This window comes from Mus musculus, chromosome 10, assembly GCF_000001635.26.
Source record: "Mus musculus strain C57BL/6J chromosome 10, GRCm38.p6 C57BL/6J".
Lineage (NCBI taxonomy): Eukaryota > Metazoa > Chordata > Mammalia > Rodentia > Muridae > Mus > Mus musculus.
This window is the reverse complement of record NC_000076.6, coordinates 121,009,350-121,153,528: the sequence shown is the minus strand read 5'-3', so window position 1 is coordinate 121,153,528 and position 144,179 is coordinate 121,009,350. Positions and strand designations below refer to the sequence as shown.

The 144,179-nt window shown below is 43.5% G+C and overlaps 1 protein-coding gene and 1 long non-coding RNA gene across 2 annotated transcripts; both read right to left on the bottom strand.

Moving 5' to 3' along the window:
* Positions 1–52,886: 52,886 nt before the first annotated feature.
* Wif1 (Wnt inhibitory factor 1) lies at positions 52,887–119,525 on the bottom strand. The gene is made up of 10 exons (NM_011915.2): positions 119,039–119,525; positions 118,424–118,563; positions 78,175–78,283; positions 71,263–71,403; positions 69,546–69,641; positions 68,525–68,620; positions 63,323–63,418; positions 57,435–57,530; positions 56,793–56,888; positions 52,887–53,771 (listed from the first exon to the last, which is right to left on the bottom strand). Exons 1-10 carry the CDS (start codon positions 119,184–119,186, stop codon positions 53,650–53,652), a joined length of 1,140 nt encoding a protein of 379 aa, NP_036045.1. The 5' UTR covers positions 119,187–119,525; the 3' UTR covers positions 52,887–53,649.
* A 4,118-nt stretch (positions 119,526–123,643) lies between these two features.
* Positions 123,644–130,881, bottom strand: Gm40784. The gene is made up of 4 exons (XR_872123.1): positions 130,606–130,881; positions 129,655–129,757; positions 127,330–127,456; positions 123,644–124,149 (listed from the first exon to the last, which is right to left on the bottom strand). It is a non-coding gene; the product is annotated as a predicted gene, 40784 (long non-coding RNA).
* Positions 130,882–144,179: the final 13,298 nt, after the last annotated feature.

Below are 144,179 nucleotides of genomic sequence, written 5' to 3'. Positions count from 1 at the left end.
CTCCCCCCTACCCTCCTTCGCTTTGCTATTTGTCTTCCCTTCTCCACAAATAGTCGCCCCTCTGCTTCAATGTCACATGTCCTTGAATCATTTTTCTCTCTCATTTATCCAGTCCCTGTAAAATCTTTTGTTTCTTTATCATGGTCTTCTTTCTGGTCCTTGAACATACTAGAGGAAAATATCATTAGAACACTCATGATACAGGCCTAGAGAAGGACATCTCATCTGAATTGGACTCTGATATATAGGACATAATCCCACAAATTGGCAAATGAGATTACAGAAAATTAAAAAGCCTTCTGCACACCAAAGGGCATGATCAGTAGATTGAAGAGATAGCCATAGAGTGGGAGGAAATCCTTAGCTGCTGCCCATCAGAGAGTATTAATATCTAGAATATGTAAGTAATGACAAGAATTAAATACCCAACCACCCGAATCATCCAGGTGATACATGGGCTTGTGAACTGAATAGACGGTTTCACAGGAAGAAGTACAAATGGACCACAAATTCTCAAAACAGTGTTCAGTATCTCTAACCATCAGGTGACATAAGTTCAAACTTCACTGGGAGTCCATCATACCCTGGTCAGAATAACACAGACATACTGAAGGGGATGAATAGGGAACTGAAGGTCGTGGTCATCTGCAGACAGACATTTGTCTAGCCCTTGTGGAGGACAGAAGGAAAGACAGGAGGTGTGGAGAAGGGGGTCTCAATGTTGACTCTTGGAGTTTCATCTCCAGTCCCCTTCTTGCCTTTTAAACGCTGGTGACTTTAGTTATCAGAACTCTCCACACAGCATCTCACCTCAGGGTCGCTCGGTGCCATTACTGACTGGACTGTTTTCCTCCGCAGCTCTTTACCTTTCCAGGTACACAAACTTCCTGTGACAATCACACAGGGGAGCTCCAAAAATCCTGGAGTGTATACAAGCCCATACTCTGGAGGAAGCGTTCAGACTGAAGCAGCGTTTATCGAATTATTTATTCATTCGCTTATGTGCATACACGTGTAGGTGTCTGTATACCACTTTGGAGCTCGGAGGACAACCTTCGCTAGTCGGTTCCCTTCTTCCACCATGTGGGTGGGACTTTGCTCAAGCCATTGGGCTTGGTGGCAAGAGCTTTTACCCCCTGAGCAATCTTGCATCTCCTCTGTGGTGGCATTTCAAGCTCACTGGGTCTACTGTAAAGAAAAGAAAAGTTCACATGAATCTATGTCACTGTCACATCGTTGCAGGAACTTAAAGACCACACTGGTCCCTGGTGTATGAGGTGACTGGAGAAGTTTTACTGAGTCTCTGCCATTGAACATGTGTATACACATAAGCAAATAGATAGATAGATAGATAGATAGATAGATAGATAGATGATTGATAGATAGATAGATAGATAGATGATAGATAGATAGATAGATAGATAGATAGATAGATAGATAGATAGATAGGAAGAGAGAGAGAGAAAGAGAGAGAGCAATAAATACTGAGACACTCTGACTGTTTCCTCCAGAGTATACAAACACACATACACACATCTTGAAGACACAAAGTTGGGAGGTGGTAGCAAATATAATCAAAATACATTCTATACACATATGAAGCACTCAAAGAATGAGTGAAATATTGGTTGGGTTGGGAGGATCAAGCAGTGCAGTTGGCAATGTGTACTTTACAAAATATCTCGCAGGCACAGAGAATGTTCTCAGAGTGTTCAGCCATGTAAGGGGCATCTATATTTCCTGCTCCCCAAAGGCTCAGGGGCCACAAGTGAAGAGGAGATGGAAAGATGGGACGAGTCAGACTCTGTTGGAGAAGACTGGAATGGCAGTGTCTTCTAGACATGACTTGACGGCAGGCAGCACCCATGGTCTGACAGAAACAGAGAGACAGAAACAGAGAGACACACGGAGGGAGAGATATATTCACTAAGAACAGATTCAACTTATAAAGGCCAAATTTCAAGTTCAGCTGGAAATCATTTCATGAAGCCAAGTGTCAATATATTATATGACTCAGAAAATATTTCTCCCCCCCCCCCATGTTTGCTCTCTCATCTCTTCCCTTCTTTATCCCCCGAGTCACCTCTTCCCAGGACCCTGCTCTTGACTTCAGGTCAAAGTTGTATCCCCCACAGTGGTAAAGCTACTTCTGGAGCTGGGAAGGGTGTGTACGCTTGGATGCCCTTTTCCCAGACTCTCTGGCTGTATCATACAGAAAGAAGCTGTAGTAAGGGGCCTGAAGGCTTAGGATGCACATCTTATCCTAAGCAGAATGAAGTCTTTGAGCTCCCATTAATCCATGGATTGGTTTTTGTCTGTTTTAAATCACCTCCTGAGAATGTTAGAGAAACTTCTATCACTGAAGAGCCACCATCTTTGCCTTGCTGGTTTTCATTCTGGACAGAGAGGAGAAGATGGAAGTTTGTTGGCAGGGTAGAAAAGAAGTTCAAACAGGCCGCAAAACTTTGGTCCAGGAAATTTACAAATCTTAAACAAGTTACGTAAAGCAAAAGAAAGGAGGTGTTGTTGAGCCACACATGCTAGACTGGTTGAGAGGGCGAGCCAAGCCTCATGTCAAAGCGTTTAATAAAACTTCCCTTTACTGCGGTAACTTCAGCAGGAGAGTTTGGAGTTCCACCTTCTCTAGGTAGCAAAATTATGCCAAGGAGCAGTCACTGCTGAAAACCCTGGCCCAGTCGGCTTCCTGGCGGTTAACAACCACAGGGTTTCACATTTTCTTGGATGGAATCCAGAGAGGAAAGGCCATACAATCCTGTGTTCTCCAGCGTGATGGCAGGACTCAGAGTCTGTAGCAATGAAGTCGTTGCCTTGGGTTATCTGATAATTCTTTTGGCTCAACGTGAAGTCTGGAAAGTCATCAAGTACAAAAGAGAAGGGGCTGGAAGGAGGCATAAAAGTAAATAATAAAGGGGGAAGTTGGACCAACATGAGGCGAAGCTCTCTAGAGCCCAGGATGCTGTTTCTGTGAGCCGACAAGCTCGGCCTGTAAAATCCAGTAATCAATTGTGAGCGACTTGCAGGAAATGCCGGACTAAGGATTCATCAATGCCATGTGCGCATCGCTCTGGGAACCGGGTGACGCTGCTTTCTGGTTTGTGGCTAAAACTCCTTTTAACTTCAAGGTGGATTAAAAGGATGGAAGACTCCTCTCCGTGTTTTCCTTGTGATGACAGCTCGGAGAGGCCGTGAAGTAAACTAATTTGGAAGATGGGATTTTTATGGCTTATGACTTCCCGGCAGCTACCCCAAAGATGAAGCAAGCCACACGGTGAGCCACAGAATCACAGAGACACAAACAGTTTATTGCAGGAGCAACTTCGAGGCTTCTTCAAAGTTTCCAGAGATCGTGAGCAGGAGGTACCACGAGAGAGGAGCGGAGCCATCTGAGGACAAGTTCAAAGGAAATCAGTATCAGAGATGACGATCCGAGGAGGGTGGAGGGGACGCCAGGCTTGCCAGCTCCTCGTTCAACAGAAACCGGCTCAAGGACCAAGAGATTGCAGGAGGGTGCGCTAGGAGGCCAGACTGTACTGACAGTCTAGCTCTATGGTGGGTAGAAACCATTGCACCACGCTGGAGTTTACGTTTTTCTTCTGTATGGCGGCTTTCTGTCTAGCCGGCTGCTGAGCCATGCGAGGGAAACTTTCTCCACCTGCGGCTTCCGCCGTGGGCGTGTAAATGGTTCTGCCATTCTGTGATGACAATAAACATCTTTTATTTGGGGGCGGTTCCTCACTGTTTATTATGAAAATATTCCCCAATTTGCCCTGGTCAGGAGTTATTTGATATGATGCTCTCAGCCTTAGCCAATCAGAGAATAGAATCACTTGACTTGCCCATCCTGGGAGCTCAGCACAGCATAGCAGATAGCATAGGTTTGACACTGGCCATTAAAGCAGCCTGTGACCTTATCCGCTTTGCTTGTGTTCATCTGAACGGATGATATAGATATCAACATGCAGAATGCAGTTGCTGGAGGAGCATTTCCACTGCATGTAACACATGCATGCACTTGCTGGCAAGATGCTGTCAGTCAAGGGTCCCTCCTACTCCAGAGAGCTCAGAACAGCTAAGTGACTTTCTTGAACTCACAGATTTCTATCACCTTTATTTCTTTCTCTTGCCTTATTGCTCTAAGATTTCAAGTCCTAGGTTGGTTAAGAGTGGAGACAGTGGACACTCTGTTTCATTCCTGACTTTAAAGGAAACATTTTTTACTTTCTCCACCCCCCAGTACGTTGGTGATAGGTGTGCTATGTATAACTTTTATTAAATTGATACATGTCTGATACATGTTCCTTCTATTCTACTTTGGTTTTGATCACAGAGCAGTAGTGACATCATAGAGTTGGTTTGGAACCATCCCTTCCTATTTTTTAAGACTTAAAAGATTATACTTTGAGTATAATTTCATGTATGTTTGCAATCAAATATGGTCCTATCTACCACGTTTCTCCCCTGCAATGTTACATATTTTCACCTCAACCTGCCCCCTTCCAACTTCATGCCTCTCCTTATTTCTTTGTTGATAACTCACTAGGTCCAGTTGGTTCCACCCTTTGTCCCTGGGTGTGCACCACCCATTGGTACAGGATTCCCTGTCTGTCTTATAGAATAATTGAAGAAACAGTTGTTAGTTCTTCTTTATAGGTTTGGTAGAATTTGGATGTAAATCTATCAGGTCTTGGTCTTTTTCTTTGTTAGAATATTTATTTTTAATCACATATTATTTAGTGTGTGTGTGTGTGTGTGTGTGTGTGTGTGTGTGTATACACATGCATGCCACAGCATACTGTGGCTGGAGATCAAGGAGAATTTGTTGACATTTGTTCTTTCCTTCCGTATGCTGGTGGTAGGTCTCTGACTATCAGGTGTGACAGCACGTCCCTTTATCTGCTGAGTTATTCTGCCATTTCATGGGAGATTTATTTTTAAACATGATCTTTAACTCTAGATAGGAGCTCCTGTGGTTAAGCACTCACTGTCTTATAGAGGGACCTGGGTCCAGTTCCCAGCCAGATTTCACTCTAGTTCCAGAGCATCTGCCCTCTGTTAGCACTGCATGCATGTAGTGCACAGACAAAACATGCAGGGCAACACACCCACACACACAAAATAAAAACAAAGACATTTTAGAATTTCCCCAAAAGTGTCTGCCTGCCTGCCTATCTGTCTGTCTATCTATCTATCTATCTATCTATCTATCTATCTATCTATCTATCTATCTATCTATCTATCTATCTATATCTATCATCTATCTATATCTATCTATATCTGTATCTATATCTATCTATCTATCTATCTATCTATCTATCTATCTATCTATCTATCTATCATCTATCTATACCTGTCTATCTATATCTAACATATATCTATATCTATATATATTCCTATCATCTATCAATCATCTACTGCTCTATCTTCTATTTGCTCTCTCTGTCTGTCTGTTGGTCTTTTTTATCTATCTTCTATTTTCTCTATCTCTGTCTAACTGTCATCTATCTATCTATCTATCTATCTATCTATCTATCTATCTATCATCTTCTACTTGCTCTATCTGTCTGTCTGTCCATCTGCCTGTCTTTCTATCTATCTATCTATCTATCTATCTATCTATCTATCTATCTATCTATCTATCTATCTATCTTTCTATTTGCTCTATCTTTCTGTCTGTCTATCTGTCCATCTGTCTATTTTATCTATCTTTTTATCTATGCATACACTCTATTTGCTTGCTCTATATCTATCTATCTCTATCTATCTATCTATCTATCTATCTATCTATCTATCTATCTACTTTCTATTTGCTCTACCTTTCTGTCTGTCTTTCTGTCCATCTGCCTATCTTTTATCTGTCTATCTTTTTATCTATCTATGTATCATCTATCTATCTATCTATCTATCTATCTATCTATCTATCTATCTATCTATCTAAGGGGATAGGGCACATGGATGCTAAGACATACACGTGGGAGTCCGAGGACAGTTTGTACAAGTTGGCTTTCTCTTTCCTTCATGTGGACCCTGGGGATAGAACTCAGGTCATTAGGCTTGGCAGCAAGCATCTTCACTGTTGAGCCATCTTGCCAGTCTCCATAGGATACTTCTTAATACTGTGCCCATCTCAGTGATCATTATAGATTTGCCCAGATTATATGTCTCCTCCTGGCTTAATTTTGTTGGGTCTCTGGATCTAGGAATTTATCTAAATTCTTCTGGTTTCCAAAGTGTTTCCTCATGACGCCCTGGAACTTTTTGCTGTCTTTAACAATGTCTCCTTTTTAATCTTTTATTTCCTCACTTTGAGCCTCCCCTTTCTGACTGACAAATCTGCTTGCTGGGCTCACACTGTCTTGTCCCATGAAAAGGAAGAAACCCTCCATGTAGAAATTAAATATATATATATTGTTTAATATATAAACATTTTTAAGTGGATGCTCACAGTCAGCTAATGGATGGATCATAGGGCTCCCAATGGAGGAGCTAGAGAAAGTACCCAAGGAGCTAAAGGGATCTGCAACCCTATAGGTGGAACAACATTATGAACTAACCAGTACCCCAGAGCTCTTGACTCTAGCTGCATATGTATCAAAAGATGGCCTAGTCGGCCATCACTGGAAAGAGAGGCCCATTGGACACGCAAACTTCATATGCCCCAGTACAGGGGAACGCCAGGGCCAAAAAGGGGGAGTGGGTGGGTAGGGGAGTGGGGGTGGGTGGGTATGGGGGACTTTTGGTATAGCATTGGAAATGTAAATGAGCTAAATACCTAATAAAAATGGAAAATAAATAAATAAATAAAAACATTTTTGAAGAGTAAATGTACAAAAGTAAATACATCAGTCATTATTATTTCTAAATATTTGTGAGCACATATGCCTGAGTGTGTGTGTGTGTGTGTGTGTGTGTGTGTCTAGGGTGTATGTATGTGTGTGTGTATTAGTATGTGTTTTGTGTGTGTACATGGTATGCATAGGTATGTATGGATATGTCAGGTATATGGGTATGTGTGTGTATGCATGGTATTCACAGGTACATATATATGTAGGATGTATGTTTGCATGTGTGTGTGTGTGTGTACACATGGGTGTACATGTGTGTATGTATGTGTGTGTGTGTGGAGGGGATGCTCTGCATGTAGATGCATGGACATAGATTGGTGTTGTGGGTGTCCTCGGGTGTACATGTGTGTGTGTGTGTGGGGGGGTACTCTGCATGTAGATGCATGGACATAGATTGGTGTTGTGGGTGTCCTCGGGTGTACATGTGTGTATGTATGTGTATGTGGGGGGGTGGGGGGGTGCTCTGCATGTAGATGCATGGACAAAGATTGGTGTTGTGGGCGTCCTTGGGTGTACATATGTGTATGTATGTATGTATGTGTGTGTGGGGGGGTGGGTGCTCTGCATGTAGATGCATGGACATAGATTGGTGTTGTGGGTGTCCTCGGGTGTACATGTGTGTATGTATGTGTGGGTGGGTGGGTGGGTGCTCTGCATGTAGATGCATGGACATAAATTGGTGTTGTGAGTGTCCTCCTTGCTTTCTTCTCTCTTTTATTTTTATTCTATTATTTACATTTGTTCTTTTTCTGTGTGCTCTTTGAGATTCTAATAGAAACACTCAAAGCTATGGTCTCGGTAGAATTGTCTTTGATGTGTCCTCCAAAGTTCTAAGTTGTCCTTCTGCTTCCATTTGATTCTGGGGATTTAAGTTTCTCTCAAGTTCTTCAATGCCAGGTTTAGTATTTGAGAGAACAATCCTTACTCTGCTTGGACTCAATGAATGTAGTTCCTCTTCTACTGGTGTCTGGTTTTACTCCACTATATGGAATCAAATAAAAATATAGGAAATTTTTTTTTGTATTCTTAAACTTGCTTTATGTAATTTACTTATCATCCACGTCTGTGGAAGGTCAAGGCTATTGAGGAAAATATGTCTCTGTAGCTCTGTGATGGGTGTCTACCGACACCCATCAAGTTCAGGTGATCAATGATTCAATCTAGCTCTAAAGTCTCTTTGTTGACTTTTTCGCTGTCCATGACTAAATGATGTATCTACTGATGAAAACTGAGTATTGGCCTCACCCCTTACCATCTGATCTTGACTGATCTATCCAACAGTCCTTATTTCAGGAAGCATGGCGTGTCAGCATTCAGTGCATATGTGTTTGCAGTTGTTACCTATTCTTAGTGGGGTTTTCCTTTTAAAACAATTACCGTCTTTATTTATTTCTTCTTCCCAATTTAAAAATTATTTTAGTTTTATTTTTAAATTATGTGTGTCTGTGTGTCTGTGTGTGGGTAGGTGCATTTGAGTGCAGTGCCCCTGGAGGAGGTCAAAAGAGGGTTTCAGAACCCCTGAACCTGGAGTCACAGGCCATTCTGAGCCACCTGCTAGGGAGCCCAGCCACTGAACTCAGGTCTTCTGGAGAAGCAGTAAGTGTTACTTAGGAGTCATTCCTCCCGCCCTGATTTTATTTCTGTCTGATTTTAATTTGATAGCTACTTCAGTAGCTGATTTTTACTTAGCCACTCTGGAAGTTGCTAGCTATATAATTTATATCTTGGTGTTTTCAGCCTGTGAGGTCAGTAATGATGAGTGTCTTTATTATGGGCAAGAAATTTAATCCAATCAGCTTGTATCACTTCATTAGAGAATTTAGCCCATCAACATTTATAGTCATTTTTAAGAGGTGTTAATCAACTCCCATCTTCTGTTGTCTTATTTTTCTGACTGGTTATGGTTTTTTATTTTATTTCCATTTCTTTGGGACCCCTCTGTGCATTAGGGACTTGCTGGTTTATTGAGTTTGGTCATCATTGGTTCTTATGTGGTTCATCTTTGTTCCTCAGTCTGTCTTCTTCCTTTGTGGGTAGATTCCCATGAGTATCTTCTGCAGCGCTGTCTTGATGATTAGGGATTGAATTTGTACTCATCTTGGGATGCTTTTATTCATCCATCAAATTTAAAAGATAAGGTTACTGGATTAAGTTTCTTAGTTAGCATTTATTTACTTTCAGGGCTTCAGACTCATCATTAGAGCCTCTCTTGACTCTTAAGGTTTCTGCTGAGAGTCGGAAGTTGTTCTTCCAGAGTGGCCTTTCTATGTGAGTTTTTTATTTGTTTGTTTTTTTTTTCCTCTTGCATCTTTTAATACTGTTTCTTTGTTTCATGTTGGTTATAGCGTTCTATGGAAAGATTCCTGTCACGTGTGTTTGGGATCCCAAGTACTTCCTATGCTTGGATAGAAATTACCCAGATAAAAGAACACTTCTTTAATTTCACTGACTAGATTTCTCTATGCCCTTAGATTCTTTTCTTTATATTATAAGCACCTTCTGCCCCCTCAGTTTCTTGTTGGTTTTTTTTTTCTCTCAGTTGTGTCTCAGAGTTCTGAGATGCTGTGGTTACTGCAGTTCTTTTTTCTTTAGTAATTAATATTCCTCAGATGTCCCTGCCTGATATTCTTTCTTAAGTTTGGTCTAATCTGCTGGCAAGGATTTCATTATTTTTGCTTGCTTATCCGTTTGAGTATAATTTCTTCATCTCCAACACTTTGGCCCTTCTTTGCCCCCCAAATCTGACTTCGTCTTTTCTGAATTTGTCTTCTGCCTCTTCTACATTGCCCACTGCCCCAGTGATATCCTCAACGTATTTCCTAACTTCATTCCTTGACCGGCTTCCTTCTTGAAACCATCAATCATTTTTTATTAGGTAAATTTGGTCTTTGGTAATCTCACTCGTGTGTAATGCACTAGGACGCTCTCACGCTGGCTCGCTGCCCACTTCACTCCCATGTTACTAGGCTCTTTCCCGCATTGATTTCCTGTTTGATTTGTGTCCCTCTGGGTTTTCTAGGGCTCTCTGTGTGGTCCTAGGATTCAAACTATTCCCTGGAGCCTGGTGGGCTCACCAGTAGGTATTCAACTGAAGACAAAGGAGCCCCATCTCCCAGAGTCTATCACCAGCCATAGTTGAGCAGTAAGGAGAAGGGCCCCATGAGCACCTCCTTTTCTCGGTGACGTTGTTAATTGTGTTTACAGGGAGACCTTCCCATTCAGCACTTCAGAGTCCTCAGTGCCCTTGGATTTGGTAATTGAGGAGTTGAAGTCTTTGGAGGACTTTCTGTTGCTTTGTCTTTTCCTGTTTCTGTGTTACAACCTGTGCAGGTGCTGATTTATTTATCTCTCCTGTTTTACCCGTGAATCTTCTTAGAGGGAAGGCTGTTCTTACGCGGTCCATCTCTGTACCACTCGGTGAAGATAAAAGTAATTACGGTAACAGCAACAGTGCCCGTATAAACTGATGACATGCTCTTGCGCGCGCTCGACTCGACCAGCAAGAACGACGCTGCAACAGGATCCTTCTGCACACGTTTATTGGGAGAGCTTGATTGCAGAGGCGAAAAGACCATTTTGCCCAGAGCTGGTGCTGCTTTTATAGGCCTAGGAGAGGCGTGTCTCATACCCTGATTGGTTATGCACTAAGCCTCATTTGCATGTTCCTCATCTGATTGGCTACTCTCTCTCAGTACCTCACAGAGCCTCATTATCATACCTCATTTGCATGTCTCACATCCGATTGGTTACTCTCTTAGTACCTTACAGAACCTCATTATCATGCCTGGGCCAGGCAGTGTTTTTGCAAAAAACTTTACTGCATATGTACACATTGGTTGTTTGTCCAATCTTATGCATGGTGGCCAGCAGTAGTCAGTGCCACTCAGCAACGGCACATGTGGCTTCCCACATCTCCCCCTGTTTGTTTTAATAAAATGAGGCTGGACTAGGCCTGTGCAATTATGCCCATCCGCCGTGGCTCCTGTTTTAGGTCGTTCCTCTAATGTCACAGCCTTACCCGTCATAGGGTAACCCTATCGCCACCGGGCCCCATGTCTTAGGTTGGACTGTGCACGAGGAAAGTTGCCCGTCTCTGGATACCGCAGTGCTGTGTGACAATAACTGCTAAATGACCTAGGGCGAACTCTGCAAAAGAGGCCAGCCAAAAATTGAATTAGTGGGGAAATCATGATCACCCTATTGATGAGCAAGGGCTGATCAATGATCGTTGAGTCTCTCTCATCTAATCTCATGCTGACTAATTCTTGAGCATAGATAACCAAATTTCAGGGGAGGAGCCGTTTTCAATAGCTAAAAGTGCCTGAGTTACAATCACCTTGTCACGTTTTTGTTGGGTTCTGAATTTGCATACCAACCAGAGCATGAACGCCAGTCCACAGCATATGGCAGCACCAAACAAAATCACTCCCACCCATTCCTTAAAGTAAGAAAAAGCAGAGGTAAACCAAGAGGTAAAGTCTCCGAGGGTCACTGGTTCCACTCTGGTCCCATTAAGGTTCAGGATCTGCATCTGCAGTCTCGTCTGCAACCTCTCCAGCTCCTGCGACCAGTTCCCTTTCAGGTAATTTGATAGGTCTGTACTTTTAATAAAAGAATTATTAATATACTTATTGGGAGTAATGCACACATGCGATGTGGATGCCACACAACTCATTTGTATGACATCCATCATCCGTTCCATATTATGTTGTAAAATATCCACTCTCTGATTCACTAACATTAACCCTGAGGCGATATGAGAATCCACCTTTTGCAGGGTAAGCAATGCTTCAGAGGATTTTTCTGCTATCTGACTTATGGTGTCAGCAGTATCAATTTGATGGGCCATTGCAGTTCCTGCGGTAACTGCTGATGCCGCGGACACTACAATGGCTGTAACAATGGCAGCTGTGATTCCAAAACCTCTCTTTTGCCGAATAAGACTCGTTATTGGGAACTTCTCTGGATCTGCCTCAACAGGCACAGGGACAAAGATTGGTAGATGAACCACTAAGGCTAAGAATTTGGTTCCATTCCAGCATTGCGTCAAAAAACAAGTAACATTTGTACAATCTAACCATTCTGTATTATTTTGAAATTCAGCCAATATAAAGAAAAATGGAGGATTGACACAAACTTCTACTGGAGAAGTAGTCATATTAGTTGTCACATTATCTAAATGAGTAGAGGTATTGGAAAGAGTGGCAGAAACATTCAATATCTCATGAAAGGTTCCAGTCAGCAATGCAAAGGCTGACAGACTGGTACTAGCACCTGCCTCATTGCTTAAAATCCATTGGTAATATGGCCAAATATTTTCTTTCCCTGTAGCATCTCCTTTATCGCTCATTATAGCAAAATCTAGTGGGGGTGACAAAACAAAACCCTTTGCTATTTCTTTTCGAGGAAAAATTTTTGATTGACAAGGTGAAAAAACTATAGGAAATGCGAGGTCCGGATGACACCAAGGCATGCTGCGTATAGCAGTAGCATTGCCAACAGGCCATCGTGATCTTTTGGGAATGGTCACCTTTCCCTTTATCATAATAGTGGTGATGTTTATAGGTGAAGTTATATTATTTTCAACATCACCTGAGCCTGATTGCGCTCCTTGAGCAACTTGCGTTAAAGCATTAAACAACACTCCAGAGCTCACCTTATTTTGGCTAATGGGATCTGCCCAATTAGAGATAATCTTTTTCTTTAAAAATATACAGGGTGTAAAAGGTTTATCCACATTATGCACAAAGCATAGTGTATAATTCAAATGAAAACTAGTACTATTATACACCCGTGGCTCTTGAGGAGTTTGTCGTGCACAAGGCGCATCCAAATAACATTCCGTTGCAAAAAATAAAGGTAAGGTAGAAGAATTGGAATGTACCGGTAAAGGTACTGGCCATGATCTTACTATGGCCCACAAAGGTATACTTATCCCGGTCTCAATCATCAGGAGCAGGAGAATCATCTTGGGGTTCATCTTGCTCTTTCACGGTCCTTGTCAGTCGCGTCGGGACCCAAAGTGGATTTTCTTCACCCTGTGGGAAAATACAAATAGCTCCCCGGGATCTGATTAAAATAGGATCCGGACCATACCATTTATTATCAAGGACATTTTTCCATTTGACCATTTCATTGGGCGATTGAGGCCATTGTCCGTGCCTTTCAGCTGGTGATCTTCCAGCATCATCCAATTTTAAAAAATTAAGAGTAAATATTGTAAGGGATAGAGCCATCTTTGGCGTCATAGCCTCTATTCCCCCTTTCTGTTTTTGCAAATATTGTTTCAGGGTGCGATGGGCTCTCTCAATTATGCCTTGGCCCTGTGGATTATAGGGCAATCCAGTAATATGTTTTACTTGCATTTGTTTGCAAAATTGGCTAAATTTAGAAGAAGTATATGCAGGACCATTATCTGTCTTTAACACTAGGGGCTTGCCCCATGCAGCCCAAGCCTCTAAGCAGTGAGATATGACATGAACTGCTTTTTCCCCTGTCAAGGGAGAGGCATGTAGGACACCAGAACTGGTATCGATGGATACATGTACATATTGTAATTTCCCAAAAGATGGGATATGCATTACATCCATTTGCCAAACATCTAGGGGTCGCAATCCGCGAGGATTAACACCCACGGAAGGTGCATTAACAAATTCTACACATTTACCACACCGTAGGACAATATTTCGGGCTTCTTTTCGTGTGAGCTTAAACTTTTGTCGTAATGTAGAAGCTGGGACATGATAAAGTTGATGAAAAAAAATTTTTTTTTTTTTTTTTTTTGCACTTTCTATAGAACTTTGTGATAGGAAAACCATGTCTCTGGTGGCTGAGTCAGCAATTGCATTTCCCTTAACCATAGGTCCAGGTAATGATGTATGTGCTCTAATATGTTGAATATAAAAGGGATGCTCACGCATCAGAATACAATTTTGTATTTTCATCAAAATTTCAGATACAGGACTGGACTGTTTAAAATTTCCGGCAGTCTCTAATGCTAGAACCGCATTAACTACATAAACAGAATCAGAGACAATATTTATGGGCATAGGAAATCTTTTAAAGACTTCTAAAACTACCAAACATTCTACCAATTGAGGGGCTCCTGGTGTAAATTGCAACCTTACAGCCTTTTCATTGATTACATAACTTCCAACTCCTGTTTTGGATCCATCTGTATAAATATCAATGGCTCCCTTTATAGGGGTATTAGCCGTTACCTTTGGAAATATTACTGGATGCAATAACTTAAAATGTAATAACGGATGTTTAGGATAATGATTATCAATTAAACCAGAATAACTGCATCTAAGAATGGCCCATTCATCTATAGTAGCACACAATATTTGCATTTGTGCGACAGTATACGGGACAATTATGCTATCAGGCATTTTTCCAAAGTGAGTGATTGAAGTTTTTATCCCTTTGTGGGCCATATTTGCTACCATGGTGGGATAATGCTCTATAGTTTTATTAGGGGATATATGTGGATGTATCCATACTAAAGGACCATTTTGCCATAACACAGCAGTTGGCAGATTGATGGTGCATAATATGCATAGGCACAAAGGTTCTTGCTCATTTATACGAGTTAACTGTGCTGTTTGGATCGCCTTTTCCACTTTCCTAAGAACATCAGAAGCCTCAGGTGTTAATTGTCTCAATGAGGTAATATGTGAGTCTCCTTCTAAAATTTGAAATAAAGGTTTTAATTCCGAAGTAGGGGTCCTTAAATAAGGTCTAATCCAATTTATATCTCCTAATAATTTTTGAAAATCATTTAGTGTCTTTAGATGGTCTTTTCTAATACTAATCTTTTGTGGGGTGACACATCGTAAAGTAATAGTGGCTCCTAGAAAATGACTAACATTAGACTGCTGCACCTTTTCTGGTGCAATACTCAAACCATTATTTTTTAAAGTTTCATTAAGCAAGCCATAAGCTTGCTGTATACTTTCTTCTTCAGGTCCACAAATTACAATGTCGTCCGTATAGTGACAAATTTTTAAGGAGGGGGAACCATCCCTAACCGGTTGTAAAGCTTTTCCTACATATAACTGACATATGGTAGGGCTATTTGCCATTCCTTGGGGTAATACCCGCCATTGGTACCTTTTATCAGGTTCCATATGATTAATAGAAGGCAAGGTGAATGCAAATCTAGGTTTATCTTTCTTATTTAATGGAATTGAAAAGAAACAATCCTTAATATCTACTACTATAATTCTCCAATCCTTAGGTAGAGCTGAGAGTAGGGGGAGTCCTTTTTGTACAGGACCCATAACTTGCATTTGTGCATTAATGGCTCTTAGGTCATGTAACAATCTCCATTTACCTGACTTTTTCTTTACAACAAAAATGGGGGTATTCCAGGGTGATTGAGTGGGCTCCACATGTCCCAGATCTAATTGTTCTTGTACTAATTCTTTAGCTGCTTTTAACTTCTCAGAGGGTAAAGGCCATTGAGGCACCTACACCATGTCCTCCGTATGCTACGGGATGGGCAAAGGCTCTTCAGTGGCCCCTAGAAAAAACCCAGCCCTTTCTTGTCTGCCTTTACAGTGGCTTTAACTGGTGAAATTCTACCTTGCAAAATTTTTCCAAGACCTAGTCCAGGTATATATCCCATTCCTTTCATCATTTCCTTGCTTTTCTGAGAGTAATCATTAGTCAATATAAAGTTCATAGCTGATAACACATCTCTCCCCCACAAGTTTACAGGTAAAGGGAGTACATAAGGTTGAAAAAGCCCTGTCCTTCCTTCTTTATCTTTCCATTGTAAGGATTTTGCACTTATAGTTGGGGTAGCCTCATATCCTATTCCTTGTAAGCTATGTGATGATTGATTAACCGGCCAAGAAGCAGGCCACCACTTACTAGATATAATGCTTTTATCTGCTCCTGTATCCATTATACCTTGAAAGGGTTTTCCTTCTATTTGTAAAGATATGTACTTTATTTTCAAACATACTCTTTCTACCCTTTGTACACTGCTTTTGCATATTACCTGTTTTCTTATGTTGTTTAGAATAACTCCAACCTTGGGTTTCCAATTTTAAGCTAACTTTCTGTTACAAGCAAAAGGCTGCCTGCCCCTTTAAAAGCTCCATTTGCAATCAGCCTTCAGCAGGGCTTTTTCAGCTGTACTTGACTCCCAGCCACTGTGCAGCTAACTTGTCATTTTTTGCTGTGCAGACTGAGACTGCTTTTTTATTTTTCAACATGAAACACAGAACAACAATCATTCAATCATCCAAGCAAAAACAAACACGAGTTGACAGACATATAGACAATTTGGTGCACCAAAAAACAGAAAATAGAACACAGATATCCTATTCGAAGCTAAAAATATTTCCATAGGAGCCAGAGAGGAAGCAGGACGTCTCCCGTTTTCTGTCTGTCCCTAGGAGGGCTCTGAAATAGCTTATTTTCATTTTTTCTCCTTCTTCTAGGAATTCTGCACAGTGGCTGCTTCTAATAGTTACTCCTCTTTCCCTGAGAGCTATCTTTAAGCCTTTGATGAAGGCTGCCTCTTTAGTCAAAGTCCTCGAGAGGAGGGTAAATTGACTTAATTTTTTGCTCTTCATTTTTTATATTATCCTTTATATCTTTATATTCTCCTTTGTATCTTTATATTATCCTTTGTATCTTTATATTTTATATTATCCTTTGTATCTTTATATTTTAGCTTCCTTTCTTTTTCTCTTTTTATATTTCTTAAGTTACTTATTTTTCTGCGCGCATCTTCTTTTTTCTTTCTCTATGTTTCTGATATGCCTTCCTGGTACTCCTACAAAGTCGCTGCCCTTCCTTAACAGCTCGTCCCACACAAACCCAGTAACAACTACCAGACCCACTGCGTAAGAAAGCATACCTCTCAGAGACTTACCTTAATTTCTTTATACTTACTGGTACCACCGTTCCTCAGCTGAAGAGTTCTGAATCCACGCAGTTGAATCCTTCTCAGCAGTCTGTTTTGCAGGAACCTTTATTAACACCGCTCCCCAGCTGAAGAGTTCTGAATCCACGCCGGATCCTTCTCAGCAGTCTGTTTTACGGGAACCTTTATTAACCGCTCCTTCCCCGCGATGCAGTTCTGAATCCTCCCTGTAGCAGGGGGTCTTCGCTCGTGCCTGAAGATGTTTCTTGTCCCGGGTTTCCGGCACCACTTCTTGCGCGCGCTCGACTCGACCAGCAAGAACGACGCTGCAACAGGATCCTTCTGCACACGTTTATTGGGAGAGCTTGATTGCAGAGGCGAAAAGACCATTTTGCCCAGAGCTGGTGCTGCTTTTATAGGCCTAGGAGAGGCGTGTCTCATACCCTGATTGGTTATGCACTAAGCCTCATTTGCATGTTCCTCATCTGATTGGCTACTCTCTCTCAGTACCTCACAGAGCCTCATTATCATACCTCATTTGCATGTCTCACATCCGATTGGTTACTCTCTTAGTACCTTACAGAACCTCATTATCATGCCTGGGCCAGGCAGTGTTTTTGCAAAAAACTTTACTGCATATGTACACATTGGTTGTTTGTCCAATCTTATGCATGGTGGCCAGCAGTAGTCAGTGCCACTCAGCAACGGCACATGTGGCTTCCCACAACATGCCCTCCCCCTGATATGGACAAGAGGAAGGTTTTTCTTGTAGATAGGAGAGAGGACAGCCAGAGGCATAGGAAGAGTCCAGAGCAGAGAGAGAAAGTAGGAGACTGAACATGGCCATCAGACTGGTCCTGGGCAAGAGAGAAGCAGGAGCAGGACAGAGAGAGCAGGAGAGAGAGCAAGAGAGAGAGCAAGAGAGAGAGAGTGAGCAGGAGAGAGAGCAGGAGAGAGAGAGAGCAGGAGAGAGAGCAGGAGAGAGAGCAAGAGAGAGAGCGAGCAGGAGAGAGAGCAGGAGAGAGAGAGAGCAGGAGAGAGAGAGCAGGAGAGAGCAGGAGAGAGAGAGAGCAGGATTGAACAGAGAAAGGGCGAGGAGGGAGACAGACAGAGGAGACAGAGTGAAGGAGCCTAGCCCAGCATAGCAGGGTTATAAGGAGAGTGAACAGCAGTGGGGAGGGAAGTCATGAGCTGGGGAGGTTTAGGAAGGGCCAGGACACCAGCATGAATCTGAAATGTGTGACACTGAGAGAACCTGTATCCCAGCATGCACTTGGTGTACTAATAGGCATTCCAGATAACCATTAGCCCCATGACAGTGATAAGGAAAGAACTCTCCTTTTGTTAGAGCATAATCAGCCCCACAGATTCCTGAAGAATGCTGGCTTTTGTCTAACCTCTGGATTTGGAGGGAAAACTGTGTTTCCTTTGGAGCCAACACTACCAACCTGAACAAGATACAAACCGATGAGATCTAACCGACATGCCATGAAAAACACAAAAATGATGTAGCGTACGAAATGATGGTAAATGTTCTATACAGCGAGTTAGAAATGATGGATAAGCGAATAAAGAAAGGGGCCAAGGAAAGGGCCGAAGCAAGTAAATGAAGCAAAAGTAAGACAAGGAAGGAAAGAGAGGAATGGAGAGGATTGATGAGAAGGGATGGAAATCCAAGAGGGAAATGATGCCCTGAGATCAAAAGTGCATAGAGCCCAGAGAGGCAGATCAGCAGGTAAGAGCACTGGACGTTCTCATACAGGACCCAGGAATGGCTCACAACAGTCTGTAACTCCAGCTACAGGGGATCTGATACCCTCTTCTGACCTCTGTGGGGACCAAGCATGTATTTAAGTATGTAAGCAAAATACTCACATCATATATATATATACATACACACACACACATACATATGTATATATGTGTGTATATATATGTGTATATATACACACACACATATATTATATACATTTAATTATATTTAATTATACATATGATATATCATGTTATGATTTATATATTTATACATTATATGTTATAATATAATATAAACACACATTATTATAACGTAATATACAATATATAATGTAATATATAACATATAATATATATTACACAATATAATATTATGATATATTATATGCACATTATATAATATTTGTATATTATATTTACATATAATATTAACAACTATACAATATACATTATATTCATGTATATTCATTGTATATTACATAACATGATTGTGTCGTTATATAATGTAATATAAAATGTATAATGTATAATATAATATAATTAAATATATATTTAAAAAATAATATGTAAACAAAAATAGACAAGTATCAGAATAATGAAAGTAAGAACATAAATGCGTTTTTAAGTGAAGTAACAGCAAACTATTGTTGCAAGTATATAAAGAGAAAAAAAGGGAGAAGCAGTGACCAAAACAATAAGAAAGCCATGATTGGAGCAACTTGTGAAGGTGAGGGTGGGTCCGCTGCAGTTAGAAACGCTTGCTTTTCCTACTGCTAAGGCAGAGTTGAACCTGGCCTGGTCCTTGTCTGGCTGCCTTCACTTTGAGAGCCTCTCTTCTTTACATATGGAGAGCCTCTTCTGGCCTCAGTTAACTTTGCCTTCTGTGGCCCAGATGGGTTTCCCCATATTCCTAAAAGCCCTGATTCCACACACCCTGGACTAGGTAGTGTTTTGTCTCGGGAGCGTCCTTCATGTGTGTTGATTGACACAGTCTGAGAGGACAGGAGGACCAGTATCTGCTTTCACCTCCTTCTCAGGTCTCTGAGGGGCTTAGAGAGTAGACTAGTGTAAGAGATAACTTTTTACTATTCCTTTATCTAGAGAAATTCAGCTTACAGTGTCTGCCCCCAGTATTCAACCACCCTTGCATGTCTCATGGTGAACAACTGGATAGGAAAAAACATAAAGTTTAAAGTTCATGTAAGATCTGAGGATGCTGAAGCTGCTAAGCTTGTGTTGGAGGGTCCAAGACTGTGTTTTGAAGACAGTGAATGCACGCTATGAAGGTTGGAAGGAGCGAGAAGTGCCTCGGATTTCCTCCTCTCGCAGAGTGACTGTTCTATTAAGACTGTTCGGAGCTTTGGCGTTAATCAATGGAGTTCTGATAAACTATCAGCCTAACCCTGATAAAACGTCCCACTCTAGATCCACTGTCATAGTCGCAAGCTCAAGATTTTAAATGGTCTCCCGGGCTTCTACTGCGACTCAAGGGCACAAGTCTGCTGCTCTTCCTACAGTGTGGATTTCACTGCAGATGACAAATCTTGGTAATATCGAAAATGTCTCTCTTTCTGTAAACTTAAAAATATTCTTGTAAGCTTCAGGGAATCCTCTTAGATCTACCTCTACAGGTCAAATGGACTCCAGGTAATTACTGTCAATCAACAGCCAATCTCTCTCCCCAACTGCCTATTTCTGAGGGTGGGATCTATTCCCCTTTCTGGGTCCTAGGACCTCCCCTCCAAACTTCCAAGACCATGAGCCTAAAGGTTTCAAATATACACCCAGGAAAAAGGTTTCCTCCCTAAATTCCTTAACCTTATCTTTTGCCCCTAAAATATATATCTGTCCCAGCATCCTGCCAGGTTCGGATGTTCCTTCAAAATCTTCATCCAGGACAGCCACTAGCTCCAGATATCCACACAACCCAGATAGCAGCTAAAACAGCCTGCTCTTCCCAGACTTGGCCAACATGCCAGCTTTCTGTCCCCTCCCAAAACCAATACCCCAATATCAGCAGGAAGTAGTCACAGATAATTACATCATCCCTTATTCATATCATCAAAAGGCTGGGATATTGAGAATAAGACCCCAGACAAGCAGCTGAGGTGCATATTTAGCACATCAAAGTGGACCTGGCCTCCAGGTTCTCCCAGCATCCCTCAGTCCTTACCTGTTACAGGGCACGGCTGCATACTCTATACTCTGCCCTCTATGCTGAGCTTTTCAGCCCAGGGGCTTGGATCTCCTGCCCCCCCCCCCAGCTCTTCCCTATATAATCTAGACATTTTAGTCTCTCCTTTCTGTTTCTCCTTCTCTACATTTTTCTCTCTCCCTTCATGTGCATGTTCTTTCTCTTCACCTTCCCCTCTGTCCCCCTCTCCATGGTAACTTCCCTCCTCTTGTTTCTTGGGACCAGTGAACTCCCCAGTGAGTGAGCTCCCCAATAAACCTGCCTTTCTATACTCTAATTTGGCCTGAATTAGCTCATTTCGTTGTTGGAAAATACCCATCATTTTCCATCCCTTCTTCTGCAATGACCCTGGAGCCTTAACTGCAGAGTTGTGTTAGATGTCCCCATTGGGACAAACTACACAAGTCTGTATTTTGATTAGTTGTGGCTTTCTATAGTAGTCTCTATTTGTTGCAAAGAGAAGTTCTTTGATAAGGAGTGAGAATGTAGTTAGGGGTTATGCTGTAAAGTCAAGTAGCTCAAAGATCTGTGACTTCACTAGACCTGAGTAGCTGGCTAGGTTTCAAGTACTAGGCATGATTTCCTTTTTGAGCAGGTCTTAAATCTAACTAGAGAGCTGTGGGTTACCACCAAGGTGTGTGTGCCACTACTACATTCTAGAGTTATCATACTATGCTAGTCTTTGTGGTTCATAGGATTATAGCCAGGTGTAACTATTGGTTATTTCCCTCCATTGGAAGCTCGTGCGCTACCTTTTGGTACCATGAAAGCTAGGCTTAGGAAGAAGGCCTCCAGGGCAGATCCAGCTCAGGGTCTTCCGGTCTTGTGTCTGAAATGTATAATATCTTCAGCAAAAGGGACTTAACGTCTACGTCTGGGAGGCAACCAAGGCAACATAAATAGCCTGTGATATTTTAGAAGTTTCTTGGATAACCTTGAACAACTCGAAAGAGCTTCTCATGCCTGGTATGATGTTTTGATTAGCTCTTGTGGGACACATTGTCAGCCCACATGGGAAAAATCACTTAAATTATATGTATATGTATATGTATGTGTAGGTGTAGGTGTAGATGTAGGTGTCGATGATATATATGTAGATAATGTAGCTGTAGATAATATATATATAGATGACGTATACATTATATGTAGATGATGTAGATTAGATGATGTAGATGTAGATGTAGCTGTAGATGATGATGTAGATGATGTAGATTTAGCTGTGGTTGTAGATGATGTAGCTGTAGCTATAGATGATGTAGCTGTAGCTATATATATGTGAGTGTGTGTGTGTGTGTGTGTCTGTGTGTGTGTGTGTCTGTGTGTAGATGATGTAGATGTAGATGTAGCTGTAGCTATAGATGATGTAGCTGTAGCTATAGATTATATATATGTGTGTGTGTGTGTCTGTGTCTGTGTCTGTGTGTCTGTGTGTGTAGATGATGTAGATGTAGTTATAGATGTAGCTGTATTTGTAGCTGTAGATGTAGCTGTATCTGTAGATGATGTATACATATGAGTATGTGTATGTGTGTCTGATGTGTATGTGATAGGTATATGATGTATACACAGGCTTACCTATAATATATATTCATACACACATACAGTGTGTGTGTATATATATATATATATATATATATATATATATATATGGTAGATAATTGTATGATTCCTTCTGGCTGTTTTAGACCTCCTTGCTGTCATTTTGTCCTCCTCCTGTGTTTATTTATCTTCATTTCCTTTCCCTAATTAAAACTTCAGCCCATTTCTCACATCTCTCTGAATGTACTCAATCTTGTGTGATCCACTCTTGAAAACAAACAAACAAACAAACAAACAAACAAACAAACATCAACTTGGCACAGCAGGTAAAGGCGCCTGCCACCGAGCCTGACAACCCGAATTTGATCCTTGGGACCCACTTGGGAGAAAAGGACTGATTCCCTCAAGTTGTCATCCGACCTCCACAAGAACCCCAGCCAGCCCACACAAAATAAGTAATAAAATCAAAGTTAAAACGTTCTACCTAAGCCAGAACTACACAGAGAAACCATGTCTCAAAACAAAACAAAACAAAAAACCAACCAACCAAATAAACAAACAAACAAAAGTTCTACCTGTGATAAGGTGGCACACACTCTGTTTGTCGTCTGCCTTCCTGAATTTGATCTTCATTCTCAGTTGTGAGGTTTCTGTTTTGCATTCGGGTCTGTGGGTCTTCTGTTGGCAGAGTGTCAGTCAGTTAGGTTGGAGCAAGTGACACTTAAGAGATCATGTTCTGAGAAAGAAAAATATCTGCAGGGTTGACCACTGAACTCAGCCCTGAAACACAGAGGCTCCTGGGTAACAAATGCTATTATCTAAAAGAAGGGATGGCATCTTGGCTAACATTTAGGTTGAGTGGGTAGCAGTAACCAATGGGCACCCTGGAGACCCACTCCAGGCACTGCCTGATCCACCCCATAATGCTGCATAAACTCACCAGCATAGTATAATGTGATCCATCTTGGTGGGTACACATATGTGAGACTACACGGCACATGTGTTCTTTCACAAGTGGAAGCCAGAGGACAACTTTAGCTGTCACTCTTCAGGCACTGCCTACCCTTTTTAAAAGTCAGGGTTCTTTCTTATGGCTGTCGGGCACACCCTGGGCACCCTGTCCCTGCCTCAGTTGTGCTGACAGTAGAAATGCATGTCACCCTGCTGAGATTTTAAAACCTCAGTCCTGGGGCTCAGATGCACATCATCACCGTGCTGGGCTGAGTTCTGGGGTTCAAACTCAGGTCTTTGTTCTTGTGAGGAAAGCAGAAAACTGGAAAGTGCTTTTAGCCACCTGCCTGGCCAAATATTTTACATTTTTGCAGCGGAATTTTCTCTCTACCAAATGTGACTAGGAGAAACTGAGCAGGGACCACTCTTGCCCAGGTAATTAACATAATATTTGTCCCCAGGGCCATTTTATTTTATATATAATGTTATTCACACGTAGCTAACTTTCTGAAGACCTGGGTAGGAAGCTTGCATGCCAGCACAGGTACTTTCCTGAGTCTGAGCGACTACTGAATCGCTACGAGCACATGCTGGAAAGAGAGCTTGCTCTCCAGTGCCCGTTAGAGCTCAGCTCTCGGTCTCTGTATGCTGCACACGGGTGCTCTGTGGAGTGTCAGCTCCTCAGAAGGTGGATTGATAAGACTGCTAAACTGCTTCTAAACACGACATTCTCTTACATGTTAAGATTCTTACAGACATTTTCCCATCCCCACAATCTCTCTCTATGTCTCTGTCTCTCTCTGTCTCTCTGTCTCTGTGTGTGTGTGTTTCTGAAATTAAAGTAAATCTCTCTTGGCATGTGGCAACCCCATCGGTTGCACAATAGATCCACACAAACTGCATTCCACAGGACAAGTGTTTATCTCCCCTCTCCCGCTTCCCAGGGCTCAGGTAACTCAGCAGCACCTCGGGTAACTGCACTTTGCTCCCAAAGGCTCCCACCGCACATTTTGTTTCTTGCTGAGCCCTTAGGTTGTCTTTGGAGCCCTTTGCCTTTCCACCTCCCTGAATGCCATGAAACAGTTTACTGGAGCGGAATTGCTTTCATGTGTCGGCTTTCTCCCGTCATGGCCTTTTCTGGCTGGTTCCTTGGCGGCGTGGCTGGCTGTTGGCATGCACTGTGAGGCTTCGGTAACTGGGCAAGCCGTTAGGAAAGCCAGACAGATTTTCCCCTCTACAGCCAGGACTTCCTGGCTCCTCTGTACAGGACTTGGCTAAACAATGAGGATCGAGGGAGGAAAACAGTAAGCCACTTTTGTCTTTAAAACAAAATTAAAGCATCACTTAAGCTGCTGCCATTTCATAGCTGAGGGCAAGATGCTTTAAAACCCAAGCCGGGAAGTGTGTGTGTCTGTGTGTGTGTGTGTGTGTGTGTGTGTGTGTGTGTGTGTGTGTGTGTTTCCACACACTTGGATGCCAGAGGTCAAACTGGGTGTCCTTCCTCAGGAGCTATCCATCTCATTTCTTTTATAATTTTTATTTATTTTATTTTTAAACAGTCCCTCTTTTTAAAAAAAGATTTATTAATTTATTATGTGTAAGTACACTGTAGCTGTCTTCAGACACTCCAGAAGAAGACATCAGATCCCATTATAGATGGTTGTGAGCCACCATGTGGTTGCTGGGATTTGAACTCAGGACCTTTGGAAGAGCAGTCAGTGCTCTTACCCACTGAGCCATCTCCCCAGCCCCATAATTTTTATTTCTAAAACTGCATCTGTGTATTGATTTTGTGTGTGTGTGTGTGTGTGTGTGTGTGTGTGTGTGTGTGTGTGGTGTGTGTGTGTGTGGGGTGTGTGTGTGTGTGTGTGTGTGTGTGTGCATCATGCCGGTTCATGTGCCATGGTGTGCATGTGGCAGTCAAAGAATGATGCTCTGGAGCCGGCTCTCTCCTTCCGCCTTTACGTGGGTTCCAGAGATCAAACTCAGCTCTTTAGGCTTAAAGGCAAGGGTTGTTAATGTGGTGAACCCTCTCATCGGCAGCTACCTTATTTTCTCCAGTCTCAATCTGAGCAGTTCATTTGAAACTTGTTGGACTAGGCTGGCTGGTTGGGTGGTGGTGGTGGTGGTGGTGGTGGTGGTGGTGGTGGTGGTGGTGGTGGTGATGTGTTTATAAAAAGATAAAGAAGTAGAATGTGTTCAATGGGGGTGTGGTGAGGTGTGGAGGAAGGGGGTGCCGCAGCGAGCCCATGCCGAGGCATCCCTTCCCCTTGAGGGACCAGCCACAGGTAGGTATAGTATAGAATAGAGTTTATTCAGGGCATGGGGAGGGGAGTTAAGTGGGTAGTAGAGGCAGAGAGGGAGAGAGTGGAGAAGTAGAGGCCGACCATGGCCACATGGAGGGGAGGAGGGAAGGGGATGGGGAGAGACGGGGGACCAAGAAAGCAAGAGGAAAGGGGGGGCCGGAGACAAGCAGCCCCTTTTATAGTGGCCAGGCCTACTATATAAGGCATCCCTTCCCCTGAGGGACCAGACACACACTAGTATAGTATAGAATAGAGTTTATTTAGGGCATGGGGAGGGGAGTTAATAAGGTAATAGGGGCAGAGAAAGGCAGAGAGGAGAGAGGAGAGAAGTAGGGGCTGGCCATGGCCACGTGGAAGAGAGGGAAAGGGGGGGGGGTGGCAGAAAGAGAAGGGGAAAAAGAGGGAGAGGGAGGGGCATTCCCCTTATTTATATGGTAAATGACATAACACAGGTAAAGGTGGGAGGTGAACCAAGTGGATTCTGGGAATATGGTAGCTGTTGTCTTGGTAACAGATCTGTAGGTCTCACTGTCGCCTATATGATGTCATAGGTTTTGGAGGTCCTGATGCCAAAAAGGAGCATACCTGGCTGTTGCCAGGTAACTGTGGGGTGGAGCTTAGGCAGAATGCTAACAGGGGGCCAGGAGTCTTTCCCTATTTCCCTTGGGGGAGTGGTGGTTCACGTGGTCGGTCACCACCACCCCCAGCTTTGAACAAAAGTTCTGGGGATTGGCGTCATGTCTGTGTGCTTGCACAGTGAGCACCTTGAGCTCACTGTGCTACCCCCAAGTCCCTGATCAGGGTCATTTTGGGAAGACTGGCTGCATGGCATCCTCACCTAGACCAGCATCTGCGTAAACTTTTGCCCTTTCTGCTGCTGTATAGCAGTTTAGGAGCAGATATTCAGACTCCTTCGTGAGATATTGCTAATGGCAGAAGTTTCTGGAAATTTCTGCTTACGTTCCAAGATGCTAGTTTGGGAGAGGGGTTAGAAACTGAGACAGACACCTCTTCAGACATCTTGGAAACAAATGACAGATTAGGCTGGAGTTGTCATTAGAGCCCGAGACGAAACTTATTCCATCCTGGAAACTAAACAAGTTAGGGAGAAGTGAAAAAAAATCTAAATATAATTTATGGACGTAGAAAAGAAATGGTGAATTAGCGGGACTAGGCAAGGGTCCAAAGGTAAATCGGAGCATGGATTCAGCAGGCACAGGATCAGATGGAATATCCTTTTAAAGCTTTTCAAACTTCTGGATGTTGTTGCTCTTGAAACTCCATGGAGGAAACAGAAAAGCTGTGCCTGGAAGCTTTCTTGAAACCAGGGGAGCAGAAATTCTCGAGTCTAGCAAGCTAAGCTCATCTCAGAAGTGGACTGTAAGAGGAGACTGCATTCCACATCGCTCTGAGGGCCTCACAGCACCGTAGCTGTATCCTTTGTCTTTGGAGATACCACGTGGGACCTGGGAGGGGGTGATGGGATTGAGGTGGAGTATGAGGGTGAAGTGTGGGAGGGAGGGAAAGGGGCCATTGAGGATGAGAGAGGATAATGAATATCAAACAAACCACAAGAAGACCAAAGTGCTGGACTCCCCAAGAGACATTTCAACACTCAGCACAGGTAAGCTGGGGAAACCGCACCAATGTGCTGCCCTTGATCTAAGGTGGTAAAGGTAAGGCTTCCTTTGTGTTATGCTTTCTGAAGGCCATGGATGCAGATGGACGATGCTCTTGCAAAGAACACTATACTCAGTTTCTCAACTTGCTGGGGCTTGCCATGTCAATGGGACATTAGGACGAAGTTGCTTTTCTGATGTATAAGAACATTCTTGAGGGGGAGGAAGACAAGATCAGAGGACTGACCATGTGGCTTCCTGACAGTGACCAAGCGCATGGACTTTTGACAGAAGAAAACCTGCAGAGTGCTTGCTAACTAACAGGTACAAGGAACGTGTAGTACTTCCCAGCCAATGTGATGGGGTACCTGACGAAGCCATTTAGGGAAGGACCAGCTTAGTCCACCACGATGAGGAAGTCAGCCAATGGAGACCGAGGTAGCTGGTCACATGTCCAGTCAGGAAGCGCAGAGGCGCAAAGGCTGGTGCTCAGAATGCTTTTCCTTTTAATCGAGCCCAGGACCCCAGTCCATGGAATATTTAGGGTAAATTTTCTCATGTCAACTAATTCAGACTAGAAATTCCTTCCCAGTCCATGGCGATTATAATTCACAGCACATCACAACAAGCTGAAACATCACAAGCAGTGCTGGATCTTGTTTGTTGGTTGGTTGGTTGGTTTGTTTGTTTGTTTTTGAGACAGGGTTTCTCTGTAGAGCCCTGGCTGTCCTGGAACTCACTCTGTAGACCAGGCTGGCCTCGAGCTCAGAAACCCGCCTGCCTCTGCCTCCCAAGGGCTGGGATTAAAGGCGTGCGCCACCACGCCCGGCTTAGTGCTGGATCTGATGAACCTTGAGTTCTGCAAACACAGATTCAACATTCTGGCGTTCTCATGATGTCATTCCTCTTCACAGATAAACAAACCAACCAATAAACAAATAAAACCAGAACTTCTTCGTCCTTTTTTTTTTTTCCTAACAACTTCCACAAAATCTCTTTAAAAGAAGGAAAAAAAAATAGAGTATTTTTTGTTTTCTTCGGTCGGAGGCCTGTGACATCATCACGTGAGTCCTCTTCCCATCTTGTCTTTTGCTTGGTGCCACCACAGTCTCCTTTCCCTCTGTTCTACGTGTGACTGCCAATGTGTCGTAACTGGGACCCTTATGAGCAATAAAAGCATGAGAGAGACAGAGAAAAAAACAAGACAAGAAGAAAAGAAGACAAGCAAGAGGATCATGGTGTGAGGAGAAGGTCAATGAAGAATGGCCACTGGCGGCCTTTGGGGTTGTCAGAGGCGGTCTACAATCACAGGCTAATCCGATCTCTAGGGGCTCAAACTACAAAAGGAAGGAGGGAAGCTTCCGCTGGCTTGTTCCCAGTACTTGGTGGAGATTAGTGTTCCCCAAGCATAAGAGTAGTTCCATCTGACAGCCTCCCCCGGGAGTGGGATGTACTGATGTAAGTGGGCAACCCCGAGAACTGTACCACGGGAAATACTACACGGGTCTACCTGAAGACCTAGGAGAGACTTTGAGTCTGGGCTTCGAAGAAATATGTAAGTTCAGAACTATATTTAGATCCGTGGCTAAATCTCATGGCGCCACAACGCCACTCGTGTTTCTCTTTCAAACAAGACTCACACAGGGTTGACATAAGATACACAAAGTCTCCATGTTGCCTCTGATCTAACAAACGCAGTGGGTGGAATCACCGGGCGGGCGCCCCCTGCTGGCAACCTTACTCGGCAGCTCCTGCTGTGTCTGCGCATCATGGACTCCCTGCCCAGTGCACCAGATGGTCAGCCCTGCAAGTGACTCCGCACTGCAGAGAAGCCAAACCAGGTGGCACAACAGAACATGGATGCCACCTGAGGGCCTCGTGACCCCGTGAGCACATGCTTCCACACGAAATAGCGCTGATTAAAAGTTGACCAGTTTGGAGCCTAATGTCGCTTGGACTTGTCTAATATGTGCAGAGACTGAAGCCTGGTCCCCAAACACGGAGAGAAGAAAAAGGGGAACATCTCTTGGCAAAGCTAAGCATTGTTTAAAGTCAGGTAGGTGGCAGCCTTGCCTGAGGGTTGGAAGGAGCAAGAAGACTTCTAGGAACTAGACACGTTCTTCCTAGAAATTTTTACCAAGTAGTATAATTGTGACTTTATGCTTCTGGGTGGATGTAATAGTTCAACTGAAATGTTCTTCCTTAAAGTGACTTCCTTTGGGTCAAAGCACATCATTCCATGTCTGTCTCATGATAACTGTCTTGTCACGGCTTCCGGTCGATGCCTCCAAGGGTTACAAGAGCCGACTGTCCAATTTACAGACAGTCAGAGCACGGCTGTGTCCTCACGTGGAGCATGGGAGGAGGAGAGCTTTGTCTAGCCTCTTTTGTAAGGGTCTGGGATCCTGTTCACAGGGCTTCATTGTCATGACCTAGTCATCTCTCAAGTGCTTCACCCCCAGCACCACTGCCAAGGAAGGCTGTGGACTCAGGGAAGACAACCAGTGTCTCTCCATCACGGTAGGTATCTATGTCTGTGAAGTGAATTGATTTTTTTTTTTTTTTTGGAATGCCATTTCCAACCATCTGTCCTTGTCCCTCTGGGCAAAATGCCACTGAACACACATAGTTTACAGATGTCAGCTACATGGCAGTGGGTCACCGTGGTTCCCTGGTGAGGACACCCAGTGGACAGGTGCTTGGCATTTTTATATCTTAAGTTCTGTTAAGCACAGGATTAAAAACCCAAGCCTTAGGAAGTCATTCTTAATAACAGATGTACATCATCTGCTCTGGCTCCATTGTTGAAGGGGGAAAAATAAAACAAACAAAAACCCTAGAATCAAGTACAAAGGCCCGGTTGCTCTAGGAAGCTGGAAGAACTTCCCACCTGACGCTTTCCCTCTCACCCTGACATTCCCAGGAGAGCCTACTCCCTTGGATTCTGTTTTCTCTGTATAACATGTTAGTCCTTAGGTTTAAAATGCACTTAAAATGTTTTTCAAACAAAAAGCAAGCTTACAGAGAGGTAGTAGCTATGATACAATCGTTTGGAGGATACAACACTCTGTGATAAGTCGCTGACCCAATGTTGTATAAACTGATGGCTTGACCCTTCCATGGAATGGTTAGGGTGAAGGCTTTTATTTGATGTGTGGTGTGTGTGTGTGTGTGTGTGTGAGAGAGAGAGAGAGAGAGAGAGAGAGAGAGAGAGAGAGAGAGAGAGAGAGAGAGAGAGAGAGAGAGAATGAGAACAGCTAGAGGCATCTGGAAGAGAGAAAGTAGGAGACTGAACATGGCCAGCAGACTGGATAGGCAGGAGCAGAGCAGAGACAGAGAGAGATAGGGGGAGATTGTGTGGGAGGGAGACAGAAAATGAAAGTAGGGGGTGGAGGGGAGACTGAGGAAGGCAAAAAGGCAAGCACAGCCAAAATAGCAGCATTATAAGGAAGCCTGTGAACTGGAGAGAGTTTAGGGTAGGAGAGGAGGTACAAAGAGGCAGGATGCTAAGGATGCTAATGCGGACTCTGAAATGTGTAGCTGGTGCTTTTTGTTGATATAGAGGGATCCTGGAGGCCAGCATGCATCTGGGTGTGCCAATTAGCACCTCAGCCAGCTACTTGTATCTTCTAACATCAAGAAGGGAAATGGCTCCTTTGGTGGAGGGGAGCCAGCTTCACAAGTTCCTGAGGAGTGCTGCTGGCTGTCTTCTAGCCATCAGAATCTGGGGAAATCCAGGTTCCTTGGGGCTTGGTAGATGCCATCTCTTCCTGAATACAGGGCCTACAGCCTACATTCTCTCACAGAGCCTCACACTGCAGCCTCCCGATTCAGGAAGTTTACAGTGACTCATCATGATTGGCAAAACATGTTCTACCTGCTGTCCCCATAAAGCCACAAAAGGTCCAGCTGAGAATCCTGCTTCACCCTATCCACCTATGGCAGCAAGAGTCTCTCCATGGAAAAGATCACCAGCTAGCTCTTCGGAGCGGTATCCCTCAATACGAGCTTCTCCACCATGATTGTATGAACCTAAAATGTTCACCAAAAGTTCATGAGAAAGGCTTGGCTGTCAGCTGATGGGCTTCGGGGAAGCATATACCAATACAACTCTTACTGTGACAGAGCACCCAACAAGAAACAACTTGAAAGAGGTTGGATTTATACAGCTTACAGTGGAATGAGACACGGCGACCCATCAATTTTGGAAATGCGTGGTGGTGGCAGGGTGGTCAGCTGGTCGCAATGTATTAGCAGTCAGGAAGCAGAGTCAACAGGAAGTAGGGCCAGGTTATAAAACCTCATGTGCCACCTCCAGTGACACCCTTCCTCCAGCAAGGACTCATCTCAGTGTGCCCAGCCAGCCACCAAGTGTTCAAACACAACTTATGGGGACGTTTCACATTCGAACTATAGCAGGAAGTGAATGGATCCCAGGTACTTTGGCCTAGTGGACGGGCTAGTCTTCCTTGATGGACTCAATAGTGTGGAGACAATCCTGGAAGATGGTAGAGAAAGAGCCGGACCTGATCAGAGGCGATAGGATGCCCTGGCAAGCCATTCCTTGCTTCTTGCCTGTTTGTTTTTGTTCGTAGCCCTCCATGGCTGCCCCAAGTGGGCCAACTCTGCTCCGTGAAGCTTGTCACCACAGCGCTCTGACTCACACCAGACCCGCTGGATCCGGACCATCATACACAGCAACTCTTCTGAAACAGAGACAAAGATCTTCCGCCCTCTAAAGTTGTTCCAGGCACTTGGCTGGAGCAGTGACAGACACACAAAACAGAAAACACAAACTGTTTGCTCATGAATGAATTTGAGCAATGAGTTTTTTTTTTTTTTTTTTTTTTTTTATTAAGCGAGCCCAGAGGCAGAACGCATCTCTCTCCTCCAGTGTTCTCAGATGCCACAGCATTCTAATTTATGATATGACTCACCTCCGGGGGTCACTTAATAGATGTGTGTCCGCCCAGCTTCTCCCCTCCGTCACTGTTACTTTGTAATCAGAATTAGTGGAAGGAAGGTAACTTGAGTCTTTGTAAATGTCACGTTCTTCATCACGCTGTCAATGTATTAGTTTATAAAGCAACTCGGCATAGACTGTGGCTTCCTTCTTCCATGGGCGGTGGGCTATTAGTTATTCCCCTGCCCTCTTTACATGTTTTTATTGATATGATCACTCATTAGCTTATCTGGGCTGAGAGAGAGCTGGGATACTGGTAAGGTATACATGTGATTGTAAAGGCATTTCAAGTGCAGGTTCTTGCGTGGATTAGCAAACAGAGGGGAAGCCCGGCTGTCAGTGTGGGCAGCGCCATCCCATGAACTGAAGGGTCAAGTAAGGCTAAAAGCCAAAGGAAGGGGGAACTCCCAGACGAGCTGAGTTCCCCTCGAGTTTGTTGTAGCCATTGATGCCAGAGATGCTGTCCAAGTTACTTAGACTTTGAACCTGGACTGCAGGAGTGACTCCACATGGCATTTGGGGCCATCAGCCTTGGACTATGTGATCGTCCCTGTCCTACGGGTTCTAGGTTCTTGGATTGAGAGTTGCTGATTTCCCTGGCTTTCTGGCTACAGATGGTTCCACTAGTCAGCCTCTAATCACAGACCCCAATCTAATGAATCCCTTCTTAGAATTAGAGGTACATTCTGTATGCCCAGTTCCTCTAGACCAGCAGTTCTCAATCTACGGGTCACTCACAACCCTTTCACAGGGGTCACATAACAGATATCTTGTACATCAGACATTTATACTATGATGCACAACAGCTGTCAAATTACACTTATGAAGTAGTAACTGAAATCATTTTACAGTTGCAGGGGTCACCACAACACTATTAGAAGTGGATCCACTCCAGGCTGAACAATGGCCTTTTTCTATCTCCTTGTCATTGGGCATAACCTTATTTCTCAACCTCATCTTATTTTTTTTCCGTGGGAGTTAACCGTCTCTTTCTAGGGGTCACGGGTCCACATTCACCCACAAATGTATCTTTATTTCTATATCTTAGTTTGTATGTAGAAACCTCAAGTTTCTAGCCAGACATCAACTAATTTGAGAGGGTTCATAATTGTAACTGTGTTCCTCGGAGCGTACCATGGTTTGTTTCAGTGTGTCCTCCTTCCTTCCTTCCTTCCTTCCTTCCTTCCTTCCTTTGTTCCTCCCTTCCTTCCTTCCTTCCTTTGTTCCTCCCTTCCTTCCTTCCTTCCTTTGTTCCTCCCTTCCTTCCTCCCTCCCTTCCTTCCTTCCTTCCTTCCTTTGTTCCTCCCTCCCTCCCTCCCTCCCTCCCTTCCTCCCTCCCTTCCTTCCTTCCTTCCTTCCTTCCTTCCTTTGTTCCTTCCTTCCTTCCTTCCTTCCTTCCTTTGTTCCTCCCTTCCTTCCTTCCTTCCTTTGTTCCTCCCTTCCTTCCCTTCCTTCCTTCCTTCCTTCCTTTGTTCCTCCCTTCCTTCCTCCCTCCCTCCCTTCCTTCCTTCCTTCCTTTGTTCCTCCCTCCCTCCCTCCCTCCCTCCCTCCCTCCCTCCCTCCCTTCCTTCCTTCCTCCCTTCCTCCCTTCCTTCCTTTGTTCCTTCCTTCCTTCCTTCCTTTTTTCCTTCCTTCCTTCCTTCCTTTTTTCCTTCCTTCCTTCCTTCCTTTGTTCCTCTCTCTCTCTCCCTCCCTCCCTCTCTTCCTCCCTCCGTTCCTTCCTTCCTTCCTTTGTTCCTCCCTTCCTTCCATTGTTCCTCCCTTCCTCCCTTCCATTGTTCCTCCCTCCCTTCCTCCCTCCCTCCCTCCCTCCCTCCCTTCCTTCCTTCCTTCCTTCCTCAGATCTCAGTCTGAATCTCAGGCTGTAGCTCAGGCTGGCCTGAAACTCACTAGGCATCAAACTTACAGTCATTCTTCTACCCCAGCATCCACTTAGTAAACAAACAGTACTTTGGTTTTGTTGTAGAAGACTGAACACAGGCCTACTTCTTTACCTACTGACTGAGAAACAGATATGCTTCAAGCCGATAAGGAGGAATCTCTGATTCCCTTTTATAATAATTCCAGATAAACATTTGCCATACAGATTTTATTTCTCTCTGGTTGAGGACAGTGGCAGACATGAGTAACAAGAAGGTTGGGTGTTGATTTATAATTTTCAATCAGGGAGGATCACTGGGAATTCAACTCGCTGGCCTTCCTTCTACCTAAAGGGCGCTTGTCATAATTAAGACGGAGTGCTTTGCTGCTGTGGGGAAGTAGAGTGAGGAGGGAGTGGGTTCCGAGTTCACTAACTCCCAGGCAGGGCTGGAGAGTACTTCATTCAGTGGCCGTTTCCCATACTGAACACAGTGTCACCCCCTGCTTCTCACGCCCTCTCCTTCAGTGTCTTCTATGTCAGAAACACTCACACTTACTTGAAAGCAGTTCCTAGGAGTTGGGGCATTTATAACTACCATCCTGGGGAGATTGCTAGGGAGCCCCACAAGAATGACTTACTGGGGTACACCTCCATAGACCTAAGGCCCTCGAGAAAGGCTCTAGCTTCCACACATCCCAATGCCTCCCAAGGAAGCCATCCTGAAGACATAGCCTTTAGCACAGATGCATTTTGGATCAACATCCACACATACTCCTCGTGAACTATGAGTTTGTAACAGTTAAATTCTAAAGACAGAGCCAGGAGAAAAAGCCTGGATCCTGGACGGTCATGTGGAAGAGGGCTTCCATTCCCCAGGAATGTCTAGTCCAATTTCAATACATATGAAAATTTAACTTATATTATTTCTAAACATGCAGGGTTTTTTTTCTTTATTACAGCAATGAGTTATTTCCGAATACTTTTGATCCAGCAGACACAAGGTTAAACTGGAGGACACTTGCTTTGTAGAATTTATAATCCTCTGCTTCTCTTGGCCTCTCCCTCTCTATCTCACCCCTTCCTCCTTCATGTCTTCCTTCTTGTCATCACATTTGAACACCCTTTACAGCTTGGAGGGAACTGGGAGAGGAAATGGGGAATCCTATTTGAGTTTCCAAGGCCAAACAAGACCTATACTAGAATATCAGGGAGTAAAATGGGAGTTTGCTTAGCTCATCTAATATTTCTTAGGAGTTTGCCTTCCTCAGAAACTATGATGAAGAACGTGATGTCCAAGATGGGTGATTCCTGGATTTCTATTCTGTGATCATAATATCGAGAAACTCAACTTTCATCTCTGCAAGAAGAAACCCTTACTGTGTCCCATCTCAAAACAGTGAATTTCATATAAAAGCTTATTACTGTCTTTTTCAGTGATCCACAACAATTAAGAGATCTTTAAAAATATTGTGAGATAATTCTACTTTTTTTTTTTGCTAAAAACTCAGATAAAGACCCAAGGAGTCAGTAGAGGGAGGGAAAACTGCGGTTGGGTTCTAATATATGAGAGAAGAATAAAATAAGTAAATAAAATCAGTCCTCTTCCCAAAGCCAAGGTCATAGGTGATGGGAATGTTTAAAGAAAAAAATGTTCAGAGAAACCCTGTCTCAAAAAAAAAATGTGGATGGAAGAATATAGGGTTAACAAAGTAAAATCTTTTCTGGTTATTAAAGATTTATTTTTAATTTTAATTATGTAAAAGAAGACCTTAGGGGTCAGCCTCTTAAGAATGTCATGTATGAAGTTCATAGGTAACACGCACGATGTTCAGGGCTGGGGGCAGGGGAGCTGCTCTAGGATTGAGCTCATCCGGGAGATGTATTTATGGGATGCTGTCATGGTTGTCCCTGCCGTCTTTTTTCCACCCAAGTTTTTTTTTGAAAATCTTTTCTGCAGAAGGCAGGCTTAACCATCTTTCCTGTTCAGGTCAGAATGAGGCACCTCTTCTACACCTGTACTGTGTGCCACAGTACCTTCTACGGGCATGCATCCCACAGAATGTTCACAAATGACACCCCCCCACACACACACACACACACACACACTTCCCTCCTCAAAGATTTGTTTCTTTGCGTGTTTGGTTGTGAGCCCAGCCTTTAATGGCTGAGCCATCTCTCCAGCCCTTCTTGCTTTGTTCATGTGTATGCAGGTACTGAGGCTAAAGGTGTGGGATTTCCCCTGGAACTGGAGTTCCAGGGGGTTGTGAGCTGCCTGGTGTGGGTGTTGGGACTGGAAAATGTGCGCTTCTCTGGAAGATCAGTGTGCTCTCTCCATGGCTGGATCATCCCTCCCGCTCCCAGCTCTTTTTATTTGGTTCTTATTGCAGGGACTTCATCTACAAAGTTGGAATGTGGTACAGGACTAAATAAACTCGTCACATCTGCAGCTTCTCTTGCTTACATTATATTGAAAAATTGAATTGTGCAAAGGTCCCCTCAGGTCTTTAGAGAAGTGTGGACCCTTTGGCAGGGGGTGAGAGGGAGGGGGGAGTGTTCTCTGAGAGATAGTTTTGTGGAAATCTTACTTTTGGTACCCTGAAGAACTTTTGCTTGGTTTCTGTCCATCAGTCCACATCACTTTTTTTTTTTTCCTGGCAATGCAAGACGTTCTTAGCTACTGATGGAGGAAATCCTGCTACAAATTGAGTCCTGTAGACACTTAAAAGGAAGTGTGTCTCTTAGGAAACCTATGTTTTGCCATGCCCAAGTGGGCCTCCGGCACTTGAGGACATCGGGCCCAGACACCAAAATGAAATTAACAAAGCTTGCCCCAGGAGGAGGACTGGGCATCTGAGCAGCCAGCTGGGCCCAGTGAGAGTGCTAATGAGGTATTTTACAGGACTCTGGCAAACTTAGCCTGCGTGTGCTCTGAATTTTCTCTCAAGGTATCATTAAAATCAAATGATTGTCTCATTTTGAGGATCCATTTACGCTGTAATTATCTCCGTCTTTTGTAGTGACTTTTTGTGGTTAAATTAGGCAATTCTTCTCCTGCCTGGGTAGATAATGTAATGACTTTTTAATTATTTGTTTTCCACTATCCAAATTGTTTCCATGATACCATTAGAAATTCTTCTGTAGAGACTCCAGTGGGTTTATTGAACTACTGGGTGTCAGTCTGGGCTGCAGGCTGCTTGCTACAAATACAGCCAGTGAACAGTGAATGCCATCCATGTCCCCTGGGACCCAGAAAGAGACTAATAATTGTGATGAAATAACTTAGTTCCTTATGTTTGTCATAGAAAATGTGAAGAATACAATGTGGTTAGAAAGAGTTTTTAGGGAAATTGCACTTCCTGTTTTGTTCCCATATAAAAGTGATACATTGTTTTTACAGAAAATTTAGACATATGTAAAGACTATATATATAAAATCAAATACACTGTTACTTTGTGACTTAAAATCATTATCCTGTAAGGTGATATTTCCTGATGGTTTGCATTTATTTTCTATTATCTAACATCTATCTTGAAATCATTTATCTATTATTTTTATACTATTTATGTCATCTATCATATGATGACTTTTTATTATCTATCATTCTCTCTAAATTTGTTGAACGTTTTTATCTGCACAAAATGAGAGCCATACATTGCAACTACAGAGGTTTTCACCTGGTTTGTAGGTGTCTTGTCGGTATTAGAGGTTGCAACTGTTACTAGCTTGTGCAGTGTCTTGTCGGTATTCTCAGAAGTTGCAACTGGTGGTGATTCCACAATTGACTGCTATAGTCATTTGTTCTCCAGATACTTTCTACGAGCCTAATATGGCCGAGTGCAGAAGATGCTGTGACTTCATTTGTCATTTCTCTGTGGTTTGAACATCTCAATCCCTTAAAAATATGTCAAATTCTTGCTCTTCATTTTGATCCCTATACATAAGAGTAGCATCCCTTGTGATGGCCTTTGAGGCCTGTCCCCAGCCTTGTGATGGCCTTTGAGGTATATCCTCTACCTTGCAATGGCTTTTGGGGCCCAACCCCAGCCCTTCCTGTGAGGTTTCTTCTATTTGTCCCTCCCACTTGCTCTGCCTATCCCAGTCACACTGGGTCTCCAACAGGCTGTCCACCTGTCCCTCAGACTTGAGCCTCTGGGCTTCAGAACTAGCTCTTCCCCATCACTACCCAGAAAGCCCAGCAACCCACTTCTCAGGCCTCTTAACTTCTTTAATGACGTGTTTTCTTCCACCTCTTGCCTCTGATCTCTTCGTCTCATACAATCATCATTTATTTGTGGCAGAGCATGTTTTTGGAATTATTTGATCACTAATACCACCAGACTTGAAAATATCCATGCAAGGAAGCGGCCATTTGTGATTGGCTTAAAGCCACGCCATATGCCTCCCAACCCCTTTGTTGGGTGCCTTTATGTTGCTTTTTATGTATCTCCAAATGGAGTAGGGTGTAATTTTGCCTCTTTTGAAGAGGAGAGCATCTCTGTGGGTTCGTCTATACTGTTCATGGTGCTGTGTTTCTAAGACACCGTGTTTCCATAGCTGTTCATGATTTTACTGCTGTCCAGTCGTCTCATACACATACATCCCATTTATATGTCCAGTGTTTTTCAAATAGACAATTATTTTTAAACAAAATTTCTACTTTACTGCTTTATGATCCTGGAAGCAACACTTGGCCCACCTCTGTAGGGTATTTACCTAGGAGAGGAATTGCTGTGTACAAAGTTGTTTGAAACTCCTCTTCAAACTGGCTGTGCCAATTTATACTCACATTAACAGCGCAGGGGGATTCTCTTGCTTCACACTTTGAACTGCCAGAATGACAGAGAGCGAAACAGATCTCATTGTGGTTGAATTTGTCTTTAATGGACACTAACTGAAGACATTAAATGCCCCTTCAAATGGCTATTGGCTATTCATTTTCCCACTTGTTTTTCTTTATACTTAAGGAATAGCAGCCATCATCACAATTATCGGTGAATATTGCATTCTGTGTCCCAGGCATCCACAGGTCATACTATCCCTCGTTAATTTTATGAAGACGTTAACTGTATTTTGGGGGCCTAGAGAGGTTACTAATGGAACATGTGCTACAAACTGATTTCCCCTAAGTGATGGTTTTTACATTGTTATAGCACATGACCTGAAATCGAAGATAAATCTGTACCTCTGATAGATTGCTATTTAGTGGCAGGCAAGTCGCTGCTAATGTCTGCATTATGGCCTGTCAGAGAGTTAGAACATGTTGCCAGTAGTTCTCTGAAAGAAAAAGTCACAGAGTTTGTCTGATGTCATTCCACTGTCACCTTAGTCGGCAAAATAAGACTGGCATTTCTGTTTCTGTTTAGAAATTATCTACATGAAGGAGCTACCCAGCAAAGGCACCCAGTGCTTTGTGTTTAATGAATCAATAACCACACTGGTCGGTCTCAACTGTATATGATCACTGTCTAACTCTCTCTCTCTCTCTCTCTCTCTCTCTCTCTCTCTCTCTCTCTCATACACACACACACAGAGAGAGAGAGAGAGAGAGAGAGAGAGAGAGAGAGAGAACAGAAAGGATGGTTCATGTCTTATACATTCACATGCTTGCTGGATTGGTCCATTGATAAGTCAAACTCCAGAAAGTTTTATTTCAGTGTAAGGAACAATGTAAGAAAATGGAAACCAAACCTAGAGTGTGTGTAAGTGTGATAAAGTTGTAATTTGTGAACGCCTTAATTATGATTGTCTAAAAGTAGTTTAAAAACTCCAGTCTGGCACCGCAACTCGCTTCCTCCCAGAGCCATATGGAGATGGAGATACCATCATGTTGAGAGAGGAGTCCAGCGATCCAGACGCCCACCGCCGAATGAGAGGAGCCCGCACCACGGACCGTGCTCCAGCTGAACCCGAGAAACAGAAGGACACGTCTCCAGCCTTACCTGATGCGCTGTCATCAAACCAGGCTAGGATATCAGGCCAGACCAGAGGTTAGTGAAGTGTATATGTATGTGAAGGAATGCAATCCCATTTTGCTCTTTGTTACTATTCCTGAATAAATAAGTTGTTAGAATCTGACCTCCGAGTCTGAGTCCGAGGCTTCCTTCTCTCCTCTGTCCTTAACCGTGATTCGAGACAGTATTCGCGACAGTTTCTCCACAGTTTCATGACATTCAGTCAACTGTCTGTGATCGATTATTCACCTCTAAAAGGCCTGCCAACTCTCCTGAGAGGGATACCCGTAAGAGATGTCTTGAGACTGACCCCAAGTACCACAGAAAGGCACCAGCTGATGGCTATTGGATTGAGGCCATGTTTGGCTATTATAACAATATTGCTATGAGTACTCATTGGCAAGATTTTCTGTGAACTGACACTGAGACCTCTGTGGCTTTTGACCTGACGGGTCAACAAGGGAATGAAGAAGAGATAACACACACAGGAAAGCTGGGATTGGATGGGCTGGCTCTCTAAAGGAGAGGCTGCAGCACCCGGGAAGCTCAGAGTGTTTATTGCATCCATTTGAGCCTGGAGGTGCGATTAATTGATTAATTGATTAATTCGCAGAGGACAAGGACACAAGGGGTTATCTGATTTCAGTAGGGGGCAGTCTCAGTAGGGGGCAGTCTTGCTGTTGGGGGCAGTCTCTGTAGGAGGCAGTCTCTGTAGGGGGCAGTCTCTCTGTTGGGGGCAGTTTCTGAAGGGGGCAGTCTCTCTGTAGGGAGCAGCCTCTGTAGGGGGCAGTCTCTCTATTGGGAGCAGTCTCTCTGTAGGGGGCAGTCTCTCTGTAGGGAGCAGCCTCTGTAGGGAACAGCCTCTCTATAGGTAGCATTCTCTAAGAAGGCAGTCTCTCTTTAGGGGACAGTCTTTCTGTAGGGGGCAATCTTCAGGCCTTAAGCATTCCTGGTCAACACTATCTCTACAGACTCAACAGCCACACATGGACTAAAGGAAGGCTTTGCCAACGCTCTGAGTCTCACCTTGTGGGAAGCCTTTGGCGTTTCCCATGAGTCTGAGATTAGGTCCTTGACACCCACATCAACAATATGCCCTCAGGACTTCCTCCACTCCCTGACAACATAGGTTCAGCTTCCTAAGAGTAGAATTGCCAGGCTGTATGGTCCGTCAGTCCACATCTATCTTGTTTGATAAACTGTCACGAAAGTAGCGTATCTTTTTATCATCCTAGCAATTGACTTCTTGCTATGAATTCTATCTTGTATGAGTTTTACCTTCCTCTAAAAGCTGATGGCTTCTTGATGACAGAAATCCTGCCTGAGACCTCACTGTGAACACGGAACAGGTTTCTGCTTCCTGATGTATGAGGGCTGTAGTGGACTAAGTAGTGGTTCCAAAGATTGGTTCATATTGTGATTCTTGGAACCTGAAAGTAAGGACCGGTGACAAAAGATGTAATTAATGACCTTTGACCCTATCTTTGAATTTGAAGTGGATCCCAAGTGCCACCACTAATATTATTAAAAGGGGACAAAAACCAATGGAGCTTGAACACAGACACACAAGATGAGAGCACATGTGACCACAGGACAGAGAAAGATGTGCTCACAGCCCAAGGACTGTTGGCAGCCGCCAGGAAAGGAGACATTCTCCCCACAGTCCTTCAGAGAGATGTAACAACACCTTGATTTCTGCTCAGTGACACTAAATCTTTACTTCTGACCTCCAAAGCTACAGGAAGAAATGTCTTGTGTTCGGAGCTCTGGTTTTGTGGTAACTTGCTATAGAACCCAATATAACTGCTCAAAATGGCACCAAGATAGAGCAAGATTGAAAGCTATATCCTGTTCCAGGGGTGGGTGGGGGTGGGGGAGGGGGAGGGCGCAGGGGTGGGGGTGGCCTAGCAGACAGTAGACAGAATCCCTGGCTTCAGGGCTAGCCGTTCTTAGGAAGGAAGTGCATCTATTTTCCCGCTAGCCATTTACCGTCCACCGATGGAGCTCTGGGTGCTGTGATTACTTTGTTGTCCTTCTTTCCTTCTGGGAGAAACTGATACACACACACACACACACACACACACACACACACACACACACACACGTATATGTATATGTATAAACAAACAAGATTCTGGAACCAGACTGCCAGTGGACTGGCTCTGTGACTTCCAGCATGTCACAGGCCTTCTCAGGCCCCTTATCTGTGGGATGAGAGTCATAATTGTGCATCCCTGTGAGGCTTCTGTGGGAGTGGAATATTGGCATTTAGCCTCCCACTCTCCAGGGAAATGCAACCTAGGTTTTCAACATTTACCAATTTCTGGGGTGAAACTACCCCTTCCTTAGGTGGTTTGAAGTTGTCAACATAGAGTTGGGAAGATGGGCAGAGTGGTTCATCATGATGTTTCCCGTGTGTAGAAAGAACAGATGTAAATGGCTTCAAAAGCAGATGGTGAACTATAGAAAAATAATAGGAAAGAGATTGGCTTTGAATAGTTGTTACCTTTTAAAGTGAGTTATCAAATTAAACATTTTAATTTTTAGCTGTTGCTTTTAAACTGATATACATGGCCCCCAGCTCACTTGCTCTAATGTAGAAGTGCCCTGTCTGGTCCCCAAAGAAGGGTAATTATAGTTAGAAGATCCAGCTCTAAGGACATCGGCATTCAAGAGCAGTGCAGGGTTAGAAACAGTATGAAGGGAAGGTTGCCATCTCCACCTCCATCAACTCTATCATCTCTATCATCTCCACCTCTATCAACTCTATAATCTCTACCATTTTCATCATCTCCACCATTTCCAATCATCTCCACCATCTCCATTATCTCCATCATCTACACCATCTCTACCTCCATCATCTCTATCATCTCCACCATCTTCACCTCTATCATCTCCATCATTTCCACCATCTCCATCATCTCCACCAATCATCTTCACCTTATCCATCATCTCTACCATCTCCATCCAGTTCATCACCAAGTACTCACATGACCAAACTCTTCTTTGCTTGGAAGACAACCATTGGGGATACAGAGGAAGCCCAGTCAGGGGAACAAGATGGCCACATCTAGCTTAAGGGGCATCACTTTGAGACTCTTAAAATAGGATCAAATGTAGGATTTTGGGGGTAATCCATGGGGCTCCTTGCAGGCTGGGTGTTCCTCCTGTATGGCTGAGGTCTGGACATGAAATGCCTTCTCAAGAGCTTATGTATTGAAGGCTTGGTCCCTAGATGGTGGCACTATAGACAGATCATGAGGGGACTTCATTAATGGGTCAGTGGACCATTAGGAGATGTCAGAGCTAAGGATCTAGGTCACATAGAGGCATGCTTTTGACAGTAGATCTTTGTCCCAGGATTCATTCCTCTCTTTCCCTCTCCCTCTCCCTCTCCCTCTCCCTCTCCCTCTCCCCACCCCTCCCTCCCTCCCCCAACCCCTGCATCTTTCCTTCCTGGGGAAGAAAGCTTTTTTCTTCAGTGATCTGCAGCATTCTAAATTTACCTCTGCCCACAGCAATGGACTCAGCCAGCCATGACCAATGTCTCCAGAACATGATCCCAGACTATTCTGCCTGCCTCCCTTCCTTCCTTTTCTCTTCCTCTTTCTTATTCCTCTTTTCCTTCTTTCTCCTCCTCTTCCCTCTCCCCATCTCCTTCCTCCTTCCTCCTTTTTCTTTTTCTGGCATTTTTCACAGTGGTAGACATGGTAGCTAAGCCATATACCCTGAAAATGAACGTGTTATAAGGATCTTTTTATTCTTGAGTTGATAAAATGGACTTCATAAATTTAAAAAAAATCCAACTTTAAAAATACTAACAAGCAGGATGTGAGGGCATAACACCTTTAGAACCAGCACTTGGGAGGCAGAGACAGGGGGATTTCTGTGAGTTCCAGGACAGCCAGGTCTATATAACAAGCTCCAGGTTAATCAGTTACACAGTGAGACCCTGTCTGAAGAAAAAAAGTCCTTATAAGAATTACTTCTCCGGTGTTCTTATATCTTTACAAATCTGGGATAAATAGATCCATTTCTCTCGAAATACATACATAGGGGAAAAATAGGCAAATTGCCTAAAACCAACTGATTTATAATTCAAACCGCAAGCCCTTTGTATTGTAAATTACAAGGTTCAGTTCTCTTTGAATTAGCTTCAAACAGACAGTACAAGAATAAAAACACTAGAATAAAAAAGTCTAGGAATGACTCAACTTTAGGGACTTCAAACCACTTAGCTAGGGGTGTGCTCCCCAATGTGTGTTGGACAGGATTTTTGTTCCTGGAAAATGCTTTCATGAAGAAAAGGGCATCTTTATTCAAATAAGTTAGGAACCCAGCCTGCTGGTCCTTTTTGTGGATACACAGCAAAATGGGGCGAAACGGACTCTGAGACATGATGCAGCACGGACACCCTCAGCTAGTATCGGTTGGTCAGAAGGTCCTTGTCTGCTGTATCTGTTTGATTCCAGAACCCCTTTCCATCTAATTCCTATGAATGTTTGAGAAACCAGCATTCTGAAGGACAGAATTTTGGCATCTCTACAATGGCATCTTCTGCTTCTATACTGTTTCATGAGCATTTATTTACAAACACTATCTAGCCCTCCCCCCCGCCCGCCCTGACCCCCACCCTGCCTCCCACCCCCACCCCTACCCCCTTGGTTTGTCTTAGGATGCCCTTAGTCCCCTCTCTGAGCAGTGTGAATCCACTTTTCACAGCGACTTTTAAAGGTGGGTGATGTTACATTCATGGTAGAAGACACGCAGGAGAGATGAAAGCCCATGCATTCTTCTCTGACTGCATTTTGCCAGGGATCTCAGTCATGCACGAAGATACGATGTCAATCTCTGGTTGACATCCGTATTAAAAAAAAAAATCAATATATATTTGGCAAAAGCCAGGGAAGCTCCGACTTGTTTCAATTTCAACTTGATAGTCTGTTTTCTTGAAAGGCACCACTGCCACAATTACTTCCCCTGGTATGTTTGAAAGTCACTCCCATGGAGGCAGGTTGTCACGGGATAGCCTGCTTTCCCACTATGATGTCAAGGGTGGCTTACGTGTGGAGCCGGGGTGGCTGCTGCCTAGGGCTCCCTTCCCCTTGTTACATTGAAACTGTTCCTTCAGTCTGGTTTTGGTTTAGGAGAAAGGCAGTATGCAGTCCAAATAAACAAGCCAGGGCAGACTCTCTAAACGACTGCAAACAAAACAGCTTTCGAGCTCTGGTAGAAAACCTACAGTTCAGCTCTCTCCACATAAGCCCAGGGTTCACGGTTAAAGAGGATGCCCGATGGCCAAAGACATCCATAATGGCTTTGCGTCTGAAGAGGCAGCATTTGCTTCTTCCAAAAGCATGCTGGGTCTTAGCCTCAAGTTCAAAAGCTTAGTAACTACTCACGTTTAAAGAGTAGGGGAAAAGTTTATTTATTTATTTATTTATTTTTAAGTTTTGGGTGTTTTCTTAATTCGAGGCAAGACTAATTGGGGCTTTGGGGACATTTGTTGTGGGATTTTCTGGAAAGTGTCATGTGGCTCCTCATTGAATTAGGATTCCGTGGCTCGGATGAACTCATTGTCTGTCAAAAGGCATATGATCCCAGCTCCTCCAGGTTTCCATGTTCCTGTCTCCTAATAAAGAACAGAAAGCAGAAGTTGGGATAATCCAAAGTGATCTCTTTGGTTATAATGGATTGTCCACAGAATTATGGAAAGTATCCTTCCCTTGTGAGCCGTAAATTCAAAACTACCCGTTTTCTTTTTCTTCCTTAATCAGGAACCAAAGTTCAAAGACTTTCACTGGAATAAAACCTAAAGCAAATTAATTTGGTCCCCTTAACTTGACCCCCTCTGGTCTTTCCGGTTTGTGTGTTTGCAATATTAATTCAAAAGAAGTTTGCAATGGTCACTGACTTAACTGGTTCTCAAGGCCCGTCCACCATGAAAATGAAGGGACAGCCATCCGGCTAGTGCCTAGGCAGAGATTGTAAACTTACTCAGACAGGCACGATGTAATGACCCAAAGGACCTGAGACCAGAAGTATTCTAGATTTATAAATCTTAAAAAACATCTTTTTTAAATGCACATGATGTGCGTTCCTACAGTTGGAAATCAAGTCGAAACATAAAGAAAGGCTTTGTGTGTATACACACACACACATAAACACACACACACATAAACACACACACACACACACACACACACACACACACACACACACACACACACACACACGTATACTATGGAACTGTTCAATGTCATGTCCAGTGAGCATAAAGCTGAGTATTCACTCTGAACTGTCCCCTCTGGTGGATTTTGTGGACGTTTTGACATCTGTGTAGCTTTTCCTGCCATCGGTGGACATCTAGTTGGTTTGAACTTTTAAGAAATGTCAGGTCATTTTAAGAGCTGAAGATGATTAGGAAGGCAGACCTGTTGCTCAGGGGGAATAGCGAGACTCCAGTGCTTACTAAAATGTTTCTCATTTGTAATTTTTAATATACTTATCAATTATAAATCAGTAAACAGGTTAAAAAATCAATTTACATTGGGAGAGTACATTAGTATTCTTAAAAATTGAGAACCGAGATGCTTAGGGAACACCTGAGTGTTTTGTTCGACGCTGTCAGTTTCCTGTATATGGTTTCTATTTCTTAATCTTGAGCCATATGGAGGATATTTATTCAATGTGCTTATTAAGTTTTTTTTTTTATATTTGTACCAGTTGCTCAAACTGTGTAGGAACTGTTACAACAAAACTCCAAAGACAGGAATCTTTGGAGAGGCATTTGGTTTCTTCTTTCTTTTTTTATTGCTTTCAGAAAAAAAAATCTTTTGAAACGGTGACAGCTCTCCATGACCCAGTTTGTTCACCGCAGGATCCTTCCTTCCCTTGGTACCATTCTAGGTAGAAATACCTCCGCTAAATTGTACTTTACTGTGAATCCGTGTAACTTCTGGAAGAATATGAAGAGAAAAAGCCCTGTGACTGCTCTGTGCATGTCATGTGTCTTAGTCAGGGTTTCTATTCCTGCACAAATGTCATGACCAAGAAGCAAGTTGGGAGGAAAGGGTTTATTCAGCTTACACTTCTACATTGCAATTCATCATCAAAGGAAGTCAGGACTAGAACTCAAGCAGGTCAAGAAGCAGGAGCTGATGCAGAGGCCATGGAGGGATGTTACTTACTGGCTTGCTTCCCCTGGCTTGCTCAGCTTGCTTTCTTATAGAACCCAAGACTACCAGCCCAGAGATGGTCCCACCCACAAGGGGCCCTTTCCCCTTGATCACTAATTGAGAAAATGGCCCACAGCTGGATCTCATGGAGGCATTTCCTCACCTGAAGCTCCTTTCTCTGTGATAACTCCAGCTTATGTCAAGTTGACACACAAAACTAGCCAGTACAACATGGTATTCTGACCTTTTTCTGAGGACCATAGGAAGGGCTGCGGATGTAGTTCAGTGGTAGAGAATTTGAATACCATGTGAAAGGTCTTGGGCTGAGCTAGCATCGTGAGAGCCCACAGGAGACAAATCTCTCCTCTCTCTCATTCAGAGCAGCCTGAAGGCCCAATGTTCCTGGGATCATTCTGCCACAAGGTTTCCCAGGTATGAGTTGAGATGGGAAAATGGCTCATTCCCAGACTGAAAAGAAACATGTAAGAAAGAGCCTGGGATGGTGGTAAGGATTTCAAGAAATGTGTTCAAAAATCAAGATGCTTAGTAAAGTTCCCCTGGGGTAGGTTGGCTGGACTTTACTGGAGAGTGTGGCAGAAACAGATAGTATTGGGGTAGTGTCTTAGTTAGGGTTTTATGGCTGTGAACAGACACCATGACCAAGACAACTCTTACAAGGACAACATTTAATTAGGGCTGGCTCACAGGTTCAGAGGTTCAGTCCATTATCATCAAGGCAGCAACATGGCAGCATTCAGGCAGGCATGGTGCCGGAGATGCTGAGAGTTCTACATCTTCATCTGAAGGTCACTAGGAGAAGACTGGCTTCCAGGCAGCTAGGATGAGGGTCTTAAAGCCCACACCGACAGTGATACACCTACTCCAACAAGGCCACACCCACTCCAACAAGGTCACACCCACTCCAACATGGCCACACCTGTAAACATGGTCCATACCTTCAAATAGTGCCCCTTCCTGGGGCAAGCATATTCAAACCACCACAGACATTGACTAGAAGCAGTACCCTGACTGAAGCTTTTCTTTCTCACTTCTTGTTCTAACTTTTTAAAAGATTTATTTATTTAGTTAGTTTATGTATACGAGTATTCCATTGCTGTCTTCAGACACACCAGAAGAGGGCATCTGATCCCATTACACATGGTTGTGAACCACCATGTGACTGCTGGGAATTGAACTCAGGACCTCTGGAAGAGCAGTCAGTACTCTTAACTGCTGAGCCATCTCTCCAGCCCTTCATCAAAGTTCTCACATTTTTATATAGTTCCTCTAAAAGTGAATGTGGAAGATGTGTTTTCTTTGAAGGATGGCAAAAAAGCAAATTTTCCACCATACCCATCTCCCTTTCCCCTTTAATTTCTACGATATTTACTTATTCTTGTTTCATGTATATGGGCGTCTGCCTACACATATGTATGTCTGTGCACTATGTGCATGCCTGATAAACTCAGAGGCCAGAAGAGGGTGTTGGGTCCCCTAGAACAGGACTGTCAGGTGGTTGTGAGCTGCCTGATGTGGGTGCTGGGAACTGAACTCTGGTCCTCTGTAAGAGCCACAAGCTCTCTTAACATTGAGGTCTATCTCCAACTCCAGATCTACATCTCTTAATCTTCCTTCTCTTTCTGGAGATACTTCCTTTGGTTTAACATCTGAGCAATGACTTTACCTCGTATTTATGCCTTTTGAGACTTGTAGCCTAACCAGCTATGGTTTTCTCTTGAAAGCGGCTGAAACAAAGCATAGAGACCAGAGTTTGTACACATGACTTGACTATTGACTAACCTCACTCCTTGCCTTGGTTTTTTGTTTGTTGTTTGTTTGTTTTTTGTCTAAACTTCATTTTATTTCACTATTTTTCCCCTACATGTTTCATCTTGCCAAGCCAAACAGTGCATGTCTTTCCAGACCTGTTCAGATATCCCCCCCCCCAATAACTCAGCTTCTCACTATTTTTATACTTACTTATTTTGAGTGGAGAGGTATAGTTGTAAATTAGTTAAACTGCTTTAGCTTCCACACCCACTCCAACAAGGTCACACCCACTCCAACAAGGCCACACCCACTCCAACAAGGTCACACCTCCAGATAGTGCCCCTCCCTGGGGCAAGCATATTCAAACCACCACACTGAGTTAATATCTTTTAAAGTCTATATTTCATCTCTGTTACACCAGACCCAACAGGGGAAGTAGCCTCTAGGGCCACTTCCACAGATCCTTACATGCCAGCCGGCCTTTAGGTTTCATCTTTCTCCTTCCCCATCATGGTGATCCTCTGCTGCTCCTCTCTTTCCCTGTCCCTTGCCTGCACAACCTAAAAGTCCCATCTCTTGCTTTCTGTCCAGCCATCGACTGTATGGCAATTCTTTATTATTAATTGAAGCCAGCTGGGATCAGGGACCCTCGGGTTTGGAAGTGCTGCTTTTTGGGAGCTGAAATAAGACAAGGCATTGGAATCAATGGCCAGCAGAGAGGGGCTCATGCCACTAGCAAACATATGGCATTCAGAGGACAACTTACAGAATTGGTTCCTAGCCACTGTCCTATTGGTGTGATGGAACACCATGACCAAGACAACTTACAGAAGAAAGAGTTTATTGGGGACTTGCTTACAGTTCAGAGGGTGAGTCCGTGATCATAATGTCAGGGAGTGTGGCAGCAGGTGGCAGGCCAGCATGGTGCTGGAATAATAGCTAAGAGTTTGCATCAGATCCCCAGCCCACTCCTCCACACACACACAGTGAGGGACTGTGTGTGTGTGTGTGTGAGAGAGAGAGAGAGAGAGAGAGAGAGAGAGAGAGAGAGAGCGCTAAGACTAGCATAGGCTTTTGAAACTTCAAATAATGCCCAGTGACTTATCTCCTTTAATCAAGGCCACACCTCCTAATCCTTCCCAAACAGTTCCACCAACCGAGGACCAAGCATTCATCCCAGCTATCTACTTCTACCATGTGGCTTCTAGGAACTGAACTTAGGCTGTCTAAAAGCAAGAGCCTTTACTGAATGGACCATTTTGCTAGCCCCTGACTCTTAAAATATATATAAAGGTATTTTATGCAATTACCTCCTTCTCCTTTCTCTCCTCCTTTCTCCCCTCCTCCTCCTTTTTTCTTCCTCCTCCTCCTCCTCCTTTTTTTCTTCCTCCTCCTCCTCCTTCTCCTCCTTCCATGCTTTCCTACCTACTTCCCTTATGGGTAACTTCATATAAATAACAAAAAATCATCTCAGATCCTATAAATTAACAATTTCCAGTCTTTGTTTTAAAGCTGGATTCTACTGTTGTGGCTCCACATAAATTAACAAAGTGAGCAAGAGTATATTTTTGGATAAAGATTCAAAATATACCTGGTATCCAGGAACCCTCAGTGCTCAACAAATAATAAAGGCCATATGTAGGTAATTAGGTAAGTAGCAAAGAATGACAGTTACATATGGAATCTAAAAACAAAAGTGGGTAAAACCACACCTAGCTAGATAATGCTTTCAGGTGCATTTTGTATCACAAGTGTCCAATATATAATATGTATGGTTCTGTTAAATATTGCTGATAATGGACCAGCTGTTGGCTTTGAGCACCTAACTGCATTTTAAGTGCCTACTAGGCATCTCTGACACAACCCAATGGAATTTTAAATCAAACAACTCTGAAATCCTCCTTACTCCGGTCTGAAATCTCTTTTGAGTCACTGACTCTAAAGTCATTTTGAATTGTATTTCTCCACTTATGTGATGTGCCCTTTGGGATGTGTGCATATGTGGGGGGTGTGGGTGTGTGTACCATTTGGGTGTATATGAATTGGATATTGAATATTATCATTTATGGTTATATTTTTTCTCTGCCTTTTAAAGATTTCTGGTTTTCATGGTGCACATGTTAGCATGCTGATCTCCTCTTCCTCCTCCTTTTGAGACAGAGGCTGGCTTCGAACTCACTATGTGGGGTTAGAAAGCTGGCTCAGTTGTTAATTAAGTTTGCTCACTGTTCTTGTAAAAGACTGGAATGCAGTTCCTAACACTCCTGTTCGGTAGCTCACAACAACCTGTAGATACAGCTCCAGGGGATCTGACACCCTATTCTGGCCTCCCAGGGCACCCCCACACAAAATCAGATGAGTAAATAAAAATAAAATATCTTTTAGGAAAACCTTCACTATGTACCAGAGGATGGCTTTGGGCTTCTGAATCTCCAGAGACGTCTCAGCTCGTGAGTGCTGAGATTACAGATGTCTGCCACCATGGCCAGTTTTATGTGGTGCTGTCAATAGAATGCAGGCAAACAGTCTAACAACAGAGCCAGATCTCTGGTCACTGTCCTCACAAATTTCTCATGGATCATAATTAAATAGGGTGGGAGATGGTCAACATAGATTGCTTCAGCCTGTAATTTTGCAGGTAGTCAAACTTCTTTTTTTTTAAGATTTATTTATTATTTGTTATATGTATATGAGTACACTGTGGCTGTACAGATGGTTGTGAGCCTTCATGTGGTTGTTGGGAATTGAATTTAGGACCTCTGCTTGCTCCAGCCCAAAGACTTATTTTATTATAATAAATAAGTACACTGTAGCTGTCTTTCAGACACACCAGAAGAGGGCATCAGACCTCATTATGGGTGGTTGTGAGCCACCATGCTAGGATTTGAACTCAGGACTTTCAGAAGAGCAGTCAGTGAGTGCTCTTACCCACTGAGCCATCTCACAGCCCCTAACTTCTTTTCTGTATCTTGCCTCCTGTATCACACAACTGATCAAGCCATGCCCCCAACCGGAAAAGACTCCATTGGATCCAGGCCCTGTATGAAATAAAGCCTACTTTCTCTACCCTCTAGAGAAAGAGGGTGAACAGCATATCTGGGAAGCTGTTCTCTGGAGTCTTCACGGTGTGTTTCACAGCGCCAATGTAAAGAGGGAGAGCAACCCAGTGTCATCTTCTTGGAGTCAGATGGCATGGTTTAAACTCTCTGCCTATCATTGGTGTCCTGGTGTAAATGTCTTACTATCTCCATACTTTGACTTCCTACCTATAATAAAGGAAACGGTAATATTTTCTTTATAGAGTAATAAAATATCACCTATGTACTTGGGATCAATAGGTTAAATAAGGAACAGTGGTACCTTATATTTGGGGAATTAGCATACGTTCAACCAGTCTTAGTAGTCCTTCCTTCCACTAGTAGGATATCGCTATCACTTCAAGTGACTCCCCCCAGAGTTCTAATGTGGGAAGTTTAACCAAGACAACTGTGGGCAGGGCCACTTAATAAACCGTGATGGCATCATGAGACTTCTGCCTCCAGAAGTCATTAGTGAATATTCTTTTTGAGTGCGTTAGTTACTGGAATTTAGTTGTGGCAAACACAAGTTCGGCTCCCTCTGCTCCTGCGTCTTCCTCCTTTTCTGCCCTTCTGCCTTCTGCTACAACACGAGGCTCAATCAGACCGTAGAGCCATGCATTTCCCTTCCCAATAAACCACAACTGGTCTCTGCTGTTCCGTCATGTCCATGAAACCGAAGTGGAGAAGGGCTTAGTCCGTCCTAGTCAGAGCAGCTATCTTGAAAGAAATGAGATGTGACCTAACGGTGAGTCTTGCAGGCAGTGACAGCAGTGTCCTGTAGCAGGGCTGGGGGACAGGAAGAAAGCCAGTGGGGAAGGGGCATGGAGGAGGAGAGGAGGAGGAGGAGGGAGGGAGCCCTGAGGTGGAATCAGAGGACTGGACGTTCTCTCCTCTGTGATGGTACCAAGCACCACTAATCAGCGGCCATCTTTATTTCTACCAGCTAGCAGTCTTACAAAGACCCATACAGTACTCAGAAAGTGAAAGCGTCACCTTTATTTCATACATACAAACAGTATAAAACGTTTACTATGTAAGAGCTGTGTTTTGTTTACAATATATTATATTGCTTCCATCCAATGCAAAGGCTTCATACATTATATTCCTTATCTCGTCGTGTTTACAATATATTATATTGTTTAAATGCCGCTAACTCAGTGTAATTTTTTTAAACTTTGTCCCCCGCCCCATCAAAACTGAACTGTCTAGAGTAACAGCAAGGGTGAAATAGATTGTATGCATTCAAGATGGGGGGGGGGGCAATTGAAGTATTAATTAGACAGATGTCCAAATATTTGACAATAAAATTGGAAATACTGTAGCTTAAACGCTGCTATTGGCTTTATCCGAAACCTTGTAATTTATGCATCTCTGCCCAGTTTAACCTCTCTAACACTCCCCATTCTAAGACCACAAATGTGTTGTGATTTTGCAAGTATCTGTCAACTACACACTGAAAAGACAGATATTTTTTTTCTTTTTAACCTGATCAACTGACACAATATAAGATCTGTCCCAAAAGGACTGAAGGAAGAAAATCTATACCATCATGCTAGACACGCTTAGAAAACCTAAAAGGAAGAGTAGATATCAGCCCAGTGATTTATAATGAAGCTAATAAAATTCAGGCCGGCGTTCTAAAGTGTAATGAACAGCATTTGAACATCCAACACGCGAAAGGTTAACAAAGGCTGTGAACCCGGTGTAACTTGAACCGTTTCAGATGGTGGGGTAGGGGTTCACCAGATGTAATTGGATTCAGGTGGATCCCTTCTATCCTCAGCCTTTTTAAGTGAAGGCGTGTGTCGCTCCAGCCCGGCGCCTGCTGGCCTCGGGGCATGCATGAGGCTGGCTCCATACCCTGCAAAATTATTCACAGCTTAAAAGAAAAGAAACTCCAAAAAAACAGGCTCTTGAGATTTTTTTCATTAACCATTCAAATGAAGCTAGTTTCCTATTTAACCCTGAGTGAGACCGTAGTGACCACACAGAGTTACCTGAATAACAGCAGGTGACAGGTTCAAGGTCTGCTCACCAAGACCCATGTTACTGACTTCATTGGACCTGCTTTGCCTTGGGTCTGCCATTCACTCTATATTTTGGCTGTGTAGAAAATAAATCAATCTCTCTCTGTGTGTGTCTCTCTGTCTCTCTCTGTCTCTCTTTCTCTGTTTCTCTTTGTCTCTCTCTGTCTCTGTCTCTCTGTCTCTCACTGTCTCTCTGCCTGTCTCTGTCTCTCTGTATGTCTGTCTGTCTGTCTGTCTCTTTCTGTCTCTGTTTCTCTCTCTTGCTTTCTCTTGCTCTCTCTCTCTCTCTCTCTCTCTCGCTCTCGCTCTCGCTCACTCTCTCTCTCTCTCATAGCCTGGATTGACCTTGAACTCCTGATGTGAGCTATACCTCTAGGCCCACCACTACATGGCTGAATGGAAAGGCTGGTCCCATGACTGAGATCTCCAAGGTCCTGCGGAGAATTTGATCACTGATTCTTTTCACTGCGTTAGTGAATCAAACCAACCTCACTTAGGTGAACGCAGTTCAATACAGCTGCTTCCACTCTTCGTTTCTATCCCATGACCAAGTTTATCACACTCATACAACACATGAGTTCTGCTGGAATCAGGACCTCTGCCCAGCAAGGGAGAGAAGAGCTATGATTTGAACTGATGCCTATCAGTAGGATTTGTGAGTTTTGCTCACCTACTCTATTTATGAAACTATCTATCTATCTATCTATCTATCTATCTATCTATCTATCTATCTATCTGTTTATCTGTTTATGAAGCCTCCTTTCTTCCCATCCAGGAACTTCCAGAGGTGCTGGGGGCACCAATGCATCCTTTTGCTTTTCTAAAATGGATCCAAGACAGCAATTACATCTTTTAAAAAAAAATTCTTGTCTCCATCTTCCTGTGCATCAGAGTTGATCAAACCCAACATTTCATGTGTTCTTTGTGGTTTTTAAATGCAAGCACGCTGTCAAACAGCTATTGAGAACAGAGCCCCTTTGCTGAGTGTGTTTCTTTGAATTGTCAGTTTGTCGGCTACTGGCTCACAGAACGGTGGAAACTCGGGCCAACAATGCACTGAAGTCAAGCTGCTCCCATGTGGCTTGGCTTGCCACCCATGAAGCCCAGCCTCCCCGCTGGGGTGGGAGAGCCCAAGCGGAGAGTTGGTCGGTCTCCAGGACCCTCCTCTCCTTTATGACGCCCGGGTGCCTAGGACCTCCCAACGTGCCACCCCACTGGGAATCTGCTCTTTACCAGAACTCCGTGACTCAGACATTCCCTGTCACCTCCCCTAGTCAAAATAAACCCCATTCTTTCAGCTCCATGCTCTTCGTTCATGTACAAAACAGCTGGGTGGCCACCCCAGGATAGGTTTGCAATTGAATGAGTACCAGGGCATCTTCTTGTGTGCAATACCTCTGACAGAGGTACCCTTGATGGCAGATGAGCCAGTATGATCTACAGTGAAGTGCAATGTGGTGGGCTCCTCATTGTGGAGACAGGAAGGCTCCTAACTTGCTTTCATTTTGGATGGATGACAGTACCTCTGTGCCCAACTCGCTGGGCATGCTCGCTGGGCTGTGTTGCGCTACCCTCTGAAAACTGCCCTAGGAAAAGAGTTGAGGTGTAAGTGATTTAACCAAATACAGATCTTTTTATTTCAGAGGTACTGAAAGATTGGGATAATCTGTCCTTGAAGTGTCCCTTGAACAACACCTCCTTTCCCTCAAAGCAGGGTAGACAGTGGACATGTGCACAGGAGGCTGCTCCAGGGAACAGAGGTCTCTGTCATTTTGTATACCTGTTAGTCATTCCCACTCTGCACCCTGGACTGCGTTCCCTACAAGGCAGGGTCTTCCTTCCTCCTTGTTCATGTGGTCCCAGTGCCTGCATAGGCACAGAGGGGGACACCTATCGATGCTGAATGGTTTGATTTACCAAGCTGCACCTCATGCATAGAATAGTCCTGCAGTTTATCCACATCGCTAGTTTATTTGGGTTAGTCAGTAAATCTGAAAGCCACAATTATGTTACAATATTTTCCCAGGAAGGGCTTCCGTGGGCCTATCCTTTCCTTCAAAGCAACTCAGCTACACATTACATCCAGTGCCACTGAATGGTCTCAAAAATATGGATTGTGCATTACATACAAGTTGATAAAGCTTGAAACCAGAGGTCAGTAGATACTGGGGTTCACTGAAAATCTTAAGGACAGACTGTAGTTTAGTGCTAGAACAGGACACTTGCCTAGCAAGGCTTGTGACTTGGGTTGGATCCCCAGCACCATGACTGAAGAAAGAAAGAAGGAAAGAAGGAAGGAAGGAAGGAAGGAAGGAAGGAAGGAAGGAAGGAAGGAAGAAAGAAAGAAAGAAAGAAAGAAAGGAAGGAAGGAAGGAAGGAAGGAAGGAAGGAAGGAAGGAAGGATGGATGGATGGATGAAAGAGAGGGGGAGGGAGGGAAGAAGGGAGGAAGGAAGGAAGGAAAGAAAGGAAGGAAGGAAGGAAGGAAGGAAGGAAGGAAGGAAGGAAGGATGAAAGAGAGGGGGAGGGAGGGAAGAAGGAAGGAAGGGAGGCAGGCAGGCAGGCAGGCAGGCAAGCCAACTTTAATCAGTTTTCTCCCTTAGCACACCAAATTACTGAACTAGTCGGACTATTACGTATTATTAATTTAACCCAGAGAACATTTCTGGAGATGTTTTACAGAACTGGTGGCATTTTACAGACCTTCTATTCTAGAGCTAGGTTGGCTTTGAAGCTGGTAGAAGAGATGAGCAGAGGCCCAGGGGAGAGAGAGAGGGTGTCACTATAGCAGCAGGGCTGAGTTACAGGTTATCTAAGGAAGCCGGTTCCCAGAGCTCTGCTAGCTCTGCTACTCACTCTTATTGCAGTGTCTGCCGTGCCAGCCCTCTCGACACTGGCACTTGTTGGGTTCGTGGCAGGTTCCGTGGGCACCACAGCCAGGCTCGCAGACGGCTAGAATCAGAGCAGAGCAAAGCCATGTTTCCTTGACTTTTCTGTGTCTTTCTTTTAAGAGAGCCACAGAGCTACATTTCCTCTAGATTGTGTTAGTTTTGGCTTCTCCCATTATTTTTCTTTTTTCTTAGTCACTTTCTGGCCAAAAGTCTGCTTCAGAGTTGAGAAAACCAAAAATCCTTAGGAAGGATCTTTACAGTAAGCCGTGTGTTTCTCACACACAAAGACTCTCGGCGAGCTCTGAAACTGCCGCATTCCGGGAGAGTATTCCTTTCAAGAAAACCCGTAAATAGATAAACAAACAAGCAAACCAAACAAGACAAGACAATGAAAGGATCTGGCCGTGTACATAAATAGTTTATGTTCAGGGATTCCCACAACGCCTGTGGTCTAGTCTAAATAAAGGAAGCATCTACATCAATCAGGGCGGAAGCTCAACTCCGATGCCCGCCCAGACACCACGCAGCAGGTGTGGACACTGTATAGATCCCGAGAGGACGTTAATTGAGCTACTCTGCACCCACACTGCCACTGTGTGGTACTTACGCTTAGAGCACAGGTCTCCTTGGTAACCTTTCGGGCACTTACACTTGCTTTTACCAATGCATTTACCTCCATTTCGGCAGGGTTGGGGGCATTTGCCTGCAACAGAGAGAGAAGCAGCTAAGGACGAAAGGAACACAGGCTTTATTCTACAGTCACTGCACCCTTCAAAGGAATAACAAAGCTTTGAGAGGAGAAATGCTTTGAAATGTCCATCATTTCCATTGATTTTAGGTCTATGCTGGCTTTTAGACTGTTTTTTGTTTTGGAGACAAGCCAATTATTGACATGATTATATATGCTATATTACAATATATAACTTATAACATATAACTTATAACATATCATATGATATATGACGCTTTTTTTCCCCCAATGAATGAACTTCCAAATGCACAAATTGAAAAGTTGGAACTATTCTAGCTCATAAATGCTTGTAGTTTTTTTTTTATACAGGGTTCTACAATGCATCATATGACTGACTTAACCACATGAAAATTTTTAATAACTTCTGTTTTTTGCATAGCACTTCTTCTGGAAGTGAGGCTGTCTATAACCTCAGCTGATGATAGCTTAGCCTAGCATCTTTCATATTTCTTTCCCTCTGCAATCTAGAATTTTCTATTTGAAGGGTGACTTTTTTGAAGTCACTGATAAGGGGCTGTTAACCGAAAGCTGGAGCCACAACCTGCCAAGGGAGAGATGATGTGCCGGGAGACAGCCAGAGGCCACGAGGTTTCAGTCACCAGTTTGGGATCTGGTCTTCTTCATTTCTTTGATTTTTTTTTTTAACTAGTGAAATCTTTGCCATTAACAAACTCACCTTTGTCTCATGAACTCCTTTCTTTATGGCCAAAGAAAAGTTGAGACGAAGCAAACTATAGTATTATTTACTAATAAGCACTGTTTTTGACAAAAGAGTTGAACTTTGTATGAAAAGTGTTTTGCTACAAACACTTCAATTTTTACTTTGTACTTTATAAACTTTGTTTATAGGTTGGATAAAGCACATTTGGTCACAAAGACAATATGCACACAACAATGTTGGGAAGTTACAGCCTTGAAATCTACAATAGACTAGACTTTGGATTTTTTTTTCCTCTCTAAAACTCCTGCCTCTCTTTCTTGAGCAGAGTCTCATGTAGCCCAGGCTAGCCTCCAGTTTACTGTGTAACTGAGGATACCCTTGAACTCCTTTTTGATCCTCTTATCTCCACCTTCCCAGCACTGGGGACCAAACAAGGAGATTTGTGTGTGTTAGACAAGTATTCTTGTCCCAACTAAGCTACAGTCCCAGTCCCAAAGACCCCCTGTTTGATGGACCACTACACGTCCCAAAGAGTCCTGTTTCCTAAAGAACACTCTCTGCTGCTTAATATGATCCCAACTCTTAATTTAAAGAAAAGGTTCTAACTCCAAATTTCCAAAGAACCATCTGTGCCCAGCACAGCCACAAAACTGGATCATGACACCAAGTTCTCTCCAGTGCTTCAGGGTTGTTCACGCCAACTCTATGGGGGATGATCATTAGGTGGCAAAGACACATGGCCCTTCCATGTGAACAGGTTGGTGAGCTCTGTGCTGCATGGTAGGGTGGGGAAGGTGGGCTGGGGGTCCTAGAGTATGAACTTGGTAGTCAGGAACAATGCAGAATAACTTGTAGTGTCTTCTCCCTGATTCCATGGGAATGCTTGTGTTCTTAGTAAGAGGGAAACGAAGACTCTCCAGTTATTCTCAGCTGGGAGAGAGGGAGGAAGGAAGGACAGTCCCTCTTGGCTCTTACCTGTCAGGAATGTGATTCCCAGGGACTGACAGGCCATAGATAGTTCAAAGACTGCGGGATCAGACCTCACTATCGGATTGTTTCAGTATATAGAACACCCGAAGTGTCTTGACATTGACTACTTTTGCCTAAAAGCACTTTGCAGCCACATTATATTGGTTGGACATGGGTATACTGAAATCCCGAGGAGTCAGCCTATTTGTAGAGATGAAGTGTTGTCTAAGGATAAGAAGACTTAACTGTTTAAACGGTGTTGTAATATAACTCGAGGAGGAGTCCTTGTGAGAGTAATGCTAGACCATAAGGCACACACAGTGAGGACATCAAATGTCCCCTACCCGTGAGACTGTGGGATAACTTCATGTTGTGACTCTGTTTCACAGACAGAAGGATGAAAGAGATACAGAAGTGTTCAAGGGCTAACAACCACCATGTCGGAGCCTTACAACAACAAGTGGCTTTTAATTATTTTCTTCAACAGTCCAAGTTATTTTCTACAGAGAACCTTTATGACAAGGTCCTGCTAAGTTATTCTTAAACTTACTTATAATATGACATGAATAATTTTTGAGACCTTTTTAACTGAAGTTCTACAGAAGATTCTTAGGAAACCTATTGGCTTTGCATAGCATCTGAGGATGCTCTGACTGACCCAGTGACAGCATCTCGAGAAGGTATCGTTACTGGTAGAAGTCAGGAGAAATGGAAATTAGACAGATACATGTCCTTCAGAAAGAATATCGAGTGTGGTGAGAGTACGGGGAATTGGAGTTGCTGGTAGGCTGAGAAATGAGAAACAACCTCAGAAAACACATTCCCTTATGGCCCGGCAATTCTCCTTTGAGGCAAACTTGGGTCATTGAGATGGCTCGGCACGGACTACACCAGTCACCAGGCCTGAAGACTTGAGTCCCCAGGAGCCACGAGGCAGAAGTAGAGAACTGACTCTCAAGAGTTGTCCTCTCATCTGCACATATATGTTATGGCACACACACACACACACACACATATACACACAGACTCACAGATACACACACAAAACACACACAGAGATACACACACAGACACACACAGAGATACATACACACAGACACAGACACATGCACATGTATACACACACACACACACAAAAGCATACACACACACACACATAGAGATATACACACAGACTCACAGATACACACACAAGACACACACAGAGATACACACACAGACACACACAGAGATACATACACACAGACACATGCACATGTATACATACACACACAAAAGCATACACACACACACAGATATACACACAGACTCACAGATACACACACAAGACACACACAGAGATACACACACAGACACACACAGAGATACACACACAGACACACACAGAGATACATACACACAGACACATGCAGATGTATATACACACACACACACAAAAGCATACACACACACACACACACATATATATACACACACACTTAAAAATGCAAACCAGTCTGCGTGGAAATGTGCTCACAGATATTCACAACTGTGTTGTTCAAATCACCCTGGTGTGGGAACAATTCAAATGCTCCTCATCTGGCAAATGCATAAACAAGTTAAGTCTATCCACACAGCTGGATGCTACTCAGCAGTGAAAAGGCACGAAGGGCTGCCGTGATCCTTGACAACAGTGACCTTAAGTGAAAGACTGGGCACGAGACCCTGTATCTCCTATGACTCTGTTTCTACGAGACGTTCACAACAGGCAAAGCTAAAAAGAAAGAAAGAAGACTGGAGGCTGGCAGGTCCTGGGGTTACGAGGGGACTTGGAGACATTTCTAATAATCATAAGTGTGAATGTTTGCTTGCTTGCTTGTTTGTTTGTTTGTTTGTTTGTTTGTTTGTAGGTGGGGTGATAAAGTGGTTTGAAATCATTGGTCACAGTGTTGACTCGTGGAAATGCAGGATGATACAGTTTAAAAGGCTGTCTTACAGTATGCTTATAGATTCACTAAAAAACCAAGAATAAATAGTTCAATTCTGCATTTTGTCTGTAGACTCTGAGAGAAACAACTCCATACCTACCCCTCGCCTCCATTTTACTCCTGGTGGTATCTCTTTTAGCCCTAACAGGAAGTTTCCTAAAGGGATTTGAATAAAACTTGTGGCTGAATCTATGATGAGTTTTCAAAACCCTGCATTTTTGATCCAGTTAGAATTTATTAAAAAAAAAAAAGAAAGAAAAGAAAAAGACAGTAAAGGGGGGTGGGGAGAAGGCTGGAGAAGGAAGAGAGGGAAAGAGACAGGAGGAAGGGAAGAGGAAGAAGAGGGGGGAAGAAGGGTGAGGAGGGAGAGAGGACCTCCACCTGAGGAAGGTTCATAAACACAAAGGCATAAAAGGGCAGACACCCTTACATGAAAGGAGACCAGGAACAAAGACTCATAAACAAACTAAGTATGCCATGTCTGGGGCTGAGCATCGGGGGGAAATTGAGGGGAGTTAGCTCGAGATGTCTTTATCAGGAAAGAGTAATTAATAAGAGCAGAGACCACATCCTGACAATTAATTACATGTTCTATGGAAACTTCAGAGCTATTTCATTTGAACTCTATAAAAATGGTTACTTCATCTACTACTCATTAAAGCATAAAAAAAACCCACAAATAAATTAGAGGTTGAAAGTTAGAATAGGAACTTAGCATTATTCAATTTTGAATCCACCTCAGCTTTGGAAACAGTGGCTGTACCAAGCAAGCACAGCAATGCTTTGGAGACTGTAGAACTGGGAAGGACTTCCCCCAACACACATGGAGAAGGCCGAGGCAGACCGCTCAGCAGGCACACCGGATGGCTTGGTGGCTCTATGGCTCAACAGCTGGATGGTTCGGGCCTCTGTGAGCTTCTGTGCTAATTGTCTTCTGCGTCACAGCGATGCTTAGACCGAATTGGTTCATTTCCAAGTTTCAAAGAGAGATCTGAGTGGTTTGCAGAGCTCTAGACTGCTACAATCCCATTTTTCGGCTCTTTGTATTGAAACATGACAGCCAGCCCAGCATAGTACGGGCAGAATGGGTGTCACTTTTAAGCTCACCGCTCAGCTAGAACACTGCTGTAGATCACACAGGCATTTCCTGAACCCCCTAAGTTCCTTTTGGTCCCACAACGGGCAATCCCACTTTCCATCCTCAATCAGTTAGGTTGTACTCTTGAACTTGAAAACTGCAGACTTATGGGTAGACCCTTTTGTATGTCTGCCTCCTTTTACATAATATAACCCTGGGAGTCACTCAGGGTGTGGAGTTACTGTTGTTTTCATTGCTATGTACTGTTTTCCCCCACTGGGTCTATCCTTTCCTCTTAGTTGGGTCAGTAGGCTCAAGGTGATTGGCAGGAGAAACCCTCTGTGCTGTGAGTAGGCAGACACATCTCCCAGAGCGTTTGTCTTGAGCCTCTGGGAAAAGTTCTTGGCCTAGCCTTCAGACAAAGGGGGCAGCAGTTGAATCTAGTAAAAAGAATCCACTGGCAATGGACTGACTGAAGGAGCTGAACGGTTTGCAATCCCATAGGAGGAACAACAATATCAATCAACCAGACCCCAGAGCTCCCAGGGACTAAAAACAAAACAACAACAACAACAACAACAACAACAACAAAACCCCACCAAAGAATACACATAGAGGCTGGATGACTATGACTCCAGCTGCATATGTAGCAGAGGATGGCCTTGTCGGGCATCAATGGGAGGAACGGCCCTTGGTTCTGTGAAGGCTCAATGCCTCAGTGTAGGGGAATTCGAGGGCGGGGAGGTGGGAGTGGGTGGGTGAATAGGTGGGTGGGTGAGTTAATGGGTGGGTGGGGGCACACCCTCATAGAAACAGTAGGAGGGGGAATTGGATAGGTGTTTCTGGGGGGATCAGCAAAGGGGGTAACATTTGAAATGTAAATAAATAAAATATCCAATTAAAAAGTGACCAAACATTAAAAAAAAAAAAACTCATAGGAGGTCCTGGGTCTACATTGGCTTCAGATTTATCAGTGGCAAAAGGAAGCAGGAGAAAGGTTTCACCGCCCCCAAGCCCCGCCCAAAGCCCCACCCCCAAGCCAAAAAAGAACGTGGAAGTGTGTACTTACTGAGTTCACACTGCTCTCCCTCGAGTCCAGGAGGGCAAATACATTTTCCCGGGTAAAAGCAGGTCCCTCCATTAAAGCAGGTGGTTGAGCAGTTTGCTGTTAGAATGAACGACAGGGCGCTTCGTGAGACAGGAAGTTAAACCTGGCAAAAATTTCACTTAAACTGGGTGATACTTCTTCAATGTGTGTCTAATCCCATCTCATTTACATAATAAGCAACTCGCTTTACAGTTTTGAAACAATCGATTCAAATTATAATCACATTCAAATTACAAAGACTCTACGTCAGAATCTAAGAGCGAATAGGCTTGTCAACACATTGCATTCACTCCTATGAAAAAGGTATAGTAAATACAATCTATGCTCTAAAAACAAAATCTACAAATCCAAGAAAGTTTTTTTCGAAAGCATCAGGTTGCAAGATAAAGGGAGGAAACTTCTCTGGGTTAGCTAAAGAAGAGACAAAAGTGTCAGGTTCCAACCAGGAGGAAGTGGCTCTCCCAGAGATGAATGGAGGTTCGTTTTAATGAATAGGATTTTAAAAGAGACTGCGATGGTACTTGGAGAAAGACTCTAATTGCATCCAGAGAGACAGACTGAGGAGGGTCGGGAAGATGAGGAGGAGCCTTGACTGAGCCTGGGAGATTGACATTCCAAGCAGTGAAAAGCCTATGTTTACCCTGAGCAGTGAGCACACTGTCTCTCAGCACAAGCCCCTCCCTCTTGGCTTCAGTCTCTTGGCTTCAGTTTCTTGAACTTCACTGATCTTTAGCACTTAAGGTAGAGGGTAGAGAAACGGGAAGAGAAAAGAGGAAATCGTGAAAAGGAGGCAGCTTCCATCTGTCAGTAAAGAAGGTTAAAAGGGAGCTTGGGCTGGGTGTAGAAGCGTTTGCCTGGAGTCCCGGAGGTAGACACGCAGTGGGAGGTGGATCTCACTTCTGGATACCTAGTAACTTTGAAGCCTGGTGTATGTGGCTATGTGGGCCCTGCCTCAAAGGGGGTGGGGGTGGGGGGGGGAGACCAGAACTAAAAGTTAAAGCTTAGCTTTTTCAGTCTCAGTTACGTGTCCTGGTTTTGTCTTTGTGTCCTGTAAAATATATGGATAAAGGCTTTCAGTGATAAAGTCAGAGATTTTAAAATGTGTGTGTGCTTTGTGGAAAAGAAGTTCCATTAAAATATCATCCCAGAACATCAGGCTTCTTAACCAACAAACAGCATTCAAATTGCAAGAGGGTGCGTTTAGCATCATGATGTAGAAATGAGCAGAGGCTGATCGCTCTGGGACAGGATTGAGAGTTTAGGAACTGCAGCACTCTGGTCTGGCTCTTTGCCACTTGGACACAGTGTTCTTAGGACTGTGCAGTTGTTCTTATTAGTGAGTCCTGTCTCCCCGCTCGTCTGTATGTCTCCCCAGTGTAGGAGTGAGTGAGAGAACATTAGGATCAATATTCTCTTGTTCCACACCCCACTGGTCCTGACGCCCACTGCTATGTAAGGACAGTGGGCCTGACAGCACACTTTAAACAGAATGTGCTAAATCTGGCTATATAATAATTTGACTGCTCAACGCCCTTCTCCTTGAGTTAACACATAGCTATGTAGCCCTTGCTGGTCTTTCTTTAAGTCACGACTCTTCTGCCTTAGCCACCAGCATGAGGAGCCGTAGGCATCAATACCACACCTGTCCTGGCGGTTTTGTGACAATTGACACAAGTTAGAGTCTCCTGAAAGGACAGAACCTCAGTAGAGAAACTGTCTCAGAAAGATACAGCTGTAAGGCATTTCACAATTAGTGACTGATGAGTGATTGATGAGTGATTGACCCTTAGGAGCGGTGTCATCCCTGGAGTCTATAAGAAAACAAGCTGAACAAGCCATGATGAGCAAGCCAGTAAGTAGCATCCCTCCCTCCATGGCCTCTGCATCAGCTTCTGCCTCCAGCTTTCGTCCCTATCCTGACTTCCTCCAATGATGGACAGTAATGTGGAAGTGTAAGCCAAAAAAAAAGTTCTTTCCTCCCCAATTTGTTTTTGGTCATGGTGTTTTATCCCAGCAATAGTAACCCCAACCAGGACACCACTCAAATAAACTCTTCTTATTCTTAGTACTTTTAAACCTTCTTCTGCCATCCTGACCAAGATTTTCAACATTTCTGCCCTATGGTTTCCTGGGCTTTGAACCTGGTCACCAGAGCACAGTGTGAAGAAGGGATGGGATCACTCAGAAGTGGGATTTAGTGGACTGTGGTTAGGTCACAGGGACCGTCAACCTCCGTAGTAGCATAGTATAGGGCCGCCCAGCCCTTGAAGCTCTCTGGGTTTGCCTTGCCCTGTAATCTCTCCTTGCAAATATTCCCACCGTGAAGCCAGCTACCATGCTGTGATGTAGCCGGAGACCCTCACCAGAGCCAAACAGATGGTAGCATGCTATTGAAGTTCCAGAACTGTGAGCTAAATTGGCATTTCTCTGAAAAAACAAAAACCAAAACCCTCGGGTGCTTTACTACCCCATCCGAATGTGGACTAACACACACTTTGTTTATGAAGAAGCAGAGACACTAACTTTCACTGTGGCTGGGGGTAGATTGGCCAGCACTTAACTAGTTATTTCCTAAAGTCTGTGACAGATGTTCCCAAGGCCAATGGACGTGATTCCTCAATGTTTGTTCCAAAATACAGTGCTAGCGTCTACCTCCATGCCAACTAAGCCCCGTCTCAGCGGTTCCCTCTTGTTGTGGATAATAGAAGGATCCTCTGTTGAGCCCATAAAGTAAATGTGTTTTATGCTCCCAGGTCTCTAGTAATACCAAGTAGAGTTTCAACAGATTTTCCAAATAAGTTTAAAAAAAAAATTAGTAGGGTATAACACGTAGTAAAATCTTTCATCTGAAAGACAAAATATTATGAAATTTGAAATGTACTGAAATGCAAATGCATATTTTTCCCTTCATGACTGTGAAGTATTTGTGACATTGTAGCATTTTATATATATATATATATATACATGTATATATATATATATACACATATATATGTACACACAGACATGTGTGTGTGCATGTATGTGTGGGTGTATATATTATATACATATATGTGTGTATGTATGTGTATATAAATATACATACAGATGTGTGTACATATGTGTATACACATGTGTATGCATATATATGTATGTCTATGTATATATGTGTAAGTCTATGTATATGTGTATGTATGTGTGTATATAATATATACATATATGTATATATGTGTATGTCTATGTATATACGTGTGTATGTGTGTATGTATATATATGCATATATGTGTATGTATATGTATATGTATATATATATATATATATATATATATAGTCCCAGACACTTTGGGGACAGGATTGCTTGAGTCCAGGAGTTCTCTGTGGTACCATGCTATGCCTGTCAGCTGTCTGTACTAAGTTCAATATCCCTCCTGGAAGCAGGGAACCACCAGGCTGCATAAAGAGGGGTGAAGCAGCCCAGGCTGGATAAAAGACTTCAGTAGGCCTTTCATTATATACGCCCTGGCAACGCCACAGCTGAATAGACAGGTGTCAGCAATCATTTCACTGATCACAGGTGTGGGTGTGAGTTCACTGTTCAAGTCTGGGAAGGTTTGCTCTATTTCCACTCGCTCTGCTATAGGCTGAGTTTTAATGCATTCCGAGAGATGCCTGGTTTTGAAATAGCAGAGGTTTCAAATGCTGAATTTGAATAAATGAAGTTGAGCTCTGGGCCATTTTACTGACTTACTGTTAAAAGCTACTGTCATCTTAATCTTTAGGAATACATATTTAAACTGTTTTTAGTCTAATACTGTGTTTTGAACAATAAAAACGATACAAGTGTTTTTGGCTATGATACCGGTTGCAGGATGGAAGACAGGAGGCAAATAGTCTAATTCCAAATTGAAAGAAGGAAAAACTCATGACCCAAGTTGTCTGATCAAGTCTCAGGTCACTTAGGAGGAGGTGGGACCTGATCAGATAGAGTGACAGGCAGTGAGGTACAGCAGAGGAATGGATTTGGGCCATGGGACTCAAGCCATATAAACCTCATTGTGCTTCTTTGAGAGTGTGAGGTCCATTGCTTCCCGTATCACTAGTTTGTCAAGAACCCAACCAGACGCGTGTATGAAAGTACTAGGACAGCAGACGACCTCAAGAAATTCCTCTAAAACATACCAAGAACTCTTTGCTTTAACTTGCCCCCAACTTATAAAAAAACAGTGCACACATGCACAAAAGCTAAGCAAACACAGGAAATGAAGTATTGCTCTGTGTTGAACAAGCAAGCACAAGAGATGTTTTTTATAAGCAGCATCTTAGCCTGCTTACAAGCACACCTTATTAATACATCAATAGTCTGCAGCAAGCAGCGCTATGGATACTATGATACCTTCACTAAACCCAATATACTTTACAGAATACTTAAAAATGTTTTCCCACTGTAAAGTTGTGGGCTGACTTAGTGGACAGGTAGCTTTTCAGGGCCACGTTGGAATCTGCTCCCCGTGAGTGAAGTCTGACATACCATTGCCATGTTTAGGAAGAGGCACCCAACCTTTTGCAAATAGAGTATTGAATGAGGCCCTCTACAAGGTCATAGGCACTGAGACTTTAAGCCGCTGCTACTTTAACATACAGTGTCTAGGAAAGGAATCGTATCTGTATGTCAGCAACCTTCACAGCAAATATTAACTGTGCTGGGATTTTTGTTCGCAGCTGATGAGAGGCTTCTCTTTGTCCCCATATTTCTTTCCCTGCCTTCCTACCCTGTCTGAGGACCATAGGTAGATATTGTCTAGGTCATTGGCCTGTATCCCTGCACTGGAGCATTCTGGGAGTAAATTAAAGCTCTGCATGGTCAAGCAACATCCAAATTGGAGTTCCGGTTATTACAGCCGCCACCTTCACCTCACAGGATACACTGTGTTTACAAACTGATGACATTACTAATGCTTATTTGGGGGGCCGGAGATATCGTTCAGTGGTTAAGGAGACTGGCTGTTCTTCTAGGGGATGGGTTCGGTTCCAGCCAACAACATAGAGGCTCACAACCATTTGTAAATTCAGGTCCTGGGGATCTTATGGCCTCTTATGGCCTCTATCTGCTTCTGTGAAAGCACACACACACACACACACACACACATCTTTTTAAAAAATTAACAACAACAAAAATCTCATTACCTTTGTCACAGTTGACACCGTAGAATCCAGGGGGGCAGATGCAGAAGCCAGGAGTGACACACAGACCACCGTTCATACATCGGGGTATGCACAGGGCTTGTGGGGAGAAAGGACTCTGGTTTAGGCCAAACAGGATTCTGGCACAGGATCATTTCGCAATGACAAAAATTCCACAACTTAAGGCTTTGTGGAAGACTCTAAAGTGTTCACTCTCTCTATATACAACTTTTCTATATTAAAATTGTTTTGTGACATTAACCCGGTTATTTCTCAGGCAATTTCTCAATTTCTTAGACAAGAATTTTGAATTTGTTCTACTTCGAGTGCTTGACTAAATCTTTCCCAGAATCAACTTGACTGTGCGGTGATTTCTTAACTGTAAATATTTTATGACCTATTCCTTGATTTTCAAATTCTTAAGAAGACATGCAAATAAGATAATGTTCATATTTCTTAAAGGTAAATATATTTTTCTCTTACTCTGGTCAAATAAGTTCTTGGTATTTAAAGGCCCATGATTATCTCTGTTATCTCTTTTCATATAATGTTCTCAGAAATAGTAACCTCTAAAATAAATGCACTACTCAAATTATTTCCAGCCCTTCTTTCAGCTTATGCTAAGGTATAACTTATACTCAGGTATGGATTTAATTGGGAATTGAGCCGTTTTTAATTGGAAGGATTTCAAATCAGTTGTGATGTCAGCTCCTCAAAACTTTCATAAGAGCACCACAAAGAACACTGTAAATAAATATAGGTCAGCTAGAGGCTTGACCACAAAGAGAAGATGCCAGAGCTCAAAGCTCTCTGGCTGAAGTTCTGGCCACATACTTCATTAACAGAAACCGACCCGGAGAACAACTTTCCAATAGGTTTTCTGTGGCTATTTAAAGTTTCACCGATCCTTAAAATATTACCAAATAATAATAATTTTAAGAGGTGTGCTTTATAGAACATTGAGTCACGTGGGGAGTCTATGGCGTCCACGTTCATCAGGAAGCAAGTCGAAACCCTTGCTTACCTTTCTCACAGTGAGGCCCGTAGAACCCATCCGGACACTCGCAGACCCGCCTTTCGTTACAAAAGCCTCCATTTCGACACCCTCCGGGACACTCAGCTGCACCAGAGAGAAACAAGGCGTAAAGACGTGCCCTTGAGGTCAGGCTGGGCTGAGCCATCGGTGGTCATTTATATTTCAGAGCACCAAATGTAACTGATTGAATACCCACAGTCCTTAACCTTCCCTCCACACCCTGGTCTGCACTCAATCCTCTTCCTGCAATCTTATTTCCAACAGTAGGGGTCGCACACGAGGAGAGTAAAGCAATTTTTACTCTGCCTTCCTTCTACCTACCTCCCAAAGTATTGTGAACCGACTGGTTTTGTGTGCCAACTAGACACAAGCTAGAGTCATCAGAGAGGAAGGAGCCTCGGTCGAGGAAATGCCTCCATGAGATCCAACTGTAAGGCATTTCCTCAATTAGTGATCAGTGGGGAAGAGCCCAGCCCATTTTGGGTAGAGCCATCATCCCTGGGTGCCCGGTCCTGAGTTCTGTAAGAAAGCAGGCTGAGCAAGGCATGATGAGCAAGCCAGTAAGCAGCATCCATTCATGGCCTCTGCACCAGCTCCTGCCCTGTTTGAGTTCCTGTCCCGACTCCTTTCAATGATGAACACTTAGCTAAAAAATAAACTTTTTTCTCTCCTACTTGCTTTTGGGTGGCGGTACTTCATCTCAGCAATGGAAACCCTAACCAAGACATATATTAACTCTTTAAATTCACACCAGAGGAGTGAGGCGTGTTAATTTCACTGCCAGAGAGCAGATGGCTATATTTGTATTCGTTTAGAGCATGGACTGGCTCCAAGGTACTGCTGGAAGGGAAAAGGAGCTATGCCCTGTGGTGAGTGGACACCCAGGGTAAAGCAATGAGGTGTGGAGGCCCTGCCTGGCAGGACCGTTGTGTCATCATGATTTTGTACCTTCTGTGGCTGTGAACTGTGCCAAGCATTCAGCAGGGACATGGGTAGTGTGGCTTTCAACAGGGCAGGAATGTTGGTGGCGGCTGATGCCTTCAATGGGGAACTGGAAGAAGAAACTGGGAAGTCTGTGCCTGTAGGTAAGATATACCTGGGGACTTCTAAATGCTCTGTTAGAAAAGGGGAAAGAAGAGCCCATGCTTTGATAACACACTGGAATCCCTAAGGTTCCTGTGTGGTGTCAAAACTGGAGAAAATCTTAGTACTTGTTAATGGACAATGTGTTTACTACCTGTAATGGTTTGTATATGCTTAGTATAGGGAGTGGTACTATTAGGGGGTGTGGCCTTGTTGGAGTAGGTGTGGCCTTGCTGGAGTAGGTGTGTCACTGAGTTTGGGCTTTAAGACTCTCATTTTAGCTGCCTGGAAGCCAGTCTTCTAGCAGCCTTCAGAACAAGATGTAGAACTTTCGGCTCTTCTTGTACCATGCCTGTCTAGATGCTGCCATGTTCTCGTCTTGATGATAATAGACTGAACCTCTGAACCTGAACCCAGGCCCAATTAAATGTTGTCCTTAATAAGAGTTGCCTTGGTCATGGTGTCTGTTGACAGCAGCAAAATCCTAACTAAGACACTACTGCTCCCTACAAAGTATACAAAAGTATACAAAGTATAAAAAGAAAAGGAAACAAACAAACAACAACAAAAAAAGCCTCATTCTCACTTCCAAAGCTTTCTCTTGAGCAGCATCGGTGCTCACCTTGTTGACATGTTTTAAAGAAGATGGCATTCTGAGGGGTCCTAAGGATGGTGTTGCCTTCAGAATTCATGACAATCACATTCACTTCAAATGCTGCTACCCCGTCTTGTTTGCCGAGACACGGGAAACCAACTTGAACAACTAAAAGGAAAAGAGAGCCCGTGAAGTCAGTTTAGCCAATCAACTCTGGTTTTGCAGAAATCACAAGAAGAGAGAGCAAGAGGAAGCAAAAGGTTTACAATTCTGTGATTTTCATGTCTCACCACTGGAGTTGAGAGTTGAGAGGTGTTTTGATTACTCGGGCATTCTTTGTAAAACTTACAAAGCATGGGGGTGCACCAGTTTTCATACCTTAAAAAGGTTTTGTTTATTTTGTTTATTTAAAGGAAGTTTTTAAAAATCCTAGCCCGTGAGAGGTAGAGGCAGGCAGATCTCTGTGAGTTCAAGGCCAGCCAGGTCTCCACAGAAAAATCCTTTCTCAAAAAATTTAAAAAAAAAAATTTTTTTCTGGTCTGGAAATTAAAGACACAAAAAGGAAGCATACATTTATTCATTAAAATGAGACATTTACAGGAATAATTACCATCCCCAAAGAGCCAGAAACAGGCATAACATATAATGTAACATAATTTCCATTAAATGAGCCCTTGGAACAATAGCTCCTTGTTTATATTTTTATTCTTCTGGTTTGAAAGTATCAACACGAATTCTCTGAAGATAGTCTGCATTTCAGCCTGGACTCCAGTAGTGACTGAGTCAACCAGGTTTCCTCTTTCTCAAGATACACATTCATGTAATGCAGTGTTTGGTGTGCTAAGCTAATGAGCGGATAGGCCACGTCTCCTGAGTTAGCTTCTCGACGTGCAGTCCCTTGCATGTCTGTTGGGTACTTGTCCTGTCCAGATGTCGACAACAAAGCCAGAAGGCAGGGTGTAGCAACTTACAATGTTTCTGCACAACAAAGATGAAGAGGCTAAAAGATTTCATCATAGTCACATTCACAAGGTGATATGGGCTAATCAGATGTTGACTACTGTACATGAGACTGATTATAGAACTTTCCAGAATATAGTGGCTTATCACACCACCCACTGAGGAAGACCCGTCTAGCTGACAACTAAACTCCAGTTCTGCCTTAAATAGATAAATAATAAACAAGCAAGCAAGCAAATGCAAATACTGTCATAAGTGTACGTAGAGCTCTGCATGGTGGGCACAGCTACCGAGCCTGAACTCGTCTTATTAAACCAGAGCAGACCTGTCCCCTTTGGCCGATGGCTATTCCTTCCTCCTAGAGTTAGAAGAAGAGAGCTGGGAATTGCTCCCACCAGCACACAACCTGGTCATACAATCTTCCTTGTGTGATTGCAAAACAAAAGTTCCTTTGCAGGCCCTGGCATTGCCAAGAGTTAGAAACAGAGCCATGTCCTTCAGTGAGGATACGCCTGCGTATAGAGGTCTGCTTTTTACCAAAGGCTGAATAAAACAAAGCCAGACGATGTACAATCCAGTGCAGGCTGCACTGTGTAATCTAGAGCGGGCTGAAAGAGACCAGTTTAGAAAAACTATGAGTCACTTGAGTGGTGTTCAAGTATGCCTTGATACACAGTTGACTGCACATAAACGGACTTATAGAGAAGTAAATGAAGACTTATTCTGGCTGAACACTCCTTCCACGAGCGCGTGGGCATACTCCTTGCCCCAGAGCATCCTGTCGTTTGATCTACTTCCCTTAAGGGAAGGAAGAAGCTGAGGGGCAGCAGGGATTCAATCTCAGCATCACAGAATTATAACCTGTTCCCTGGTTAGACGAGGGCTTGGGAGAGAGCTCAGTCAGTAAAGTGGTTGCCTTGTGAGTATGAAGACCTGCGTCTGATCCTCAGAACCCAGTGCAAATGCTGGGTCTGCTCAAGTGCTTCCTGTAGTCTACTACAGAGAGCAGAGGGCTAGAGAGCTCAGCGTGAGTGGAATCCACTCACATCTCGGAGACCTCCTGGGAAGAGGGGGCAGAGAGACTGTAAGAGCCAGAATGGTGGTTGTCTACATGGAAGCTGCTTTCCTGACACCGCAGGGCAGCCCTACACACAAACTCAGATTGTGACAGTGAGCGCAAAGACCTATGCAAGCTCAAGTCAGACAAAGATTCCAGCACAGGGACGGGGGTATGAAGCTGGGCTCACAAGTTAGCCTTGATGGACATGTATGTGTATGTGTACATGTATGTACATGTATGTATATGTATATGTATACGTAGAGTGGGCGAGAACAAGAAATTGGGTAGGTGGATAGGCAGGGGTGCCCTGGGGAGAAACTGCGGGACTGGGTGTAAATATGAAAACAAGTGCCATGAAATTCTCAAAGAACTAACAAAAACTATTATGTTTTTAAATGCTGGGTATGGTGGCCCGTGCTTGTAACCCCGGCATGGGGGAAGCAGGGATAGGAGGATCTCTGGATGCTTATTGGCTGGGTAACAGAGCCTAATTTGTGAACTCTAGGGCAATGCCTCTCTCAAATCAAGTGGACAGTGTTCCTGTGGGTGACACCCGAGGTTGTTTTCTGAATTCCACACTCATACACACACATGTGCTCTAGCACGCAGCGCCCCCTTCCCCCAGGAACACACATGCACACATGTACATGGATATAAGGCTTTTTCCAACCTAAGTACTCAATGCTTCAAGCTGCTGTAACTCTCAGTCTCTCAGCAAACACTGGCCATTTTTCCTGGCCCAGAGAAATCAGGAAGGTGTCCCTCCAACGTTAGCACACACTTAAAAACCTCTACACACTGGATCCCTAAGACATTGTGCTGTTCACGCCATGACAGAGTGTTCAAAGAGGCATGGCCTTGGCTTTATGGGGGAAAAAATATGCGTATAACTCAGTAATTTTACTGAACCACTCCACAGTTTGTGTTTCCTGTTTTCGTTCTCTTCAAGTGCCAGAAGGCAGGCACTTCATAACTGTTAAAGATCAAGAGATGTCCAGGCACAAAGGCTCCTATGGGATAAAAGACCAGCTTAGCAGATTGGGGTATAAAACAGCCCGGTGCCGTAATGAAAGCTACCTGGATGCTCAGGAGCAAAGCACGCTGATTTGGTTACTTTTTAATAATTCAAGGTCCCTTTGCTTCTCCTACTGTGGTGACCGAGCTAATGAGGCTAACGAATCGCTGCCCCGCAATGATCTGAGATCCCTATAAACTTCTCGCACCTGCGGCTTTGCAAACAAACCCTACATATGCTTCTAAATGAAAAGGGGAAAAGAAATATATATATATGTATATATATATGTATATATATATATATATATATATATACATATATATACACACACACACACACACACACACACACATACATACATACATACATGCACACACCAACGTGAAAGGTAAATGCAGGCTGAGTGGAGTATGTCCATGTGGGGTATCACTCTGTACCCCCCCAAAAAATGCCTGTTCCCTTTTAAATCTCTCTTTATTCCAAGTGGCATCTGCTTTTCTCTCTAAATTTAATTTTATTATTTGTGTGTGTGTGTGTGTGTGTGTGTGTGTGTGTGTGTGTGTGTGTAGGGGCCAGCAGTTGATATCAGCTATTTTCCTGTTTGCCCTCCTTCATACTTTTTGAGACAAGGCCTCTCACTGGAGATGGTGCTTGCCAATTGGCTAGCTTGGCTGGCCAGCGAGCCCTAAAGATCCTCTTGTTCTAGGCTCTCCAGTGCTGGGATGATAGTTGGGCACTGCCAAACTCAGCTTTTTGCCTGAGATCTGTGTGGCAAGCACTTTCCCAGTAGGGACATCTCTCTGGCTTCTAAGTGTTATTTTTCTAGATTTCATAGTATTAGAAAGTGATGTTGAATGTAAATATTTCCAGTGAAGGTATTCTTTCAATGTGTACCCAATATTTGATGTGTTGCTAGCTCCAAAAAGTAGAATTTTAGTAAGAACCCTTTTACCAGACACCCCAAGTGGTTAAAGTTAGGCAGATGTCAGATGCAAGCACGGAGTTAGAAATGATTTGAGTTTTATTGGAGGCTCAGCCGAAATAGCCACGTAATGAGCTGAGCTGATGAATTTTAATGAGTTCCCATGAGCTTACATATGAGTTTTACCAATCAGAAAAAGGAAAGGGAAAAAATGAAAAATATAAGTTGAATACTGAGAAACATGCTAAGTGTTCATTCTTAGCTTCTTAAAAAAAAAAAAAAAAAAAGAGGGCCAGGCAGTGGTAGCGCATGCCTGTAATCCCAGCACTTGGAAGGCAGAGACAGGCGGATTTCTGAGTTCGAGGCCAGCCTGGTCTACAGAGTGAGTTCCAGGACAGCCAGGGCTGCACAGAGAAACCCTGTCTCAAAAAAAGGGGGGGGGGTACTGATCAAGAAAAAATTTTATACAGAATTATCTTTGGCTAAAAAGAAGCATCATTGCATCCCTTGGCAGGAGCGCAGGTGGTGACTGGATCCCAAGAACTTACAGAGCTGGGAGCTTGCTGTTTAGATGAGGTAGTAAAGTCCCGCCGAGGGTGCCATCTTAGTGGAATGGAAGCATCTGTGTGCTTGGAGTAGGATCTCAGGCACTAGAATCTCCAGAATACAAACCCTCACTCTTTCTCCCATGAAGATGGGCAGCGAATGCCCTGGGTCTCTCTCACAGTGAATGCCCTGGGTCTCGCTCCTTCTCCTGTGCCGTTAGTTGGGCAGCGAATGCCCTGGGTCTTGCAGCAATTGCACTGGGTCTCACATCTCCCTGGGAAGCTGCTGCTAGCACACATCAGCACTGGGAAGATGACTGCAAGGAACTAAGATCCTCCTCGCCCGGGATCTAGAAAGGCTACCTTCCAGTCTCACAGTAGCATGCCACACCAGGCTACCTTCCAGTCTCACAGTAGCGTGCCACACCGCAGATCCTCTGGAAAGGGCGGCAGACCGTAGCAACCCAGTTTCTGTAAAGGGGCCTCATTTTCTAATCACTCTACAGGTTCAAGTTAGCTCCTGAAGGGATTCTCGCTTGACAGCCGACGAATTACTTAACATTCCCAAAAGAATGACGTTAGAAATAAGGGTCACCATTACTTATTTCAAAAAACTAACAAACAAAAAACAAACGCTGTAAAGCCACCGGCATGGCTGATGCCATGCGTGGAGATGTATGGGCACAGCAGGAGGACCTCTCGGATGACCAAGAAGAACAACACAGGCTCCCGCTCTTCTTTCATCGTGTGCCAAAACAAAGTTTCATGGGATACTAGAAGTACGTTTAATTGATCACTTGGCAGCTTTCTGAAATGGGACTTAATTTTGAAACACAAAAGAAATGGGGACAATTGCAAAGGGAAAAGAGAAATTTGGCAGCATGAATTCTCCCACTAACAAACAAATAAATACATAATAAATAAAATAAACAATAACTTGAAAAAAGTGGTAAAAGATAAGGAAACCAAGTTTATACGTCCCAAATAAAAACTAATAAAACCACTATTATCTCAATAAAAAAAAAAAGTAGGCTGCGCTGAGATTACACATAGTCTACTAAAATCAAGGAAGATGCTCTATCTGGGTAGGAAAATTTAAAAGCCAAATTAAAGAACAGTGAGAAAAAGCCAGTTTTCACTTTTGAAATTGGCAAAGTAGTTTATGTAGTTAATAACCTACCTTGATGAGATTGCAGTGAATCAGCCACACGGCCACATAATAGGTATGGCCTTTAGGCACGTACTGTTGGCATTTGAGCAGCTTAATACATTTTTAAAAAAAAATTAGTAGTTCCCACCATGGCGTTTACCACAAAAAAAATATGACTTCCAACTATCTGTTACAATAAAGAATTGTGCACCAAGAATTTAGTGTATATATACATATATGTATGTATGTATATATATATAATGACTTTCTGTGTGCTGTCTGTCTGTTGAGCCTTGCATTAGGAGGGAGCTATAGTAAATAAGACAAATGGGACCCCTTCCCTTATAGCAGTGAGATCTAGTAGTTTCAAAGGATATTTGTCGTGGTGTTTATAGCATGAAAACTCTAAACACAAAATCTCATTAACAAAAAAATGAGGAAACAGAGAAACAAATGATAGCATATCCATAACATAGTATATTATAATAGTTTCATCCTTATGAGGGCAAGAACTATCAGAAAGGTCTATAAATGGAGCTGATCGTGAAGTGTCAAATGTAACAACATAGGTCCTTGAAACAAGACTGGACAAAACACAGGGGCTCTTTCTGTTTCCTAAAGACCAGAAATCCTGGGCTCTGATTACTAATGTTCGACTTTGTACGTATTGGTTACGTTGCGTGAGCCTTCGCTTTTTAAGCTTATACATAAAATGGAGCTGTAATTCTGGTCTCACCATGATCAAGTTCGATAACGCTTGTGTGGGTATCACACAAGATGAAAAACCAGGACTAAATCACATATACAAGTTTTCTCAGCCAAACAGGATGGATAGAGTTGGAGGCTTGGATTGATGTCCGTCTGTCCCTTAAAGGGTTTCTGGCACTGTGCTGACGTTGGGAAACTTGGTCTTGGGTACCGTTTGCTCCCAACCACTTTGAACCTTTGTTGCGTTTGTGTGTACTGTGCTGATTCACGGTCGCCTGCTGAATATATCCATCTAACCAGGCATGTTTATCTTCTTTTATCTTTCTTCCTTTATTAAAGAATTAGCTAGAGCCATTAATGAGTTAGGTGTGGCCTGGGCTATATTGGGATATGAAGAAAGTGTAAGCCCGTCATTTATCTTCATGTTAATCCTTTGCCTGAAGGATGACTAAGCTGCCCCCAATTAAACAGCTCTCCTCAGGAGAGCGTCCCATGATCCCTCTAATGGATGACAAATGGATCCTCACCCCCCATGAAATCTTAAGAGCAAACCTTTCTCCAAAGCAAAAGACCACCCACCTGATGCCTTGTGAGGCACTGTTCCCAGCAAAGGGACATTGACAGTTGGATCTGCCATGATGCCTTTATCCAGGGAGCGCAGAGACAGGAACTCGTAGAAGTATTCTGCCTACAACAAAAGGTGTTTATGGGTCAGTACCAGGGAAGCAGCGATCGAGAAGGCATTTCGTAATGGACATCCACGTGATGGGAGTGTGAGCTTTTTCGCTCTGGGAGCTCTGAAGCCCCAGACATCTAAGATATCAGACAGGCATAATTCACATTCCCTGATTTACACCGATGGAATTGAACCATGCTTGGAGAGAAGAGAGTCCCTAAAATGCTCAAAGCATTTATTTAGAGCTTGCTCAAAAGGTCATTTAACTTCAACAATATTATTAGTTGCTGTCCATTGAAAGTATTTAGAAAAAAAAACAGAGAGGTACGATATATCAAAACAATTAGCAACCAGCCCTTAGAGACTCCATCTCAGCAACTTGGGTCATCAATGTTTTTAAAAAATCTTTTAGTTAGGATTTGTAGAGCTGTGATGTAATAAATAGTGATTAATGAAATAGAAACCTAATGGCAAAGAAGACACTTTAAAGCCCCAAATTTAAGGATGCTGCCTTTAAGTCTGAAAGGTTTATATTTAAGGTCTCAGTTTATAGAGAGAAAAGCCCGAAAGCTTAAAACAACACAAAACAAAAACACTGGGATGACAAGAAGCCATAAAACTTTACAATGTAAACATTTCCAGTTCCCCACTAAGGCGGTAGTTATGAAACAATCTTGCTACTCAGTGACCACTAATACAGAAAATAGTTACGGATAACTAACCATGGAGCTTCGATGCTCGTGGGGGCTGGATGGAGAGTGGTTAGAGCACTTGCTGCTTTTCCAGGGGGCCAGAGTTCAGTTCTCAGGTTCCCAACTCCGGCTCTAACTCCAGCCCCAGGGCATCTGATTCCCTCTTCTGGTTTCTGAACACACACACACACACACACACACACACACACACACACACACACACCATCTTAAAAACATGGTTTATGCTAGAAACATAGGAATAGCAGGCAACTAATAAAGAGCACCCATGGTAACCCGTGAAATAGGCAAGTCGAGGGGTTCTGCCATTGTCTGTAGAGCTTTGGATTGGTTAGTTATAGAAATTAATTACAGTCCATGCACATGTATTGAGTGATTTTTTTAAAATATGATTTTACTTACATTTAGGATAATTTTTATTTTACAATATGGAAAATATGGAGAAAGCACAGAAGCCATTCAAACCATTTTCTGCTTTAAATCACTGTCACATGCTATAGTCACCACAGAATTCTTGGAGGATAATGATAGAATCACAGCTGAATTGAGATTCTGTCTGCATGGACAGTGAGCTAAGAAATACTCCCTGGGTTCATGAAGCCCAAATAGCACTTTCATTAGCCAAATCCCCTTCTTTGGTTTGGAGCAGTGATCCCAAAGGTTCCAGAAGTCCACTGTGTTTGCTCCCTTAGAGAGTGGCAGAGTCAGATGAGTTCATTTAAGTTGGCCGGCTGAAGGGGGAGGGTCAGCTCACGAGACAGATGAGCGCTCCCCTGTGGAAGGGAAAGCTGGGATCTGAAGGAAACTCATGAAAGCAATGCTGTCAGGAAAGGTAATTCAATTTACAATGAAGTCCTTTGAGGGGGTAGAATGAATCTTATTTCTGTCCCTGCAGAAAAAAGAAATTCGATGAGAAAGACACCAGTTTTCAGAGATCCAGGTGTTTCCAATGACTTCTATCGACCACACCGCCCTCTGCACTTGATTCCGTGGTGTTTATCACTAAAACATTTTAGTTTATAACATGGTTAAGGTGGCACAGTGAGAGGACTTGATGCCAAACGCCACTATAATTAACTATATTCTGGTTAGTCGTGCCAGTGAAGGGACTAAAACAGCAGCAATAGCCCAGCAAATCCTGGTGTAGTAGATATCGAGTGTCCAAAATCAATAGGAACTCTTTATTAATGCGACTTCATTAATTAAAGAGTGACATTAAAAACCCGAGTGGGTAGAGCAGGAAACTTCAAATCCTACACGATACGTTATCCCCTGTTACCCTGGAAACGTGCCTTTGGACTTTTTCCACCTTGAAAGTTAAAACTGCCTTCCTGTATGTGATACGTTTAGACGTTAACATCATCTTGGTAAGAAACTAGAGTTTTGGTTTTGGTTTTGGGGGTTGTTTTGAGTTGTTGTTGTTGTTGTTGTTGTTGTTTTGTTTGTTTTCAATGGTTTTGTTAAGAAGAAAACTGGAATATTGAGATTAAGACATGATTGAACTAGAACTGATAATAACAAAGAAATAGTTTTTCTGCTTTCCCCATATTTTCAGTACGTGGTACGTTGTTTCACGACATTTAATGCATTAACTTAGAAGCAAGCATGGAACCCACAGACAGTTCCAGGTGGGTAGGGATGGCCACTGATCTGGGCACACTGGAGCTCGGTTTTGGGCATCTGTGCTCACACAGGGCTTCTTGGCTCAGATCCTTGAATGGGTGAGAGGAACAACTACAACTGGCCGGCGTTAAAGTCATTTCTGAATGTTTCTTCCAACCCCCCACCCCCATAATAATGTTGGAAGACTGGATCAGGAGGAGCTCAGCTAGATCCTGGAAGTGCAACTCGCAGCAACCTTCAGTTCTCTGTGGCATTGAATACCGCAGGCCAGGAAGGCATGGGTCTCTTGGTCCATTATCTTCTGACTAGCCTTAGCTCTGTGACTAAGTAGCAGGGGGAGGTGAAGTTGGATGGGCTTCTCTAGATGGCCAATACCTTATCGGCAGCGGCTTCGACGCTACGGACTTCACGCATCATTCCGGTATCTTTGGAAGTCGGTACACATTCTGGTTTTCCTGCTGCCGCTGTGATTCCGGATCTAGGAAGTCTCCTAGCATGAACTGGTCCTAACAGGTTTCTTGGCTGTTATCAGCAGAAGGTAGCCATTGGAGCAAAACCTTGTCTGCTTAGCCTTCTTACTGAGGATAATAATGGTGCCCACATTCCCTGAAATATGTCATTTCCTTCACATTTGGTTTGGTTTTGGGGTCGGTAAAGTTTTTAATATGCTTTAAATTCATCTTTTGTTTATTTAGTGTTTTTGGTGGCACCGAGTCCATTGTGGATGTCAGGGGACAACTTTTGGGAGTTGGTTCTACCTTCATCATGTGGGTCTTTGGAATTGAACTCAAGCTGCCAGGTTTGGCTATAGGAGCCTTTGCCTGGTGAGCTGCCTCATCAGGATTCTTTCCCACTTACTTGTTTAACTTCATCTTAAAAATTCTAACGTGAAGGTCGCTTACAAATTAAACATTTCATCTAGTCCTGACACTGACTTTTTTTGAAAAATTTACTTACCATTGTAAAGAGGTCTACCCATGGCTACCATGTAAATAAGTGTGTGTGTGTGTGTGTGTGTGTGTGTGTGTGTGTGTGTGTGTGTATGTGTACCATTGCCACAACACAGAGAGTAAATCTATCCTTCATTTAACTTAAGGACTTAAGTTAAAAAGCATAAAATGGCTGCTCCAATGAACGTTAGGTTTATGTCATAGTCCACCTTCTAGACAGAACTTTCCATTTTTACCTTATTTATAATATAATAAATATCCCTAGACCCCAATCTCTCCATTGGAAAAACTTATTTGGAAGCAAATCAAACCCAAACTCTATGCCAGAAAGAACAGAGAACTGGCTTTAAAGTTTGGGAACAAGTTTCACAAACTACAGATTTATTACTTAGATAAAAGGGGCACCGCATATGACCTGTAATAGCAGAGTTATATTGGATACTGCTATTAGGAAAAAGTACAGTTTTGTTTTATTAAGTGACATTAGTGGAAATTCAGGTAGCGGTAAGGAGGGCAGTGTTTTGGGAAATGCATGAAAAGAGTGTTTTTGCATTCAAACAAAGAACGAGTCTATTCGGGAGAATGATCAATTCGCTTTTAAACTAAGTTGCTGAAAAAATTTTACTTGACTGCTTTGCCACACAGAAAAACAATTTTTTTTTCATGGAGAAATATAAAAGGCACCCAAATATTATCAAAGGAGGTGTGCTGGAAGCCACTCGTCTTGCTTCCAATGGACTTGGCTGAACCTGGAGTCGTTCCATTCAAATAGATGAAGACATCTCTTAAGTGGCAAAGTTGAACAACTCAGAAGGCCTTTGGCCGGGGCTCTTTGGAGGACAGAGAAAAAGAAGCGGAGACCAACATTATCAATGGGAGAAATCTCGTGTGTCTTTTCTACCTTTGAACTCCCAGGCTTGGGCAGTATGCTCAATCTAATACGCCTAATAATCGCCGAGAGCTCTCATCAGTCTTTCATAAAACCATGGCCCCCAAACCTCTATTAAACTCTATCATGATGCTGCCCCAAGTGGCCATGGGAGAGAAGTGAAACTCTAAAAGTAGCCTCCTTGTGCCAAAGGAAATGTAAAACTCTTGCAGATGCAAAGCATAAGGCAAGCAGTCGGTTCAACATTCTAAATAATCCGTGCTGTGTGTTGTCTATACCCCAGTCCCTAGTCTTAAGCCTCTCTACTGTTCTTTAACAGTCTACCATGACTATAGCATTCAAGAGCGAGCCCATCGGCAGGGCACTAGGTACGAGAAGTATCATGGGATGTAAAATAGTCCCTGTACTGTGTGTGAAGGACGGGAAGATATCTACCTAAATAAACAAGAAAGGAAACAGTGTAAGGTTAAAACCCCAACAAAATGAGTAAGTGTGCTCAGTGCTTAAAATAGCCGGCCACCTGCATGACCAAAGACTGCCAGACCTCACTCTCCTCTTGTTACCCCTCACCTGTAGTGGGAGGGGCTGATACTAAAAATCAGGTTCCCCAATTGTTTCTTGATTATGTCAATAAAGAGGGCAGAAGCCAATCACTGGGCAAAGTGAAAAGGATGGGATTTCCAGGTCCTAGGAGGAAGAGGAGAGGGAGGAGAGAGAGGGGAGAGAGGGAGGAGGGGAAGAGGGGGAGAGGGAGGAGTGTGAGGAGAGGAAGGAGAGGGAGGAGAGGGAGGAGGAAGGAGGAGAGGAGGGAGGAGAGGGAGGAGAGGGAGGAGAGGGAGGAGAGGGAGGAGAGGGAGAGGAGGGAGGAGAGGGAGGAGAGGGAGGAGAGGGAGAGGAGGGAGGAGAGGGAGGAGAGGGAGGAGGAAGGAGGAGAGGGAGGAGAGGGAGGAGAGGGAGGAGAGGGAGAAGAGGGAGGAGGAAGGAGGAGAGGGAGGAGAGGGAGGAGAGGGAGGAGGAAGGAGGAGAGGGAGGAGAGGGAGGAGGAAGGAGGAGAGGGAGGGGAGGGAGGGGAGGGAGGGGAAGGAGGAGAGGGAGGAGGAAGGAGGAGAGGGAGGAGAGGGAGGAGAGGGAAATGTAATTTTGGAAACACTCACCTTTCAAACTCCAGAACTCACTGCTGAGTCCCCTCACACTTTCTGTTTTCTCTTCAAGTCTTAATCAGTTCTCTCTGCCCTGAACACAGCAAACCACTCATATCCAGTCACCATCCCAGTCATCATGGTGCATCCACACTCCTGGTCCCAGTGACTTCACCTCGCCTGAACAATGAGGACCTAATCCTTCTTTCCCTTCTCGTCGTGACCTCTTACAGAGAACGTTTCGGTGATGATGACTGTTCTGGGTGAATGAGTGGTCCCTGAAGTGACCGGGGTAGTGCCCCTAAGATGAAGGACTCTGATAGAGATGGGGCCTTGAGGGAGGTCCTTAGATCACGGGGGACATGCCCTCAAAGAGAATCCTGATCTCTTGCCACTCTCTGTCTGCATCCTGGATGGTCCCGTCAACAGTTTACCTTGCCTGCTGCTACCGTAATATGCTGCCCTCTCTGGCGGCCCCAATCCATGTTTTCTTGGTTGTTAAGTCACTTGCCTCAGATGTTGTATCGCAGCGAGGTGAATGAGCCGATGGCTACAACTCAACAAATACAATGAGCGTCCTGCCAAAGCGCAGAACATGGTCTCCTCCTGCCTCCTGCCCGTGCTTTCCCTCGTGAATGCTGGTTCATTACCGTCTGATACAGCTGGTTCCTTCAGGCTTGTTAATGGTACTATTCTTTTTCCAACGGCAAAGACCCTGTGCTTCGTTCATTGTCTTTTCTTGTTCTCTCTTAGAGCCGGGCTGCAGAATGCTATCTTACCCTTTCTTCTGCTACCTTTCCCCGCGTCCTTCTTTGCCCCGTTCTTTCGATTCTAACCCAACCTTTTCTCTCCCACATTGATCATCAGCATTGCTATAAGTCCTTCTTGCTTTCCTTTTAAAAACAAAAAAACAAACAAACAAACAAAACACTGGCCACAAACCAGCCATTCTCATTGAAACCTCATTTTTGCCATGTCTGGGTCTTCTCTGATGCTTCTTATCTCCTAGATGAGATCTTCTTTAGTATATTCACAGTCTGGATCAAATCTTCATGTCTTATTCTTCAACAGCTATCACCTCCTGGAATTCGTCTGGCCTGTGGTACCACCACAGCCACATTCTATTGTGTTCACCTACGCTGACTTCTCTGGACTTCAACCAGCATGTGCCTCAATATATAAACCACTGTATAATATTGTTCAACTGTTCACAAATGCATATATATATATATATATATATATATATATATATATATATATAATTTCTTTAAAACTAAACAAAGTTTGGATGGGACAGCACTAGCTTTACTCCTTGTAATCAGGCCCTGTACCACTAGGCTAAGTGTCCAGCCCCTAGCAGCTGTGGGTTCCTTGTGGGTGGATTTGGTTTTTCCCCAATAGATTGCTGGAGATGTGCGCAATCAAAGTACTTGAAAATGATCCCAGGAGTGAGTGACAAGAAAGTTCTAGAAGCACAAATCCACTACATTCTATAACTAGAAGCACAAATCCACTACATTCTAGAACATGTTGTGGCAGCATTAGTTTCTAATTCTCCTGCAGGACAGAGCTTTCTGTTTGGCAACCACTCACTTATTTTGTGGATCAAAGGATGTCTCTGACTTCGTGGCCTGGTCACTCTCTGCCACTCACTTAGAACATATGGACCAAGGGCAAACAAATAAATATTGATACTTGATATCCAGCCACTCTGTGTATAGTTTGTGCTTATTCTGGAACCAACCCTTGGCAGTGAGACTACCAGAAGGAGTATAAATGGACAATATAAACAGAGTCTGGTTCTGAAAAATAAGTCTGGTATCCCTAAGCTCTGCCATTTGGATCTCCAAGCTCTTTGCCTTCTGTAACTTTCAGTATGTCATTGTATTAAGACCAGGAATTGTGGGAATATCAATAAAGCCCACCCTCCCTGAGCCTTTTTTGGCAACTGGTTTTCAGGGGGGGAAATGTGTGTACAAAAATCAAAATAAGAAAAAGCACCTTTCCATGGAGAATAGTTAATTATTTCACTGGTTGGCATTGCAAGGAATGTGGCATAGTGGGAGAACACCAGACTGCCAAATTCTCCTGTTCTGGTGATCATTTTTATGCACACCAAACCAGACCACAGCTAGTGGGCTGGATGCAGGGAGTGAAATTACTGGAATATAATGGTGACATTAAAGCTTAAAGTTCAAGTAAACACATCTGGGACCATGCAAGTTTTGTAAACTAAAACTGGCAAGAGATCACACAGTTTGGCTTCACATAAATTTGAAATTTCTAAGACATTTTCCATTTTTCCTCCTAGCGTTTGGAATCACCATTGCTTCTGAAAACCAGAAACAGACCTGGCGAGCTGACAAGCCGTTGGCTAGTCGCTCTCTTTCAAAGGTCCTCAAGACGCAGAGGCAACAGAGGGCTACGCCGATCCTTTGTAAGAAATGACCCCAAAGTTAAGGTATCCATTTTGAGAAGGAAAGGCAACAGGGAAATAGAAAATTAAGAGAAAGATGTTGGGGATTAGAAAAGACTTTTCCAGGTCTGTCTTCAGGGCAAAGGAACAGTGAGGAGTGTTTAGAACACAGCTTTGCCGTCCTCTCTGCAGAGCTGGAGGAATATCTCCTTGGTAGGATGCTTGTCTCACATGTGCTGGGCTTGAACACCAGCACGCTAACAACATATGCAGCCCTTTCCCACGCATGGCTTTCAGCACACTGCCCACATTTCCACTGGACACCGTCGGGCTTCTGAATGCTTCTACTTCCTTTTATGCTGCATGCTGGGTAATTAAAACATAGGAAGATGAGGAGAAAGAGAGAGAGAGAGAGAGAGAGAGAGAGAGAGAGAGAGAGAGAGAATGGTGTGGTCTGCCTGTCACTTTAGAGATGAGGAGAGACTGACTGGGAAGCTCACCAGTTGCTGGCAAACATGAAGGCTACTGTTAATTTTCAGTAGCAGGCAAGAGTTCAGAGAAGAGGGAAAAAGAAACCCCCAGTGTATTTTTCTTCTTGTCTGAGGACATATTTGATTTTTGCTTTTCTTAACGCTTCAGACACAGGGAGTTTTTATTTGCTTTGAGGCATGGGGGGGGGGAATGCTAAGAGAAATTTCCTTAATCGTTACTACCAAAGATGAACAATTGCCTGCACCTCTCCTGAAGTCTACGTCTTTTTCGCTGGTATCTCATGCCCCCGTCTGTTCCTTCCCACAAGTCTTGGGGTCTCTGTCAGCACACTCCACTTTTTTGGACAGAGCATGTATAAAATGCACACAGAAACTTAGGTAATAGGTGTAAGCCATCCCCCAAAGACAAAATGAGCACCGCCTTTCTTTCTTCGTTCTGCAGGGCGCGCACTTCTCTCTGTGGGTGAGCCGACTCATTCAAGTGATAACAAGTGTCTAAATCTCTTAACTGACTTGGAAACACCAGGAAACACTCTCAGTGATGACTTTAAAAATATTTCAAGCAAGGTCATGTTTTCCTTAGTTTTAAGGTCTATGTAGTTTTCAAAAATCCTTCAATATATTTTTATTGAATCCACATGGGTGGTATTAACTTGCTTCTTTCATTAAAAAAAAAAGATTAAAAAGTTTTTTTTTTCTTCTTTAGCTTTGGCTAATATCGTTCAAAGTACTTTGGAGAAAGTCGTGGGATCTGGCTGAATATAAGTATTTTGCTCATGAAATTGAAATTCCATATGTCAAAATACCAACTACAAGATATTCTCCAATGGTTAGATTGTCCTGTTTCTAAAAGCCAGATGGGAGAAGGGAAAATGTAATCTCGTGGATATAAAATCCAGAGGGCTAGTTGTATTAGCACAGTAAAAAGGCTAGCCATTTGTTCTATACATTTCATTTTACACTTTAGAAAAAAGTCATTGACTAAAAAAGGGTTTTTTTTGTTTTGGTTTGGTTTGGGGGTGTTTGTTTGTTTTGTTTTTTGGGGGGGTGGTTTTGTTTTTGGTTTTTTGAGACAGGGTTTCTCTGTATAGCCCTGGCTGTCCTGGAACTCACTCTGTAGACCAGGCTGGCCTCAAACTCAGAAATCTGCCTGCCTCTGCCTCCCAAGTGCTGGGATTAAAGGTGTTCGCCACCACTGCCCAGCAAGTCATTTTTTTTAAAGGTGAAAGATAGAGGGGAAAACCATAGATCGAAAGAGACCAAGAAAGGCTAGAGGATGTGGACCTTACATGGATTTTGCAAGATATGATAGGAAATTTAAATGCTAGCTGTGTTTCATCATGTCAAGGAATGTTTTAAAGCTCTTAATATATATAACATATATACACATATATGTATACATATGTATATATACACACACACATATATGTATATATGTATGTATATGTGTGTGTGTATATGTATATGTATATATATACATGTGTGTGTATATGTATATATGTATGTATATGTGTGTGTGTGTATATGTATATGTATATGTATATGTATATATGTATACATGCATGCATACATACATACATACTACTGAAATATTAGGGATGCAATGCTGCTGCCTCCGTTGCTTTAGAAGGAGGAGAGAATGGGAAATACCGAGGAAACACAACTGGTCACGAGTGAGGCATGATCCATGCATTCATGGTATCTCAATCAGTGTATGTTTGGAAAGGTCCCTTATTAGCTTCTGTATTGAATGACGGTCTTCAACTCATAGAGAACAACATATCACACACTGTTTGTATCAGGATCTCTGAACCCCAGTAGTGACATCATACGTTTGAGAACAGCCTGTGCAACTAAGTAAGACTCCTTTCCTAAATCAAACTTTAAAAGGTTCGGGGCCGGGGATTGGTGACAGAGCGATCCCCTGGCGCATGTGAAGCTGTTGGTCCTATTACAGCATCAGAGATTGAAAGTCCAGGGCTGAGCCAGCTGTGAGCATGACCTACAGAGACCCCAGGGTCGAGTCAGACAAGAGAAGAGCTAGAGAGAGGAGGGCATTATCGCTTTCCTTTGAGAGCTTCTGGCCACCTGGGGCCTGGACTTAAGGAAGTGAGGATTTCTTTAAAATACATTAACATTTTATCCTGTGCAGCCAATGTGCTATATTACTATGTGAATAGAGAGAAATCATATACCGATAAGATTACTGTAGTTAAATTATACTGTGTCTATATTTCTAAAAACCTGTTTGCTTCCTATAGACTCTATCTTCTGCTTTAGCAATCAGTTTTGGCCTATAGCTCCTAGCATGGTAGAGATTTTAAAGTTAAGTCAATTCTAACCAGTGGCAATAATAATAATAATAATAATAATATCATCAAATGATAATAATTATATTTTCAAACTGAGACAAAAAAATGAAAGAAAAGCATCCTATTCTACTGGTCTTTCTTTGTGCTTTCCTTCCTTCTGTGATTCAGTGGGTTCTTACTGAAACTTCTCAGTATGTGCCAGACATGACTTCGGGTGCTGGGGTACGGTATCTAGTGATGAACTCAAGCCCTGGTCTTCAGAGAGCTTGCTCTCCGTGTGGTGAAGAAGAGGACAGAAGTGGAAAACAAAATGCTTCAGTGGACATGAGCTGTGTGCTGTGTGGGAAGGCAAAGCAAAGAGAGCGAGAACACGGGGGAGGGGGGCGGGGTTAAAGTTAGCGTGGCAAGGGGCACCCTCTTTCGAGAGGAAGGGCAGAAAGGCTGCTTACTGTGAGCTCACAGCTTACCAGAGGCTAGACCAGAGGGCAGAGCAAGCATGTGTCAGGGAAAGGTACCACAGCCGGCCGAGAGAACAGTTAAGACTAAGTGAGGCAGCTGCGCACTTGGCACACGCAGGAACCAACATGGAGGCCACATGGACCGAGTGGGTACCCTGGCCACCAGCATCCAGCAAAGGAAGCTGCATCCCAACACAGGCAAAGCTGTCAACATTCCCAGGAGAGGAATCCAGGAAAGTGACACAATTCTAAACTTCTTTTGGGCCAGAGGACACCCCAGTAAGGCACAAACACCCTACCCTCCTCCCCCTTGATTCTTTTCTGTGCCATTAGCCCCTACCTAGGCTTCCATCTATGGAGAAACTGAATGGACCTAGTGAGGTGCAGCAACCATATTGCCCCCCAACCTACCAGCTACAGCCCAGGCAGAAACGAAGCACTAACTTTGAGTGAAGACCAGAACAGTTGTTAGACCAAATCGGAGGACATTTTGCCACCCGAGGTTGATGAGCAAAACTCCAAGGATGGACCTAAGGATCCATCCCAATGCCCAGGGGAAAGCCACCTATCCTGGAGGCTTCCGGGCCAGCTGGGAAGGGGCGCAAGGTTGACTACACACGATGGCATTTTGCTTATTTGGTGTAATGGTTTTAAGCCCACTTCAATCCTTGTTTGAGGATGTTAAGAACCAAGAGGGAGGCAACATATTTTCCATTTGCAGTGTTAGCCAACCCCACAGTCTTCCTTTGTCATTCACTTAAGACACGCCGGAATGCTAGTATGAACCGCAACCTTCTTCATACTCTGACTTGTTGCAGAAGTTACCCGGCCCCTTTCTTGTTTCTAAGTCACTTTTCTACAGATTCCACAGTGCTTGCCATTCCTTTCCCTTGCTTTGTCCCTAATTAATGATCGGAGCTGTGTTCTAGGAGAGCAGTGAATGACAGCACTTTCGAGTCTCGACGAGCAGTTCTGAGACAAATTTGAGCAGACACCCTGGTTAGTCAGGCTGATTTATTTAAAAAAAAAAAAAAAAAAGAACCAAACAAGGACGCATTAAAGCTGAATCAACTGTCATCTTTTAGTGACGACTGTTGATCTGATGTGGTGAGAGAAAGGTCACGTGCGTGGATAGGTTGATCCGGCTTCCGGATGGTTGAATATCGTTAACTCGTACAGACTGATTCTGGCCTACGTTCCAACCTCTAAGCCTTTGTTCTCAAGGCCCAGAGGATGGCTTTGAAGTTCTAACACACCATTACCAAAGAGTAACCTTTTGATTATGATCTCATGAAAGTATAATCCATAACTTACACGAGTTAAAACCACGGCAGACAATGACGGCCCTGTAATTGGGCCTTTATGAATTCCATATGTTGCGATCGCTCCGTTAGCTTGTGGTCCTGGGTGGGATACATATCTCTTCCCTAAATACAGCTGCTGAACTTTCATAAAAGGCAATGAAACTTTTCACAGGTGCTACCAGCCCTGAACTCATCAGAGCCTTCATTTGGGTGTGGGAACTGAAAGGGCAGAATTCCTGGAAAACCTATATGGATATATAAATATTTTCTCTCATATCCAGTAGACACTAATTTGAGTAAAAGCGTTTTAAGCAAAGCTAGTAACTTTTTACTTAACTGCATGGCCAGTGTGCTTTCAACAATACCAGGAGATAAAAAAAAAAAAAAAAGGCTTACACAGGCTTGCTCTCCTGTAAAGTTCCGCAATGATTTGGAGCCCACAGGTAATGATTTAGGTTGTCTCTCTCTGCCAGCTTCTCCTCTCTCTCCCTCCGCCTCTCATTAAAATGAGTTACATTGTATCAGTGAACTGGAACTAGGCGTGTTTGGCATTGCTTAACTGCCTTCGTTTAGGGAGAAAGAACAGTAAGCTTGAAAGTAAAGATTTCGGTGGACAAGTAGCAAGCTGTGTCCCCACGAATGTGACAACAAACCCAACGGTTTCTGATCAATGGGAACAACAAACTTGAATTTCCCATGAACAAATGGTAACACAATAAGTGATATCTGAGGGAAAGATCAGGCTCCTAGATTTAGATTACGTTTTTGTACTTCAACAAGACAAGAGTATAGAAAGCCAACAGCAAAAGAAAAGAAAACAACAACAATAACAATAACCACAGGACCAAGCAAAGGAATTTCTTCTGCACTGATCTCCCGTCCTTCCGGCAGCTGTAACTGCCATCCTCGTCCCTGCACTGTCACCTGGATGCGTTTTGGTACCACTAACCAAGGATTTTCTTTCTTTTGGAATACACTTAAAAGTCACAAACACCAGTTTTCAGCAGCAGATGACGTCTACAGGTCTGGATCCCTGAGTTCAAATCAGCAACTCTGAGAGAGTACTAAGGCTCTCCTTCCCCCCAGATCCTCCCCGCTTGACAATATACTGGTATATTGTTAATTATAATGGTATACTATAATTATAATTAATAATTAAAATTGAAATCATTGACCGCCAGTGCCTTCCTTGCATCCCCACTGAAGACCTGATGTTTGGCCTGCTCCTTCCACCTGAGCGTCATTTGTAAAGACAGATGCTGTAGCCACCATTGGCTTCCAGTGTCTGCCTTACTTCACAGAGCCAAGTCTTGCACAGTACAAAAGGGAGATCAAAGAAGATGAGCAACTCCAAAGGGGCCACGGCTTAGGCTCTTAACCATTTCCAATTTGGCTGCTTTTAAGGAAAATCCCAGGGAGCTCATTAGAGTCCCCAGTTGTGACAGAAGATGACAGAGCAGATGAGAAGAAAAGAAGCAGATCAATAGAAAAACTGATGTACACAAGTCAGGGAGGCTGGTGTGACCTGAATCACAATTCAGTGGATGTATGGAAACCAAAAAGCCCTGAGAACGGAGTCTCTTTTGTTCGTTATTCATTTAAAGTAAATGACTGTAGATTACATAGTGACAGCTTCAGTACTGGTTTCAGGGATGTGTGTGTGTGTGTGTGTGTGTGTGTGTGTGTGTGTGTGTACACATATATGTATGTATGTGTATATATATAAATATATATATTATATATATATATACATATATATATAATATATATATATATATATATACTAGACTTTTTAAAAAAAAAGTCAGAGGAAGTAGAAAGTACCAGACCAAATTCCAAATCAATGTTTCCTCAAAACAAGAGCGTGAGAGCAATAGGAAGCAATGGACCTTATTTCAAAACTCAGCCTTCGTTCCTTCTAACCTGGCACACTGACTGACAGGTAGGCAATGTAGCCTTTCCCTTCCTGACAGATGGCCCAGCCACCATTTAAGCACAGATCTGTGTTTAAAAGGAATATAGACTGGGTAGTGATTGCCTTAGTCTTAGAAATGGACTTATTAGGGTTTTTTTTTTTAATGAAGTAAACAAAATACAAAGACATTGAAAAACCTATGGCTTTCCTTGAATTGAGTAGGTTTTAATACTCAGGGAGAGACCAACTTCCGGATGTCTTGATTAGTTAAAAAATGAAGCCATTACCACCCAGTAGCTGATTTAGACAGATACAACCATAGCCAAACAGTGGATGGAGATTGGGGACTCTTATGGAAGAATAGGAGAAAGGATTGCGGTCCTGAAGGGGATAGGAATTCCACAAGAAGACCAAAAGAAGAGTCAACTAACCTGGTCCCTTGGGGCTCTCAGAGTCTGAACCACCCACCAAAGAGCATACCCAGGCTGGGCCTACGTCTCCCCACACGTATGTAGCAGAGGTGCGCCTGGATCTTCATGTGGGTCCTGAACAACTGAAGTGGGAGCTATCCCAAAGACTGTTACCTGACTGTGGGATATGTTCTTCTAGCTGGGCTGCCTTGTCTGGCCTGAGTAGGGGAGGAAGTGCCTAGCCTTGCAGAGACTTGAAGTGCAGGGGTGGGGAAGGGGGGTGGAGGGGAGTTGTGGGAGGGGATGACTGGGAGGGGACAGTGAGTGGGATGTAAAGGAAATAAGTTAAAATTTTAAATTAAAAAATTTAATGCTTCAACAGTGGGCACTAAAATTCACATGTGCATGCCTGTGTGTTGGACTTCGTAACACACACCAGTGGGCGTCTTCACTCTACATACTGAGACACTGTAAGGACAGTGTCATTCTGTATTTCGTGGAGCTGCCATGATATGGCTCCTTCTCGTGGACTAGTGTTGAAGGCTGAAATAAAGTGGAGATCTTGGCTCCGAGGAAACGTACTCTCCCACTACCAGCTCCATTGCTAGCTGTTTCTGATATTGCCAAAAGTCTGTCGTCAGGGCTCATGTGTGGTTTTCTCCTCTGGAAAATGGGGCGCTTGAACTTATTCTGAAGGTGCCTTGCCTTCTGGAAACATGAAAGTGCTCTGCATCTCTCCCACCTGCCTCCCGAACCCCCAGGTTTAACAAAGAGCCCTGAGCTTTGTAGGGCGGGGCAGATATAATTTACGTCAATGCAGAGACTACATAAGCTCTACAGGGTTTGAAGCCCAGCATATTAGTTAGTTCTGTGGTAGTAGGATCTAATGAGCAACCTCGGAAATAATTACAAAGCTGGAAATCCGGCTGGAAACAGCCATGGAGGCACACTGTGCCTTTATCGATCCTTCGTGCCGATGTATAGATAGATGTGTGTTGGTAGGCATTTAATGAGACAACGTAGAATAGGCCAGTCTAAGAGTGAGTCCTCTCTACCACAGTTGGACTTTCCCTTCTGTTTGCCACGTGTCTACACTGTGTGCTGTGCTCACAGCAGCCGCGGGCTGGACACGCCTCTCTTTGAAGAGACAGCAGGCGGTGCGCTGAGGCCAGGGACAGATAAACAAGACTTTGCCCCATTCCTGATCTTATTCCACAGAGTAAACCTACCGGAAGGGAAGGTTCAGACGGGACCTGAGTCCTGCCGCCTCCTAGGTGCTCCCTCTGAGGACTCTGCCAGATCTAGTCCTTCCTCTGTCCAGGCATCTCTAGAGACTCTGACTGGCAAATTTAACTTGTTTTTTTCTTTGTGGGAAGAGTAGAAGGGGGCATGGCTAGGGAGGGAACGCAGGGCAAGCCCTCTACTAAGCCCACAGTGTAGAGCTGTACTCTGACCCCGTCCATCTTTTCTTTTTTGAATTCCCAGAAAAGTCTATTTTTTTTAATAAACTATTTTTGGGATTCGTGTATAAAATAGTGGATTTAATTATGACAATTCATATGTATACGTCATTGGATTTTCTTAATTCACCCTCTGTCCCCTGTCCCCTGTCCCCTGTCCTCTGTCCCCGACCTGCCAGTCTCCTGTTTCCCCACCTCAATGAGAGAAAGCATGCCATACTTTTTCTTTTTCTACTATCGTTACGTCTTGTTCCCTTCTCCACCGTGAGTGTGCATGAGGGGGTGGGCACAGTTCCCTCATATTGATGAAATATGATTGATAGGGAAATTGGTAAACTTATTCTATAGCTGGCCTTGAACTCGTGGCAATCCCCTGCAGCTGCCTCTGCAAGATTGAAAATTACTACACTGAGTCACTAGACCTGGCCCATCCTTCCTTTCTAAAAAAGGTTGCTATTTAGTTACTAATGGCAATGGCTCTGAACCTGGAAGATTCAAATATGTCACCATCCCTGCTCCTGCCTGGAAGCCCTCTCTAAAACAGCGGTTCTCAGCCATCCTAACGCTGTGACCCTTTAATTCAGTTCCTCATGTTGTGGTGACTCCCAACCATAAAATTATTTTCATCACTACTTCATAACTGTCATTTTGCTAGTGTTATGAATCGTAATCTTCATGTCTGATATGCAGGATCTGTAATATGAGACCACTATGAAAAGGTCACTTGACTCCCAAGGGGTTGAAGCCCACAGGTTGAGAAACACTGCCTTAACGACCCTCACAGATCTACTTTTTCCTTCAAACAGTCAGCTCTAGAGACTCTGGCAAACTACCTGTTGGTCTCACACTGTCTTGTCCCATGAAAATGAAGAAACCTAACCCCCGTGTAGGCAAAATATGTTATTTAATATGTAAACATTTTTGAAGAGTAAATATACAAAAGTAAATATTCCAGTCGTGATTATCTCTAATTACTTATGGGTATATATACTTGTGTGTTTGTGCATGTGTGTGTGATCATGGGTGTGTGTATGTCTATGTATGTGTGTATGTGTGTGCATGTATGTGTGTATATGTATTGTATGTTTGTGTCTATGTATGTGTGTATGTATGAATGTGTGTATTTGTGTGTATGTGTGTGTATGTCTATGTATGTGTCTATATGTGTGTTTGTCTATGTATGTGTTTATGTGTGTATGTGTGTGCATGTATGTGTGTATATGTGTGCATATGTCTATGTATGTGTGTATGCCTTTGTATGTATATATGTGTATGTGTGTCTGTATGTGTGTATGGCAAACAAAGAGCTCTTTAGGGTGTATTCATCCATTTAAAATTAGTAGAAGAGGTAACTGGAGAAATGGCTTGGCAGTTAAGAGCCCTTATTGATCTTGCAGAGAAACAGTTTGATCTCTGCATCCGCATGATGGTTAATAGCCTAAGGAGTTCCATTTCCTAAGTTCCATTTCCAAACCCTTTTCTGATCTCTGCATGCACTGGGTACACACACACTGCACCTACATATATGCAGGCAAAACATTTGTATATGCAAATAAAATAAGTCCAAAAATAAAGATAAAAGTAGTGAAGGGCCCAGCGAGATGGCTCAGTGGGTAAAAACACGTGCCACTCAGTCTGAAGACCTCAGGTACCCACACGACAGGAGAAGAGAACTGACTCCAGCCAGATGTCATCCACCCTCGCTTTCTGGCACATGCACATATACACATGCAAAACAAATAAAACATAACAAGAAGTATAAAATAAAACCAGTAGAAAATGTGCCTTCTTGAGTTCAAAATGTGCTGCTTTGTGCACTAGAAATCACCCTCGTGCTTTTCTATCTGCAGACGGAGAGCACGGCATCTGTCAGATGACTCCAGAGCTCAGAGTTAGTAACCATCCCTGCAAAGTGGCGACCCCCAGCCTCCCTAAAGCTGTTCATTCCATAGCTACTTCATAACTGTGACTTTGCTGCTGCTGTGAATCATAATGTAAATATCAGGTATGCGGGATATCTGATATGCCACCCCTGTGAAAGGGTGGTTCCACCCTCCAACGGGTCACAGGTCAAGAACCACTGCTCTAAAGCCTCTTACCTTGAAGGACACCCACCGCCTTGTCTACCAGAGAGAGCTGCCTACCACACACTGATGGCTCGCTGCCCCCTACAGCACAGAAATCTTACTGAGTTAGGCTTGCCACACCTGATCAGAAATACAAGCACACATCCACAACTTCCAGGACCAGTTGGGAAGCATCTTGTGGGGGGAATCCTTTTAAAGCCATAAAAGAATAGAAAACGAATAACATTTCTTTCATAACTCTGCTGGAAGTACGTGGAGTAGCCATCATAAGGTCAGGGGTAATGCAAGGGCCAAAAGATCCAGTGTGGAGCTGGAGTCTTTGACTCAGACATGCCACGTCTGAAATTTAGTCCTAAGGAAGTCATCTCAATATGGAAAAAGTTTCATGCAAACATGCTGTTCTTCACGATGTTATTTACCATAGTGAAACGTTATGAATAATTTAGACGAGAGAATGATTAAATATGCGATGGGATATTGTGTAACCATTTAAAAATTAAGTTTACAAAACATGTCGGCAAATATGTAGGAAAGCGCTGCCCTATCCTTAGGCAACTGACAGAGGAAATGGGACTTACTACTTTGCTCACCCACATATTAGCATTTTCCTAGGTGAGTCACCCACCTACGATTGTCTTCCTCCGTCTTCTTTCTCTTTCTCCAGAAGCTTTTAGTGAACAAATGCAGTAGTTCACAATGGAAAAAAAAAAAGTAACGAAGAAGAACGTATCAGGATCCATCAAAAGAAATGCTATACTCAGGAAGTGGAGGATGGAGCTCTAATGAGATCCAGTTTGTGTTCCTAGTGAGTAATGGGTTTTGCAAGTTATAATTATTTACAAAGACAGGCAGAGATGTGAAAGCCTGTCTTTTAACAGACAGAAAAAGATCTCAGAGTTCTTAGTTCTTTGCAAAGAGCCAAGCCAGGAATAAATATGAGTGTCTATAAAGAAGGGATGCTTTGGGGGAGGTTTTGAAGGACAGATATTAATAATAAGGCTCTTCTCGTCTTCTCGTCTTAGAGCTCAGCTCCTAACGTCATCTCATTAGTCAAAGCGAGGGAGTGGAAGCCCGCTAATACAGAGGGCATAAACGCCATCCAAACAGAGCTGAGTAGCTTCTGTAGGCCAACAGTGTTTGGAAAAGTTATTGCTGATTTGTTTCATCACTTTGACAAGTGATGGTACTGTCTGAACTGCTTCTATTATTGTAATCTGGGTTCAAACGCAAGGCTAAGAACAATGCAGAAAAGACACCAACTAATAAGAAGTCAGAGGCATTTTAGAAGAGAAAGAAACCCCCTTATGCGACAGATGAGAGAGAAAGTGGAATACTTGTTTGAGGTCCCAGATAGCGGGTGTGGGAGCTGGGCTCTAAGCCAGGTCTCCTGAGGCAGGCTCAGTGTGACATTCTGAGTTCAGAGAGGAGGACGCCATTCACTTACAGTGGAATTTGGGCACCCTGCCAACACACTCCCAGCTTGGGTTCTGGCAGCCAATCTTTCTCTGGCCCCATGACTCCCACCTGGCTCTAACGGCTCATTAATACAAAGAGAAGAAAAGACCCCACTTCCTCAGTGTCTACTATGTGTCAAGCGCTTTGTACACATTATGTGACTGTAATTTGCTGTCCCTGCGAAAAGGTAAATTATTGATTTCATTTTAGTACTTGACTATGAGGCCCCAAGAGTTTAAGTTAATCAAGACTTAGGCTCGATCAACCTCTGTGATCTTTGAATGGGGTTTATTGTTTAGTGTCTCTAGAGAAATTGAACTAAGAGGAGATCTCTCTCTCTCTCTCTCTTTCTCTCCCTTTCCTCCCTCCCCCAGTATGTGTGTGCATACGAGATATAGATGAAGACAGAGACAGACAGAAACAGAGAGAGACACACACAAAAAGAGACACACATACAGGGAGCGGGAGGAGGGAGAGGGAAAGAGACAGAGAGACAGAGAGAGAAAGAGAGAGAGAGGGAGGGAGAGAGAGAGAGGGAGAGAGAGAGAGAGAGTAGAGAGATTAACTCACATGAAACAGAGGCTATCAAATCTCAAGGTATGTAGCAGTCAGGCTGAAGACCTAAAGGAGCCCACACTATCTTTTCAGACTGAAACACAGTAACTGGAGTCCCAGGAAGCAAGAGTGTTTCAGCTTGAAGGAGTAAAGCCGGGAGCAATGACTATTGTCTAATTATAAGTAGGTTGTGTTCTTGTATGGTCCATCAATGGACTGGATGGGGCCCCCTCACATTAGAAAGGCCTATGTGCTTTACCCAGCCAATTGACTTAAATGTTAATCTCACCGGGAAACATTCTCAAAGACATACCCACCATAGTATTGAGTACATATCTAGGCACCTCATGGCCCAGGCAAGTTGACACATAAAATGGAGGGCCATACCTCTTCTCTAGTATGTCTGTGTGTGGTCTAGATGAAAGGTACTCCTCCCCTCCCCCTAGGGTACCTGTTTGGAGAAGCACTCAATCCCTCTGGTCACACAGGCATCCTGAGTCCCCCCTTGCCCTAATTTACTTCTGGCCCAGTGACCTACCCAAACAAGTAGATTCTATCAGCTCTCTTAACTTGCATCATTTTACATGGAGGGGACAATTTCCCACAGGCAAAGAAATGCCATTCAGACAAAGCCTTCAGAATGGAAAGCTTTTCAAGGAGTTGAGAACAAAAATAAGATTTAAAAATGACTGAGCTATTGAATACAAAAGCTGGGCAAATGCCGATTGTTTCTGTTAGATTGAACAGAATGGAAATCCACTTGGATTTCCAACTAAAAAATTATTTGGTGGGGCTGGAGAGATGGCTCAGCGGCTAAGAGCACTGACTGCTCTTTCAGAGGTCCTGAGTTCAATTCCCAGCAACCTCATGGTAGGTCACTACCATCTGTAATGGGATTGGATGCCCTCTTCTGGTGTGTCTGAAGACAGCTACAGTGTTCTCATATACATGAAATAAATAAATAAATAAATATTTTTAAAAACATTAAAAAATTATTCAAACAATATTCATTAAGTAGGTTTCTGTTGGTTTTTATTTAAAAGAAAAAAATAGTATCGCATGTCTTGCTTCAAAGTCAACATGCAACTGAAGGTGACCTTGAGCTTCTGATGCTTAGAATCTAGGTGCTGTGGCATGCCATGACATATAGACATGAGCTACCTTGCATGCTTTGTGAAGTCCTGGAGATTGAACCTAGGCCTTCCTCTAGGTGCTGCAAGCACTATACCAACTGAGCTCCACTGCCAGCAGGCAAAAGCATTTCTATAAAATCACAAACACAAATCCTTTGTGCACCATGCAAAGATGTGCAACTATTAAAGACTAGGTTTGAGTTATTTTTACTTTGGCTAAACTCCATTTTTATCTGTTATTCTTTGTATTGGGATATCTAAAATTTCACAGTAAATTTTAAATGGTAAAAAAACAAAAACAAAAACAAAAACAAAACCTAGTCATTGAGAGCTGGAGGGATGGCTCAGTGGTGAAGATCACTGACTGCTCTTCCAGAGGTCCTGAGTTCAAATCCCAGCAACCACATGGTGGCTCATGACCATTTGTAATGGGATCTGATGCCTTCTTCTGGTCTGAAGACAGCTACGGTGTACTCATATAAACAAAATAAGTAAATAAATCTTTTTTTAAAAAAAAATGAGAGAGGTGTATCAACTCCCTAGCTTAATGAATGAGTGCTTCCTCAGGTCCCACCCAGCATGGGGCTCACAAGAATGACCTCCCCTCCCTCAGCTTAAGGCTTCAGATACCCAAGAAGCCTGGGAAGGGTTATTACTCAATGAAATGGAAATTTTCAGAATCAAGGACAGTCATCCATCCTGGAGCTGAGTGGATCATGCATGCAGTCACGTGGCTTCTGAACTGGATCTTTCTCAGGTGCTTTGATACAAATGAGGCTGGCTCTTAAAAGGTTTATTTGCGGGCAGGGGTATAGTTCAGTTGGTAGGACACTTCCCTAGCATGTGTGATGTCCTGAGTTTGGTTTCCAGCTTTGCGTAAAGCCACACACACACACACACACACACACACACACACTCACACACTCACATACACTCACTCACACACACTCACACACATACTCACACACACACACTCACACACACACTCACACATACACTCACTCACACACACACACACTCACACACATACTCACACACACACTTACACACACTCACACACTCACACACACACACACACACTCACACTCACAGACACCCACTCACACACACACTCACACACCCACTCACACACACTCACACACCCACTCACACACTCACACTCACACACTCACTCACACTCACACACTCACACACCCACACACACTCACACATACACTCACACACACTCACACACACACTTACACACACACACATACACTTACAATCCTTGCTTGCTCTTGGGAGGTGGAAGCAGGAGCATCAGAAAGAAATTTGGCTATGTATTGATTTCAAGGCCAGGCTGGGTTACATGAGACCCTGTCTCAAAATTAAAATTATTTGGATGAACAAGTCATGCTATGCTTATGAGATGAAATGTGGAAATTATGTATATATATATGACTTGGCATCTGACTGCCAGGGTTCAAACCCTCACTCCTGCAGATGACCAATGTGTGACCTAGAGAAAAAAAAATCACACAATTCCCATGGGCCTCATTATTTTCTCACATTGAATGCAGAGATAAAAATAAAACTCACAACCCACCGAATTAATTAAAACACTAGGAGAAACAATCCCGATAAACTGCTTAGCTCACTCACAGCTAACACCCGATAAATGTCACTTGTTATTATCATGATAACATTAAGTCACCGGAAATCATTGATTTTGACATCCTGCCCTGCAAGAGGGCTTAGAGAGTAGAGGTGCTTGCTACCAAGCCAGACAACCTGATTTCGATCCCCAGGTCCCACCTTGTGGAGGAAGAAAACTGACTCCTGAAAGTTGTGCTCTGACCTCTACACATACCTCGGAGCTTGTCCCCAACCCCATATACAAACACACACAAATAAACATATTACATTTTGTAAAAATTAAATTCCAAGTTTTTCTTCCCCAGCTTCGGCTCCCAGAAGGAGGCCTCTGAAACTACTTACTAATAAATGCCTAGGTCGTGAGCTTTGGCCCACTCCCTGACTAGCTCGTAACTTATTGAACCCTTTCAAGCTATTCTATGTCTACCACTTGGTCAATTATCTCTCTTCAGTCCCGCTTCTTCCTTCGAGTCTCCTCAACGTCTCCCTCAGCATCTCCCTGAGTTCATCCACCCATTAGTTTACATCCATCTCCCGGCTGCTCTCTCCGGCTTTCTCCCCCAGCAGCTCCTTTCAGTCTCTCACCATTTCCCAGAGTCCTCTCTCTTCCTGCCAGTGTCCCACCTCCTATCTCCTGCCTCAGCTCATTGGCCATCGGCATTTTTATTGACAGGTGTTGTTTAAGAGAGTCTTGCTACAAAATTTTAAAATTCACTTTGCTCTTCTAAAATGGCAGGCTCAAGTAAACCATCGGCAAAGTTATTAAAATCTCTTTGATAGTGTCTGGTCAGGGTGCTCACTTAAAACCATGCCTCACAGTCTACAGCGGGATACGGTGTATATGAATGCAATATGATGTTCAAATAAAAAAGAGATTTGGGAGAATAATGATTTTAAGAGTACAAGCTGCAATTTCATCTACCAGGTTTTGACTACCTGGTTGTATATCCTGGTTTTGCTGTCTGCTAGCTGTGGCCATGGGTGTGTCATCTAACCTTGTGGGGACTTAGTTCTCACTTTGTGAAGTGGGAATAATAGTATGTTTATGGGAAGTAAATTAGATAATGATAAAAAAAATGTTTCTATGTCATTTTCTTCTGTTTCTCCCTCCTTTTTCTTCCATAGCTCCTCCTCATCTTAAAAGAGTTATTTACCATTATTTTACATGCACGTGTGTTTTGTATGCATGTAGGTCTGCACCACATGTATGTCGGATGTGTGGGGAAGCCAGAAGAGAGTGTCAGAGGCCCTGGCCTGGAGTTACAGATGGTTGTGAGCTACCTCATAAATGATGAAACTCAAACCTGGGACCCTCTGCAAAATCAGCAAGTGCTCTTAATCACTGAGCCATCTCCCCAGCATCCTCTTTCTTCTTTATCACCTAGATACACAGCAAAAAAGATGCTTTCAAAACTGTGTAAGTGGGCTGGAGAGATGGCTCAGTGGTTAAGAACACTGACTGTTCTTCCAAAGGTCCTGAGTTCAATTCCCAGCAACCACATGGTGGCTCACAACCAATCTACAATGGGATGTGACGCCCTCTTCTGGTGTGTCTGAAGACAACTACAGTGTACTCATAGATATTAAATAAATAAATAAATAAATAAATAAATAAATAAATAAATCAACTCTTTGCTTATCAGAGTAAAGTCCTAGTAAATTCTATCCTGGGAGAATGTTGTACTTTTGATTAAAAAAAATAATAATACAGATGGAGGTTGAGGAAGTATAACGCTGATTACATGGAGTAGCAAGTTTGGCATAGAGAAGGGAACTGGAGCCTATGGTCTAGTCTCAAATGAGGAAGAGGTTAAATTTTAACCCACAGACTCCAGAAAATGGGGAGCAGATTGAAGCCAGGAATTTTAGATGGGACCCACCTAGGCATCCTCACAGAGCCCTGACTGGGATCTGCTGTTCCTTGTTGTCCGTGACACCCACCCTCCAGCACACACGGAAAGGTAGAGTTTTTTATGAAGTTGCCTAGAAAATAGAGACAAAGGTCACTGAAGGAATTTAAGGCCTGGCCCGAGTGCTGCAACTTAGCATCTAAGGAGACCTGAGCGGCAGGATCGGGGTCTAAGGTACCAAGAGACAAAGAAAGCTCAATGTCAAACTGTGGAAAGGGGTAGACTACTCTCATTGCCATGTGGCCCCAAGGCCTATGAAGAATTTAGTCCAGCTTGGTCAGCTTGCCCTGCTATGAAATTACTGCTTAAAGAGAATGGGCCGCTTGCCCAGGCCTGGGAAGCAGCCCGGCACCATGGTGAGGGGTCAAACTCTCCCCATCCAGGGTGGGCTTTGTGGAGCCATAGTAACTCCCAGATCATTGCTGGGAAGAAGAGGAAAGGAAATAATGTGCGAGCATAAATTCACACGGGATTCTCTAAATCAGCAGTTCTCAACCTTCAGTTCTCAACCTTCTTAATGCCGTGACCCTCTAACACTGTTCTCATGTTGTGGTGACCCCCAACTATAAAATTATTTTTGTTGCTACTTCATAACTGTCATTTTGCTACTGTTATGAACAGAAATGAAAATATATGTCCCCCCCCCCGATTGTCTTAGGTGACCCCTATGAAAGGGTCATTCAATCCCTCAACCCCCAAGAGGGTCGCGCCGCACAGGTTGAGACCATTGCTGTAGAAGCTGGAGATTCAGGTTGTAGTGGGAAGACGGACCGTGGCTTTTTATGAAAGGCAACTGTGGTTAACCCAAAAAAGATTTTTTTAAAAAACCACGCCTTACTGAGAGCCCCGCCATTGGGCATGCTCTATTGAAGGCTGAGTCCAGAGCTCTCCATTGGGCATGCTCCATCGAAGGCTGAGCCCAGAGCTCTCTGATGCTTTGAATCCGTTTGGAAGAGGCATCCATCCTCCTCCAGCTACTGAACGGCTCCTTTTAACCGGAGAGCCGAAAAAGCAAAGCAAACACCAAGTGCACACGGAAAGATGGCCTCGAACTGACTCCTCCTTCAACCTATAGTGGTCTATTAGATGGAAGGTACTCGAGCCTCAAAAAATGTTGAAGTAGAAAATATTCCCCTAAGAAGTAGCTTACTTGCTTTAAATGATAACAACATAAACACAATCTTCAGTCTTAATCAACTTCTAAGTGAAAATAGAAATTAAGATTGTTAATTATTAACAATGTTAATTCATGAGTCATTAACAAAATTAACGTGAATTTTAATGGTGGAGGGTCAAATGACTTCACTAAGTACTGTAAAACCAAACACCAAAGTATTGTGCAAGTCTGCAGGAGACCATCTGGTTGTCCGTTGGAAGAAAAAGGACTCCCTTGGACTTCGCGTCAGAGGTAAATCCTCCCAATGGCAACCCTGGAGCAATCCTGGAAACAAGCATGCTACCAGGTTTGATCGCGCTCATCTTTGGCTTCCACAAACTGGTTTATCACGACTATTTCCAGGTGGCTTGCCTGGGAGAGTTGATTTGCTCTGCCACCTAGCGATAAGGGTAGCCTTAGTCAAATCCCAGTTGAGGTTTTTGTGACAGTTGGAAGGCATAATCCACGAGGCTCAAGGACAAGTCAGGAAGTGGAGAGGACCATGCTCCATGTGCTCCGTGCTCCACAGAGTATCTCGTGGAGCACCATGCTTAGCTCACCCTCTCTACCAGCCAAGACTCCCTCCCCAGGACTTTCCCAGTGCCTTGCTCACCCTCACTTACATGATGTTAGATAGTGCATTTTGCACTGTTATTTTGGGTCATACCTGTTTCCGTACCGTACTGTGAACTTCATGAGAGCAAGCTTTACAATCAACTCACTCCAATCTTTTCAGTGTTGGTCCTAGGCTTGGGCATTAGGTAGGGCCTTAATAAATATTGAATTAAGGTCAAAAAGAAAGAAAGGGGAATGGAAAGGACATGAAGGAGTTAACCTTCAAAACTCAGTATTTCTGTCATTCATATCGCGTCTTAGCTTGAGATTCAGATTTTCAAGTGTCTTTGCCATCTGGTGTGGAAAGTACTCATGGCTTCCAATGGAATCTCATTGTCTTTGCATCTCAAATGCTCACTTCTCTAACTACACTGCCATTCACTAAGCCACCTGAAGTCATTTTCTAATCTCTTATTTTCATTAATGTCATGTGCAGCTACTGATACTGACGGAGAAGGACAAGAATTCCTCCCTCCCTCCCTCCACATCCTACCTGGGTTTTGGCTCACCTTACTTTGTGTGTGGCCACTCATCAAATAATTTCCAAAGTGGCCCCAAGCCTCCAGTCAGACTTCAGTCTATCAACCATTATCCCTCACTCAGACACCATACCGTTTACCTTTAAATTTTCAGTGACTCCCTATTCATCATCTACAAGATAATGTCAACTATGGCATGCAAATAACTATCATAACCTTTCCTAAACTTACGTTTTTAGACACGCAACCCTCAGTTTCTGTACTTTAAGCTCTAACCACTCATAGTAATCGTTACTCTGCAAATAATACAGCAATGAGTCTCACGTCTGTGTGCCTTCCCTATGGGTCCTTCATTATAGCTTGAGTGTCCATCTAACAATCCCTGCCTTGACCGCTCTGCCTACTCTGCGTCTTTCCAGATGCCACTCAGATCTTGCCTGCTTAGCAACGGCATCTCTAGAATGTACGTGCTTGTTAATTTACCTCAACGGTAGCAAAAATTCCTCTGGGGTTAAGCCCTCATAGCGCCCCCCTCAGGACATCTGTGGAAACACAGCTGGCTTGTTTGGAGCTCTCCGCTAACCAGATGAAAGAGCTTTCTCTGAACAGGGGTAGCTTTGTGCCAGAGTATAAAGGCCGAGAAGCAAAATGTGGGCTGGATTTCAGCCCGCATCCCTTTGATCAGATTCTCAAGTGCAAGGAAACATTTTATCCATGTTGACCTGGAGGACACATCACATTGTTACAATTGCCTCAGAAATGTCAGCGTCTTTGTTGTATTGATCACAATTTATGGTTCCTGTTCTCAGATACAGGAAGCATCCATGTGTTCTTTGAATTGTTGATTGTTTTGGAATGAATAGAGCAGATTTGAGGAAAGCTTCTGGAATACACAGAATGTTTTTACACTTCTAACACGCACTTGATCAGTAGCCTGACTCCTTTATATTGGCCTTTCCTATTTGTAAGATGGGGAGAGCAACACCGCCTACCTGTAATACTTTGAATGTCTAAGCTCTGCCAAGGGCTCCTGTGTTTGAACACCTGGTCCCTACCTGGTGGCCCTGTTTCAGACGCTTGTAGAACACTTGGAACTGTGGGCTAGCTAGCAGAAGTGGGTTTCGGGGGTGGGCCTTGAAGGTGGTATTTTCTTCCGGTTGCAACTCTTCTCCTCTGCTCCAGCTATGCCAAGATGGGAAGGGCTTCTGTCACCAGAGCCTCCACCAGGCCTTCTGAGCCATGAGACAAAACAAAACGTCTTCCCCTGGCTTGCTTCTTCAGGTGCTTTGTCACAATAATGACAATGGTAACTAGCCCAGTACCATAGAGGTGTTGGGAGGATCTGGTGAGAGGGGATTCGTAAACAGTCCAGGGTGTACCTGATGGAGGCTGTGGTAAGGATTGGCTTCTGTTTCTCTGGGTGTTGGGAATGAACCCAGGCCTCGTGGATACTAGATAAGCAGTGCTGTGCTACATTCTAGGTCACTAATGACTATTATTCTTGATACAGAATTTAAAAAAAAAAAGTGAATGCTTTGAAGTAGCAATAAATACAACCTTGCTAGAGGAAAGAATCCTGGAGGCTTCTAAAACTGGAGGTAGATGGTTTATTCTGTATAAAGATGTCATTATGTTCACTGACTGGAGATGCTTTCCTGTAGGGAGAGACTCACGCTGGAGACGTTGGTAGGTTCAGATAGAACCGAACCGACACTCCTGATATGTAATCACCAAAACACAAATGGGCCATGTGACCTCTCCTACAGCTCTGGTGTTTCTTGCCTTGACCAAACGCCCTGCCTCGTGTCATCTTCCATGTGCCCCTCACACCCTGAGTATTCTCTCTTCCATAGGCTAAATCCAGACTCAGGCAGAGCCCACTTCTCTCCCAGAATGCACTTCTGCAACCCCTCTGGGTCTCCCTAGGCCAGGGCTTCTGTCCTCCCTGATTGACCAGCTTCATGAACACCCTTCCCATTGCTAAGCCATGTTCCCCGAGCCCAAACCAGCTGCTTCTGCCTCTGTGTCCCCAAAGCTCTGTGTTGACAGTGCTGTTTAGTGTTTGCACTAAAGTACAAAGTTTAGGTACTTTCCTAAAGGGTCTGGGCTTGAATCCTGACTCTGCTATTTATTCGTGGAGGGATCTTGGCTCTTCTGTGACTGGGTTGCCTTATCTGTGGAAGGACAGTAATAATTAGCCATGCCTCCTTTATTTGTCCAACATAGAATTACCAACTGTGCACTGGGAGCCAGGATGCTCTGGCATCAGGAGATATACAGTAAACAAAACAGAATTCTTGCTTCCATGAGCTCACAGGGAACAGAGAGACAGACAATTAAAGCCAAATGTAACCGAGCGCCTCCATCATTCTCAGCTGAGGAGTACTCAGAGTGTAGGGGACAGTGTGGTGGCTGTTTTAGGAAAGTCTCTCCGAGGAGGGAAGGTATAAATAGGGATCAAAGTGAGAGGGACATGCAGAATTCTGCAGGAAGAACATTCTGAACAAAAGGAATTTCAGGTACAAAAGTCCTGAGGTGAGAAAGGCAGGCATTTAGGGGTGGTGTGTGTGTGTGTGTGTGTGTGTGTGTGTGTGTCTGTCTGTCTGTCTGTCTGTGTGCATGTGTCTGTGTCTATGTGTGTGTGTGTGCATGTTATGTGTATATGTGTGTGTATGTGTGTATGTGTTTGTCTGTGTGTATGTGTGTGCAAGTGCATGTGTGTGTATGTGTGTGAGTACATGTATGTGTATGTGTGTGTGTGTCTATCCTTCTGTGTGTGTATGTGTCTGTGCATGTGTATGTGTATGTGTATGTGCATGCACATGTTGAGTGTGTCTGTGTGTATTTCTGTGTCTGTGTGTGTATGCATCTGTGTGTATGTGTATGTACATGTGTGTGTATGTGTGTGTGTCTATCCTTCTATGTGTATGTGTGTGTATGTGTCTGTGTGTATGTTGTGTATCTCTGTGTGTATGTCTGTGCCTGTGTGTGTGTAAGCACCTGTGTGTATGTGTGTGCACACATGACTCTCTGTGTGTATGTGTGTGTGTGCAAGTGTCGTGTGTGTGTGTGTGTGTGTGTGTGTGTGTGTGTGTGTGTGTGTGTGACAGAAAGGCTGATGGGACACTGAGTGGAGCACAATAGAGAGGAAGTGACTCTTTATTTGTGGCCTACATCTTTCTCCAATCCAATCTACTTCCCTCCTCTCCATCCACGATCTTCTCCTTTGCTCCCAGATGTCTTTGCAGTTGAGAGCTCCTCAACCTGCTACAAGATAGTCTGAGGGTGTCCAGCACTCTGCCTCTCTAGGGACTGACTGGCCATTGTCTATGGACCAAGTCCCAGAGGCTGTGACTTGATAGAGTCATCTAGGATCACTTCCTACATAGGAGTACTCTAGCCAGCCAGAGTACCAGAGACCCAGACGACCACATTTCTGTTGATATGTCTCACCCCAGGCTGTTCATTTGCCTTATTCTTGCTTGGCTAACTCGGTAGTCAGATGCTGTTACAGAGCTCTCTGCACTCACATAATTCCTTCTGCAACACCATGCTCCACCTTCCATGAACCATCAGTGTAACATGTTTGCACTCTGGTTTTCTAATTGGATGCTCATTTTCTTGAAGGTTCTTGATCCCATATTTCTCCCAAAGCATGCTCTAAGTTCTGGCCAAGACACTGAGACTATAGTCTCTGCATTCTCACGTTGGTAACTTAAGCACTTACCCGTTTTGTCTCAGGCCGTACAACACAGCCACCTCTGTGAGATTTTACTCAGGGGATTGGATTTTAAATATTGCTTGATCATTCACTAGGTTCTTTCATCCAATTCATCTATTGTTCTAGTTTGAACAGGGATGGACCCCATAGGCTCATAGACTTAAATGTATAATTATTCGGGAGTGGTGCTACTTGACAAGGGTTAGGGGGTGTGACCTTAGAGTGGGTGTGGCCTTGGGCTGGGTGTGGCCTTGCTGGAGGAAGTCTGTCACTGGGGGAGGGCTTTGGGATTTTAAATGCCCAGTGCCCTCTCTTCCTGCTGCCTGTGGATCTGGATATAGGACTCTCTGCTCCTTCTCCAGAATCATGGCTGCCTACCTGTGTGCTGTTATGCTCCTGACATGAGAATAATGGATAAAACCAGCCCCAATTAAATGCTTGCCTTTATAAGAGTTGCCATGTGACCCCCACCCCCACCCCAGCCTGGTGCCCCAAGGCCTGGAGAGAGAGCAAGCCTGAGATGACCACCAGTCTGGCACCTCACAGCCCAAGTGAACAGACCATGTCTGAGATCACCTCTGCCCCATGGCACAGGTGGAACATCTCGCTCCTGAGACAATCCAGACACCCCTGGAATGATGAACAAGTGAGTGGTGGGGAGATGGAAGAGAACAAGAAGCAGAAGGTTGTGTGGCAATGAAGGGAAGTCTGGTCCCTGGCCCTGAAGCAGCAGGGGCCTGTTACCACCAAGGGCCAGGCAGATGTCCCTGATCTGGAAAGTCACCTGGGTCCATGTGGATATCTGAGGGTTGTACAAAGCTGGCCCCACCCCTCTCTTGGGCATCACGAGAGAGCTGGCCCCACCCCGCAGGAGAGCTGTCCCCCTCCCCACTTGACCAGGAAAAAGTAACGCTGGCCCTGGTTTCAGGGTTTTCAGGTGAGCGAGTCCTGAGGGGTTGAGTGTGGGAGAGCTGGTGGACGGACCAGCTCAGATACCACCCAAGCTCAGATCCAGGGTTTTGAGTTGGCCCCACCCCAACATCTACCCCATCTATGATCTGCTGGGGCATGTGAAGTGGCCGTTCCTACAGATCCACAGCTTCAGGATCTCCATGGCCACAGGATATCAGAGAGGGGTCCTTGTGAGGATCCAGTCTTGATGGTGTGGCAGAAGCCAGAGGCCTTGACCCAGAGCAATGACACTTTGCAATGAACAAGTAAAGAAGTGTGGACAACAGGGGACACTGCAGGACACACTGTGACACATCACAGCTTCCACAATGAGAATTTTTTTCATTGGGGGAGGGGAGGCTACAAGGGTGGAGAGTGGGTATGAAGGGATGGGGAGAAGGGTAAGACTAGGGTACATGATGTGAAATTCATGATGAATCAATAAAAAGATAAATTTTTTAAAAAGGGTTGTCATGGTCATGGTGTCCCTTCACAGCAGTAGAGCATTGACCCAGACATCCGTAAGATCCCAAAGAAAGCTCAGAAAACCAGCCACCCACGTCTGTCTGAGGGAACCAGGGATGAAGAGTAATAATTCTGTGATTTTCCTGTGTTTGAATCAATAATAAAATCTAAAAGAAAAATAAATATTAGAAGAACCAAGTGTATGTTAAGCAAACCCACAAACAGAGTCTGATTTTCTCTTCCTCAGACGGGGAGGCCGTCAGCCAAACTTGGTCACAATCCTGTGTTTACTTTTGTTTATATTTACAGGGTGCTTGTAGGGATTGGAAAGGCAAGCTAACGCATTTGTTTTCTTCAAATTAGCAAACTGGTTTGCCTATGTACGCCCTTTGTGGTGTGTTCAAAGTTGAGACGCCATCGGGAAATTAAATTCATTTCTTAAGTTCTATTCCTGTAAAAAGCTATTTTAAGGATTTATATTTATTTCTATGTTATGTGTATGAGAGTTATGCCTGTACGTATGTATGTATGTATGTATGTATGTATGTATGTATGTATGTATGTATGTTTGTGTACTACATGTTATAGAGGCCAGAAGAGGGTGTGGAATCCCCTGAAACTGGAGTTGAAGACAGTTGTGAGCCACCATGTGGGTGCTGGGGAATTAAGTTTGGGTCCTCTAAAAGAGCAGCAACTGTCCTTAACCCCTGAGCCACCTCTCCGGGTTTGTAGAAGACATTTTTATAGTTCCATGTCCAACCCACCGAAATCAGTGGGTACAAGGAGGAAGGACAATAGAAACGAGAGAAACAACCATCAATCCTTCCAGAGAAATCTATGAAAAAAACGAGCTCAGTTTTAGTGATGGAGAAGACGCCAAGCATTCAACACATAAACAAAGAATACTCGAAGCATCCCCCGCATGAACCTGTAAGGTAATGAGCACGTTCTCTCAAAAGAAGGGCAAGCCGATGAGGAACACAACACGGGAGCGCCTTCTACTTCCTAGTCTTTGGCGCCCAGCCCTCTCTATCTTTTGACCTTTAACGCCTCATCATTAGAGACCCATTACCCCCCAGATGAGTGTTGAAGCAGCACACAGTCACCAGGAACATGTCTGCTCCCTCAGGACCTCCAAGCACTGGGGCATCCTAACTCTTGGAATTTTTCCTAGTGACCGATCCGACTTATCCTTCAGGGAATTAATTCACACAGCACCTGCTTAGAGAGCCTCCTTCCTCCCTACAGGGGGAAGGCGTGGATTTCTTTGGTGCCCATGTTTTTCAACCTCATCTGAGTTGTGTGATGGAATGACAGACGTTCGCCTTCTCAGCTCCGAGGTCCTTCCTGGTTTTATGCTGTGTCTTACGATGCTGGAGTCAGAGGGAGAGGCTACAGGTGAGAACAATGCCCATTTCTTCAGCTCCCAGGGCATGTGACTGTGTTAATCCCACATCACTTGATCGAGGTGGCTAAACTCCTATAGTCAGCGAGGCCCTGGTTCACCAAGGCCTCCTCAGACCACAGAACGAGGGCCGCTGTCATAAACTCAGTTTCCCCGCAGATGTTTCCTCAAAACCTCCTCTTAGTTATCAGGGACAGGTGGGTTAAATGAGCTTAACTTAAAACAAAAGGTCTTCCTGCCTCACCATGGGAATTTAAAATACTTTTATTTGTGCCAGAAAATCAAGGCAGGACTATGCAGAAAGGATAACAGCGAAACGTTTGTTTATGTGCCTTTTTTCGCTGCTTCGGGAGAGAGACGTAACGGAGTTTACATTTATGCCATGTAGACCTCTACAGAACCAGATGTGGCTTGCAAGGTACCTTGTAACTCATCTCCTCTAAGCTATAAAGCCCCTCCCCCCTTTTTTTCTGGCTCAAATTTGAGGAACCAACTGCTGTTTTCTATCAGCCCTGCGACAGATGGCTGGCATATGCCCGCTTCACTAAATGAAACGGGCTCTCCGCAGTTACTCTTTGATCCCCAGTGGCGTGTCCACGGCACAGCGTAAAAGACTGGGGCAGAGCAGAATCTTAACACTGAAGGTTTGAAGCAGTCCTTTTGAGATGTGTACCTCCTTTAAAACATCATGTCCGTGGTATGTAAACATATCCACATTCCTTGTTGGAAATCGTGCAACAAGGGTCAAAAAAACAACGTTATTTCCTTCATTTGGTGATGTAAAGACAACATTAGATTTGATTGCAAGTTCCAGAAGTACCAAGATATGGAGCTGGCTACTCAAGCAATCCTGTCTCCAACAGAAAAAAGCACAGAGGAGTTGAAATAATAGTATTATTAGTATAGTATAGTATAGTATAGTATAGTATATATTATCATAAATGTGGGGCTCCAGCGTGGGAGGAGGCTCTTAAGAGTGTTCTTGTGGTGGAGAGGCTGGGTAAAGGACCTTTGAAGATGGAAAGGATGTTCTTGAATTAAAATTCACACACACACACACACACACACACACACACACACACACACCCTGTTGCTCTTCTCTGATGTGATCAAAGAGGAAGCCCAGTTTAGTGCATGTCTTCAAAATGCAGCTTCTCTAATGGGGAGCTTGAGACCTGCAACTGCCGAACATTTGAATGCAGCCAGTGTTGAATCGTGTCAACACTGCCTTGGGAGCAGAGGCTCTCTGTCCAGGCAATAGCACTTGGCTGATGGACACACACCATCCAGTTGGTTACTGGAACACAGCAGGACAATCATTCTGATTCTTAACAAAATGAACCAACACCAGGAGCTGGCTGTTGGAGAAACGGCCTGGGTCGTTCCCAGGTCATGTAGTTTGGTAATGTGGTCTGTGTAGCTCTTACAGCCACCCGAAGACAATGGTGTAGCTTCATATTTATGATATTTTAGGATGCCTACTTACTGTCCTGGGGATGTATATATTTTAGAGGACTTGAGCTTCTCCGGCTGAACTGCATAAACACGCTCCTTTGTGGTTTTTAATTTATTTATTATGCGTGCATGGTATTTACTATGTGTGCGCAGTGTGTGCACACAGGAGCTTTTAGTGGTGCTTTTCCCTGGGATTGGGTGTGATCAACTGGACTCATCTATAAAGCAAGCCCAGACGAAGATCTCATGCTTTCTGTGTGCCTCAGTCACCATTATTATTTTTAATCAGATTTCAGTCATTCAGGACTGGTTTTAGCTGATAGGGAGCCGATGAAGACCATTAACTCAGTTATAATTAAGTCCCCATGCTAGAAATGCTTTCTTTGAGACACTGTGACCTTGGCATATTTATTACATAGTCTTGCCGCTTTGGGGTAATGTGGGGGGACTGAACCCCAAAAATGTTTGCCTCTGGTGCTTGGCTACTGAGTGATTTATCCAGTCCAGTGTTTTCTATTCTTGATGGATGTGCGCAACCACAGAGGAGTGGGGGTGGTCAGTGTGAGCAACACTTGCTGCAGAAACATAAGGACCTGAACTATAATCTCCAGAATGCATGTGGGAAGCCAGGCGTGCTTGTGTGAGCTGGACAGAGACAGGACTTCTGGGGCATGCTGGCTATTAGCGTAGTGCCAGGGTCTATGAGAGACCATGTCTTAAGGGAATAAAGAAGAGACTGAGCACAGGACGCCCACTGTCCTTTGGCTTCCACCCATGACCTCATGTGTGCACACACCATGCACACATCCTAATAAATTAGAAACCACAAAGTAGCATGTTTATGCAGTTCAGCCCAATAAACTCAGGTCCTCTAAAATATATATATATATTATGAAATAAAATATATATATATTTTATTCCCCCAGGACAGTAGAGCTTTCTCCGTAATTTGAGGGAATTAGATATTGACTGATGAGCTTCACCCAAAGAATTTCTAGTCATCAGGCAGCAATCTTACCCCAGACCTTGTCATCCAACTAAGAAATTCAGACTTTTGGCCATAATATGAATGGAAAAATCAGTATTGATGACTCAGCATGAATTTATCAACTGTGCCAAAAAAAAAAAAAAAAGAAAGAAAGAAAAGGAAAGAGAAAGAAAAAGGAAGAAAGAACAAGAAAGGAAGAAAGAACAAAAATATAAGGGAAAAAGTAACATAAAAATTGATGCATCTAATAATATAAACCTCACTGTCTAAGTACTAGATTCCTAGAGTCCTGGAGTCTTCATGTTTCTGCATGTAATAGGCTATGTTATCATTAGAGGATCAGGTCTGTATCAGCCTTATATATAAAGATCACATCTGTACTCATAGGAATTACATCCATAAAACATTTTGGCCTTACGCCAAATTTGTTCATGTGGAACTCAGCACCAATGTCCTAAAGTTAGAGTTCAGATTTGTCTAACGAAACTTCCCATTAAATTTTTTACTTGAAAGCCTTGGGGTTTAGGAAGTGTTATTTTCCAAATAAAATGTTTAATTAGCGCCTAATTTAGAAAGCCAAAATGGTTGTTTATGGCCTCTGCCTGCCTCAAATTTAGAGACTACGAACGAGGCACGGACTCATTGAAAAATAACAACTGTTAGACAGTTGTCCCCAGCAGGGAAGGGTCTTTCCCCTTCGTGACTACAAAGCCTTTTTCAATGGAAACTCTTCCCAGCTAAAATACATTAGAAAAAGACAAGCCACAAAATGAGGGTTTTATATGGAAGAGAAAATGGGGGCAAACGTTCCCACCTACTTGCCAAACCAAAAAAGAAAAAAGAATAAGAAAGAAAAGAAATTCAGGTAGAACAATTTCAGATGCGAAGACTTCTAAAACATGTTTTTTGAGAACCTCAAAAACTAGTAAGACCACAGAAACATTAGTGAGATACCTGCTCTCCATAGATGACTGCCTGTGAAAACCACCTTTTCTGCCATTTTCTTGAGTGATAGGTAGTGTAGAAATGATATAGAATAATAGGTATTGATGATGTGTAGTATAGAGATGATACGGGATACTGATGAAGAATTTATACAACATAGAACATCGTACAATTTAATAGTCATCCAACATAAACTCATCCATTCATACGCGTCTAATCTGAGATTAGTTTTTAGATGACAGATCAACACGTGCCCACTGTGGGGAAACTGAAATGTCCCAGTCTCTCTATGACACACACTGCTTATGTTTTCAAAGATTGGAAGCTGACCAAATGGATTTTCCTGTGACAGCCAACCTATTTATAGTAGAATAAAAAAAAAAAAAGTGCTATATCACAGACTAATTTGTTAATAAGAAATGTCTCCATGGTGTCAAATGATGCCTAAAATATCCATTGCTTCATCACATGCTGCTGTGATCGCTGGACCTCTAAGTGACTTTTCTGCTAACTGTATGTTCATGTATTCAATTGTCTTAAGATTTGTTTCTGGAAATACACTGTCCCACTGAAAGGTTGCCTTTGAGCCTTTCCTTGCCTAAGTCAGTCTGTCTGGCTTGGTAACCCATGCGCTCATCTGACATGAGAGTCTGCACAATTCCCCACATACCAGAACACCTGCATAACATCTGATCAGTTCCCTATGGGAAAATGAAGCCCGTTGTAGTGGCTCCGTTGTAGTTCTCTGAGGTTGGTAGTGGGCTTTAAATGGCTCTCAACACTCTTGGTGACTGCGCTCAAAACTTCCTAGAAATACATGATTCCTTATTGCTTTTACTAGGTCTTGTATCTTCTTAAAAAAAAAAAAAAAAAAACCCTTTGTCCACATGTTGCTAAAAGAGCCACAGCTTAAAATTTAATTAATCAGATATGTTTCGTTTCTGCAGTGTTGAAATGCCTAAGTGTTTGATATCATTTGGATTAAATAACTAGATAATGGGATGAACTTTTCATTTTTCATGTTGCGATGTGGTTTGGCATAAGCTATGGATGCCTTTCAAAATACTTAATTGATATTGAAGTCATCATTTTTCCCCGTCTTCGAATTCCCCTGGCATGTCAAAATGTGTGCTGCCGGAGTCACATTATTTTAGGGAGCAAAATTAGTTATATTTAAATAAGATTTAAAACACACCTCTTTCAGCTTTGGGAAGTTCTATCCATGCTACACGCGGATTCCGAGTAATGGCCTGGAGTTACCTCTCCATAGAGAACAAAGTCACTTACTGAAGGGGTAACATTGTTATCTCTCCCTGGTGAACAAAGTCACTTGCTGGAGCGCTAACTGTTGTTCTGCCCAAAGAGATGAGCCATATATTTAATCAACACAACCTCAAGCAGGAAGGAACAAAATACTAGAGGTCCTTAGATGGCTCTAGCTTTCCCCAACCCCTCCAAAACACAGCCCTAAGACTGCTCACTATGCCAATCCCTTTTACAGATATGTGTGCTACAAGGCAATGCACAAGGTAGCATGGAATTGCAGCCTTTGCTTTTAATTCTTTGAAAGACTCTGTCTCTGTCTGTCTCTGTCTCTCTGTCTCTCTCTTTGTGTCTCTCTCTGTGTGTGTGTGTGTGTGTGTGTGTGTGTGTAAGGGAGCTTGGCATTTTCTACCATTCTTCAGTTACGAACCCCTTTCATCTGGCAGGGTAGGGGTTAAGCTACTTTCTAACATTATTATGAAAAAGCATCTTTAAAATATAGGCTGTTGAGCGCAATAACAAGTGGTCAACACCAGCAAACAGATTTGGGTGAAAGAAAAGGAAAACATGAAAGCCCAGTTACTCATTAGTGATTTCCCAATGTACCAAACAACACTGCACATCAAGTATCTACGAAGAGAGGATTGCAGGCAGGAACAAAAACAACAGAGGCTTCAATCAACTTCTCTGTGCAAACGGGACCATCAAATGTCTGACCTGGATCTACCAAACATCATTTAACAAAACAACAACAACAAACAAACAAAAAACAAAAAAACCACGGAGCAGAAGGAACACAGACAGTCTGGATGAGATCTATTTTTAAAAGATTCTTTTAAAAATAGAACAAACTTGAGGATAAAAAGACAGCTGAAGTGGTCATGACTGCAGTGTAATAGGCAGTTGCAGGGCACCAATGTGGTTTCCTGATTTAGCATGGTTGCTTTTTATAAAGTGTTTTCTTGATTGCATCCTTCTTGAAAATGGCTATTTAAGTAATTTTAGAATTAAAAAAAAAAACCTGAAAATGTGCAGTTAATTATAGTTACAATAGTTTTCATAGCAGACACATTTTTACCAACTAATGAGCAGAATTTATCCTGTGCACTTGTCCTCTAGACAATTTTAAAGTCACACAAACATCCTACCCTTCCCAAATCAGAGGACATTAATACAGTCCTGCAGATCTATAAAAGGTAACTTAGAAGGCCTTGCATGCTAAGTACTGAGAGGAACGCTTTGGTGACATAGACTTTTTTCTCTTTTATTTCCATAGGGAAGCATTTTGAGTGGTCGCTTCAGAAAATCAGTAGTCTTTATTTTTCATAATTTTATATTACTTTTTTTGAGTCTCTGAACTTCTACAAGAAATGTGTGGTATCTGCAGCACTCAGCATATCAGCCTTCTAAAATTCATGTCAAGAATACCTACGAACTTATTTTGTTGTGAAGTATGAATCCCATCACAAATGATTATCAGTTAGTATTGAAAGTCTTCTAAATACTTTGTTAATGTTTTAATATCAGTGATTACAGAAACACCATGATATGGATATTTGGGGTCTTTATACTCAAAACCTCAGGATACCAAATCTTATTAAAGTAATGATCGTGAGTACATTGACCCTTAGAGTTCTCCATTTACTTGGCAACTTTAAATACATTGGAACTGATCCCTTGTGTGCTCTGGCAACCAGGCAAGAACTTGTATGGAATTTTAAATGGTATACATCACACCACTATTATTACTACGGGCCACCGGAGCTACATCACACACCATTATTATTACTATGGGCCACGGGAGAATTGAAATACAAAAGAGTGCCTTTTCTCTACCGCTCTGTTATCAGAACTTACCTGCCCCGCAGCTTGCCAGGTAAAATTCATGGAGTGGATATTGACAGGAATGGCTGGCATTCTTTGTTGGGCTTTCCTGAAATCATGTGTAAAGGGGGCCATTTTCCCCTCCGAGACAATCAGAATGTCTTCTTCAAATCCTGTTGTGTAAATAATAAACAAACCTATCAAACTAGTTGCGTTTCTAAGAAACAGACGTTTCATGTAGAAAGCAAAACCCCTGGGAACCAGTGCAGGTCACTGCTTTTCATAAAGCACCTGCCTTTGATACCAACAACAGTACCAGAGTTATTTTTCCTCTCTCTGTGGTAAAAAAAAAAAAAAAAAAAAAAAAAAAAAAAAAAAAAAAAAGTGCTTACAGTGAAGTAAGCGGGTGCCACCGCTGGATTCCTGTTACAAATCTGCAGTCAGGACTAGCAACAGCAGGGCTGGGATGTTGGGTCGGCTTTGCTTTTTTGAGAAAAAAATCTCATAAGCCTCTAAATAGAGAATCCTGATTTTTAAAAAGAGGGGGCAGTCACCCTTGAAGTTGTTTTAAAACACACTCGGTGCACGTGTCTCCGCTCTAATGGAAAAACTGAGGACCACTGGGAAGGTGCAGATGCCGGACCTTACCTATGAGCACTCTAGCCTGATGGGCGTCGATCCACAGGTACAAGCTCTCCTCAGGTGGCTGCCCTGCATCCGCTCGCAGCAGGAGCAGGCAAGGTAGGATGCTCCAGAGCCGGAGCGCGAAAGCAGGGAAGGCTCTTCTCCGAGCCATGGTGCTCAGGACCTTCTCGCTGGTGGTGCAACTCCTGCCGCAGCGACCCAACCTGTGCTGCTTGTGAAGTTCTCGCCTTGGCTGCAGCTGGCGGGGCTGGAGCTGTTCCTACTTAAACGACTGGGCGTGCAAGTCTCCAGTCTCCGTTGCGAGTGAGCCTGGGAGTGCTGGAGAGGAGGGAGCAAGGAGGGAGTGGATGCGCGGCCGCGTAGAAAGAGGTGGGGGCTGGAGGGAGAGGGGGACGCAGAGACACGATGCTGGCAAAGCTGGCAATGCCAGCACGTCCCACAGCGCCAGCAGCTAGAGGAGCACACTCGAGAGGGAGGAACCGCGGGAACTGCTGGCAAAAGGCGAGCACTGAGAGCGGCCGGTGGTGTGCAGGCGGTCGCCACTAGGGAGCGCTGCGGAGCCGCGGGGGCGGGGCCGCGGTACCCGGTAGACCCCGCTCGCCTGCGCCAGGTGAATGAAAACGGGGACACAACCAAGAAACACACCCAAAGGGACTTCTGGGTCATCACTCAGGCCTCCTGCCGCCCGAAGAGACACGTGTGGATGGCCGGGGTGCTATAAACAAACAAACAAAAAAATCTGGGCTCGATTCGTGGTCAAAGATAAATTCCGTTTAACAGTGGAGCTAACGGAAAGCACATAGCCAGCCCACCCTTTCTCTTCGAACTACATTTCAGACTGCATCTCTGTGTGCCTGTCTGCAAACTCTGACTTCTCTAGCTGACAGTTTGCGCTCTCGCTCTCTCTCTCCTAGGAAGTTAAATACTGAGACTCCACAGGCTAGTCGGGCTACTGCAGGCGCTGGTCCTCGCAGGACGTTCATTTATTTCTGCACTGGACAGACACCCGACAGGTGGCGTGGTTTGTCTTCTTGATAACCCAGTTGCACCCGGAATAGTTCCCTAGGACCTCGATGATAGCTGTAATCCCTTTCCCCCCATCCCTGCTCTACGACGGTAGGACTCCCCTTAAAATTGGATTTGGGGGAAAACATTAGGAGGCTCACGCCCAGTCTCTGAAATCTTAGGCGCTTGAGGGTAAGACTGAGGGTCTGGTGGGAGAGCACTTAGCTAGCGGCGGCTTGCAGCATTACCTCTGCACGGAAGGCTTTTTTGCCTGCCTCCTTGAACGTACAGAGAAAGCAGAAACAAATGGTTTTTCAAAAACACAGAAAGTTTTCAGACCCCGGAAAAGCTTTGTTTACTTTTTTTTTTTTTTTTTTTTTTGCACCCAGTGGCTTTCTAGCAAATGCCCCCCAAGGATCTAGACTCTGGCGCTGGGCTGTGTTCCCTTCTGTCCTTTGTAGAGCGGTGGGTCTCTCAGCAGGGGATGGCAAAAACAGAAACTACAGAATAGAAGCCGGACTTGGACGCGTACATGTTCAACAAATGTTAGGTCACAAGCATATTTTTTTAAAAGAAGGAGGAATGGGAAGGGAGGAGGAGGAGGAGAGAAGGAGGAGGAGGAGGAGGAGGAGGAGGAGGAGGAGGAGGAAGAGGAGAAGAAGAGGAAGAAGAAGAAGAAGAAGAAGAAGAAGAAGAAGAAGAAGAAGAAGAAGAAGAAGAAGAAGAAGAAGAAACATGTGTTAAAACTGTGAAATCTGTGTAGGTATCTAACAGATTGGTAGGAAGGTATTGTGTTTGGGAGTTAGACACGAAGACTGTCCATTGTGACTGTGAACTCCATGAAGCTTCATTTTAAAAATTCTTCTCAGGCAGCTACTGTTACTACTCTCATTTTACTGATGGGGAACCAAAGCTTTAAAAGTCTAGTAAATTGACCGCAGATATTCAGCTGGTGAGTGACAAGAGTAGGAATTCAAATCACGATCGCTCTAACTTCAAAGCCCCTTCTTGCAAATCACAATTAAGACGGTTTGCCTCAAAAAAGCTTAACATCTACTCTTTCTTTAAAACAAAACATTTAAACTGGTTGTGGTAGCACAGGCTGTAATCTGGGGGCTAAAGAAGTAGAGGCAGAGGCATCAGGAGCTCATTGTTAATACTAATCGACATATGGAGTTTGAAGCCAGCCTGGGCTACCTGGGACTCTGTCTCAAAAAAACAAAAACAAAAACAACAAAAAACAAACAAAAAAGGATCTTTTCCCAACATTCTATTTTATTAATTAATTGTTGCAGTGAATATTAATTTATATAATGTTTTACTATATTAGGCAAACTTATAACCCTTTAATATTGTAAAAACAGTGTCATTCAGTTACAGGTAATAATTTCGCAACACAATAGACTCTTTTTGACTTGGAATGTGGTTTTCGTTGAAGGTTTTTCTTCCGTAGTATTGCTCAGACCTCCATGGCTCTTGGTGTAAGGACGCCCTCTACAGGTTGTTCTTGTCAAACGCCAGCTGAGAACTGAAAGGGGAACAAATTCTATCATAATACAGCTTCCTCCAAGTGAGGATTTTCCGTAGCAGTCGTCTTTGATGTTGAGACAGCAATTTATCCTGCTATCAAGAAATTTCCCCAATTCTGGACAATTGTTTTGTTAGGTGTGGTGGCAAATGCCTGTTATCCCCGCACTCAGAGGCTAAGGCAGGAGGGTTTCAGTGAAAATGAGGCCAGCCGAGGCTACTAGTGAATTCAAGTCCAGCTTAGACTACAGAGAAAGTAGCCTGTGTTATATCATCATTATCATCACCATCATCAGTGGCCACAGCAACAGCACCACCAATACTACCAACTACATTTTTCTGTTCACTTTTCTCCAACAGGAAACATACTGTATTTTTAGAGATACATAAAACGTTATTTAAAAATTATTGGTACTAGAGAGATAGCTAAGCCGGTGAGAGTCTTTACCCTTACTGATCAGGCGCGAGGACCAGAGTTCATATCCCTGGCAAACAAATAAAAAGCTGTCCGAGGTATTGTGCTCCTGTAACCCTAGTGCTGAGGCGCTGCAACAGGAGGATGCCTGGGACTTACTGGTGGCTAGCCTAGCTCTGGGTTAGTGAGAACTCCTGCCTCAGGGAGTAATTGAAAAGCGATTCAGCAAGACAGCTGATGTCCCCTCTGTCCTGTGTGCACCACATGCACATGTGTGCACACAAACACACACACGTGCACATGCTCACAACACACACCCATATACACACACATGCACACTCACACACAACATATACGCATGCACACACACTCACACATATACATGCTCACAACACACACTTATACACACTCACACACAACACACACAAACACTCACACACTCAAACACATATATACATACCTCACACACTCATAACACAAAATCTCACACAAACATGCTTACAATACACACTCCCCCACACCCAACATACCCATACACATTCACTCACATACACACTCACACACACACATTCACATACACTCACATACATTCACATATACAGTCACTCATACACACTCACATATGCAGTCACACACACACACACTCACTCACACCTAAATTTAAGCCAGCTGTGGTGGCACGTGACATCTTGTAATTTCAGTCCTCTGACGCCTAAATGGCTAGTTGAGCTACAAAGCAAAATCCTGTCTTAAAGAAGTCTGTGTTTGAATAACTTGGGTTTTAAGGGGGAAGAAACATGCTTTGTGTAGGCAGGTCAGATACTTAACAGTAATAGAGCGTATCTCTATAGGAAATCTATCCAAGAACTGAAATTTTATCCCCCCTTTTTAAATAAGTTTATTCATTTAGAATAGGTATGCTTTTAAAATTTTCTAATAAAATATAGTCGCATGCATGATGTTGGCTACAGTGTGTTAGGAGTTGTTGTGTTTGCTTTGAGAATTCTCCCATACATTGTCTAACCCAGAATGCTTCCTTCCCTTGTGTGATTCAGCCAGACCACTGTGTTTCTAGCCTCATTCATCTGTCTATTAATTTATTCACTCATTCCATAAGATTTACTGAATGCCCAGCACTGACCTAAAGCAAGAAAAAAACAGAACTTGAGCCCCTCAGAGCACCAGGCTCGCTAAGACGACAAGCGCCTCACAACCCTGATATAAAGCAGAGTACAGCAACTTTTGACAGAAGTTCAAAGAGGAAATCTGGCAGCTAAAATTCTGAGCATTTTTTTCACAGCATTACAGCATTCCCAGAATCCTCGGGGGTTGCTATGTACTCTGCACAGGCCCTGGGATAGGAAGGCAGCTTAAAAGAGAAAAGAGAAAAAGGAGGATGGTTTCTTCCTGGGTGAGTGGCCAGACACTCACTAGAGTTATCTGGTGGCTATGGGTGTGGAGCTGGAAACTGGGCATATCAATTATACCTGTGTTGTGTTTGTAACACATTATTGTGGAAAGGAACCCTCTCGAAAAAAAATTGAAAGGAGCCAAGTGTTATGCATAATTTAGTTTTGTTCTTAGAAGGCGATACACACTATGTATATAATAACACAAAGGCTTATTCTATCAATCACAAATACATTCACATTTATTTCTATATACCGTCTTGAAGATTGTGTACTGTGATGATTCCAGTGGGCATCTATGAAGCCTGGGGCTGGGGGGCGAGTTGGGGGGAATAGAAAATGATTTTCGCTTCATACACATGTAGCATCTTCGTAATGAGATGCTCTTTTAGTTAAAAATAGTTTTAAGTATAGGAAAAGGTTGCTTCTTTTGTGCTTCTGTCAGTCTGTCCTCGAGTTGGCAGCTGTCATCTGCCGGGGCACGCGCCTCCTCCTGCACACTTGATCACCTAAGAACCGTACGTTGTCACACATGACAGCTCATTACCGAGGCACACACAGCCAGGTGGGCACCATCACCCGCTCTGCCTTGCTCAGCCAATGCTCAGCCAATGCCATCACCAGGAGGCCTTGCATAGCTTGTCTTCCAGAAGTTGTATCCGGAACGTCCTGCTTCCCTGTGCCATTCTCATTCCTGTGCTGTTTAACAAAACCACAGCTTTATGATGAGGGCGAACTCGGAACACAATCTCTGCCGCCTGATATCAGAAAAGAAGGAAGACAAATTAGAATACTTTTTACAGAGAATGTTCTATCTTTTTAATTATGGTTTTTATTATTGAGACAAATTTAAATCTGAGTATATTTTGATCACAGTCTTCCCCTTCCCAGAGTCCCTCTCCCCATCCCTACCCATCCCGCTTTAAGTTCTTTCTGGAAAAAAAAACAAAAAACTGACAAAAAGCCAACACAACACCACCCTCAAAACCAAGAAAACAAAATAAAACCACACCACAAAAGGAAAAACAAAAACAACAAAGCCCCATCAAATTGTAACCAAATAAAAACACTCCCCACAGGCAAACACACACAAACCAACCAAACAACCAACCAACCAAACAAACAAACAAAAAACATGGAGTTCTTTATATGCTGTTCAGTTACTCGTGAACCAGAGCCTGTCCCAGAGTGGTCGTTATACCCAGTGTCACCCTATTGGAGAAAATGGATTTTTCCCTCTTCTTACAAGCTCTATGCCAAAGTGGAAGGAGGCCATTCTTGGGGTTCACCATTCATCATCAGCATCAGCGTGAAACTTCTAAAGTAAAGTAAAACAAATGCCAGTCCTTACATTTCAAAACCACCTACGTTTATTAAGAAGGAAATGGAGGAAACAAAACCAAACTGGCTTTCTTTTAGAAATGACAACACTGTTTATATTCGTCAAAAATGGAATCCTGTAATGACAAGGATGTCTCCTGTGTTTTTAGAAGGTGTCTGTGACATCTTAGGGCTTTGACTCAGCTGTTAAAAGATTGTTGGTTTGTGTGAGTGTGTGAGTGTGTGTGTGTGTGTGTGTGTGTGTGTGTGAGAGAGAGAGAGAGAGAGAGAGAGAGAGAGAGAGAGAGAGAGAGAGAAGAGATTTATCATATATCATGTAGCTTTCTGAAATGGCTTTGGTAAACTTTAACATGAAGAAATAGTTCACTTATTGTAGGCAATTAAAACAGCTAAGGGAGTAAATGAGCTAAATACCTAATAAAAAATGGAAAAAAAAACAGCTAAGGGAGAAGATTAATAAAAGACTTTCATTTGGACAGCATTCAAATAATAGGTGTCAACATGATAAATGAATAGATGTTAAAATTTTCTTGCCACACAGTAAATGAATCAATGAAACTAAAGGAGCAAGCCGAAGTAATCTCATAGGTGACCTAACAGAAGTGATCTAGCATCTAATCACTGACTGACCCATACATCCTAAGACCCTGAGATTTAAATCCAGTGTGCATGGTTTTCTAAAGAAAACCAAATGAACGTCAGGCTAGCAAGTCTTCTTATAGTCACGGTAGATACTTAATTGAGATGAAAACGCATGGCTGGAGACAGAAAACCAAACTCTGTCTCTGTTGATTGTAAACTGAACTGAACTACAGCATTCCAACATCTACAGAACACAGTAAACACAGGTCCCTATGGCAACCACACACAGATGAGTCTGCAATTCCACCCACCCTTAAACTTGGCTGCTTCTATGATATTCGCGTCTATATAGAGGAGAAGGGGTTTGTGGAGGCATCAATAAAACAGCCCTGGCTACGAACAGCTAATATGATAATTATGGAAGCGAGACTTCCTTCTCCAGCCGTAATGGAGGAAACGATACTGTACTTATCTCCCTACGGAAAACAACTAGAAAATAAGACAAAATGTTTTTTCTTGATCATCTTAAGACATTTAACAATAGATAGTGCAATACTGTAAACCTTTAGAGTGAAGGAAATGAGCTACTGAAGGCTGTTGAGTGTAAAGTCCATCCCTGTTTAGTGTGTGGGGTGCTGAGACCCGCAGACAACGGATAAGTCTCTAAGGAGACTGAGATGGAGCCCGCGCAGCCAAGACTTCTGTAACAAAGGCCTTAGAGGAAAGAGCTCCATGAGAAAAGAAAGGCAGGAGGGAAGAGGAGACCACTTAGGATGAACGTTCCTTGCCTCCATTTACGAATACCAAGCTGAGAATTCCCAGGCCTAAACTTCACCGCTGCTGACGGTTGGGACATTCTATGATGAAAACTCCCCAGATCTCCTCAGAACTAGGAGGAATGGAGTTCTTAACAAGCCTTGTGAAAAAACCTCTCTGAATACCTAAGGCACAGGCAGAGACTTCAGGAGAATAGTTTCTTTTCTTTTTAATTCTTTGTTAAAATTAATTTATTTTATTTATATGAATACACTGTAGCTGTCTTCAGACACACCAGAAAAGGGCATCAGATCTCATTACAGATGGTTGTGAGCCACCATGTGGTTGTTGGGAATTGAACTCAGGACCTCAGGCAGAGCAGGCAGTGCTCTTAACCACTGAGCCATCTCTCCAGCCCCTAATAATACTTTTTTTTAAAATATATATATTTTTTTATTAGGTATGTTCCTCGTTTACATTTTCAATGCTATCCCAAAGGTCCCCCATACCCACCCACCCCCAATCCCCTACCCACCCACTCCCCCTTTTTGGCCCTGGCGTTCCCCTGTACTGGGGCATATAAAGTTTGCAAGTCCAATGGCCTCTCTTTGCAGTGATGGCCGACTAGGCCATCTTTTGATACCCAATAATACTTTCTTAATGGTAGGATTATGATAAGCTAACTCTGTTGCCTGCCTGTGGATCCTGTTCCCCTAAATGGGCTGCCTCGTCTGGCCTCAGCGGGAGAGGATTCCCCTAGTTCTGCAGTGACTTGATGTGCTGGCAATGTGTGAGTGTGTGTGTGTGTGTGTGTGTGTGTGTGTGTGTGTGTGAGAGAGAGAGAGAGAGAGAGAGAGAGAGAGAGAGAGAGAGAGAGAGAGACCTAGAGGGACGCTCCCCTTCTCAAAGGAGAAGAGGAGGGAGGAATGGGGGAGAGCCAAGTGAGAGGCTATTGAGAGGAGGGGGACTGGTATTGGGTTGTAAAGTGAATAAGTCTATAAATCTAATAAAAAAGAAACCCTGCAGTAAACTTTGTTGCTCTAGGCTCACCCTAACCAAATTTCAGATTCAAAAGGTGCTCAGTGGGAGAGTGCTTGCCTCCCACATGTAAGGAAGGCCCTAGGCTTAAAAAGGAGAGAGAGAGAGAGAGAGAGAGAGAGAGAGAGAGAGAGAGAGAGAGAGAGAAATTAATCTACAAGTAAAGATATCCCCTGAAAACAGACTCAAAGACTTTGAAGAGGGCTGCAGAGGTGACTCACCAGGTAAAAGCACTCGATACAACTGCAGAAAATCCTGGTTCAGTTCCTAGCACCCACGAGGCGGTTCACAGCTGTTCCAGGGAACCCAACACTCTCTTCTGATGTTTGTCCAAATACTCAGAAAACACTTGGATATGTAAAATAAAAGTAAATAAATCTTTAGACAGATATGGAAGACACATCTCCAAATCTAGGCACTTAGAGCCTGACATTTACAATGTTTAGTCCACAATGAAGCGATTCGTTATTGGAGGAAGCAGGAGAAACTGGTGCATAGACTAGAGAGCAAGTAAGTCAACAGAAAAATGCCAGAAATAAAAAGGAGTCACAGGTGAGGGATGTACATCACTTCTTAAAATACATGGAAGATTTTGAGGAAGACGGATACAATTCAGAGAGAGGGCAGATGTAAAGACTATATAATTAGAACCTCTACCCTCTGCTGTCTGTAGATCAGTGGTTCTCAATCTGTGGGTTGTGACCCCTCTGGGGTCCAGTGACTTTTTTTCATAGGGGGTCACCTAAAACCGTCAGAGAACACAGATACTTACGTTACGATTTATAACAATATTACATTTACAAAATAGCAATGAAAACAATTGTATGATGGTGGGTCACCACAACATGAGGAACTGTATTAAAGGGTCACAGCATCAGGAAGGTTGATAACCACTGGCTTAGTGCCTTTCTTGTTTAAAGTACATAAACAGAGATTTTTACAGTTGTTTGTGGGGAGTGATTTCTATCAGGAGGTTTTATATTTGTTTGTGATTCTCTTACTGGGTGTTTTGCTTTTTCTGCTACTCACACTTGTTTCTTATGTTTGTGGTTTCAAATGTGTTGTGGGTTGGAGAGATGGCTCAGTGGTTAAGAGCACTGACTGCTCTTCTAGAGGTCCTGAGTTCAATTCCCAGCAACCACATGGTAGCTTACAACCATTTGTAATGCGATCTGATGCCCTCTTCTGGTGTGTCTGAAAACAGCTAGCATGTACTCATATCAATAAAACAAATCTTTCAAAAATAAAATAAATCAAATGTGTTTGTATTAAAGGATCTTAAAAGTACTGGCCCAGTAGATTGTTTTTGTTGTTGTTGTGGTGGTGGTGTCAATATTAACACAATAAAATTGTATAGAGTTGTCAGTTTGATTATTGACACAAACAACATGTTCATAGATAAACTGTCAAGTTGGTTTTTTTAAAGCCTCTGTGCTGAAAGCTGTAACACCTGACGTAAAATTAAAAAGAATTAATTGAATGTGCTCAAAAGTAGGTTAGGCACATTAAAAATAATCTTTCCACACTTGTCATCTTCAAAAGCAACTACAGTCATCACATGGGATCATGAAACACAATATGATCATGAAAAGTCTTCATATTCATACACAGAAAAGAAAAGTCCACTAGACTTGAAAACAGTGTTTGAAGTTATCCAAACTGAATGATGGAAAATGAGAAAAGACATCAGTGCGGAGCTCAGCAGTTTTTAAGACAACAACATTAAACAGAATTTTTACGGACGATCAGTTTTCCAGAACAAGGGAGGGCAGAAAGAGAGAAATCTGTTGGAGAAGGATATCAGGAATACTTCCAAAGTCGATGAGAAATGCAGAGCTACACCAAGAAAGCACATCTTACTAAAGAAAGTGGAAAATCTAAAAGGGGAGAAAGAGGGAGAGAGAGGGGGGAGAGGGGGGGGGGGAGAGAGAGAGAGAGAGAGAGAGAGAGAGAGAGAGAGAGAGAAGAGAGGGGAGAGGGAAGAGGGGAGGAGAGGGGAGAGGGGAGGAGAGGGGAGAGGGGAGGAGAGGGGAGAGGGGAGGAGAGGGGAGAGGGGAGGAGAGGAGAGGAGAGGAGAGGAGAGGAGAGGAGAGGAGAGGAGAGGAGAGGAGAGGAGAGGAGAGGAGAGGAGAGGAGGAGGAGAGGAGAGGAGGAGGAGAGGAGAGGAGGAGAGAGGAGGAGAGGAGGAGAGGAGGAGAGGAGGAGAGGAGGCGAGGAGGCGAGGAGGCGAGGAGGCGAGGAGGCGAGGCGAGGCGAGGCGAGGGCGAGGGCGAGGCGAGGCGAGGCGAGGCGAGGCGAGGAGAGGAAAGGAAGGAAAGAAGGAAAAAAGGAAGGAAGACAGACTGATTGATTCTTTACAATCCCAAAAATGTCTGCTTAGCTGAAAAAGGTTTCTATATGCAAAAAATCTTTTTGAAATAATAATATGCAACGAATTTATAAAAAAAAATAATAATAATGAGGGAGTTGCCAGAAAAGGAAATCCCATGGACATCAGAATCAGAGCTGCCAGGCAGGTGGCTGGATAATCACAAACTATCTCTTACCTTTACAACGTTTCCTTTAAAGATAACCAGCTGTTGAAAGTGCAGATCAGTAGCAGTGCACAGTGCCTCTAGGTTGTGGCAGTTCAGGACGCAGTGGCAATAGCTGAAAGACCGAGAAAAGGAAACAGAGGTGTGGGTGCACTTTTGTAAAGCTCTTGACTGTGTATGACAAGGAACTACACTGAATGCAATTAGCTAAGTTAAAGAAAAATATTTTAAATCCTGGGGAGGGGGGAGTGGAGGGAGGCAAAATAGAGCAAAGCTAATCGCTGAGGTCAAGTGGAATAATAAAAAGGCATCTAATTAGTCTAATAGAGGAAATAAAGATGAAACAGAGCAGACATGATGAAATGTTAGGGTTAAGGGAGACGATACTGCTAAATGCGTGAACTTCAAGTATCTATACATTTCATTTAAAAAGCAGAGGTAATCAGATTAAAGCTTAAACAATGAAGACTCAGCAATACTCTGTGTGTGTGTGTGTGTGTGTGTGTGTGTGTGTGTGAGAGAGAGAGAGAGAGAGAGAGAGAGAGAGAGAGAGAGAGAGAGAGAACAAAGTTTTAGTTTATATTACCATTCCTATCATTTGTGTGTGAGGTAGAGCATCTTGTGGCTGCACTGTTGTTTTTGTTTTTATGACGGAGTCTCACTTTGTATTTCAGGCCGGCCTGTGACTTGATTTATAGCTGAGCTGGCCTTGAATTCACGATCTTTGTGCTTCAACCTTCTCTGTGCTTAGTCATTGGTGCAAGCCACTACACCAGGTGGAAACATATTTTAAGAGTCATGGGCTGACTCCTTCCTATAATCCCAGCAATCAAGAAGCTGAGGCAGGAGCATTGTGGTGAGTTTGAGGCCACTCTGGGTTGTAGCGTGACCTTCTGCCTCCGAACAGAGAAAAACAAAAGGCCTCAGTTGAGTTAAAGGTAAAAGAAAGGAAAAAATACTCACCAAGCCAAAGCTGTTCTTAAGGAAACTGGAACGACTTCATTGATGCCAAACTAAATCCACTTCAGGATAAGAGCTATTAACAGAGACTGTGGGTAGTGCAGGGAGACGAATATTTGGCAGTTTGTTATGCTAGTCACTCTACTTTTGTATATGCTTGGCAAGTCCATTAATAGAAATATTAATAATTAAGAGGGGAAACAATTATGTGTTCAAACAAAGCCTGGAGATGCAGCCCTGGGGTAGAGCCTTTGCCTCACATGTACAGGGACCTGTGTTTAGTCCCCAGTGCAGGAAGAAACCAAACAAGAAAAGTGGGGAGGACTGAACCAATGTAATGACGGCTCATTTCTATTCATTTCTATATGAAAGTAGCCTTTACTGCGCTTTCCATTAGCAGTCTCCCACTCCAGAGATCAACTCTTTCTCTCCTTAAAAAAAAAAAAAAAAAAAAAAAACCTCTTGTCTCCCGGGGAATGACTATAATACATACACGTTTGAAACCGTGATACTTGTGGGCATTCAGGAAGATTTATGCTTCCCTGAGAATATGGAGATTGGTTCTGGAAAGCTGCAAGAGGCTGTCAGCTCTCAGAGGTGCCAGAGTTAGTGCATGCTGAAGTATTGTTGGTAGTACATATGTCATATTATCACATCAGAACATAAACCAAGATTTCCCCTTCCTTTCCTTCCTTCTTCCCTTCTTCCTTCCTTCCTTCCTTCCTTCCTTCCTTCCTTCCTTCCTTCCTTTCCTCTGTCCTTCCTCCTTCCCTCTCTCCCTCTTCTCTACCCTTCTTTTTCTGCAAAACAAAGAAGCAATTTGAAAAAAAGAATGTCCCATGGCTTACATGACAGCACAGCAGAAGAAAATCATCTCACTTAGCTTTTATCAGACTGCAAAGTAATTTTTATGACTAAACTTCCTTTTTCTCCATTGGGTATCATCCTCATAAGGATCTCATATAATTTTTCACAGTTAGGTATTATTCCTAGCCTTAGAGAGCTATGATCTTCATAGTTAGACACAGAATATGTGTATGTGTATTCCTTTCTCATTCACTAGGTATCCCCTAAATTTCCACCAGGAACTGAAAGATAATAATAAACAGATTTTTAACCAAGTATACTACATCAGGCACACAGCATTTTGTTGTACCCTTGATATTTTGCATTTTAATGAAACAATACAAAACATGTTTGCATGTTAATGTGTCAACATTTACTTGGCATATAACACATGCCAGGCATTTCCTGGGCATGCTTATTTGTTTTAATTTGTAAGCCAGCTTGTTTAAACTGGGATTGCAGTGTTCTAAGAGAGGTCGTATGACTGGACTGCAGACCCTTTCAAGCCAAGGAACTGCTTAGTGTCTAAGTCCAAAGACAATATTTGCTGCTTTGCTCAAAACCTGGGGAGAGCATCCTTTCCCGGCTAGAGAAAGTATTTCCTGTCCTTTCCTTATTTTTAAATAGAGCCTCTCTACATATCTCTGACTGTCCTGGAACTCACTATCTAGACTAGATTAGCCTTGAACTCTCAGAGATCTGCCTGCCTTTGGCTCCAAGCATAGGGATTAAGAGCATATACCACTATGCCTGGCATTTGGCTTTTCAGATGTTTGCCCTGTCTGCATAGGTGAATCCGGTCTAGACTATATACTAGCATTACCTGGCACTCTTAAGACCTTGCTAACGTCTGTTTCTGCCCTGTTAAACCATCTGGACTGCATCAAGCTGGGGGAAGTCCCAGCCTTCATGACTCTGAAGTTCTGCCTTGCAGTGTTAACACCAGGTTAGCTCCAGCACATACTCTCCTCTCACAGTACGTGGCCCACCAATCATCTCCTTCTACGTTTCCCCCACTAGGGCCATATGGCTTAGGGTGCACTCCCAACTCAAGGCCTCCCTCCACAGCATCTTCTCTTTCCTATGTCTCTAACACTCGTTTCCTGGCATTCTCCACACTTGTTCCTCTGTTTCTTCACAGGGTGACCATGTTCATCTTACACTAGGAGTTCCCTGGTTCTGTGACAAATGTTCATCCCTGCTCTGATTCTCCATCTCCTTGTCCTGCTTTCTTTGTATCGATAGCATTGATCTCCATCCATCCTTAGTTAGGCTCTGTCCATTCTCTCCTAATCTCCCATGCCCCAGCCGCAGCACTAAATTCTGCAAGCAGGGCTTTGTTCTGCTCGCTGCTCTGTTTTTAGAGACTAGGACAGTGCCTCACACTTGATTGAGAAACACGTCTCTGGCAGCTAAGAAACTAGAAACAGGTCTTTGGCGAGGGGTTTTGGGGGTGATTTTAGGGAGGTGGGGATAGTACAAAATGGTAGAGATGACAGTAGAAAGAGACAATACTGGGAGAAGGTCTCAGACAGGTAGAGACAGGGACCAAAAGGCCAGGAAGGTCTTAACAGGAGTGAAGTGTACATGAAGAAGCAACTTAGGACCATAGGAACTTACAAAAATATAATGATTGCAGATATAAAATATGCATGCTATTAAAGAACATGGGTACTGGGAGCTAAAGGGTTAAGAGGGGATGAGGAGAATGCAGGAGGGAAAAGGGGGGCGTAGATGGGAGTTAAACAAAACTAAAGATGTATAAAGAAGCTTTATGAAACCCTACTGGTTTGTAAGCTTTTATATATGTATATGTATATGTGTATGTGTATGTGTATGTGTATGTGTATGTGTGTGTGTGTGTGTGTGTGTGTGTGTGTATGTGTATGTGTATGTGTATGTGTATGTATATGTATATGTATATGTATATGTATATGTATATGATGTATATGTATATGTATATGATGTATATGTGTATGTGTATGTGTATATGTATATGTGTATATGTATATGATGTATATGTATATCCACACGTATATACATATATACATACACACACATATATATGCTTTTATATACATATACATATATGTACATATATATTTAAATATATATTAACTAAAAAGAAGTATGAACAGGTATATCCTATATTAGTGAACAATGCCCCTACCAAAAAACATAGGATATTAAATGTAAATCTTGGTGTTAGGCATGATTACCTCTTACCAGTTATTGACTTTGGAGGCCCCAGTGTCACCTGAAACCATACAGGCTATTATCGTCTTGCTTTTGTTTGCCCACCAAACCTACTAGAGAGCAAGCCACAGCTGCTGAAGACACCATGTTACAGGAACCAGAGAAATCAATCCTGCATAGACTGGGAATCCCTCTCCCTGTCAGTCAGCCTCCACCGTGTTAGAAGGGGCTATGCAAGCTGCAGGTGAAGAGAAGACATCTTGTTCGGTGTGGGACCCTGCATGCGATGATACCAAAATGCCAAGAACATATGTCCACTTACACAGTAGTGGCAAGTCAGTGTATGGGGATAAACAACTGTTTTCTTGGTTGGGTTTGAGGCCCACACCACAGGGAAAAAAATCATGCCTGGTATTGTAACTATGCTTTAAAATATGGTTGAGGAAGTTACAGGGCTAAGAGCTTGTTGGTTTTGTTTTTCTAAATGGTCACTATGCTGGCTATTTTTCTGTCAGCTTGACACAACTTATAGTCATTTAAGAAGACAGAACCTCAGCTGAGAAAATGCTTCCCTAGTTCTGGTTATAGTTAAGCCTGTTGACCATTTTCCCCTTAATCTATTTACTTATTCAGCTTACATCCTAATCTCAGCCCTGTTCCCTCTTCTCCTCCCAGTTCCACCCTCAGTTCCCATCCCCCATTTTCCTTCCCCCTCTCCTCTGAGAAGGGAGGCCCCTCCCCCAATAGGTACCAACCCATTTTAATTAATGACTAATGGGGGAGGGCCCAGACCATTGTGGGTGGAGCCATCCCTCGACTTGGGGTCCTGAGTTCTATAAGAAGGCAGGCTGAGCATCCAGTAAGCAGCACCCTCCATGGCCTCTGCATCAGCCCCTGCCTCCAGGTTCCTGCCCTGTGTGAGTTTCCTGTCCTGACTTCCTACAGTCATGTGCTCTGACATGGAAGTGTAAGAACTCCATGTCAGATAAACTCTTTTCTCCTCAACTGATTTTGGCCATGGTGTTTTATCACAGCAGTTGTAAACCTTACTGAGACAGTCATGTTGTCAAACCACCTTCTAAACATGCATGCTGATTTCCACAGATTTGCGCTGTTCCCAACTGTGGTCATAAACACTTCTTACTGTTAAGTGTGTGCTGGTTAGTGCAGACTCATAAATGGTCAAAGTGCTGAAAAGGAACCACTGTGACTGACGGTCAGCCACAGATGCAGTATCTATTATCATCCCCACATCTAACCAAGGCTCGGCGGAGAACACCAAAAAAGAGGGAGTCCAAAGAAAGGAAAAACCAGAAGATGGGAAGGCATCCGGAGAAACACGTCCTCTGGACACGGCACAGCTGTTGCACACACAAGCTATGATGGTTTATATATGGCTGGCCCAAGGAGTGGCACTCTTTGCAGGTGTGGCCTTGTTGAAATGGTGTGACCCTGTTGGAGTGGGTGTGGCCTTGATGGAGTAAGTGTGACTCTGTTGGAGTAGGTGTGTCACTGTAGGGGTGGGCTTTAAGACCCTCATCCTAGCTGCCTAGAAGCCAGTATTCTGCTAGCAGCCTTCAGATGAAGATGTAGAACTCTCAGCCCCTCCTGCACCATGGCTGCCTGGATGCTGCCATGCTCCCACCTCGATGATAATGGACTGAACCTCTGAACCTGTAAGCCAGCCTAACCCTAACCCCAATTAAATGCTGTCCTTATGAGAGTTGCCTTGGTCATGGTGTCTGTTCACAGCAGTAAAACCCTAACTAAGACACAAACTCACAGTGCCTCTGATTATTTGCACAAGATTAAACCAGTTGAAAGCTCTAGCAAGTAGGAGGAGGACGAAGAGAAAGGGGAGGAAGAAGGTCTCCTCAGGTCCCACCCCTGAGAAGCTGTTGGCAGTGGGTGGCTGTGGGCAGGGGTCGGAGGTTAGGGGATATAACTTTTCTTTAGAGGTGTGGCCACTGGTTGGTTTCCCACAGTCCAGTGGAGGGCTCCACGGGCATGCACATCAGACAGCGATAATGGGATTCATTTGGGTTAAAAAATACAAATACACAATCAAAATAAAATTGAAAAGCACAAGCACACATCACCACAAGTGCCGCATGGCCAAACAGCTTGTGATGTTTTACATCTCTATCCATGCACTAGTGAGGCAGGTAGGGACAGCCACGAGGGACAAAACACAAATACATTTTGGAATCTCAACCTGTCATAAAACACACACACACACACACACACACACACACACACACTAAGCCCCGAGGCCAAAATGTTTACAAAGCAGAATTGCTTTCTGACTAAAACAAGCAAGAGCTAGTGGAGTTCAAGGCGAGTATAAAAAGGACTAAATGGACTGGTAAATTCTTTGAAGAGGGAAAAAAAATCACATCTTACAAAATGTCCTTCGTAGGACCGCCCTGCCCCCACCCGGGTCAACTTAAATGTCAAGACAAACTGTTGGAATAGAAGACTCTCTTGCCCTTGGCTTAAAAGCCCCGAGTTCAGAGATTTCACAGCGGGACCCTGCATTATTAGCTTCCCAGTAGCTTTTCTGTAAGATAACCTCTTTGATGTCTGGCTCACGGTGACAGTTGCCTAGGATACTTCAAAGAAATCTGAAGGTCACCTTTGTCAGAAAATACTGACTTTCCTACTAGACCTTCAGATGGCTGATGGATGACTAAGCTGTGGGAAGAGGTTTGGCATCTGTGCCTTATTCTCTCTGTGTCCTTTGTTTTCTTAGCCCACGGGACACAGTCTGCATGTGGACACATTGACTATTTTAAAAAACGTTTTATCCTGCTCTATAGTACAGGGCGTGCTTAGTCTGAGGCCTTTTGGAGACGAGGTGTGTTTTTTTCTACTCTGCCCTTGTGCTTCTCAGCAGCTAGAGCACTCTCATCTTAAATCCAAGTACAAAACGGAAGGCCAGGTAATGTGGGAACAGGTCTGAGGATTGGGAGCGAGGCTTATCTGGGCGGGGGCGGGGCTTTGGCGTCAACAGAGTCACTTGACAAATTCCAGGCCTCAGACTCCAGAGGAGACCAGCATCAGGGTGCAGACCTTTGTTTATTGTGCAGCGTGTAAACTTATAAACAATGTTTGAGCCAAACCCAAGCCCCTAAGTCGTTGGCCAATCCTTTCTCACCGTGCCCTATCACCCACCGTGCCCCAATGAAAGTCCTGCCTGATGAGCGTACTCAGAAGGAATCAGGGAAGCATAATTACCTATTAGAACTTCCTTAAAGATGGGGCGGGGCGGGGCGGGGTGGGAAGCAGTCACCACCTTGGCCTCAGTCCCTTGTTGCTGTCTTGTTGGTGTTCTGGGAGCCATCCTAGATCTAATGCCACGTACGGATCACGGCTCTGTGAGGAGACTCAAGAGCCCATGGCAGGCACCCCACTCTCCAGCCCACCTTTTTTCTTCACACAGTTGACCTCCACATCCCCACAAGGTCATTTACACAAGATGGCGACACAAGCTGGAAGAGTAATTCAGCCACTCCTGGGCTAAGTCAACCACCCATTAACCTGTAACCTTCAAGGCTAGGATGCTTAAGCACAAGAATGCTTTCTTTTGAAACCGTGAAGAAAAATAAATGACTTAGTCTACACCAGAAAAGCAATCAACATCAGCTGTTCACTTGCTTTGGTAAGTAAGCATACTGACCACATTCAAGACCAGTCTTAGCTCCATTTGAAAGAACAACATAAACCCCTTTTGTCTCCACTTAAGGACCAGGTCTGATTTTGAAAAAAGGCCAAAGGCACCAGCTCTAGGGACAGACCATAAAATCCAGAACAAGATCCTTAAACCCCCTCCCCAAAAACAGCCTGGGGGTAATCACAAAAAAAAAAAAAAAGGGGGAAATATCTCAGAATGGGCCATTTGTGCCGGGTTATCCTATGGTTAAACATTCATGACATAGGGATGCAGACCACTGATCATCTGTGACCCTCTGGCACCCACTAGTGAAATTTTAGATTATCTCATCTTTCTAGAGAGTTCTCCTGGTTCCCTATAAGAAGGTCCACAAGCCTTTGTCTGGGGTCCCCATTTCAAAGAATGGTTGACCCCTGCATGGTGGTTGTTTCTGCAGAATAAATGCTCTTTGTTATTGCATACTGTCTAAGTCTGGGGTCTTCCTTCAGTGATCTTCGGACCCTTACACATTCTGCTTGAGATCTGATGTCCCAGTAAAGAAGCCTGTCTTGTTATAATACATGGCTGGACCTTACTTCTGTTGTTGCTATCAGAAGAGCCTATTGTCTGGTATCACTGGGATATAGGTATTTGTTTCTAAGGTTATCTCCTCCTATTGATCTACAAAAACAATCCATCCTGCTGGGCAGTGGTGGTGCATGCCTTTAATCCCAGCATTTGGGAGGCAGAGGCAGGCAGATTTCTGAGTTCAAGGTCAGCCTGGCCTAAAGAGTGAGTTACAAGACAGCCAGAGCTATAAAGAGAAACCCTGTCTTGAAAAACAACCCAACCAACCAACCAAATACAATCCATCCCATTAAAGATCGTGCTGCTCATTTCTACCTGCTATTCCACATCTGTTGTCATGTTGCTTTTTAACTCCATCAGAACTTCCTCCTAACCTCCCCCCTCAGGAAGAAGTAAAGGAAGGCAGACCACATTTCCCACTTCTGAGTTTTTATTCACCACTCGGCTCCTCTCATGTAAAAGTAGATATGTTAGGGATGGAGAGATGGTTCAGCAGTTCTTCCAAAAGACCAGAGTTCACATCCCAGCACCTGTGTTAGATGGCTCATAACTGCCTTAATTCCAGCTCCAGGGAATGTGATATTGTAAGACCCCCTTTCGGGGACCCCCACTCTAGTCTCCGGGAGAGAGAGAGAGAGAGAGCACCCAAAGAAACACGAGAATCCTTCTTAATGTAAACACACGAGGTAGTTTAATGACGGAGCTCTGGGTCGAAACGTATCTCAAGCAGGAGACAGTGGATTCAACCCCAAGGCTCGAAAGCTCGGGGTTTTTATGGGGTAAAGGGCTTAGGGGTGTGGAATTCAGCATAGCGACACACTATTGGCTTATTCAAACATCAGCAGAAAAATTACATGTACGTGCAGATCAGGGTGTCAGAGTTCTGTGAGTTGGATGTTTATCAATGCTAGCAGAGTATCTGGTCAATTTGACTCAGTTCAGATAGCCCTGTTATGTCCTCACATTCCTCTTTATCTTTATGGTCAAGCTGTTCCCAGGAATGTTTTAACTACGGGGCATGCCCAGGTTTGTTTGTTTGTTTGTTTGTTTGTTTTCCTCAGCCCCAGGCAGCCTCTAGGCTCACAAACAACCAGCAATTTCTGAGTATGTTATATGACTTACAGGTCTTGAAATTTTATCTTTCTTTCAATATCCTCTTCTGGTCCCTGTGGGCACTGTCATACAAGAGGTGTGCGTGTGCGTGCACACACACACACAAGTAAATGTTATATCTTTGAATTGAATGCAGTTGAGTTCAGTTCAACTCAGTTCAGTTCGCTGCAGTTCAGTTGAGAGTAGTTGTGCTCAGTGCAGTTCGGAGCAAAGCAGTGCAATTTGGAGCTGCTGACTTTGGGGAGTTCAAGGAAGTCTTTCCAAGAAGATCAATTGAGTCAGAAGTCAAGAGGAGCCAGTCTGAATCAGTCAGCTTGGAGAGAAGTTTGAGCCAGAACACCTGAGTTGAACCAGCCAGCCAGAGTTCAGAAAGAGCTAGAAAAAGTGCACTTATTTAGTAGTAAGTCTCAGAGGCTAAAACACTCCGGGCATAGGTTAGAAGATAAAGGCTGGAAGCTTCCAGGCCTGGGCCTAGGGATAGTTAGATAAGAGGGTGAAGAGTTACACCTTTGGTTTCTATTATGGTTCAGCCCAAGCCATGTATTCGTAAAGCCTGGGTATATCTCTCATCTCGTCCTTTCATAAGAAGAAATAAAAGTGATACATTTACCTTAAAGTTTGTTTGTGATGTTGGAGATTGAACTTGTGACCTTGTATGTGCTAGATAGGAAATCTACCACTTAGGTATACCCACAGCCCAAGATTTCTTGTTCTGGTGTATCTTATCACAGCATCCTGATATTCAAGTTATCAAATTATTTTATTCTTATTGTATGCACTATTTGCCCAAATAACATTTAATTCTTTACTTTCCCTATTATTTTAGAATATCTGCTCATTGTAATCTCATTTATCAGCCCACACAGTGTGCCTCTATGGCTGGTCTTGCCAGTCATGGCTCATCGTACTATAATATAACCACTTGCCAGTCATGGATCATCGTATATAATGTAACCACCAAACTGGATTGTCTCTATAATAGCCTGTGTGATATCCTGTATGTGAAATCTCAAGCACAGAAAACCTCTAACATCTGTTTTCCTTGCTCATACTTGGAGACTATCTTTCTTGGCTATAGAATTATAGAACTAATCTCTCAACATCTACCAAGAATGATGGTAAAAGTTACCATGGGTATTCACCTTCAAATGTCTTTCACCTGAACTAGAAAATATAGAGAATCTTCTATGCATAATAGTAGAATAAAAACTTAGATTCTGGTGAGAAAAAAAGACTACCTATGAAGTAGGGCTGAAGTGTAACAACCTGGGTAGTCGGTCATTACTTTCTGTAGGGAGTCTCTGACTTGATGTAATAATTGCTGTTTGGTTGTAGTGATAAAATATCCTAACAAAAGGAACTTAGGAAAGAAAGGGTTTATTTTACCTTACAGTACCATACAACAGGGACCATCATGGCAGGGAAAGCATGACCCAGCTAGAGAATCAGGAATTTGATTGACTACATAGTCATCGACATCCTGGTTCCAGTATTTCCCAGGGATCATAAAATGGCATAGTGACTTAGTGAGTTCAGGATGTGACATGTGAATGCACTGATGAGTTGTTTCCTTTGCTCTCTGTAGAAACATATATCCGTCAGCCTCACTTATAGAAACTTTATGTCACCATGTCTACTGCACATGGGCCTTTGGTATCTAGATGAGCAGTTGGGTAGACCCAGTTCTGGTCTAAGACTGCAATACGCATAAACCACTTCTTCAACCATGCTTTTTTTCAATAAAGGGATATTTAGAATTATCTTGCCAAGTTCTTCAAAGAAATGCTAGGATTTTGATTACTTATAAGAAATTGGGGGCCTGGAGAGATGGCTCAGCAGTTAAGAGTACTGACTGCTCTTCCAGAGGTCCTGAGTTCAGTTCCCAGCAACCACATGTTGACTCACAACCATCTGTAATGGGATCTGATGCCCTCTTCTGGTGTGCCTGAAGGCAGCAACAGTGTACTCGTTCGTATACATAAAATAAATAATAAAAAAAAGAAATTTGTATTTATCTGATTTGAAGAACTTCCAGAATGCTGATCAAACTAACTCTATCATTTTACATTCTACTTTCAGTGAATATATATATATGTATGTGTGTGTGCATATATATACATACACACATGTGTGTGCATATGTATACATACACATGTGTGTGCATATATATGTATGTATATTCATTTATACATTGTAGATACATACAAGATTTATGTATATATTCTTGACAGATATATAATTTTGCAACTATCTCCTATGTTAGGTTGCATTTTTGCTTTCTTGATAATATCCTTTTAAGGATTAAAAATTTTTAAGTCAAGTTCATGTTTGCCTCATCTGTATGACTTTAATGCCACAGATAAGTGCTAATCTAAGATGGTGAAGAGTTACACCTTTGTTTTCCGTTATGGTGTGAGCATGAGCTTTCCCCACACAGCTTCTCATTTTAAACACTGAGTCCCTAGTTGTAGCACTTCTTTGAAGGCTGTGGCACCATTAGGGAGTGGACCGTGCTGGTAGAAGCAGGCCATTGGGAGCAGGCCCTTAGAAGATGATACCTACCGCTCATGGTTCTGACCCGTGCTCCATGGTTCCTGGTCTACCTGTGAAAAGTTACCACCTCATAGTCCTGCTGCCACAGACAGAGAGTGCAAGCTTCCCTGTTTCCCTGCAATCACCACTGTGAACTGAAAGTCCCCTGAAACTGTAAGCCAGAACAACTCTTTTCTCCCAGTGAGGGACCCTAAGGGCTTTTTCCAGTCCCATACCCTCCTTACAACTTCCCCCTCCCATCTGGGGTCAAGGCTAGGCCAAGTTCCATTCTCCACCCACAGGAACATTCTCGAGTAAAAAAATTCTCAGAATGTACTGACTGCTAGTCACCTGACCCTCTAGAAAGTCCCAGGTAGAGCTCAAACGCGCGTCATGCTTGCTAGCCAATAGATTTAAAGGTCAATATGCTTAGCCAATAAGTTTGAACTGTAACCTTGCTGATGTAACCAGTGGCCCTTAAAAGTATAAAAACTGCTTGTAATAGCCATTCGGGGTCACCTTCTCAGTCACTCACCTCGAAGGACTGATTGAGTGTTGACCCTGACTCATCGGAAAATAAACCTCTTGCTGTTGCGTGGATCTGCGTCTTGGTGTCTCACTCGGGGTGGGATGGGGGTAGGGGGGGTGGAGGCAGGGGAGGAGACAAGGGGGCGGGGGCGGGGAGGAGGGAGGTTTCTCATAGTAAATACCACTGGCGAAGGGTCGGGGTCTTACATGTTGAGTATTTGAAGAAGGCGATCAATGCAAAGAAACCACTCCAGAAACTGTCAGCAGAAGGAGCATATGGCTGCGTGCCTGAGGTAAATTGGACCATGGGGTCTTTGTGCCCATGGAACTGGTTGGTTCTTTAGAAAACATGGAAGAGACTGGAGCTGGTTGCTAGAGAAGCCCCACATGCGGCAAGCTGCACTCAACGGATGACTCTGTTGAGATTTCTGAAGACAGGGAATGCTCAAAGGAACTTCCTTTGTAAAAACCGTACTTGTGGCATTTTGAATGGAAATAAAGACTCTCCTGGAACTGGATTGGAGGCTATGTTGTGGCAAAGGACCCATGTTCTCAGTCTAGAAAACTGGAGTGAGAATGATTTCAAGAGTAACAGGCTTCTTACGTTGCTGGAGGAAAATCCAAGACTGTATATCTCTCAGGCTGTTGAGTTCTTATTGACTGATGATGCCTTTATTTAGTCAGGCATAAACTGAGAAGTGGGAGCAAAAAGAAAGGCAGAAAAATGTGGAAAATGTAGTTTGGAGAGGAGAGAGCTGGGAATGTGGTTAAAGGTCTAGACAGCAAACAGGACCGAAGTGCTGGTAGTTGTTAAAGACAGTTTACACAGTTAATAAGGTACCTCTCCCTTTGCAGTAGCATAGGGATGCTTTCCTCAGGGAAAACATGGCCAACAAAAAGCTCCAAGATATACTTAAAAAAAAAATGTCCAGGCTGGTGAGATGGCTCAGTGGTTAAGAGCACTGGCTGCTCTTCCAATGGTTCTGAGTTCAATTCCCAGCAACTACATGGTGGCTCACAACCACCCATTATTATATTAATAATAATAACAACAACAATAAATGTTTTTTTTTTTTTTAAAAAAAAAGCTGTGTAGGCACTAGATAGCCAAGGCAGGGCAACTGCCCCAAGAAAAATGATTACTAAGCTGACAGCAGAACTTGGCTGTCATTCATGTGCAGCTTGCTTTGTAGGTGTGCAGAACGCAAGAGCAGTGGATCTTGGAGTCTTGCACCCAGGAGGGGAAGCAGGGTGGTGCATGGTTAGGATCTCTCTGTAGGGAGTTTCCAAATGAATCTCATGAAACTTTGAAGGCAATGCCCAAGTGTCCATAGAGACTCCACCTTTGTTATCCATGTCGGGCCATGAGACCTCTGCTGAGGAAAGATGTAGGGAAAAGGCAAGGCCAAATTTACAGATTAGTCAATTTACAGATTACTCAATTTACAGATTACTTGTGTGTGCCGCCAATGGCAGGGCCATAGAAAGGATCGACCAGAGACTGGAGTACAGATGGCGCTGCCCATGTCCAGTCTGCCAGGACTTACATGACTTAATGCTGTTCTTGCTAGGATTCAGTCTTGCACTGTCCAATCTTTCCATGATATTTCCCAATCCCTCCCCCCCTTTGGAATGGGAATATTTACTATATGTCATTGTGTATTGCAAACATACTGTGCTGGTTTCAGTATGCTTAGACTAGGAAGTGGCACTATTAGGAGGTGTGGCCCTGTTGGAATAGGTGCAACCCTGTTGGAGGAAGTGTGTCACTGTGTGTGTGTGGGGGTGGTGGTGGTGGTGGTGGTGAGACCCTCCTCTTAGCTACCTGTAAGATAGTTTTCTTTCTGGCTGCCTTAGGATCAAGATGCAGAACTCTCAGCTTCTCCAGTGCCATGCTTGCCTGGATGCTGCCATGCTTCCTGCCTTGATGATAATGGACTGAATCTCAGATCCTGTAAGCCATAGCCAACTAAATATTGTACTTTATAAGAGTTGCCTTGGTCATGATGTCTCTTCAACCCAACTAAGGTTTCTTTTTTATTTTAGAAGGGCTCTATAGGGACTTGGGTTTCTGAACAGTGAGACTGTTAAGATTATGGGACTTTAGAAGTTAGACTGGATG

Bases quoted from the DNA above. Each gene is read 5' to 3' on its own strand.
- Wif1 (NM_011915.2), bottom strand. From the start codon at position 119,186: ATGGCTCGGAGAAGAGCCTTCCCTGCTTTCGCGCTCCGGCTCTGGAGC. The intron at 71,404-78,174 runs GTGGGTGGTCTT...TTTTCCTTTTAG, and splicing joins AGTGCCTCACAAGGCATCAG to TTGTTCAAGTTGGTTTCCCG. The intron at 57,531-63,322 runs GTAAGTACACAC...TCTCTGTTGCAG, and splicing joins GGGAGAGCAGTGTGAACTCA to GCAAATGCCCCCAACCCTGC.